This window comes from Pagrus pagrus (genome assembly GCF_965226575.1).
Source record: "Pagrus pagrus genome assembly, chromosome: 17".
In the NCBI taxonomy this organism is placed as follows: Eukaryota; Metazoa; Chordata; class Actinopteri; order Spariformes; family Sparidae; genus Pagrus; species Pagrus pagrus.
The window spans coordinates 23,679,406-23,823,584 of record NC_140201.1 but is presented as its reverse complement, the minus strand read 5'-3'; the positions used below and the strand labels follow the sequence as shown (position 1 = coordinate 23,823,584).

At 41.3% G+C, this 144,179-nt stretch overlaps 5 protein-coding genes across 10 annotated transcripts; 3 read left to right on the top strand and 2 right to left on the bottom strand.

Moving 5' to 3' along the window:
- Window positions 1-1,503: 1,503 nt before the first annotated feature.
- On the bottom strand, window positions 1,504-4,950 carry LOC311272822 (stathmin-like). Of its 2 annotated transcripts, none has more exons than XM_084379514.1 (5): window positions 4,885-4,950; window positions 3,026-3,069; window positions 2,754-2,926; window positions 2,412-2,603; window positions 1,504-2,319 (listed from the first exon to the last, which is right to left on the bottom strand). In XM_084379514.1, exons 2-5 carry the CDS (start codon window positions 3,039-3,041, stop codon window positions 2,257-2,259), a joined length of 444 nt encoding a protein of 147 aa, XP_084235640.1. In that variant the 5' UTR covers window positions 3,042-3,069; window positions 4,885-4,950; the 3' UTR covers window positions 1,504-2,256. The 2 variants fall into 2 exon arrangements, with proteins under 2 accessions (XP_084235640.1, XP_084235641.1); XM_084379515.1 differs by lacking the exon at window positions 4,885-4,950 and adding an exon at window positions 4,818-4,878.
- A 23,718-nt stretch (window positions 4,951-28,668) lies between these two features.
- Window positions 28,669-54,792, bottom strand: pkib (protein kinase (cAMP-dependent, catalytic) inhibitor beta). The gene is made up of 3 exons (XM_084378663.1): window positions 54,333-54,792; window positions 31,683-31,836; window positions 28,669-30,579 (listed from the first exon to the last, which is right to left on the bottom strand). The coding sequence occupies exons 2-3, from the start codon at window positions 31,822-31,824 to the stop codon at window positions 30,497-30,499; spliced, it is 225 nt and encodes a 74-aa protein (XP_084234789.1). The 5' UTR covers window positions 31,825-31,836; window positions 54,333-54,792; the 3' UTR covers window positions 28,669-30,496.
- Window positions 54,793-57,909: 3,117 nt separating this feature from the next.
- On the top strand, window positions 57,910-65,733 carry serinc2 (serine incorporator 2). Of its 2 annotated transcripts, none has more exons than XM_084379223.1 (10): window positions 57,910-58,050; window positions 60,289-60,450; window positions 60,791-60,978; window positions 61,130-61,209; window positions 61,871-62,008; window positions 62,560-62,729; window positions 63,002-63,092; window positions 63,272-63,431; window positions 64,621-64,836; window positions 64,941-65,733. In XM_084379223.1, exons 1-10 carry the CDS (start codon window positions 58,012-58,014, stop codon window positions 65,077-65,079), a joined length of 1,383 nt encoding a protein of 460 aa, XP_084235349.1. In that variant the 5' UTR covers window positions 57,910-58,011; the 3' UTR covers window positions 65,080-65,733. The 2 variants fall into 2 exon arrangements, with proteins under 2 accessions (XP_084235349.1, XP_084235350.1); XM_084379224.1 differs by lacking the exon at window positions 57,910-58,050 and adding an exon at window positions 59,899-60,001.
- A 5,778-nt stretch (window positions 65,734-71,511) lies between these two features.
- hivep3a (HIVEP zinc finger 3a) lies at window positions 71,512-117,249 on the top strand. Of its 4 annotated transcripts, XM_084378597.1 has the most exons (8): window positions 72,091-72,108; window positions 95,534-95,570; window positions 100,590-104,837; window positions 106,123-106,301; window positions 108,656-108,825; window positions 108,930-109,004; window positions 110,735-111,336; window positions 115,910-117,249. In XM_084378597.1, exons 3-8 carry the CDS (start codon window positions 100,977-100,979, stop codon window positions 116,450-116,452), a joined length of 5,430 nt encoding a protein of 1,809 aa, XP_084234723.1. In that variant the 5' UTR covers window positions 72,091-72,108; window positions 95,534-95,570; window positions 100,590-100,976; the 3' UTR covers window positions 116,453-117,249. The 4 variants fall into 4 exon arrangements, with proteins under 4 accessions (XP_084234724.1, XP_084234722.1, XP_084234723.1 ...); XM_084378598.1 differs by lacking the exons at window positions 72,091-72,108; window positions 95,534-95,570 and adding an exon at window positions 71,512-71,597; XM_084378596.1 differs by lacking the exon at window positions 95,534-95,570 and having other exon boundaries at window positions 72,009-72,108.
- A 9,991-nt stretch (window positions 117,250-127,240) lies between these two features.
- Window positions 127,241-131,044, top strand: edn2 (endothelin 2). Its single transcript, XM_084379292.1, has 5 exons — window positions 127,241-127,393; window positions 128,460-128,613; window positions 128,769-128,882; window positions 129,516-129,599; window positions 129,715-131,044. The coding sequence occupies exons 1-5, from the start codon at window positions 127,327-127,329 to the stop codon at window positions 129,812-129,814; spliced, it is 519 nt and encodes a 172-aa protein (XP_084235418.1). The 5' UTR covers window positions 127,241-127,326; the 3' UTR covers window positions 129,815-131,044.
- Window positions 131,045-144,179: the final 13,135 nt, after the last annotated feature.

Below are 144,179 nucleotides of genomic sequence, written 5' to 3'. Positions count from 1 at the left end.
AACTGGAGTCAGAGCCTGGCGTGCTGATATAATGGTTTTCACAGAGAACAAAAGCTTGTTTTGTATTCATGTATTCCACTCTGTGCTGGTTATTATAAGGGGTGCGTATATATTAAGTTTTTTTTCTGACATTAACTTACTTAAACAGGCTATATTAGGCCATAGGGCTCTCTCTTCTATTTTGTGCAATGTTCATTGTGTGTCCTTAAAGGAATTCAGAAAAAAAATCCCAGTTGTACTTTTTTATTTTTTAAATTGTACTTGGTGTGTATTGTGAGAAAGATAAGAAAACTCTTTCTGAATAAACTCAGTCCGCTGCATAAAATTCTAAGGTGTATTTCCTCATTACTTTAATACACGGTTATAAGAAGACAGGTATACTAGCAGGAAAGGAAAGATATCTGCATAAAACTGTCAGGGATTTAGCAATAGAACCGAAATGCAGGACTCAAGGCAGACAGAAGGGAAAAAAGCTAGTTTTAGAAAAATAGAGCAGAATCTTAATAAAACTGGTAGGTGAGAAAAACTGAGAAAACAGCAGAAGAAACAGAAAAAATTTGAAAAATAAAATAATAACCAAACCGATCAAATGCAGGGAACACTGCCAGGAACACAGAGGTATCATAAACGCAGATGCGAATTGAGGAACTGACAACTGAAAGAGGAAAATACAGGGACTGATGGTCAGGGACAGGTTAATAAATCAGGGTAATTTAAAAGTTAAAGAGACAAAGACAGGAAACAAAGCACTTGAGGGTGAAAACTACAAAATAAAACAGGAAATGGTCCAACTGAAAACCCCAAAACCCTGACAAAAACAGAACTGCAGGTCCAAGTCCATTTAAAGACAATTTGATTAAAAAAGAAATCTAGTCATATCACTGGAATTGGACTTGTTTCTGTTATCTTGGGTCTGATTGGCTGTTGATGAAGGTTGAAGGTTTCTTGAAGACGGTTCACCTCTCATCCAAGAGTCTTCTTCAGTGCTAATTATCTGGAGCAACTTGCCTTGCTTCAGCTTTTTAAGACGTCTATTTGATACCTGGGACTTTGATCAACCCACCAGCAGAGGGAGACAAAGACTGCAGTTTATAGCAAGCTGATCGACAGAATGGACTCGTTGAGATCATGTGTAGTGATGTCACCGATAGACATTTCTATTATATGACCAGAAACATGAAAAGGGTCTTTAAAATGTTGGGCTTCTTAGTCCTCAAAATGGATTCTTCAAGTATTAACTCACTGGATCTGTGATGATGATCCACTCTGTACATGCAATAAATACTTTGAGTACTTGGCAGTCCCCCTGGTTCAGTTGTCACGTTATTGAAGCCCATTAAAGATACAGTGCAAGTGTACTCACATTGACCAAAATCCTCAACATTAGGCTTAACCTTAAACTGGATTTGGTCAGTGACTGTTACATATTTGTTCAACCTGCCACCTTCCAAAGCATAACTATCAAGCAGAGAGTATATAATAACAACCAGCAAAACAGTCGTTGTGTTTCCAGTTTTTTTATTTGTTTTAGTACAACAGTTCAAGTCAACTAGCCACTGTATCTATTGAGATGCCAAAGTGTATTGCTCAGTTGCATTCCATGTGTTGGCCCCCGTTTAGTGACCTTCAAGATGGCACCCATTTACATGTCTGGCATGTTAATTCACAGCTATACAGCAAGATTTTATGATTTTATGTGCTTTGAGACTACTCCATATTTTTACAAAAGCGAAGAAATCAGCAATGGCACAAAACATGACCTGCAGGAGCAAACAAGCAGTTTCTGGGTAGCAAAGCTGCACTAAACACCCGCATGTATAACAGCCGACGCCTTGATCAAACCTTGTGCTACTTTTTTTTATTTTTTTAATATACAGTAAGTGCCGAGAACAGGTGTGGTTCACAGGAACATTTTCAAAAGCCACTATGAAATAGGCAGGGATAAAAGACCTATGCATAGAAACATGCTTCCTCAAAAAGGATAAGAACACACTGCTAATTCTCAAAAAGGGCAGAAGCTGCACTGACAAGCTACATATCAAATGGATTAGACTCAACAAGGGGGGGGGACTGATCCACATGTAAAACCAGCGCAAGTACACTTATAGCAGGAAAATTGAAAAAGTCACAAAGTGGAACTTGGATTTCTTATTTCAAAAAGGTGGGTAGTGAACACAACAAAAATACTGGCCGAACAAAAAATAAATCAATCTTTGGATACGTAAAAAACCCTATACAATCCCCCAGTTGCAACTTTCAGTCTTCCGAAGTTCCCTCTTTGGTTTCCTTGTTCTTTCGGACCTCTTCCAGCTTCTTGTCCTGTTAAAAGACCAGGAAAAATAAAGGGTTAAGTTACAGCCTCCAGGTGGAAAAACAATGCAAGTACATTTAACATCAACTGAAGCACTGACCTTCTCCTTGAATTTCTCATTCATCGCTGCCATGAGTGCTGTGCGGTTCTCTTTGTTGGCCTCCATTTTCTGATTGAGCTTCTCCTCAGCCATCTTGCTGAAGTTGTTGTTCTCCTCCATAGCTTTCTGCAGCACTTCCTTTTCATGCTCGCGCTTCTCAGCTAAGTGCTTCAGAACCTCAGCTTCATGGTTCTGAAAAGGGACGCGAAAAAAACGAAAAACGTTAGTGTCCAGTCCATCACATTTTCATACTGATGAGCTCAGTGTGTAAGATTAACTAAAAAAATATTTTTTTAAAAATTAAATGTATGTTTAGGTTTAATGCACTGAATACATTTGTACCTTGCGTCTCTCCTCTGCAGCGTCCAGCTTCTTCTGAATTTCCTCCAGTGAGACGTCAGTCTTCTTGGGAGGAGACAGGGGGAAGTTGCCCTTGGCATCTGGGGCTGGAGTGGCCAGGATGACCTCAAAGGCCTGGCCTGAGGCCCTTTTGTCGAGCTCCTTGACCTGGATATCTGAACACACAAAAGAGTACACAATGCATTAAGACACAAGAAACCATGATGCAGCAATAATTTACACTAAATTTTAAATAAAAAATGGGCATAATTCACCTTCAGCGGATGCCATCTTGAGAGTGCACTGCAGGTCAATTCACCTGAAAGGAAAAAAAAGGTCAGATTGTTGTGTTTTACAGTCTCTTATGAATTCATATCAGCAGATGGCTCGAAAATTAGTGACCTCTAGTGGATGTTTAACACCATTTTTCAATGCAACGTCCTCCATCCAAATAAGCCAAGCTAAAAACAAAGATACAGTGGGAACACCCTGTGGTTGTCTCCAGCACTGCAAGCAACCACCGCCCATCAATCCACACAAAACGGCACTGCATGTCTCACACACACACACCATTGTTTCTTTTAACTTCTTGCTGCTATTACATTCAGATCCGTGTGTGAGCATTTGGACCGCCTCACCAGACGAAAAAAAAAAAAAAAAAAAAAAAGAGGGTAGGACTTCTCAAAAGCCTCCCCACCTACCACTGCGTTAATTGTGAATGAAGGACACAAGGCACATTTTGTGGAAACAAAAGGCTGTGATCAGGGTGGGTACAGGCAGGCAGTGCCAGGTGCAGGCGGGCCTGGACACGGCCTGCCACACAGCCAATATGCACCATCTCAAATGGGATTAGTGAGCGATGAGCATATCCGGGGAAAAATGATCATCAGGGAGCACCTGTTCCTTGCACCATGTGTCTGAGCCGCAGGAGGGGAGGGGTGAGGGACACAAGTGTACCACAACAGCAGACTAAACACGCAAGGCGAGCTCGAATGGGTGGATCATTATGATCACATGTAATGCCAGTAATATCATATAAAAAATAAAAATAAAAACCTAATATCGACTTACATGTGAGAAATAGTTGGAGCAACAACATCTGTCATGTCATTTGGTCAAGTGGTTAACGGGAGTCAGAAACGATCGGGTTATTGAGAGAAAAGACCCCTCCCCAAATATTTCGATAAAGCTCCTAGTCAAACTAGTCAAATATGGCATATGTAGGCTGAGGTTTGCTCTCTATTGTTTTACAATGGCCAGACTACAGACATCTGGATTTGACTTAATAACAGTGGGGTTTGGTGAATGCCCACACCTTGCCACACCACATCTAACGTTACACCCACGGGTGTTCACATTTAGTGAACTGCTGCCTGACTTCGCCTTAACAATGTCCCCGCTCACAATGACAGCATGGCTGCTCCATTAACATTCAGTTTTCGGATCTTTGAGTCATTAGCTCAGGCGTAACGAGCGGCATCTAAACAAAGGCGTCTTTTGACGGCGAGGCGACGAGCAGCTGCGGACAAAGACTGCAGGTTGTTTTCAAAAAATGTCGAATAATAACAGCTTTGCCGCGCCGCTGAGGGCTGAACAAGAACTTATTGACAAAATGTCACCGACACGAAAGAAGTCCCCCATGTCTACCCCTCGTCTGTCTGTCTGTCTGTGTCTGTGTCTGAGCCTGTCTGTCTCTCTGTCTGTCGGTGCCAACTGTGCCAGTGTCTACCACTATACAATAGGCTAACAGCCCGCCAAGCTGCCGCCACAAAGAGCAGAACCAACAACCGTCTCCGTCTCAAGTTTTTTCGGTGAAATGATCCCCGACGATGGAAAAAACCGTCTCAACAGGTAAAAACATTTCCAACAAGTCGTCAGTCATAATGTGTGTGAGCTCACGTGTCTACGCTAACAGAAGCCATTCACAACAAAAAAAAAAAAAAACACCCTAAAAAGGAACATTTAACAAGCTGCACCCCCCAAAAAATACCGATTCCGTTAAAATATCAAACCTGCCTCGTCTTCATCTCGTTAAAACGTCAGTTATTCAGCATTACTCGTACTTACAGACGGTTAAAAAGAAATAATTCCTGCGGACTTGTTCTGTTGTAAAGATGCTGTCTGTCACACCCACCTTCACAAAGCTGCGGATGCTGCTCCTCGCTCACAGAAATCAGCCTCTGCGCGAGCGTACCAAGCGCGAACATAAATGGACCAACGCGAGTGCCGTCACGCCGATCGCCGCCGATAATTGGTCGGCTCTTCACTTCGAGGTACTCCTGGAAATTGTAGTTTTTTGTGCCTTTACTTTAAGACAATGAGCTTCTGCTATTCCACAAGTCAAAACTCATAATTAATGTTTCTTATTACACGGAGAGCAAACTGAGCGAGGCAGCGATACATATTAATACATTAGGAAGCAGTTAATGGGGGGGGGGGGGGGGGGACAGAATGGCAATTTTAGGCTCATTGTTCCCTCTTACTGTGATTGTAGCCACTGCTCCACCCAGTGCCAAATGTGATGGGTTTGGGGAGTTTCACTGTCACAGATGTTTGAGACACCTCAAAAATCTGACAAGAGAAAAAATCTGGAGGCCAGTAGTGGTTCACAAGCATTTCAAATACATGGAAATATCATTTTATGTGACTGAGGAGACGTCTTTTGAAAAAAGATATTTGCATAATCATTGATTGTGGATTTCTTTTCATCCTAAAAGAAAGTACATTTTATTTTAAGATTTGTTTAACTTAGTAATTTATCTTTTTTGTGTCAAAATCTTGTCAAACAAATCCTTTTTCGATGTTGTTTTTTTCAATATAGCCTTTATATATATCTCAAAACATGCATAGAGGAGACATGTAACATGGCAAAAAGTCAAACTTAAGGTATAAGCATTTCAGGGCAGCAGGAGTAGACATACCTATAGACAGGGTGTGGAATATAGAATACATAAATAAGGTGACGGGAAAAGGAAAAATGAGGGATAAATATTCAAAAGGAAATAAAATCAAAAGAAAAAAAAATCCCATACACAGGAGCTTCTTAGCCGTGAATTAAATCTAAACATGCATGAATTTGGATATAAAAGTAAGTCCCCTATAGAGTTCCCAACTTACAAACTCTAGCTTGTAAGTAGAACTTTTCTTGTCCCTACCATTGCATTGACTACTTTATGTCGTTTAAATCTAGTGCTTTACCTGTTGTCCAGCTCCTCAGAATATTTATGGGAACTAATTATACCCACCATCACTGAAAATACATATTTTGATATACAGTGTTTGGTATTTGAGTATTCCCACTAGTAAATAATCCAGTCGTTTTAGATTTAGGGGATTAGAAATTGGAGCGATCAGTTAAAAGGTTCAAACCTCGAGGAGACCACTCCTAAGACAGCCCATGCAGGTGCAAACAATCACCATGGTAACAACATGTCATCCCTATCAGCTTCGACCGTGACCTCTGACCTTTCTGACAGGAGGAGGAAGAGAAGAAGGTAGGGAGTCAACAGGGAAAATAGAGTAAGATAAATGTCGTCTTACACTGAACTGTATGCAATTCTTGCATGTTAATTGTGACACAATTATAAGTGCCAAATTCAACACTGTAAAATATTAAGATTTTGAAGGAAATGATGACATCACTGTCTTAGCCTCCACTCCTGGCACATTGAGACACATGCAGACAGCAGAAGGCCTGAAAGCAAACTGTCGTATAGGAATCTATTGGGAGCAGTCTGCTGCAGCCCTCTGCTCACAGCACACGCAGCCCTTACTGTGTAAGTTGTACTTACAAAGCTGAATTAGCAATAACTACTGGTGCATGATTTGGGCTGTATGGCCACATTTGGAGGAACAAAATAGTAGTGTTAGAAGTAGAGAAGTTGTTCAGCCCAGTCTGTCACAACCAATTTATCTCCACTGTTTAAAGGCGAGAAGCTCACGTGGATGTCAGGGAGTTTAAGAGACCACATGACCCAAGAAACAGACCCATTGTGATTTTCTAGGGAGTCGACAGCTGCACTTTATACAACTGGCAGGACGTGAGAGCAAAAATTTTAAAATTTAAAACAAACTCACCTGAGACTCCCTGCCTTTCAACCTAAAGATCTACACATTAGAAATACAAAACGACAGGTCGGGGAACAGCTGCTTCAGAAAAGGAATCCAACTGACCAATCGAAAGTCTCACCCCTCTTAATTGCTGTTGATAGGTCGGACAATCATGACAATATGAAACATGGCAGGCTGCCACAGTGTTGATTAGTTTCTGGGAGTCAGGCGATATTCATTTAAGAAGCCAAATGCAAGGACTACAGTACGCAATGGAAGGATATATATTCTCAGTGTTTAGTTTAATGACTTAACATTCGTCTCAACTAAAACAACAGTATAGCCTTGATTTTCCTTGCTAATAATAATTCAAGTCATCTTAAAAATACATCAGCAACCAACCTATCAGTCCTGTTTCAAATCTTTTTAACGTTACCTCAGAAACAAGGAGGAAGCAAACCGGGCTGATGTTGGTGTTCCAACCCAATGGCCAGAATAAATGTTAGGTTAGTAGGCTACGTTTCTGGAAAACAACAGATATGTTAAAACTGTAGCTTTCTTTATGTTGCAACTTTAGCCTACATTTCTTTGGGTTCAATTTTCTAGTTCTATCTTGTCACAACGCTGTTCTTACGCTCTGCTGAGGTTTAGGCACAATTCACTTGGTTAAGGTTAGGAAAACCCTATGGTTTGGCTTAAAATACCTGTTTTGGACGCCATGATCACAGATGAAGATGGTCCGACTTCCCGTGAAAAATAGCCAGTTTTGATGCCACAGCGACTGCTGTTAGTGTTCGTAACGCTCCTTAAAAAAACACCTGCTTTTGACATGACAGAAACGGCTGGAAATGTCCCCAGGTGTCCTTAAAAATATCCAGTGGTGTGACTTGAACTGCAGCCGGCAGTTTGGCACCCATGTCGGTTGTACCAGCACCATCTTCGTCCCCTCCACCTCGTGATGTGAATGTCATCTGATAAGCATTTAATGTGAATGTGACATGCCAGGCCTTGTCAACTAGATGAACACAGCACATATCACACATAAGTTTAACAGGAAATGGGAAAGTTGAGCGAGGTTCATCGAGGTACCAGGCTTGCTCAGCTGTTATTGGAGCACAGAGTAAAAGTGGATGGGAATTAAAGAGGGTTAATTGTGGTCTCATCCCGCTGTCATCCCTTTCCTTATTTGTCTATTTTCTGGCAAAGAAGTGGTCATAAACTGGATTCAGCTGTGTGTTGCTGTCCTGATCTTGGTCCCTCTTTGATAAAACTGCTCTGTCCCCTTTAATCTGATTAATTATCAAAGCTGTTGCTCCTTTTTGTCTCCAGGAAGTTAAAGTACCTCGTGCTGCTGCTGCTGCCTTCTTAATTTATTTATGTGCAAATCCAATTTAGCCTTAAACTGCAGGTTTTAAGTGATATCTCAGAATCTTTGCAGCTCCTGCGCTGCCATCTCATACTGCTCTCCAATAAAGCTGCCTGGGCGTTATGTAAATGCCAAAGCTTGGACTGTTTTCAGCTTCAATCGACCCAACTCAGACTATTTGATTCATGACTATTTTTAGTCTTAACTTCATTCTGATGGCAGTAGGAGCAGATCAGCGTTTGTTCAGTCACATTGATGCTGTGCTGAAAATATTTGTAGCCAGGGCCTAACAGTTAGATCTATTTTTACTGTTGCCATGTGGATGTCATTTCATCTTGTGATTTAGGCCACTGATTTGTATTCTTGTTGAAGGCGCTCACAGTGGGATGTTGGAGCTCAGAGAGAGGGAGGAACGGGTCCATGCTGCACAGTGGAGGCATGCACGACATCCTCTCCTCCATCAGGTCACAGAGTGAAGCTCTGGCCTGACTGATCAGATGGTTACAGACAGCCTGACTGGGTCTCACACTTTAAAGTAGCAGAGTCACCAACAGGGCTGCATGGTTTCACACTCTGAGGGGGAAACATAATTGCTCACATCAGCACCCAGACATGATTCTTCATTCTCCAAAGGTCACTGGTACAAGTCCCCTGGGTCTGTGTGGGAAAAACTGAGAGAGCAACACACCCACAGAGATAAGGGGCAAGGTGCCTTTGAGCGCATACACCACTGTTAATGCAGATGTTTACTGCAGGACCTGCACAGTGGGAGAGGGGAGTTGTTTACTGGACAGATCCTGGTGTGAAATTGTGAAGTGAATGCGTGTAATGCACATTTAAAAAATGGTCCAAATGATCTATTCACCTACTGATTCCACTAACTGATCAGTTAAGACTAAAGCTCAGAGGGGTTTTGTATCCCAAAGTCTTCATCAGCAAAGCAAGTCATTCCTTATGTTTAGGAAATGGTAACCAGCGATAAGTTGGTGACAGCTTATTAAATGATGAAATATATATCAAAATTAAAGTTTGTACACTAAAAGAACCCCAGATAGAAGATATTGATTGTGAGAAAATAAATAGCATTCAACTGGACAAAATTGGAATTTGTCATTACTAAAACTTACTTAATGATAAACTCAAAAACCATTGAATATTTTAATGAGACATTGGGACATTCTTCAGTCGGGTTAGTGGCAACAAACTGGATTCTTTTAATGAGACTTTGAGAAACTTTTCGTTCATGTTTGTGGCAACACAACTCAAGTAAGCCAAAACATGACATTTTCCTTATCCTCACCAAGTGGTGTTTGTGCTTAGACCTAACCGGACCATAAGCGTAGCATTATCACAACATTAAAATTGAAAATTGAACCTAAAGAAATGTAAATTTGCAACATAAAGAAATGTTCAACATATCCATGGTTTGAAGAACCCTAGATTTACAACACAATTGGGTTGGCAGCCAACATTACTCGCAGTCTGACCACATTCAGTGGTTATAACTGTTTAGTAGTGATTAGTGTTGTTAGCTTAGCATTAAACGCAATATGTTATTTCTGATGCCTGGAGTCTCTTAATCAAAATGTTCTCGCTCTGGTGGAGAGACTGTGATGCCGAGCCAGCGCTTCTGGAGGAATAAACACCCAGAGTCACATCAGATTCTGCTCTGACCCGGAGCCGTTTACAGATGAAAGGAGAGCTCAGAGATGACTTTTTAACTTTTGGGATTTATAAGTGAGATTTAATAAAATAAGATTTAGAAGATTTATCTTCACTCCTGTTTATCAGCCCGACTCCATGGAGGTGACCTTCATTGTTAGCTTGAGAGGAAATCTACTTAACTTTCGTGGGCGTATCCTCACTGTCCCAGAAGTTATAGTGACAGGCAACCAAATGTCATGATCATGGCCTCAAGGAGTCCAACTAGTGGTGGACTTCTTTATGTTGGAAGCATTTGGGATAATATAAGTTCACAACTCAACACAATATATTACAAAGGTCTAGTTGTTTTCAGATATTTTAATGCAAAAAGCTGATATATTATATATTTAAGTCTGGAGGCAGGGTGAGGGAGAAGGAGACACTCTTGTTACCTTTGGACAGAGCCAGACCAGCTGTTTCCCCCTGTTTTGAATCTGTATGCCAAGCTAAGCTAACAGTGTCATGGCTGTAGCTTCACATTTACTGTACAGATATGAGATTCCTCGACAAAAATTGGCAAACTATTACTTTAATCGGCAATGATTCATTTATAGATAGACCATTTTTACGTTACAGTTCATCACATGACCCAGCTGTTTCCGCAAATGCTGTTATGCAGAATTATTCAAATTAGCACACTGGGTGTCACATAGTCTCTCTATAGTATTTTCACCTATCTATAGCAGCCTGTAGCGTCCTGTGTTCAGTCCCAGTCAGTTTAGTGTGGCCGAGCTGCTCTGTCTTATTGAAGAGGAGCAGATGGTGTTCACGGCCTGCCAGCATCAGTCTCCCCCACTAACTGAATCTGGTGCTTCACGGGACAAAGACGGGCAAATGAATGTGAGGCAGAGAAAGAGAGATGGGGAGGGCAGGGGGGAGGCACAAGAGGGCTGTCTGTCAGCTCAGACCAGTGGCAGCACCACCGGCCAAAATTTGCAGATGTGTGCGTGTGTGGAAGAGGATTTGGGTCTTGGTAAAGTAACGGCGTCTGGTGTCGGTGGACGGAGGTTTTAGACTTTGTGTGTGTGTGTGTTTGCGTTGCTGATTATCTTTTCATACTATTCAGCCTTGTGGCTAAGACTTAAAAAAGGCAGTTCTGGTATTCAGGTCATTGCTTTGAATTGGGATATTTGTGTACTCATTTGCATTTTTCGGTAACTTCTCAACAACTAGTGCCTCAATTTTCCAAAAACAGCCTGGCAGATATGATTCCCGGTCCAATTTGATCGTCGGGAGATACAATCTGCTTGCTCAGAGATTTCTTTTTCTAATAACAGGTCGAGTTTATGTGTTTACAAGAAGTTCAGCGTTGAATTATTCATGCCGTCTCCTCAGATATCAGTCGCCTGCATTGTGAAAGTGTTGGAAAACATTTTCATGCCGGAGACGGATGCTGTCCAACGAAACGGTGCACGGGGTTAACTGCATGGAGATTTCAAAGCTTTGTGATAAAAGAGAGGACAAGTGGTTGCATGATGGGAAACACGGGGGGTTATTATTAATCTATGCATCTCCTACTGGGCTGCCACTGTGTCACACACACACATCAGCAGCTGATCCACAGGAAGCATTCCTCCTAAGATGGCAGAGGAGTGGGACCCTCCTTTCAGAAGCACTCAGCCATGCTGGTGTGTGTGTGCTGTGGCTGGAGCTGGAAGCCTGACCCATTTTTAGTCCACACAAACACGAAGCGGGCCACCCCCTCCTTCCCCCATCCACAGAGGCGGTGGGATCCAATAGTGTTCAGATCAGGGGAATGGGGGTGCTGGGAGTCGTCCATGTTTCCAGGCTGCTCCTCTATCTGTTTGTGCTGTAATTGTCCAGATAGGAAGCCTGGCAGCTTAATGTTTGCCTCTGGGGCATGCAGAGAGGAGGCTGTTACGTGTGCAGGTAGCCAGAACACGGCAATAACACATGTCCCATTGAGGTTTAAGTGTTGGGAACATGGAAGAAAAACAGTGACATGTGCTGCTTGTGATGATCGCTGATAAGGCACAGCTGAGAAGTCAACCCTCTGAGTAATCGAACGCTGGTTCACGGAGAACACCAAAGCCCCTTTCTGTAAATATTGCACGCAAGACGATACAGTATGTCCCCTGTCCCCACGATGCTAAATCTATGGGCCAGTCATCTTTAAGAGTAGCGCTAATTTTTATGTAACTGATAGTTACATAATCACCAACTCAGCTGCTCTCCTCTCCGGGAGGCTGCAGGCTGTCTAGAAGTGGTTTCAGCATCCCTGCCCCCACCCCCCATTTGCTCTGCATGTGTGCACTTTGTGTGTGTGCAGAAGTGTGTGTGTGTGTGTATGCATATGCACAATGTGCTATAGAAATATGTTGTATTGTTGACTCACAACAATGGGGCTAATGCAAGCTTTGTCCGACAGTATAAAGCAGAAATCATTGAAAATATGAAATATCGGGCAACATTTGTGGTACAACTGATAATTCTTAATCTTGATCTTGTTGTTTTTCTTCGATATATCACAACAAGTACAAAAAGATTGTGTGATGAATAATAACGTAAAAACAGCACACTCAACACAATATCAGACAGGTCTACAGGAAGCCTATGGAACTGTGTTCCCTCTGGAGTATTGTTCTCTCTGCTAAACATGACATTTCCAATAAAAACAGAAGTACTGTATACTGTAAATGTGTCATTGTGCCTTTATATGGCCCTGTATGCTTATTATTTAAAAAGTGTCATCAGATGGAGCATTTGGCCAAAGACACGATCACAAGTGATGGTCAAAGAGTGAAATTGAACGTACTTCTCCACCAGTGAGCAGTATGATGGTCATAGATACTGTACCATATGGTCAGCTCAGTCTGACTATACCTTTGAAGCTGAGGAACCAGATGAGTCTGTGAGCTCATGTTTCATTTGCTCTGGCAGATGACTTGGGCGCCGTTTATGGGCGGATATGACATACTGGCTCGATATACAGTCTGTGGTTTGAGACAGCGTTCTGTAAGCCAATGGGGTTTGAGCATCTTGTACGAAGTCAGCTCGCGATAACTAAACGTTCAAACTAAACTAAACAGTCCACCAACAATCTGTTTCTGAACAAATCTGAGCTGAGCAACCCAGCTACATCTTTACATAAGATCTGCAAGTCTTAATTGAGAAGTTTGTTCCGATTTTCATAGGGCGAGGGCACAAACACAAACACACTGTGCTGCCAGTGTTTTGGTTGAGCTACTATTCGAGCTAGTTAACAGATGCAACTGAATTTGCTAACATATAGTGCGGTCAAGGTGAATTTAAAACAACACAGGCCCAGACTCTAAGGATGTGCATAAAGCCACATCCCTTGGACTGTCACGTTGTGCAGTAGCGTGGAATCATGGGAGTTGTTGTCTTCATTGCTAAAAAAAAAAACACCACTGACAAAAAATTAATAGTTGTGCTCAATCGAGAGTGAGCAGCACAAACAATTGCAAGCAATAGAGCAGCTAGCTGGTTGGCCACCACCTTCCTTACTCTCACATATTATACAGAGTTTCCCATGTTTACCTGGAAGTTATAGCCATTGTAGAGGGGTAAAGATGATATGACACCATGACAATAAAAGTACAAAACTCAACAACATAGTGCTAGTCATCTTTGGACATTTTAATTTAGAAATGTTCCATAATATGCATTTAAATGATATTTACATACAATATACATTTTCATACTGACTCAGATGATGACGATGATTAAAGAGGACTGACTCAGTGCTGCTTTGATTGGCTCGTTTTGAACCCTGCCTGTTGGAAGGTAGAGGTGGAAGATTTAACACAAGTTGGCCTGTTGATAAGCAGGTGAGTGTTTATGGCTTCTTACAGATACTTGCACCTGCTGCCTCTCAAGGTCAAAGCTACTGCCCCTGTCAAGACTCAGACCCGCAACCTCAGCCAGCACCTCTCCTTCAGTGGCTTGCATTAAGCTGTCCCATTAGCTAATCCTGCTGCCTCACTGTGTCATTACTCCTCCGGCATTACCCCTTCAGCACCACCCACCCCTCCACGTTGCCATCGACCTCCCGCTGTCCTGTCGCCTCAGTATGCACATAATAGTCCTGTTTTGGGTTTTCTCCTTAATGAGGCCCAACAGATGGGGCTCACACCTGCTGAAGGAGAAGGCAGGGACAGAGCCCAGAGTGATAAACCTTTTTGTTCCACCGTCCCACAGAGAACAACAGTGCAGCACGTCACTGTACAGCAGTTTGTAAGTTTGTACAGCCATCACAAGAGAGAGACAGTCAGCCAGGAACAAAACAACAGGCAGTGGTTGATATAAGCTTTAAATCATGGAATTAATAATGCATGTTGCAGCATGGAGAGTAATGGCACGGTGTTGACTTGGCCTCATCAGCGATTTCTGAAAGCAGACGTCTCAGTTTAACAACTTGGCCTTCAGACATGTATTGATCCTATGTGAATTAAATGCAAACTAACTTTAAAGTGGATGTTCAAATGTAAGCTTTGTTTCTAGTGACACACCTAGCTAAAAAAAATATACAGCAGCACAATACATCTTTTCAAAGGTTATATTGTTCAGTATTCTTTATTTCTCTGTGTAAGAGAGGTCAACTTCAGGAGGCTGCAGTCTATGTTGTTGTTGGACTATACTGCGTTTAACTGGCAGTTTCTAATATTTAGTCGATGCTGATTGACAAAACCCACCTCAAGTAACAAATGACTGTATATCAAGGCAGCACAACAACAAATATATCAAATATAGTGTAAACATTGTGAGCCAAGTCCTTATTTTTTGTTGGGCTGGAAGGCAATTAGCCTAGCTTAGCACACAGGCTGGAATCGGAGGAAACAGCTAGCCTGATGCCTGTGTAATTTCCTTCAGAACGTTGTATCTTGGTTGTTTGACATGTACACAAACAGAGAGGTAAATTACATGATTTGAGGAGAAGATATGTGGTAGATAGTTCTCAACAACACCTAATACATGCACCCAGCATTTGTTGTGAAGCATATCTGGCTACAGTGTTGCCAGTTGCCGAGCGCAGGTTTCAGTATCAACTCCACAGTCTATGGTCTCGGTACGGACACAATGACTCCACACTTGGCAACCTCACCGTGATGACAGTACTCCAGGAAGTCTCTGTTTGCCTCTGGACAAATAACAAACTGTTGTTTTTATGGAGCTAGTTGTTTTCTTCTACTTAAGCCGATGCCATATGGTGGCTACATGCACAGGCTCCAAGACTGACACTGGAGGCGGATGTGTGCTTCCTGTATCTACAATATCAAAGGGTGAAATCCCGTCCTCGACTAGAAATCAAATACCGACGACTATCTACAACGTGACTCTTGATAACAGTTATCATGGTGTCCTCACATCCCCCCTATTGATCCTCACATCAACCCTGAATCCAGCTTTAAATTAGGCTAATCAGCTCCGGGCTCAGGCTTCAAATGGCATGAGGAGGGAGCAAACAAAGCATTTCCCATAATGTTAAATTATCTGTTTAAATATTTGTAAATTAAATGAAGTAGTTCAATTAGGAATTTAAAGAAATAAGACAAGAGAATACAGCAGTCCTGTCTATGCTTTATACTATTAATCTCTTTACTCATGCATGTAAGTTATTATAATTGTTCTATAATTATGTAAATTGTACATGAATGAATGAATGAATGAATGCAAATTTATTTTGGACATGGAGATTATAAAGATTACTTTAAAATGCTTTAATGTTTATTTTCACCTTCATTTAAGATATTGTAAATATTTTCTCCCCCCCAATTAAGTCACAATTCATTACCACAATATTTTTATACAATTAAATATTCCTAAAGTCTCTTAAGAATGCATTAATGAGGCGGTGCTGCAGGCCTGTAGATGATAATCATTTACAGCTTCACTTTAAGTGTTGCTCAGACTTTTCTTTATCTTTATTTTCTGCATCACACCACATTAAATGACTTTTCACGTTGGCACACTGGGTCCCTCCCTGGCCAGTGAGCGGAATCCTTCCATTCTGAAGGTGCTTTAAAGCAGCGTTTTTAAAAATTCAACTCAAGCGCTCAGAGCCTCTTAACTTCCAGTTTCACTCTCTGGTTGACATTTCTTGAGAGCCAAATGCTCTGACTAGAAAATGGGAAGCAATCTTATCTGAAATGAAGGTGAAATGTAGAAGGTAATACTCTGATGTCCTCCTTCATATTCATGCTTTGGATAAATATTTCATTTTGGTGTTGCCCTGATGTTTCTCAGTAATGTACTGGAGCTGTCCCGGGCACAGCCTATGGTGAAAGAAGAGCCCAGCCCACTTGGGAGAGCTTGTTTTCAGCACAGCCTGAGCCCTGGAGCCTGCTTAAGGTGGGGGTGGGGTTATTTTGGGGAGGGGTGGCATGATGTAGGGAGGAGGATAAAAGAGGAGGAGAGGGATGCAATAAAGATACGGAGCAACCGCTGACAGAAAAGTGATGCGGGGGCGGGGGCATGGATGGGACTGCTTGGTGCTGAATCAGGGCTTGTTACCATCACAGGGCTCCTCTGGGACCGTGATGTCAGCCCCGGGACAGGGAGAGGAGGAGAGGCAAACAAAGGGAGGAGAAGGAGGAGAGAGGGAGGTGAGGGTGGAGAGGGGAAACCACAGAGGGATTAACAAAGAAGACCTGCAGAGATGATCCACAGATGGCTGCTGAAAGCTGCAGGCTGGATGTCAATGGAGACGTATTAGAGAGCTGCAAATCAGATCTCTGCCCCACATGATGAAATTAGTTTGTGACTACGTGTTATTGATTTCTTCTGCATGACACTGATTGGCTCAATGAGGTGATGCTCAAACATTTATTTACATGTTGCTGATTGGCCCAAACTCCTCAGTCTTTGAAACTGTTTAGATTAGTCCTGAGGTACGGAGGGAACTCTGTTTGTGCGCTAGCGAGTGATAATCATAAACCCAATCTGGGCGATTAGTGTTATCCTGATATCATCGTACCAACATCCAAACATGCAAGCCAGATGTCTGCATGCAAGGCTCAGCGCAGTTCATTTCGGAGCATTATCCCCAACTGTCCGAGCGCTTTAGCCGCCGTCAGTGCTCGGTGCTCAGCTCTCGGACATGATGCTGATCTTTACAGCCATGTTGTGAGATGACAAGCGTCCCATACAGCTGTCTTTAATTGACGGAAATAAAGATGCGGAAGGAGGAACCAGTGTGGCCTTCATTATCTTAATTTCAACAGATAACCTTGACTGCTGCTTGTGTGAGCGTTTTTCACTGTAATTTATGTTCCTACAAGTCTCTGTGACACGCTGCAGATTAGATCTTAGATTAGGAGTTTTAATTTGGATAATCAGACAGCGTAAGATCCAAAAGTCTAAAATCATTAGTCAAGATATATCTATGATGGTTTGGTTTGGTTTTAAATGTAATACTATTTTTTTTTACATTACAGATGTTAACTTCTAACTAACTTCTAATCTTTAAAAAATGTCCATGAATTTCAGAATATTTCATTATTTGGTGTGTCCCCTTCGTATGCCCTGATGACAGCATGCACTCTAGCTGGCATGGACTCCTCAAGTTTTTGTTAAAAAAACCTGCTGACTCATGCTATCTCAGCATGATTTGGCTAAACTCCTAAGAGCTTCTCATGATGTCACAGACTGCTTGGCTGTCTCAGCCCTCGAGTGCCCCCATAAATGTTAAATGGGGCTGAGGTCAGGTGACTGTAGAGGAAAGTCCATGACAGCCAGGAATCCAAGGTCTTTGGTCTTTGCCCACTTCAAACGTTTGGCCTTGTTTTCCCTTCTGACAAGAGGTTCAGACTGAGCCGCTTCACTGTCAGACAGACTTCTTTTGATTGCTTTTTGATTCTTTTGATTTGATTAGCAAATTCTATATCCCTGACTAAGTCTATCTCCCAGGGAACACTACATCTTATCCAGTTTCTGCAAATCCAGTGTTGTTCAGTGAGTTCAGTGCACTGGTCCCTTAGAAACCTTTAGTCTTGACATATCTTGTCACTGAGAAAGATCCTGCTTGCTTAGAAAAACAATTTGACTTCTGATACTTTCACTCACTTTCTCATTTTTCTGATTATTTGCAGGTTACAGGACAATATTTAAGATTTTTAATGTGATCTCAGACATTTGGACCCCACTGTAGATTTGCAATGAGGCATGGCAGGTGAAAATGGCAATAGTGGATTCATTAGTACATTATTGTTCAAAAAGTCTAAACCCCTAGCCCTAACCCTGTGGAACTGATGTTTTTCTTCTGTCCTTCAATAATGGATATTTAAACAGAGATAAAAATAAATAAATAAATAAACGTATGATTCCAACACTAAATGTATTATTTACATTTGAAATAGTTTTGACCCAAAAAACATTTAGTTGACGTCCCCACAGTGCTGCATGACATTTTTCTTTAGGCCCTCTGTGGTTAGATTGAATAGGTTTGAACTGTGTTTTGAAGGTCCACACTTTGGACCTATTAAAGTCTTAAGAATAGCTTTGTTAAAGCAACATGCCTTTTAATTCCAGCTTTCACACTGAAACAAAACCTGTTCCTGTTAAAATCCGAACAGATTTTGATGCTAATCCTCCAATTTCTCTTACCAGTGACTGTTGATTTCTTACATTCTTATTTACCTGTTGCTCAGCGGTGTCTGAGAGGTGTCTTGAACAGCATTTTGTCTGCAAAATATCTGATATCTTATCTTTGACAAACCCTTTATACACAATATCATCTATCTGAAGAGAGGACATTCTGCAACCTAAAAGCAGGACAGACCATTCAAAATTAAAGACTAATCCTCTCAGCCATCTGACTGAACCAAATCAAGCTTTTGTGGCAGACGTTAAACTGAAATGTACCATCTACCAAAACCACCAGTAAATCAGGATATCAAACACATTATATTCCACCAGCTGCATACTGAGTACAAAGAAGCAATATAACTGCCATTTTCTGGAGGAAAACATTTCCATTCATCACTTAATGCTAATCAGATGTATATTGTTGTATATTCTCAGTCACAGCTGTGCAGCTGTAGGGATAGTAATGCTGGCCGGTCCAGGCTGAAAAAGCTCAGCAACTATTTTTGTGGATTATCATGGAAGTACCAAAAAATTTGAAAAACCAAACAGCAAGAAGTCCTGACCCGGTAAATCAAGATAACCCACAAACCATGTTGTGAACAGTTTGTTGTAGGAACTATTTTCTTTCTGTATCACTGAGCAGAAGGAAGTTTGCATCTACTAATGGAGAAGAGGCTAGCTAATGTCGCTAACGAAGCTAGTTACAGCATATCTGAGGAGGACGCCATTAATATTCACATCCAGTCCACGATCCTCTCCATGAGTGCATGCACGTTTCCTTTTGCATGGTTATACAGCTGGTGGGTGAAGCTCTGTACAAAGAAAATAGTTCCTGCATGAATCTGCTCACAACAAGATTTGTGGATTATCTTCAGTGACCAGGTCATGATTTCTGGAAAGAGACATTGCTGTTAAGTTTTCAAAATGTTCTTCTTCTTGTTTTTTGTTGAGCACCACAAGCTGAGAGCCATCTAGTCCCATTACGTTGTAGAGACGGCAGACATCTCTCCAGCTGACATCTCCAAACCAGCTGTAGAGATGTCTCCAAAACAATTTAGATGGATAAATAGCACTACAGGCAAGAGAGGAAATACGATTTTTTGTTTTTGGGGGTGAACTGTCCCTGGCTACAGACTGGGCATTGAAAAGCATTATGGGAAATGTAGACAATTGTTAACCAAAGCAGATGTAGGCCTGTCAAGTTAAGAGACAATTAAATTCTGGCACTTCATCCAGAAATAACTCCTGGAGAGCGTCAGACATGGCAGACTTTTGATGTCCTGCAGGAAGTGTTTGGTGTCTCTTTGAGAGAGCACTTCAGCCAGGTTTCTCACAGTTAGAAGACATGAAATACAAAGAATAAGAGTGGTTCAATGTGCTCTGCCAGCGAAAAGTCTATAAAAGGCGGTCTGCAGAGTATAGCCAACAGTGAATCCGCTGACCTATTACTGTGCACAGAGAATATTGATGAGATGGAACAGGGACAGGGGCAGTCCTCCCTCCGAGTTGAAGATAACCAATTAAGACCAGGCTTCAGCTGAAACACGGGGAGATCTAAGGGTTGGATAAAGTCTGTCTCTTTCATCCGAGTATCTTATTTATGAAGAATATGCTGGAGAACAGGAGGGAGGTGGGATAGTAGAGAGGGCAGACATGCCAGACCACAGTGATTGCACCACATACTGTCTGTGCAAAGTGACTTGGTCTGTGTGAGAACGGGGTCAGGCTAAAGCTCGTTTCATCTTATTGGGCGAGAGTGATGCCAAGCTGAGCTGTCTGACAGAGAGCTTATGGAGGGAGAGGAGTTGTGCTATCCTGCTGTGTTTGTGTGTGTGATGCCAGGCTTACGCTGCCAGTCTCCGCCCCGTCACTGCTTGGATGATGTCATATGTCTGCTTGTGTGTGTGCTTGTGTGTGCTTGTGTGTGTGTGTGTGTTCACAGCCTTGTGATCAATCACTGGACAAAGAATGAAGCCACTGCCAAGCTTGGATACAGCGGCGACAAAAGGAAGAAAGGAGGCGAATTTAGAAAAATCTGATGGGGAAATGAACAAAGTAACCTATTTTTTAGCCCATTAGGTTTCAGTTTCAACCCCCCTCATTTGTTGACAGTCTTGGTATCTTCCATATGTCGAGGACAGATTAAAATGATGTTTTGGTTGCACTTACTTAACTCGATTGATGTCTGGCCACTGCTCAACAGCCTGTTCATAGATTACACAGTGAGAAAAGTCTAATCACTGGCTGTCAGTCTGCTTCATTGTCAAGAACCACATGCTCTCAGTTAATTGTTTCCCAGCTTACAGTTCGTGTTCTTGAAAGAATGCCGTAATTTTACCTTTGCCTTATTGTTAGGAAATCTGTTGGAAAGACAAAAACGACGACATGTTAGTCTATCTCTCGATACGGTCCTTCTGAAGACTTAAGTCTTTAAAAACCTGTTCACAAACATACAGTTTCGTTTTTACAAAAAAGGCTCAGTATTCCCCCAAAACAGCCGGGAACTGTAGATTATAACAAGTGCTATTCAAACAGGAGGAAACTGCATTTGTTAAGAACTATTTTCAACTGCGGATCAATACACATTTGGTGATATAGTGAGTATTGGGGTCAGCAAGATGGAGTGTGGGGGATTGAGTCAACATAAACTACAATCTGTGTAATCTGTGTAATTGGAGTTTAATTTCGTGACTTTGTGACATCACACTATGTCACCATGTCACAAATCAGCAGAATTTATTTATGCCTGGCGGCTAGTTGGCCACATAAGAATTGATTTAGCACAGCTGCTGTCATCGTTAGCGTTGCTGGGTAAGGCATGTGTCAGCTGACTAATCAGAGCAGACTGGTTATTCCGGAGGAGGGGCCTTAAAGAGACAGGACCTAAAACAGAGCGTTTCAGACAGAGGAGGGGAGCACAGGGCTGCTGCACTGCACAGAATGAGAAAACTGAGGTCTTTTCTGAGCACTAAAGCATGTTAACCTATTCTAGTGTTAACCCAAAAATAAAATGATGAACCTGAAAATAAGCAGCATATGTCTCCTTTAAAGGTAAATGTAGAGTATGGCCAGCTATGGAGTTGGTGTCCTCATTGATATGCCTGGTGTTTAGCAGGTAGAGCAGTTGTCCACCAATCGATAGGTTGTTAGTTCGATCCCTGGCCCCTGCAGTCTACGTCGAAGTGTTTAAGTGCAACATACTGAACCCAATTTGCTCCCAGTGTGTGAGTGTGTAAATGGCTATTACTTCTGAAGAGCATGTGGCGCCTGCATGGTCGCCCCTGCCACCAGTGATGATGGGTGAATGCTGACTCTCGTTGGTCAGACTGGTAAAGTGCCGTATACTGTAAATGCAGTCTATTTTTAAGAACCAGCATTGCTGATGAGAATCTTTCTGACGTGACTCAGGCAAAAAATGTTCACAGATGAGTAATGTTTTAAAGTTTTATGATGCATTTAGTCACGCTCGCCAACTCACTGCCTGATCATCCAGCGTTCATCCAGGAGTTTTAGTGACAGGTGGCGAAACACTGGGGATAATGTAAGTACACAACTCAACAAAATACAAAACAAAGGTCTAGTTGTTTTTGGACATTTTTTAATGCAGAAATGTTATATACTATGTCTTCAAGTCCTTAATCTCTGAGCTATTCTGTGTGACATGAACAGAAACAGACATCACGTGATTTTTATCCACAGGAATCCATTTGTTTTAAATCACTTTATCTATATTTGTCTCTTGTTTCCTACTGCACCATTTGTGGCAGGAGGATGCTTCATCAGAACTGCATGTCAGGTTGTGGAAAAGCTTCAGCGACACCCTGACCCGACATCTTACCCAGAATTGACCTGGGTGGGAACTGTCTGAAAGTGTGTTGCGTTATTATTAAAAAAACATCATCAATAAGTACATAGTGTCTTTATTAAGACAATATGTGGGCATAAGGCCCACACTCAATGACGAGTTGCTCTTACTAACACAGGACTAATACTGTTGTGAAGATACACATAATACTTCCTCAGACGGAGACAGAAAGGAGTGTTTATCGGTAATTTTAGGTCGCGGAGGCTCACAGAGAAGCTGACACGCACACTTTTGTGTTGCAGGCATGCGTTAAACAAGCTAATTGATTGAATTGGTTCAACCCTTGTGAGGAGGCGGGATCAAAACAGAGACTAAAGGTTTTATGTTCAAGTATAAAAGAAACAGCTATGTGAACATCTCTGATTAACCTCAGCGCATGTTGCCAACCTACAGCACAGAGAGTGAGACAAGTGTCTGTGCCGTCAAAGCTGGATATACAGCTTATTCTTCTGTGCCACTGTTGTCCAGATTCCATAGAAAACACATAAATGAGCCATTATGAACATGGACACTATATCTGTATCGAGCCAGTCCTGCATACAGCCACCTGCTGCCAGAAATACTCACTAGAGCTCCAAATGTGTATTTATCTGCAGCTGAAAACAGTCCCCAACACTATTCCCTCCTGTTTCACTAACGTTTGCTAAACACTACAGTGCCCGGCTGTTTCGGGAAAATACTGAGCCTCTTTAAAAATTGAAACTATATGTTTGTGAGCTGCTATTAAAGATTCAGGAGACGTGGGATTTGTTAACAATAAGAAAACTATAGAAAAATGCCAGCAGCAAATCCTGCGACTCTGCCGTGGCTGAGGAGTTTTGTTGGATTGATGCTCGAGCAGCTCCTGCACCTTGTGTTCCTCTCCTCTCTGTCACCCGCTCTCTCTCATGTCTTACATCTCTTCTTCTCCTCTCCATCTTTTTCCTCCCGAGGCTCCTGTGTCGGAAATGGCACGTTGGGTTCCACGTGAAGGCTTTTCTATTCGCTGGGCTGCCTGCCTGCCTGCCTGCCTGCCTGCCTGCCTTCCTGCCTGGCATCCTCTCTGTGACCCACGTCTGCATGGTCTCACAGGCAGTCTTCTTATCCCGCCTTCCCTCTCTGTCTCTCTCTGTATACATCTCGCTAACACTCCCTGTCTCCCCCATGGCAGCTGGATCGATCACTCGCCGGCCTGGTCGGAGGGGGCGAGAGACAAAGAGCGATACAGATTGAAGAGGAGAGAGTGGTGGGCTCCTTAAAGTCCGTTGCTGCTGATCATTCAGTTAGCTTCGATTGATAACGGAGCATTTGGCTCTAACCTGGCTGTAAGAGGAACCACTGTGCATTTGTGTGAGGCAATTACACAACAATTTCCTTGAGGAAAGCCAATCGCTAACCGCTTATACCATGCTACTCAATTATGTAAGCTAACAGAGAGCTTTTCCTCTCTGCTGCTCTTCTGCTCTGTGCAATTAGAAGCAGGCTGGCTTGTTATTTTAGATTTGTAAAAAGTGTGAGTTGTCAGATTCACCGTGGAGGAGATAAATGTTAGAATTTAGGGCCGGCGAGCTATTTTTGGATATTGCTTCTACACAGACTTCTTGACCCTTTTTAAAAATCTGTCTTTAATATAATAATGAAACACTACAAGGTCAAATGTGCTCACCCACTTGAGGCTAACAGGGTCTCACACCTCGCCATATCCACTTTCCATCGTGCATATGCCTCCTGTCCTCATTGCAGGCAAAGCCCTCCAATCAATCCCTGACCTGCTCTCGCTCTCTAATAAAGCACGGGTGCACACAAAGCACTAAGGCCCAAGCTTCTGCCCAGGCTAGGTTACCCTAGCAACAAGTTACGTAGCAGCAGTCTGGGCAAAGGAGCCACCTCAGAGGAGAGGAGGATGCCTGGGAGTGGAGGTGGAGACTAAGAGGGATGTTTGAGCAAAAACAAGAAGTCTCGAATGGATTACACTTTTCTGTTCTGCTTCAATAAATGATGACTGCTCAGACATAAATGTGCCTTACACAGTAGTAGAGCCATAGCTAAGTATTCAATAAATAATGCTTTTTTTGTTACATAATCGACCGGCCACAGAATCAGCTAGCAAACATAATGTATTACACCCGAGTGCTTTGCTGTGGTTGTGTCTGCAGAGAGACAAAGAGCCCTTGGGTGTATGGGATGGTCTCATCTCCTGTCAGCAGGGATGCTGGGAAGCTGCCAGACTACCAGCCTGCTCGATCACAAAGGTTCAACTCATGGCTTACAAACACACTCTGTGCAACAACCTCCCCCTTTCATTGTTAACCTCCACCTCCACAGGTTATGGGCAGCATTCGCGACGATTCTGACAAAAAACTGATTCAAAAAGTGTCTAATTTCGTCGAATCACTCCCTGCTGCCGAACGAGCAGCTAGACAACGCAGGGTGTGTCCAAGTCAAAGTCCCCACTGGGTTTGAAATTGAATACGGTGTGCAGGAATGTGAACCCTGAACCTACACATCATGATTTTTGTCACAATAGTTGTGTAATTTAAAGGTATTCGTGTAAACATCGTTGTAAAAACGGTGTTTTAGCCATTTTCTTTGTATCAGACATAACAAAGAAATTCACCCGTCGCTATAGAAGCATGATGTGGGGTGAATGATAATTTAGTGAATGTCTCCATCTGCTGCACACCCGCAGGAACTGCTGCATTATGTAACAGGAGCATACATACATGGCTTTTCTGGAAAGAGCAGGAGGAGTGCATGTCTTGCCTTGTGCTCCCTTCAAGTGCTCTCAAACGCTCTTACTTTACACTTGAGAAGATGTAAAAAATGATTGGTCTCCGTTTCAAGCGCCTGTCGTCAGAGGTGGTGTCTGTAATCAGATGGAACAGAGCTATGTAGTGCTATGCAGAAAATGTAGTGTGTGTGTGTGTGTGTGTGTGTGTGTGTGTGTGTGTGTGTGTGTTTAGTTTGTCATTCAATCTGCCAAGAGCTTAAAACACGACATCCAGCCACCAAACAACCAGCACCACTGTTATACCTACATATTCCATCATAAAAACATCTGGTGTCTCTCTTGTATTTACTGACCATTCTTGTGTGGTCAACCCGTAACTATCTATAACATCTGGAATCTGGTGTGTCTGATCAGCTAATCCAGGCAAATTGAGGGCGCATTATGTAAGAATTTAAGTTTAAAACATTCAATAATTTACTAAAATGAATGACAGTGTTACGTATACGTATTGGTTACATGTCACCATTCCGACATACCGCTATTCCGACATGCAAACGTCCCGCCATTCCGACAAAGTTTCGTCACGGCATTCCGACAAGACTAATCCTAACCCTTACCCTTACCCTTACCCTAACCTTAACCCTTTTAAAAGATGTGTCGGAATGGCAACACGTTTAAAAAACAAAAAAATACCGCCATTTCGACCTTAGGAGGAAAAATTTGTTGGAATGGTGGGACGTTTAATTAAAGGTTTAAGTGTTGCCATTCCGACAATTAGGGCCTCATGTCGGAATGGCGACATGTCGGAATGGCGGTTGCCCCCCATACGTATTATGTTGCAAAGATATCTTCAGAAGTTAGCATGCTAACTAGCTAGCCCCCTGGACACTTTCTTCTGATTGTTTACAACACCAGAACTCCCCCAGTGCTCTAAGCTCCCAGTCTGGTCATAGTAAGCTAAAAGGAGTGCTAGCTGCATGGCTAATTGAGCTAACTAGCTTTCAGCAGCCACAGTTAGCAGTTACTCCGGTGATGTGATGCCCCCTTTTTGTTTGAGGTATGAATTCAACAGGTGGCCTTAAAGTTATTATTGAATAGCCAGTCAAAGTTAACAACGACAAATAAAAACAAAGAAACATTCTTTGGCTAGCACTCACCTGATGCTAAAATGACACCCAATATGAAACTGCATTGGAATATGAATGTGAAAGCTAAAGAGCTAACAAAATCAAAATGGTTCATCCTCTGAGAGCATGAATATGAAACCTTTAGTGAGATATGACAAAGTTTTGGTCTGAGGCTCACACTACAGGCAGCCCTGTCTTCTAGAAATTATGTTTATATACAAATGAATTGAAACAAACAGCAGCAAAAAGATTTGAGGGAAAACTAATAGCAACCATATTGCATCTTATATTAACATAATGAGGAAATGTTGTCAATGAACTTGGCAAGTCGCAAAAATGTTGGTGATGAGCGTATCAGTGAAAAGTTTTTCACCAAAATTTGATCCAGAGAACATCAGCAGTGACTTGAGAAGTAAGACACTTTATGAACATGTGACCAAAATTATGATCTTTCACTAACCTTAACTTAGCCCCCTGAGAGCATTAACTGCAGAGTGGTCTGGATGTGAACACTGGACTCTGGTATGACAGTCCTACACTCTGCATGCACACCGTCCAGCCCAGCCACCTCCTTGTGACTCCAGCGCTGTACACTTTATTCAAAGAAATGTTGTCTCTGGAGGGCAGAATGGAAAGGATTGGTCCTCTGGGGAGCACAGAGTCTTTTAAAGATATTTGTCAACTACATTTTTACAACATCAGTGACGTTACAAAGCTCTTGCTCCTTATTAAGTCTTATAGACACATTCATCAGATCATAATCTGACTGTGAAAGAATAAGAACAATGTGTTGGTTATGATTTCTTTAAATTTACCTGATGATCATGGATTCATTCATTTTATCTGATGAACACTGACAGTGTGCAAGATTTCTTATTCTCTTCTGTGAAACATTGTGAAACATCTGGCCTGATGGCGGTGCTCTGACCTGACCTGGTTGCATTACAGGAAAGGTTACGTCTTTCTTGAGGGCAGGTTTTGGACTTCACACAGCTCCCTCTGGAGACACAAAAAGCTTTAGACAACTTTTTTCCTGTCGTCAGTTTCAGTAGTACTCCTCGAGACCTGTAAATACACTGTGATTTGCATAATCAGCAAAATCCCCTTTAAGTTTGCCTTGAGCTGACATGTCTGTCTGCTCCTCCTGGCATGAAGCATCTTCTTAGCGTGCAGATGTCAACAAAATGAGTTCACAATGTTGTCAGCTGTTATTATGTATTTGGGGATTCATCAGCTATAGTCCATGTTTAGTAGAGAAAGCATGTCAACAACCATGCAAGCAACTCTGGAACATATGTCAATATGTTAACATGCACACAATGACCATGCTTAGATGCTGGTATTTAGCTGGTACTGTTACCATGGTTATCTTAGCTTTGCATGTTGCTAATATTTGCTAATCAGCTCTAAACATTACTACTGCTGGTATTAAGTAAATCAAAGTATCGGATAAAATTTAAGCTAGCTGTCAGCTTACATGAAAAGCCGGCCAATCAGCACTGTCTGTGGGCTTCATCCTCTGGGGAACATTCATTAATGTCTGTACTCGTTTCCATGGCCATCCATTCAATAGTTATTGAGCTACTTTAGTCTCGACCACAGTAATGTACTGACCTTGCCCTCCACAGAGCCAGTGTGGCACTTACACTAAATTATATCAAAATCATTTAACGCTCCACTGTGTAGCATTTAGGGGAATTCAGGGAGATTCATTTGCAGAGATGTAATATATTCCTAATTATGTTTTTTTGTGAGTGTGAAAACCCCTGACATGAAGAATTGTGTTTTTGCGACCTTATAATGAGCCTTTTATATCTTCAGAGGGAGCAGGTTCCCTTCACAAGTGCATCCGGCTGCATCTGCAGCAAGAACATGAAGGAAGCTGAACTTCCAGATACGGTTTGTGCAGAGTTTGTGGGCTGGTTGGGTCACAGAAAAGACCAAAAACTACATTTTGATGTTCATGAATAATGTAGCCGAGGGCTTTATGTTATGCAAAACTTATAATAGAAGATAATAAAGTAATATCACGACGCTCCATAGTCTGACACAAGACGGGAATTCTGCTCACGTCATCTGCAGTGCATCTGTTTTTGTACCTTTCACAATAAAAGCCCTAGACATTATGGTAAACTGCTTATCTGGGAGGGAATTTAAATTAAAAAACATTCTACTAACATGCAACTCGATAAAATAGCTGACAATATTATCAGTAGTATATCATAATGTCCACCATGATGTGCCACCATGTTTCCACAGTAGCCCAGAATGGACAAACCAAACACTGGCTCTAGAGAAGGCCCTTCACATTTTTAGCAGCCACCCTAGGGGAAGGTGAGGTGAGGGGTGTTCAGTTGGTTGCAATCTGCAAACTCAGCTCTAGATGCCACTAGATCTACCTCCACACTTGTCCTTAAATTATTATCCTTATTTCAAACATGTCTTATGAATGTCAAAATGTAAAGTTCAAGCTCTAGGACTGGTGGCTTTGCATAGAAATGACACACTTGAACACACAGGTGTTTATGTAAAGCTTGTGGGTTTAATGGCAATTTTCACCACCAGATAGAATCAACACACGGGATTCAATCCAGCTAAGTAAAATATATGCACCACTTAAGAGATCAGGACACTACAAAATACACCTCTGATCATCAAGCCCCCCAAAAAAGTGTTGATCATTTAGCTTCAGATAGACCGTGAACACTTCTCATCAGCATTAGTAGTAGAACAGCATCAAAAACAGAGGCTGGGCAGCAGCACATCAGGCTTTCCTGTTGCATTTGTGAAACACATCCACATAAAGACACAGCCACCGGCAACACATCTTCAAATAGAGACAATTACAGAACATCATTTCTCTGTGGGTACAATGATAATCATACAAGCAGCATGTATGACACACAGGGGTTATATACTACAATACAGTATATACAGTAGCAGTGAGTGGATAGCTGACGAACATGGACTCTCGCTGTGCTTCTCTCGCTCCATCTTGCATCCTATTCACAGCTCTGCTTATGTGTTGATGAGTGTGAACAGACTTTTCTCCGCGCTGCCATGTTCGGAGCTCGAAACACATTGTGGCGGCGGTGTCGCTTGCTGCTCGCTCCCGCGGCCAGTCCGCGGGCATATGCTGCCGTCGCTGGAAGGAGCACGTGCGAGGAGCCTCGCTGCAGAAAAAAAGCCCTGCTGAAGTCGACGCAACACTGACCGCCTTTCCTGACAGAGTGCAGGGTCTGCAGACGCATTCCTGCAGAATGTTACAAAAGTGTTTGTTTTTTTCTTTTCATTTACAGTTCAAGCAGTAAAGAGGTGTCATGATACCTCCTATTAAAACTGAGGAAATATCAGTAGCCCAAAATAGTCAATAACAGTACTTCACAGAGAAAGAACACAACACAGATTTTGGGTTGTGAACTGCCACTAGGCACATTTTCAGAGGTTTGGAAAATTACTTTTAAAAGCAGCCTTGAGCGAAAAACAACAAAAAAGGAAATCTCTGACTTTTCTCAGTGTTATAATGAAGCAGTGTGTACACCGCTGGCAGTGGGACACTATTCTCTAAAGGAATGTCTCCGAAAGATACAGACAGCTCTTCCACTTATCACCTCGCACCATATGGACGCCTAAAAAAAATGGATCAAATCCCTGGTTGTTGTTGTTGCTAAGATCAAAACAGTCTGGTGGTGTGGGGTAAAAACTGTACATTTACAATGTAGATACACTGTACAACAGCCTCAGGTTTGAAAACATACAGCAGATCGTACACGTTTAGTGTGAAAGCAGAAGTGAGCGAGACGACACAAAGACTTCCCATTGTTTCTTAAATCTACTGTTTTCTTATGTCACATGAGCTATTTTGCATCCCGTTGGGTTAAAAAGCTTCAAGCCACTAAATGCTGCTACCAAACACCCTCCTACTATTGTCAGTTTAAATAACACACACCACTATCATACAAAAATCAGCAGGAAATGCAAGGTAATGGTACAGTCTGACTTTGACTTCCTGTTTTTCTTTAGTCTTAAATAAATCATAAAAAAATAGTGTACAGTATACAATCTGTCATGGTCCCTTTGATTCTCAGTGTAGTGTCTGAAGTGAGTGTATAACACGCACACACACTCATTGGTTCATAACTAAGTGACGTCTGAGTGCCAAACAGTCCTGAGCTCCTGGCTCCAGTCCTGTGGGAGTCGGTCCGTCACTGTCCCTCCGTGGCTCAGCTGCTTCGCAAACAGACTGACTCTCCACAGATAATCACTCCTTCTCCCACAGGTCGTCCTCTATCTCGTTCCTCATCCCGTCTCTCAGGTTATCTTCGCAGGTCTCCGGGGAGGTAAATAAACAAGTCCCTACGATCCCTCTTTCCCCTCCGAGCTCTCCGGCAGCGCTGGAGGCTCCTCCGCCGTGGGTGACTGGGCCCCTCCCGGACCATCTGCGCACAAACCCAAAGAGGCACCATAAGAAATATGTTGCAGTCACTTTCAAGGTCAAAAATGAAGATAAAAAGGAAGAATGAGGCTGTCCAAAGCTATTCTTGATCGATACCAATGACTTCAATGAAATGACACTGCATGCTGAGATCTTTGAGTCATTTTATGGCTCCTGCAAAAAACTGCTGCAAAGCCAGATTCTAAGCCACTACGAACAGGGCCGACTGCTTTAGAAATCAAGTGTGTTTCTAAGTTGGGGCTATTTTGGGGGGAAATGCATGCTGTCCAGAACTCTAGGATCAGGGGGAAACTAGTGGTAATAACAATATTGAGTGTGAATGTATCAGAAGTGGACAGTTTGCCAGGATAGGATAGTCTGCAACATGTGGTGCACAGAGATGTCAGGACAGAACAAGAGTGAGCAAAGCTAGTATTGTACTTGTACGTGTATTTTTGAAGCATTCAAGACACACTGCGTCATTATATTGGATTTAACAGCATGCTTATTTGTTTTGTACCCATGCTGCCAAAAATACTCAACTGCCCAACAGTGGTCTAAATGTGGCGCGCCTGGCAGGCACACTGTTGCCAGAGTCGTGATAAATGACTTGGGAAGATTCTGGAAGGGGATCAGCAAGTTAAACCCAATTCCCAAGTGTTAATCCTCGCCCAAATCTGGCCCAAATGTGTATAACGGGAGCTCCTTCTCAACCGTAAGTCTTAAGTCCCAAATCGTTGCTGTATATGGACCCGAGCTGGGCCAAGAGGACTACATACCAAACACTGCCAACTGTGCTCTGCTACCTGGCTCAGCCAGCAGTGTCCAGCCTGGAGTTTGAATTATAAGTGACACCACAAGATCATTTCCAAGTGTGCCCCATCATGTTTTCTTTGTCTAAAAGACTTTTGAAATATATACAGCATGTCCCATAAAAAAGATATGGTATGTAAAAGTTAGACCAAAGTTCATTATGGGCAACCTCTCATGCAGTAAAGCACTCAGAGTCTATCAAGACTGAACTGCGCATGATGTCAGAAATCACACAACAAATTTGCCTTGTGCTCAGTATTGTAATAATGAAAAAGAAAACATGGGGCGCTTCACCTTTGAGGGACAGCTCAGCCAGCTTTAGAGGCAGGTCACCAGGGTTCACACCCGCCGGAGAGCCCAGGATGTCGGGCAGGGCATTTCTTCTCCCCGAGCGCCCCGAGGAGGCAAAGTCCAACACTGGCTCTACTTCCGTCATCTCAGAACGCCCCTACAATAAAAAAAAAAAAAAAAAAAGGGGTATGGGTTCAGTTCAAGCTGCAATTCTCAATCACTCAAACTCAACAAACCAACCCCTTGTTTTTTACAATATGAACATTTGTAAGTGTTTTATGAATAACATGTATTCCACAATAAATTCCATAAAAAAAATCTTTCAGTGTTGATAGGCTAAATGATACTGGTGATATATATATGTATATACAGTATATATGTGATAATGTGGAATATGACGTGTATTTGAAATATCACACGTTTAAACAAATGACATCATGTTCCTGAGTAACTCACAGTTCAGCACCTTCTTTTTGCTTCTGTCCTGTTTGCATGCATGTAAACCCATGAGTAGTTCAGTCACCAACATGCAAAGTTATTCAAAGTTATTTATGATATTAGCTGAATTGATTTAGCTTACTACATTACGGAGCTGTCAGGTTGGTTTGTCCAAAAAGCTAATTACTCTTGGCTAGCTAGGGGCTAGAATTCTAGCTAACTAAGCTAGCTCACAAAAGAAGCAGAATTGCTATAATGTTGAATAACTAAAGTGCATTTTATACTGATTTATAACATACTGACATAAATTACAAGGGGTTCAGAGTTTTGTTTTTATTGCCATCAAATTAGTCTGCATGCTTTTGTCTCGTTAGCACGTAGCCTATGGGGGAAAACCTGCAGGTCTACAGCACCCAAGTAAGCCTACATTTAAAATGATCTAGTAAGTCTACTATTTTTCCCTCGATTACTTTTCAAGTGACTGACATGATTGATGTGGTTTTGAGTAATACAAAGCGCAGCAGTGGCCATTTATCTGGACACATCTCAAACAAAATGTACCTAATCTGTTTAGTGATTTGAGCGTCAAGAGAAAAGATTTATCATTGAAGCGGAGGATGTGTCTGTCTGGTCTCATGGCAACCAGCAGCTGGGGAGCCAGCTCTAGGCTACACTGGTGACAGGCAGAATTACATCCCTTGTCACACACACACACACAGAAGCACAGCACACACACAAATACAGCGAGCCGCTGTTGCCATGGCGACAACACAGAAAAAGCACCACTGGCAGGTAAACATATGACTCAAACCCATTCTCTCACTATCTCACTTTCTCCCCCCAGCCTCCCTCTTTTGTTGCGTTGCCTCCCTTTAAATAACCACACCATTCTGTGGAGAAGAAACCCATTTCCCATCGCTCTCCCTCAACAAAGGAATGACATGTGAGGTAATGCGTACTTGCAGCCATACACTCACACACTCGTGCGAGCTTGTGCACACACTTGCAATCTAGCTCTCAAAGAAAAGGGGCCACAGGTTGGCCATCTGTTAGCCTCGAGCGCTACTGTAGCTGAGCCGTTAAGCTCATACGAGACACTGTAGTGAATTGTGGCCTATTTTTTCTTTTTTAAATAGTTCCATGAACATAAACATGTTTCCTGCAACACTTTCACATAATCACATGTTGCTAACTAATACCATGACTCTGCACATGAAACTGTAGATTTTGTGTGGCAGAAATAATGTCAGTGTTTTGAAATGTATGACATCACCCAGAGAGCTCATGTCCACCCTCCTCTCCCCTGCAGCATCCTTGGCTTTACTATACAGGACAAACTCCACTAATTGATGCAGTGATGATTTATAGATGTCATATTGTATATTTAATGTTGTGCCCTGATGTCCAGTCTGGGCCGTAGCAAAGCTTTAAATACAGAGGTCAAGAGTCCTCGCAGCGCAACCCCCACCACTGTCAGCATCTCCTCAAACCAAAAGTTTGATAAATACAATCATAATTAATTGGATTTTTTCAAACTTTATTTTTTTCGGTTAATTGTTCAATTTTCCTTTCATTATAAGGTTTAGGTGCAGCTCCTGAGCAGTTCTGGGCACAGCTAATGCAAAAAAAAGTAAAAAGTAACTGAATGACAGATCTAATAGTTGTAGTTGGTCCCCAGTGGACGTCTTTAGCCAGCTATTTGTTTGTTGATTATTTATCATCTGCTCTCATTTTTCCAACTTTTTGCACACAGATATGGTGAAAATAACACCGGATATATTTAGCTTTTATATTTCCAGACATAAAGGTCGAAATGGTGTTTCACAGACTCCTCTACACTGCCAAAATAACATTCTGGGTGAGAAATGCTTCAGCCTTTATTGAATCATTTACTGATTCATTTATTTTGCATCAAATGCTTCCAAACATCGCTGGCTTTTGCTCGTTGACTCCATTTTTTGTTAGCAACATTAGCAGCAGCAGGTCTATTAGTGTCATTCCATTCACCTGTTTTATGCACTATTTCAATTTGAACACGCACAAAAAAACCTGAATGGAAAAATAGATAAAATGTCACAAAAATGTTTTTACACTTGGCTCACATGGACAGTTGTTGTATCAATAAAAGCAAAGTGTGACAAAGTGTAACAGAAATAGACAAGGTTCGCCTGGAGCCTGTTTAATTCAATCATGAGCTATAACCTGCAGGATTTATAGACAATTGTTAAGTTAATTTATACCTTTTTGGGTTTTCAGCACAACTATCTTTTGTGCCTGCGCCAGGTATCTTTGACTGATGAACCACTACATGAACCTTGTTGCATCTTAGGGAAATACTGACAAAATTCGAGGACACACATTTCTGTTTTAAACTCGTGCTGTGTGTCACGAAAAGGGGTGGACAACTTGTACCCATGTATATGCATTCTGTTGATGACTGCTGTAACACTGGGATGACCACAAACTGTTTATCTCAATGTGCTAACTCCTATTTTTCACAGAACAGTTGTTGGAAGTCACAAGTCCGATAGATAATGTAATTTGGGAACCCCCACCTGTTGGAGTACAAAGCATGACTCATATTGTGAATTCAAACAGATTATTATGGATATTTTTTTCTATTTTTAAGTACAGATATAGTCCTAATCCACCATGATTATGTTTTCAGTTGTAGACGGTGAACTGCCTCCATGTTGCTAAACACCCGGAGTTCACATGAAACACAAAGGACGCGGCCTCACTGGCCTCTACAACCGCTCCAATTTCAGGTCTTTGAATTGAATTGCTCTCTGGTGAACTATTATAGCTACAGTACTAAACTTGGCCTTTCAGTTGGACCCAGTGTAGGCGTCCCGGGCAGCCTTCTCTGCCCTGCATGACAAAGCTGCTCTTTGTCCCGGATCAATGGCAACGGTTCAACTGAAAGTCCAACAATAGGAGTCTAATCAGGGCTAAGCAGCAGGAATAACATCACACAGCACATCTCTCCTTCCTGCTCCAGTCTATCTGACAGCATTATCAAGCTGAGCAACTGATTATCAATGAATAGCGAGGATTTGTCCGTTAATCTGGATAATTAAAACTACTGCGGACGTTGGCTGAAATAATGACTTCAGGTCTATATTGACATTCTGTTTAGTACCTGAGACTAGCAGTCGGGCCGTCCGCTGCAGATGTGACAGCTCCAGTGGGATGTGGGAGGATTTTCTTCTGCAGCTTTAGAGGTTTTAGTCTGTCAAACTGGAGTGGAAGATGCTGCTTCCCCAGATAAAAAAATATTAGTTGACTTATCATCCAAATGTTGCTTACAGGTTTTTCTGCTTTGTATTTTTTTGGGTAAATATGAAGTTTGATAGGTGATGCTGTGCCAGAAACTAGGGATGGACTGATTATTGACCCTGTACGATTATCGGGCCAGTGGTCAAAAAGCCATATCGGTCGACCTCTACCAGAAACCCCTACCCTGCTTCCACAGTGCACTTACTGTACATGGGAAATGTAGGCGCACCAGTGCATCAGTGTGAAAAGTATAACATTTCATTTTAACAGTAGCTTAAACTTTGAACTCAAATAATAATTTATACAATACCCCCATAATATTTTAGGCTGATTTATGTATTTGACTTTGTCGAGAACTTAAACATCAACACTTTGTCACTTCACTTTAAACAATTAAGGTTATAGCAATTTCTTGTTGCCTATGGTGTTATTTAAATTCAATACAAAAATGTATCTGCACTTTTATTTCTATCTACAATCATTTACATGATACATTACCTTGAATAACATGAGTATTTCTGCGTTTGAACGTTGCTGGAAACAGTTGTGAGAATGTAAGTACACATCTCATTAAAATAGATCAATGCCATTTAAAGACATGTAAATGAGGGAATGCCACATATAACATATTTAAATAGCTTTAATCCAAAACTATCAGTGTCACTAATAGCCTCCGCTGTCAGTCTGGCCCTAATGAGAACATCTGCTCGGTAACTTTCATTAAGCGATCGGATTAAACATTTAACAGACAGTGACCCATCATCTGAACAGGTTTATTTTAGCTGATAATCCAACAACAGTTTACATGGGATTATCTTGTCAAGGAAATTGACCTAGATACTGCAAAGCCTGCGCGGCTCACTCAGACGCAGGAACAAGCTGCAGGTGCGTTACGCAACGAGGTGGAGTTATAAAAGCCTTTTGATTGAGGAGCCGTCGCAGGTCAAGGGTTGTTTACAGAGATGGTGCAAAGATGCCGAGCAAGAAATAAGAGGACAGAAAGGCTTTCTGCCCTCTTTTCTTTAACACTGCAAGCATGTGACAGCTCTGCAATTTAGAAGAAGCTAATTAATGGTGCAAATTGCTACCTGGGCTATTTCTAAACACAGTGACGTCTGATAATGTAGCAACAAATTATACAGGATACACTTGAAACATGCTTTGTCGTGCAGGGCTGCTGTGTAAACGATCACACTGCTGAAATGATCCTCTCATGTCTTGTCGGTGATATCCAAATGAAAAAAAAGCTGCATTCAGCCTCGTCTTCAGCAGGTCTGTTGTATCTCTGAACCTAACAGCCCCGAGTATTGTCTCTGAACAAACCTAACAGTGCTCTCAATGCCGGTGAAAGCAGCTCTATTCAGAAGAAGCCTTCCTGGCCTTTTTATGAGAGTGCCTGTTTTTTCTAAATGGAAATACTTGTCTCAGCAGTGAATGGAGGCTTTCAGCACCACGGACAGAGCAAGGGAAAGGGAGCAGGAGCGACAAGCAGGAGACGATGCTGAGAGCTCGATAACATGGACTCTGTGCAACCTTGGAACCAACACAGACATATTGCACCTTCTGTTGTGTGTGGAACATGTCATCAGCAAACTCTATTCAAGAACCTGGCAAGTAAATAGTCCTTTGTTGCCAACAAATAAAAACACATCGTGTTGAACTTGACTGGAGACCTTTCAGAAACAGTCTGGATCCAGTTCCTCAATTCAGTCCAACTAATACCCCGAGAAGCTCTTACATCACTCAAGTTTCAATTTTTAGAAGTGGTTAGGTAATCATTCAACAAACATCTGCCACCGAGACTCTGAGTAGAGCTGCAGCCATGAGCTTCAACTCACCAGCAGCTCTCCATCATTTTCTTACACACTAAAATGAGTGAAATTTGTACCATTTGGTAGAATATTTCATAATTTGGCCAAAGTATTGTTTCAAATTGTAAATACTGACACATATACAACTGTTAGCAGCTACAGTACTGTACACCACAGTGACATGTTCTCCAGTACATCACATTGAACCAAACACATCTGTTTTCTCTCTCTTTGTTATTGTTGTCTAAACACAAGAGTCCATACAGTAACTTTGCCTGAATACAGACTATATTTGGTAAAATAATAAACTAAATCAGAGTTTTTTCTGAGTAAGCTAGAACAATACAAATCTGAACAACCATTGCCAGCTTTTGATACTTGGCAGAAATATTTTGGTCCGTACCAAAAACAGTATTGAGGTTCAACTCCTAGCCCTCATAACAATTATACAGGAAGTGCTATATGATATGATATTATATCATTATATTGGCCTTAAAATCTTGATTTATTGTGAATCAGTTGTTGGTGCACTGTGTTAAACCTGCATTAATTGATTTTTTGGCCACTTTAGCATTTATTTGGAGTAGGAGTTTATGTCCACCTGAATGTAAGTTCAATATTCTCCCTCCTTGTATCTCTGTTTTGGTCTCCACCAACTGTCTCTTCAACTGTTAGTTGCACTATTATGTTCACCAGCTACTTGTTAATGTTGTCTGTCTGTTGTTTGGTGCTTAGCACATAGTAACACTTTATCAGAACAGTACAGTCGTTTTTGACATTATACCAAAACAACGAGCTGAAAGACACTAAAACGTGCTGAAAACCTGAGAGAAACTGCAATCAGGTCTTTTTTTTTTCACTTTTGTGTCATCAATGAGCGATACCTTTCACAATACTCATAGTTATTTGATTTATATTAGGGAACACATATTAACCATGCACTAGTTTCTTATTAGCATGCATATTAGTAGCATATTGGCTGTTTTTAAGCCATTATAAATCACTTACTAATGCCTTATTCTGCATGATCGTATTCTGCAACTACTGAGCATTAACTACTGTGAGAGTTTGCCCTCAATAACTTCCTAATCACTGCTTATTGATAGTGAGTTAGGGAGTTGTTGTAAACCACTTAATAAGAATAAGCTAATAAGACACTAGTCCATGCTTAATATGTGTTCCCTAATCTAAAGTGTTACCATTTGATCTATCATAAACACAAAAGCAATGTTTTTTTCCAAAAAATAAAGCTGATTTGAACATAATAGATATAAAACAGTTTTGAACATAAAAGGTAAGATTACTTGTTTCAGGCTTAAATAAAAATGAACAATCAGGTACAATATCAAAAGTAAATTCAACGTGGAGCATTTCTGCTGTTTACAGTTGCACAAATTAAGCTTTTAAGAATCCACCTGTTGCAATAAAAAAAAAACACAAAGTGTGTGAAAGAAGATGTTTGTAAATGTCACGTCCATTACAGTCGGTGGGTATGTCAGAATTAATGTGACAAGTTTTCTGCATTCCCTTCTCCCCGAGCCATTGCAGACACTTGGAAACATTGCATTGTGTTTAGTAATGAACCAGGACACAGTGCTGAGAAAACCACTCTCTAAGTGGGTCAGGAAAACACCTATGTCTCACTCACAAGCCTCAACATTACATTTTTTAAGATGCCGAATAATGGAAGTGAATTGCACAATCTCAGGCACTCTCTATTTTGCTGGAGTGAAAATGTATTATGGTGAGACCATCTCACACTGGTAGCCCACTGTTTGCACACAGATTTTGTGTTTTGTGTTACATGAAAACTACATGAACTACATGAAAACAGTCTGAGAAAGGCTGTGAAAACAAATGACATCACTTTACTGTAATGCAGCCTTGAAAACCAGGAGAAAACAACACTTATGTCATATCAGGATATAACATAAGATGTCCACAATCTAAGACCATCTTATATCATGATAACAATATATTGCCCCAGCTCTAGCCCAACGGACACTGAACTTCTCAGGCTGATACAGATATTGATCTAAAATATTCTGAAAATGAGAGAAGGGCCGATCATCACCGACATAAGGTACCCTTATGGTCCGTTCAGACCAAAAGCGACTCGCCTTGTGTTTGGTTAGATTGTCTACTTAGTGACATAGATACAGAGTGAGCAGGACATTTTACAGTGGAGAAAGAAACTGCAATATCATGAGATTTTAGGGGTGGCTACTCAAATGAAACAGTACTTTTATGAATTCATTTTAGCCATTAAAAAGTCCAAACATATAGAATACTACTACCATGGTCTTTAAGAAGCCATATCCGTCTGAGATTTCTTTTCTCCAAACAAGAGACAATGAACGATATCAGTTCAGCGAGCCAAGCAGCCTGGCCCTGCCTGCTGCCTGAGGCTGACCTCTATTCTGCTCGTCATCAGCCTAACACTCACAGTGTGACAGACACAGAGGAGCAGCCACAGTCGCTGCACACGTACAGCTTCACTACAGCCTACACACTATAAATCAACACATACAATAAATCAACTGGCAGTGATTCAGTTAAACATCAGCACGTTTTTCTGGCCGTGCACGGCATCATTTATAGAGATGTTTAATTACAAATAGACTAGTTGTCGCTGAATGTTTCTCAGTGATGAAGCAATAGCTCTGTGCTCAGCTCACTCTCTACTATGCACTCTTGTTCTTTACTCTCATGCATTCATGTGAAAATAGCAACAGTACGAGATCGCTTGCAGTAATCCAGAGCTAGCTTCTCTCACCAGACAGTCTCACCACATCAAATCCAACCTCTGTACGTCCGTCTGCGGTGCATTGTCTTTGTGTTACAACTGCATCCAACCCTCTCCTACAGTCATAGTATTAGTCAGTCAGTAAGACTGTGGGGGCTTAGGTCGACGAGGAACTGCAGAAGAAATGATGTTTACACAGCCGGCGCAGACACGAGAAGTTTTAGATGAATAAATAATGCCTGGGATTAAGTCCCTCGCTATTTTTAGTCCCTCATACCCTGTGATTATTCCCTGTCCTTCTCCCCACTTTTTTCACTGTTATCCTAAAGCTTAACATGCTCTAGCTGCCATGGAAACTGCACCATTGTTATAAAAGTCAGCTATATAGTGGAGGAGGGGAGCCAGGAAGAAGCAGACTATCTTTATACTGCATTGGCTTTGTTGTTTTCTGCTCGTGGAGATGTCCTTTGTTATGATGATGTCAGATGTGATGTTAATATACATGTTTTGGGGGGGAAACTGGGATTGTTGCTGCAGGTAGAAGCATGAAAATGACACAGTAATATAATAAAAACTAGGAATATGTGATCAGAAGAATTAAATAGAAAAATATTGCAGCATGTGATGTGAAAATATAATGTTACATGCAAGTATAGCCACTGAGAAAAAAGGTCGCGGACGGGAAACAGGCTTCCCTCGTCACGTTCGCATTAACAGGTGCACAGGAGGTCATACATATGCACAAAAGCTGGGAGGCGAGGCGCGACTCTGATATCAGCAGTTGATTTTGCAAAAAAGCTGTGGTTTTTTTTGTTTTTTTTCCTGAGCAGCAGTAGCAGCAGAGAGAGACAGAGAGGCAGAGCGAGTGGAGACTGATCTAATGAGACAGCGTGATCACAGCCTCCCTTCAGATCTCGCAAACATCCCGGGCACGTCTTCCCGTCTTTTCTGCTGATCCGCGCAGCCCTTTTTCTCGCTATGGCTGCCTGCTTTCATGTTTCAGAAGCCAGGGACTCGCAGACAAAAAATGTATCAGCAGAGGCTTTTACTTTGTAGATAATTTGCTCTGGGGGGAGGGGAGGGATCTTTTGAGAGAGCAATCGTCAAGGTCTTGTGCTACAGGTCTGTGCATGTACTGTATAACCAGGATTATTCCCTTGGTGGGCGAATTATCTCCACATGAGAGATTTCCCCAGGTCGTCTATTAGAAATCAACCAGTCAGTGTTGCCTGTTTCTCAAATCATCTGATGGATTCATATTTTCTTGTCATTATTACGATAAATATTATTACTTTTAATGCTCTGTGGTTGTATGAATGTCTCAGAGGCCTTTCCATCTGAATATGGATCAAATTCTGAAGGAATCACTCATCTGGCTGTTTGCTTAACACCTTCCCCCATCAGCACCAGTCCAAACCTAGCTTAGCAACCATAAACTGGCTATGACAGGTCTTTAAAGCTTTTGATTGTTCCACATGCAGAAAGACAGAGTTTGTAGGGGGGTGTTTCTATTCTTTCCAAAAACAAAAACACAAGATAAAGTTGTCTAGAAAGCGCTTGGTCTCAGGCAAGGTTCAAATGTTAGCATCCTACTAACTTCAGGCTACTGGAGGAGGCTAGTAAGCATGCATTACCAAGGCAAAGGAGCATATCATTTGCTAACTAGGTTCATTGTGTGGGGTTTGTTATGGCTATGTGAGTAAAGCTCAGTTCAGAGCTGTAACCTCCACCTCGTGAGAGCTAATGCTGCCACGTCAGAGTTTAAGCTAACGTTAGCAGCTTTGTCCCGCTCTTTATTTATTTGGACAAAGTTTACACTCCAGCAGCTCCAGTCACACTTCTTACCTGGGCTAGCATTAAGTCTGACAAACTTATCGATTACTGCTCATTTTTAAAATCCTTTTCTCTTGTAAGTGTTTGAAAATACAAACGTTACGTTTTGCGTAGAGTAATACCTTACTTATTACGCTAATTTTTAGTTACTTTTTATAAAAAAGCCCAAATAAACTCTATAGAACAATTAAATAGCTGAGATGTTTTTAAACAAAGGAACGTCCTTGGACACAGGGATGAGCAGGCAGACAGAGGATCACATTGTGAGATAGGAATAAATATTTTTAATCGTAGGCTCAGTCATATGAAACACAATAGACCTATACCTTCTATAAGGTAGCCTATAATGACAAAAGTCTCTTCTTCTATGCCTTTTTATTTTAGTCCACAGAACAAGGAATGCGTGTGATTCAAGAATGTAAATTAAAGTGCACGTACGTGACATAACTGTAGTAATATATTACTGAAATATCATTAGTAACTCGTTATATTACTCTGTTACCGCTTAAAGTAATATATTACTAACCCTTGTAACCTGTTACCCCCAACACTGCTAATAAATTAATCCTGTTTGAAAATACCAACAATAAAGCAATGATATATGGTAAATTTATATTGAAGATCCAGCTCTCCAATGTTAGCCAATGCATGTAGCCTCAATCAGCTAGCTAGCTAAAGCTGCTACACTCTGCCAGCACTTGTCATTTCAGTCGACAAAACCAATGGTCAAAAGCTAGAAACTAGAAGCCTGCTTTTTTAAACTCCTGCATCACACTGAAGACCTAATTATTTAAAAAATGACCACAAATGTAAAGTGGTACATCAGCCACAGTGACAGTGCTGTGCTAGATTGGAAAGTCTGACACATGTAGCAGGCTTAGCTAAAGGTCAGCTGTCTTTCATTTTTTATCAGTATCACAATGACCTGCTCTCAATCTGCTCAGTACTGGTATTGTTACAGAACTTCAAAGCCATACTTTCAGAAACTACCCACAACACTAGAGGGAAGTCACCAGAACTCACTGATGTCATTGAGCTTAATAGTTTACCAGCACACAGGTCCAAAGAGCACCTTTACAGCCATTCAAACAGCACCCACGTAAAAGCAAACCACCCTCTCTGTAATTAACTGTGTTTAATGTGCAATAATAACAACAAGCCATTAAACGAAATGAGGCCAACCAAGTGTCCTCCACATTGTCAAATATGAGACAGACTGAGCCGCTTTTCATCAGGGTCAATCACAACAATGGAGCACCCAGCTATTTACAGCAATTAGCACACTCGACAGAGAGCAGTAAAGAATGGCTGGCAGAAGGCCCCAGGAACGATCTGAAGAACAGAACATGTCGAGCAAGAAGTCTGTTTTGGGGGACGTACGACTTTTACACTCACAATGTTCTGGTTCAACTCTGATTAAACTAATCATACAGGAATCTGCTCCGCTAGAAAGGTCGTATGAGAAACACCACGCTGTCCTAACTATACAGAATGTCCTATTTTTGCACACGTGACACCAGTACTGACATTGATGTAGCTCTGCTAATTAGACTGAGTGAAAGCGAGAGTACATCGGCGGCCTCTGACTCCAGTCTTTACCTGTTTTGTTCAATCGCAGTACTTACCAGGTAATTCTAAGTGCTGTATCGTAGGCAACTGGACTTGTTTCAGTCTCACCTCTCATCCGAGAGGCTTCTTCAGAACTGAAGAACATTTACATATCAAAGTCGGCTGTGGAGTGCCGCTGTGAAACAGTTGTATTATGTCTTCTGGAGCTTTGTTAAGGCATCAAAAAACAAAGTCATCAGGGTTATTTCACTCTTGCCACCACAGTTTGGGATTTGAAAAGCATGGCCGTGTACCAGACAGGGAGGGTCTACACTCAGTGACACTGTTGAGATGCATTATGGGAGGTGTAGGATGTAACTTTATTGCAGCTTGACCCACACCAGGAAATAAAAGTCACCATATCTCTGCCTCTGCTGCCTCCATTTTTGGCTGTTCTTTTTTCATCTGCCTCTTGCGAGTTCTCCAAGTGCAACACTCAATCACTGCAGCACTCTTACATACAAGAGTGATTCAAACTATCAATCATTTAAACTGCAACTTTAACTTTGCAACAGAAGATGAAGTAGTGACGTGAGACACAGCTAGAAAACTACAACTATGAGCACAAGTATTAGACATATGGGTGTCACAGTTCTCCATTTCCTCCATTTGATTTGAATTTCGACTTTAAGGTCACTAACCCGTACGACTCCAGCACAGCACAGGTTTTATAGGATGTCTTTTACAATAACAGCTTGTCCTGTTGGCTTTGTGCAGGTTAGGGTTGGACAAGTTCAACAAATATTCCCCAAAAAATGAAGATTCCAGAGTTCAACAAACAATATCGCCCTTCAGGGATTTAACAATAAATGACAGAAAGTCAGATTGATACAAACTTTGGTTTCTCAGATCTGTCCCGAGTGAACCCTCTTCCCAGACGAATCAAAAAAAGGATCTCTGAAGAGAAAAATAAAGCCAACATCTCCGACAACGTCAGAGTTACCCCTGGAACCAGTCAGGTGATTGTCTTCATGGATAAGCGTTTGAAAGTGCAGCTGCAGGCTGCTGTTAAGGTAACTGTGTCGTCTCTGAAGTGGATTTTTTTAATGTTTTTTTTCTTTGGATGCACACAAGTAGGCAGGGACGAGGTGGATCCTGCTTTTGATTTTGATAATCAAAACTGAAAGCTCATCTTAATTGATTTACACTCCTATTATACAGTATGTTATGTATAGACGCACATTATTGATTCTAACTGCACTCTCACACATGCACGGAGAGCCTGTAATATTAATAGTTATTATTCGATTTAGGAGTCGTAGCAAGACGAAAATGACTTTACTGGAAAAACGCTCAATACTTGTTTTGATTGTATAATAAAAAAAATAATGAAAATATTGCAATCTTGAAAATATCAAAGAGCTGCGAGCAAAAGTTTCAATGTAGGGCAGAAAGCGTGGGCGGCTGTTTAAAAGTTTGTGATGATGGTGCCGAGATGATAACCAACTTTACAATACTTAAAAAAAAAAAATTTCTACAAAAGCTTCTTTCATTTAAGAAAAGAAGCCAGAGTTTTCAGATGTCGAATGTCAAAACGCCAGCAGCCAAATGAGAACTTTGCCGAAAAAACATTCTTATTTATTAAATCCAGGAACAATCTGACCAGACATTCCAAGTATTGAGGTTCGATAATGTCCCTCAGATTGGAAATGACAGCTATTCCGTCTGACTATTAATCCCTTCATCAAAAAATTTCAAAAATAGTGAATAATGGCCATCAATACTTCCCAGAGCCCGAGGTGACATCTTTAAAGAGCTAACATTGTCCGACCAACAGTCCAAAACATAAAGATATTGAATTTACCACCATATAAAGCAGAAATATTGACATTAGAGTAGCTGCAAGCAAAATGTTTGGCCATCGTTTTTATCAGAATGGTGACAAATCATTTCCTGTCTTATTCAGCACGTAGTCCATCTCAGACGAGCAGTATCGTCTTACAGAACCCATAGATCAGCCGCACCCTTGTATCAGCAGCAAGGCCAAGAGAATAAATCTACTGTATGTGTCACACATGTCCGATACATGTGTGACACCGGGAGGACAGCGTGGGCTGCCGTCACATCAATATTTCAGCACGAAGCTTGTTGTTTGAAAGAGTGTAACCGAGGCCGTCCTCCACCCGGGGCTCTCTCAGAACCAGACCATCGTGTTAACAGCGATGCCGCCTGGGTGGCTGCGGTTGCACGTGCTGCTCCTGCACGCTGGCTACCACCCATGGGCCTCTGGCACTCTCCGACAACAACCCTGGCAAATGGGGCATCAGTTGAGACACACACACACAAATAAAACTGCTATACACACACTGCCACCCTGCATCAGCACAAGTGTCAAGCTGTTGTGTTTGTGTTTGTGATTAAGGCTGCACTCAGCAATGGGGATAAAAGAGGAGCAGCAGCAGATGAGGATTTCATCTCCACCCGTAGAACATCCACTCTTGCTCCATCTATTCATCCTGCCGTTTTCCCACATTTATACAACATTAACAGAGGACTCACATTCACATCCAAAACATTTCTTTCAGCTCCTCCTGGAAAATCTCAAGGTTTTTCCAGACCAGACAGGACGTGCTGTCCTAAATGTCTGTTCTGGGACTGAACTCCACAACATCAGATCTCCCGACTCAGATGTGAATCCTACTGCAACTAACAACTACGTTCACTGTAGATTAATCTGGCATTTCTTTTTATTTATCTACCGAGGAATTACATTTTTGGGTTGAAACATAATAAAAAGATGAAGATGATGACATCAGATTGCTTGTTGTGTCTGACCAACAGACCTTAAGACACAACAATATCAAGTTAATCATCACATTATGACAATGCAATGTAGGAGAGCCTCAAAATTGCTGGGAACCAGAGACTATCTGCCATATTTGTGTAAAAAAATGACCCACAAATTAGGTTTTTCTATTTTTCTGTCCATCAACTCACCAATTATTATTATTTGTTTCAGCTGTTAACATGTAACTGTCGTGCAGAGTTGCCTTGTTCTGCACCTTTAGCTGCATTAATTGATTTTGAAGGCAGAGGAACAAACTCAAAAACAAGTTTGCAAAAAGGTTTCTAGTTACATCTAGCACACGTGGAGCACTGGGAGTCCTGTTTCTGTCAACCGGACAAATATATGTATGCTGGCTTCATCAGAACTTTCTTTGTCTGCTTTCGGTGAAGAAAGCAAAGTTCTGTACCAGAAAACCAAAACAAAGAGCTAAACAAGACTGAAAATCTTCCTAGAGCAAAGAGAAACTCCAACTGGTTGATAATTCTGTTTGTTTGTCATCACGAGGCACACCATTAACATTGCACATAGTCATTTGAACCACTGTCGATGATATTTGATGATATATTGTTGAAATATATTGATTAGTGCAACTTTAATGTCTGCCACAGCATATTAGTGCCAGTGTTAATAAAACCATCATCCTCTACTCCTTCCAGACTGGACTAGGAATGGGATGTGGAGGATTTTATCATGAACTGCAAAAAAAGTTACATTTGGAGAATTTCCTTTAACACGATAATTGTGTATTGTGTATCCAGATAATCATGTGCCATGTCGTCATCAGAAAAACAACAATGAGAGCAGCTTATGACAACCCATATTTACGTTTCGTGTTAGATGGAGACTTCTAGTGGCTGTAGTAATTATTACAGCTGCAAAGGAGGAAGTCAGGAGAAGAAGTATAAAGAGGACTCAGGCACAGGACTGTCATTCAGAAGACCACTGTTTGTGTCCGGCTTGAAACCAGACCAGTCCAAAGTTAAGGACAACAGGGAGATGAGCCACCATTAATCCATCCTCTATTTATGAACCTTATTTAAGATTTTTCACTAAAAAAGATGCCTTCTATCTGTGATGCAATAAAAAAATGGAAATGATACCAGTCTGTTTTAGTTCCACTTTCAGAGTTTGAAGCATATTTTCATGATTGCTGGAATAATATCAAGAAGCTCAAATATTTTGTCCAAGATAATCGTGACCTTTTATTCCCATGTCTAGTCTGGATACAACTACAGTGAATCTGACTTGAATGAAGATTATTTTGATTTCTAACTGGTGATACTAAAACATTTCCAAACAATTCCCTCCTGCTGTCACTGAAAGATGCAAATGTGCAAAGCTGCCAGGTGCAGCTAAAGAGAGGCATCCTGAGTGAAAAGCATGTTTGATGTTCGCATTGAAATGCAATTCAAACAGCGATGGCACCTTTCACCCTCTCTCAGCCTCTCCACTTACCAGTCAACAGCGTGAGCTCTTCAGATGGTTGATGTCTGACAGACCGTTCTGAGATGCCGTGCCTGTTTCTAGGGCAGACGGGATTCCACGCGGTAATTACAGGGGAAAGCAGAGCAGCTGATTCTATTGTGTGGTCTGATACACTGAAAAGGTCACTGATCTGTAGATTGAATGGATGCCTTGCGAATTACAATACACCCTTTGTCTCCACCGAGGAACCAGCCCGTCTCACCTACTGTTCCTTTCCCATCTAATCAGTATGGAGAGGCTGGCAGCAGGAGACATGACATTGACGAACCACAGTCCTTTCCCATAGAGCCGGGCAGAGGCATGCTGGGGGAAGTCTATTGAGTTATGTTGCCAGCCCCCTGCCTCTCGTCAGGCTGCGCTGCTGGGAAATTGGGCACGGAGAGGTTGAGGTCAGAACAGTCTAACACAGCTTCTTAGGAAACAGGTCCCCTCTGTTCCCATTATCATCCTCCGTCCTCTACATCTCCGCAGAACGTGTCTTATGAGTCCTCCAGACTCAGGTGGGGAAAGAACTGAGTGACACGTTTTAATGGCAGAAAGATAAAAGTAGCGGTGGCCAAATGGCAGACAGCCATAGGTCACAGTAAAGGGCAATGGGCTTTATAGATGCACCAGCTCCAACTAAACTCTTATAGGTCACTGGTCAATACAGAGGAATAATGAATGACTAGAATTTATCCCGGGAAATTACTGTTTCCATCTTCAAAGTGGCCAGGCCCGCAATCAATGGGAATTGGATTTGGTGTCGGGTGGTAAAATTGTAAGTGACAGGCGGCACTCTGCTGTCGTTCATCTCGCCGCAAAGAGACAGATTTCACAAGTGAAGGACGCTTTTCTTCCCTTCAATAGCATTTTTATGTCGGGCATAAAAAAAACAGATATAAAAACAGCTAAAACGTTTCCTCAGCAAGTCTGTAGCAGGGACGTGCAGGGCTGGGTAGCACCTGACATGTTTTGGCCCGACGTAACAGATGACTTAGTGGTCTGGTATCAAAATGCCGTGATATGATATTTGTTAATGTTTTTTGTTTTTTTTAACTGGACAAAGGAAGCCAAACTGTTGTCTGAACAGAAGCTGCTGCACAACAACTTCAATTAAAAATAAAATATAAAAGTAGCAAAATTATGGTCTGATAATCCAACTAAATCGTCATTTTTTGTCAGCCGTTTTTTGTTTTGTTGCTGATTGGTTTGCCCTAACCAATCAGCTGTGATTGGATGAGTATCTCCAATCGCCTTGTCATTTTTTTCACTTGACAGAGAAGGAGCAGCAGCAGTTGCTAAGAGCAGCTGGTGAAACTTTGATTGAAGGAATGTGCCTATTTCTGTGGAGTCGACTAATTCATCCAGTCAATTCAACATTCTCATGGCTTTTTCTCTGTGCAAAGATGACATCATTTATTACTCTTGTTCTATCTGGGGTGGTTGAAAATTGACAATTATTGATACAGAAACATTTAACTGTTAAATCTACTGGAAGCTATCAATACAGTGTACAGTGTCTGACTTTTTCTTTTCATTTTGGCTTTTGATTCAGCACCTGTAAGCATTTTTGGGATCTCTGCGCACTTCACAAGACAACTCCAGACCTGTACAGCTGAACAAATCATCATCGAATTATCATCAATCATCATAATCAGAAGTCTGGGACCAGGCTAGTGAAATTATGACTTAGATCAGGAACCATCACATTCACTTTAGACACTTTGCACCATGGACACATTTCAGCCAGTACCAAACTACTACTGAAACTAAATAACAAGGTGTTAATGCTTATATTTTATAAATTTCAGTCCATAAAATGTCAGAGAAGAGAGGAAAATGTCAATCACAATTACCCAACACTTACGGTGACGTCTCTACATTGCTCATGTGTCTATGTGTGTGAAGCGTGAGCGGCGCAAACGAGGCAAAGATCTGTCTGTTAGAGACGCACCAGTCTTACCTGGCAGTGTCTGACGATCACGTAAACAGCACATGCAAACTTCACACACACACAGTTGGTGTTAATGTTGCTAGCAAGCTAAAGCTAGCCTCTGTATAATCTGTAAACTGGCTATTTGTGGTGAATAAACATGGATTGCACCAACAGTCCTGCAAACAAATTAATGCTAATCATGCACAGTTTTGTTTGTGAACACACCTGTTCAGTCCAGGACACTGATATTCAAGTTTGAGGATGAAAAGAAGCATTTCCTCCTATTTGAGAAGCTAGACCGGTAAATGTTTTTGTTTGATAAATGACTTGCATGATTAATCAGAGATCAGAATTGTTGTTGATTATTTTTCAATGATCAATTAGATGTCACCGCAGTAGTATGTTAGCACCAAAGTTGTCATTTTTGGGGCTTTTTGAAATGCAAATGGATGTTGGATGTTGTCTCTGACCGCTTCAGCCCAAAAACAAATGTATCAAACAAACATGGAAACTGGTTAAACTCTACTTGAATACACAGCTCATGTGTATGTGTTTACATGTTGACCCTCCAATGAAGGAAAGTGTTCTACAGCAATGAAGATAAGCTGCTCAGCAGCGTTGATGCCTCCGGAGATTAAACAGATTTTTATAGGTAAAGCAGTTACCTGTTTACTGATTACAGTGTTGGCCTTTGTTCCGTATAAAAGATAAGGATAAGGCTGTTCAGGAGGTTACTGATAAAGGATTGAGCAGCCAGTCACGTCTGGCACCTTCGGGACTCCACAATCAGAATAGGTGGGTTGGGGCACGCGGTGTGATGTCATCATCTGTCTTGCAATCATGGCATAACTCGCTGTGACATGAAGCCTGATTTCCAAGAAAGAGCAGGATGCGGAAAGAGAACAGATGATAGGAAGTCAGATGAATCAGCCAGGGGTGACTGAACAGAGCATGCTGTCTGCGCCGACAGTGTGAGCGAGGAGCCTTCACTTCCCATAACAAAGTATTAACTAAGGATGTTTAAATATTATTAGAAATGACTGTGTCCCATAACTACAACACTGCTGCTTCCCCAGTACCATCAAAACAATAACACAGGCACATTTGAATCTATATGTGTCACTGTTGATCTAAAATTCTTCTAAAATAAACATACATTATAGGTCAACTTAAAGCTGCACCGCTCATTATTTTTTGGTTAACAATCGATCAAGCTGTTATGTGCAAGTTGGAAGGTGATGCTCATAGAGACAAATCAACTAAAAATGATTGCCCAACTCTACAGTTCTCTTCAGCTAGGCTATATGGAGCCTTAAGCTTCTTTTAGCTTTTGTTTTGATTTGCCACAAATGTGCTGTTTTGGTTTAGTCAGGCTGCTCATTAACCTCATTTCCAGCTGTCCACCCACTGTATGCTGTATTAACTAGCACCAAACAGACAACAGAGATAGCATTTAGCTATTATTTAGCATTTTGACTATAAATAGGCATAACTATACACTGTATAGTATGTCAATGTTGTGTTTACAGCTTGTTCTGCTGCCCCCAAGTAACCAAAAAATAACTTCAAACTACTACAAGGAACTTTTAATTGGTCTCGATTTAACATCAATGCCTTTCTATGACCCACATAAGCCGACAATTTCTCTATATGATTACTGTAGTTATTCTTAATGCCAGGTTTGGATAAGTCTTGAGCTGAAACTACTTTGATTGGTGGGAGTGCTGATGATGAACTGAGGAGTCTCACAGCCTGCAGTAAGAAGCTGCTCTGTAGTCTGGTGGTACGGCACTAACACAAAGTTTACATTTTTTCACCATCATCATATTACGATTATAAATCTTACATAGCTACAAACAGATACATCAGCTCATCACCATGCATCCTGCAAACAGCTGTGTTTAAAAAAACAACAGTTTTTTAAATAAGTTACGTCTTTTTATTTTTTTTTTCCTCGCTTCCAGAACAAATGCACACAGCAGTAGATCAAGATACCACAGGAGGCAGAGGTGCTCATACCGTTTCTGTCCACAGGGGCCGCCAGAGTCAACAAAAAGGAAGGTTCCTTGTAGCTGCTTTAATGCAGCTTTAAAGTAATACATGAGCCATTGTTATTACATTAAATGTTTGCACTTGATAACACTTGGTGTAAAACACATTGTGATTGAACCTACAGCCCTATACCTTTCTGACAATATTTCTAGTTGGAATTTTAGAGGAAAAAGTGCTGTTTTTGCTCATGTTGATATGTTTGTCGATCATGTTTTTGCTGTTGATATGTTTGTTTTCTAAAAGAACTCGGAAGTTAGCATTAGCATGGAGAGGCAGCATGGTACAACAGAAGCGCCACCAAACCAAGATACACAGTTCAACACAGAAGCACAGAAAAAATCTAAGGCAGGATCAGTCCTAGTATTGGCCACACTGTTTGATTGACAAGTGATCACTGCATCACACAGCAGCCTGCCACTGAACCAAGACCAAGTAATGAGACTGAAATCCCCAAACTGACCTCCTGGATATGTAATTAACATAGGGTGAAATCACAGAATTAAAGCAAGTGCCTCGGAGCTAAAACGAAAATTAAAAACAGGGAGGAGCTGCTGCTACCCCAGCAGACCCAGGCTTCATTTTCCTTACTTGACAATGCGTATCCACTGAAGAGCACATTCGAGACTTTGAACAACTAACTACACAAAGACAGAAGCCCTAACAGGGGTTTCAATTCTGTGCTTGTTCGGAAACATTTCCTGCTCCACATTCAGCAAAGCATAAAGACTGAGGCTTGTACAAGGCCTCTGCACACACGTGGAGCTGGCACTCGTCTGAAAGGAGATGGATGCTCTCCGAAGGATAAGGACATGAAGGGCTAAAACACACACACACTGTAGTTCACCATATACAGCTTGATATTTTCAAAACGCCTCATAAGCACTTCATAAATGCTAGGACTGGGATACAAAAATCAAATATCATGATATTTTTGACCAAATACCTCGATATCTATATTGTGACAATATTTTAGTGATCACTATTGGTACTTTGACAAAATATTAGTGCAGTGCCTGTTCAAGACATGCTGTTCGGCACAGTTAATCTGGTTACGTGAGAGTTTTATAGGTCCAGTCTTAAACCTCCTGTACTGCTCACAGACAGGGGCGGCATGATAATATCAAAAATATTTGATATTTTTTATTTAAAATCTGTATGATTACAACGGCACTTTCTGTTTATTCAAGATTTATTCATATTAATTATATCAATAATACACCAAATTCGACGCTGCACTTCCTTGGGTCATCAGTAACAAACCTGCCAAGTGTGAAGTAGATCGAATGAACGGTTCTGGAGATATGTGAGTAACATACAGACACATAGTTAAAGGGTCTCTACGTAACAATTTGGAGCAATTCACATGTTTTAATCTCTACTGTTTTGGCCAAATGTGAGCGGATTGTGACGTGCTATGAAAAATGAGACCTTCCCCAGCCTGTGGACGATTTGTTTAAGTTGTTTTGAAGTTTTTTGTGAAGGACTCAGGGTTGGATTTTCCCGGACAGTTCCAAAAGATGTGACGTTGTGCATGTTCTCCAGTGCCTCTCTCTGTGCCGCCAACAGAGAGCAACACTTGCTAACTTTAGTTTAGAAATGGATTCTGCTAACATAAAGTAACAACTGGCTTCCACCACAACACAGAAGATCCACAGAGCTCCTTTAACACAATGAGATTTTTTTATATATAATCATCTGTATATAATATTATCTATGGATATAATGAAATATAATGTAAAAGCAAGTATTAGAACGGTCTGGTAAGTTCAGAAAATGACATCACTTTACCGTAATGCAACACTTATCATATTATTTCATATCACGGTATAATAATATCCAAAATCTAAGACGATGCATAGTTTCATAATGATAACGATATAATATGGATACACTGCCAAGCCCTAATTTTTAGAAAATATTTAATAATTTCACATTTAAAACACTGAATACTGGCAGAAAACACCTTCCATGGACTGTTAGATTTGATACTGACTTGACCAGCTAAACCACTTTTTAACTGCAGGTTTATTGTGTATATGTCATATTAATCTGTTGGAGTGAAATAATAACCAAAAATATGCTTTCCACACCTCATCACTGATTTTTACCTGCAAGTTTAACATTTTAACTGTTAAATATTCGCTTCTGACTGAATGATTTGTGAGCATGTTCACCATATCATGCCCTCATCTGAAGGTCACGGTTCACGCACCTTTCAGCAAAGCGGAGCAGATAATCCAGCTGCCATAGAGCTCTCTGTTGGGAGCCGGTGGCATTTTGATTTGAACAGCTGACACACACAATGCTGTGAGTCCACATGGAGGTGACAGGTAGACTGCTGGAGCTGACTGCAGCAGCCTACTGTCGGCCTGGTTCTAACATAACTCTAGGGCAGTGCAGCTGCAGCTGATGCCTGATATAACTGGTGCTGTCAGGTAAGTTGGTCACATGGTGACTTGTTGTTTCAGCGCCTGTTGTTTTTATTTTTCTTTTGTTAAATGCAGATAATGGCTCCAGCACGCCTCATTGATTCCTCCCTGTCTATCTACTGCTTCTTCTCCAGCAGTCTTTCCTCTGGCTGTTTGAGTCTACGTGCAGCAGCAGCAGCAGCAGCAGCAGCAGCAGCAGCCGGCCTGGTGTCCTACCTGTGGAGCAGAACAGGTGACAGTGGATGTGCGCAACGACGGACACTCACCAACTGATTTCAGTGCGCTTCGCCGAGGAATTAAACAAAAAAACAAAAAAAAAACCCAAGGAGTCCGAAGTTGGAACTAGCCGCCAGCCACCATCTTCCGCAGGGACGAAGAGGAGAAAGTGCGAGGTGTCAGGGGGTCCGTCCGGTGCGACACGTTACACTGCTTCATTACAGCTGACACCGCCGGACCCGAGGCATACTGGACCACTCACCGCCGACAGCACACGGACAGCCGAGCGCTTCACTGTGCGCTCATACCCAGCAGCAACAGGGAGGAGCGTCAGGCGGCACGCACGCAGCCCGGAGCACACAGGAAACGACGGGATTTGGCCTTCAAAGTAAAAGCAGAATGGGTGTCGAGAGAAAAAGCCCATGAGGAAAAGTGGAACATCAGAAAAATGCTATCAAGATATGCACAGAGTGCAACATGAGCAACACATAAATGATATCACAAACAAATAATCAGTGGTTGATAGTGATGAAGTGATGAATACTTTCCCCAGACCTACAGACACAGGCTATACAGAGCATACTGATCTCAACATACATTTTGCTGGCTAACATTATTGAAGGCTTCATCCTGTAGGACAAAGAGCTGGATTATTTCATTATGGCTTCTCTTTCTGACCTGAGGCTGTTATTGTGTTGTCTTAAAACAATACTATCACAGCTAAACAGCTAAAAAAAATATAAATAAATAAAATCAAATAAAAATACCACCATAATATGATGTAATAGCCTACTTCAAGACCATTGTGCCTGTGTTTCAGTTTCATAAATTCAGAAACCTAAAAGATGATATTACATGGTACAGTTATTATTAGTATACCATTATTATTATTATTATTGTTACTATTATTATTATTATTATAATTGAAATGATTTGTTTTGTCTTATTGTGAAGTCACAGTGCTACAGCTTCCTGTGTAATTCTCGCGAACTCTCGCTGTTTGGTCTCGCCGCGGCTGCTCAGAGGTTTGTACCAATGTCTCTTTAGTACGGGGTGCACTGTTCCTACACATTCAGATATGTAAATGGAATCGCCCATCTCACCTGTCATTTGATAGAATCCCATCCCTCAGTCATTTCTTCTCGATTTTAAAATATATGAATTTATTTTATCTCCGTATGTAATTCTTATTACAAGGATAGTATAACGAAGGCACGTGTAGGCCTATTGTAGACACAACCACCTTAAAATAGACAAAGAAATACAGTGATCCACTAATAACAAAGTCAAAACGGGTTTTCATTCTCAACATTTAGTTTTGTGTGTATCATTTACTGTTAGAAAATCATGAACACTACTACAGTGTGCCATTCAACCACTGATAAACCTGTCAATGCATCACAGTGAACTCACTGCCACCAGCAGGCTTCAGAGCCACAGAGAACATGTTGCACGGGTAACTCTATTGATTATTAGCCTCTTAAGCAGACACATAAAGTCCTGGGATTATTATGAATCTATCATTTTTACCAGTCCCTCGAGGAATGTTGGTATAACTCAAAGCAGAATGGTTCACTGAGAAGAGGAATGAATTTGATGTCATTCCTCTTCTCAGTGAACCATTCTGCTTTGAGGATGCTATGAGCCTGCTGTTGTTTGGACTGGTGGAAACTGAAGGTGTGCAGAAGTAGCAGTTTTATCTTTACACAGATGATTCACGGGTGAACACCTTCACTGTATTTGTGAAGGTCAGACACAAACAGATGGTGGTTCTCCCCCCCTGTTGCTTTAAACTCAGTGTCTGACCTTCCTTGTCACACCTGTTTACTCCCTCTGCTACCTCTGGTGAAACTAAATCATTATTATTCCCGTTTGCTCCTGTATGGACATATAATTACACTAAACAGTGAATTTGCAATGACCTCATTGTGTATGTGAGCTATGAGTGCTTTATTTAGCTTAGATAGAAAATGATTAATATGTTCTGTTGCTTCATACATATTACTTAAGGGTCTTATTGTTTAGCTGTGGTATCTGCACACTGTTCCTCTAGATGTAGAGGGCTTAAAGGATAAGTTCCCCCAAAAAATGAAAATTCAGTCATTATCTACTCACCCCCATGCTGATGGGAAGTCAGATGAAGTTTTGTAGTACACACAGGATTATTTTTTACATTTTAAAACAAGTCCCCTTCTACTTAAGTTATTTAGGAGAATGCTACAACACTGTTTTTCTGTGAAGCTCCAGAAATGTTTTGTGGACTATGAAACTTCACCTGAGGGTGAGTAGTAGAAGACTAAATCTTTTGTTTTTTGGGTGAATTTATCCTCTAATAGAGAAACCCATACTGTCTTACTCAAGACTAAGATATTTTATCATAATAGTGTATGCAATCATATAATTATAGAAATGAAATAAAGTGGAAATTCATCTTTACAGAAATAATTATCTAGCTGACTTCTGATTATGTCAATCTCATTGTGTCGTTTGGTTTCACATTTTTCCCTCTATTCTTTGTTACTCAATATCAGTGATGTAAAAAGTACCCAAAAGCCATAGTAAAGACATAATCACCCATACAGTGCTTGAGTAAAAGTTTTAAAGTATATGATATTAAATGTACCTAAAGAACAAGAGTTACAAGAAAAAGTAAATCATGCATATATTTACATGCATGTATATATCGTATAATATGGGTCATAGTTGATTGTTGGATCCAATGTCGAGCATTTTTGTGATTATTGAAATTTGTGCTTTTTAAAAATCCAATTGCCAACAAAATGTATTTATTTAAAAATACACTACTTTGGCTCTGATGCAATATGCAATATACAAAGTACATAGTAATTAAAGTTATTAAAAATGGAGTGAAGTTAAAAGTACAATAATTGCCTCTAAAATGTAGTGGGGTGGAAGTATATAAGGAGATGTAAATATTCAGAAGAGCAACATAGTTACATTCCATCACTGCTCAGTAGTTATTGGAGATATGACAACAAAACTGAGTTGTTTTTGTAAACCATAATTTAAAATAAACCCTTTTGATGAGAAAAAAACAAAACCTTCTCCCCTGGAACACACAGCGAGTTCAGTAATGATGTCGTTTTAAAATTATATATAACAAAGAAACTTAGCCTTGGATATTCTGAATCTACCTGAGTAACATAAAACGCATTTGACGTTGAAGTATGGAGTATTTTCGTGGTAAATGATGGGACTGTAATACGGGGAGGGTTTCTTTTTATTCGCACTAACATACAAGTGGTCAAACTTTTGGACTGACGACTCACTGAGCCAATCACGTTTCAGGTGTCAGGTGACAACAGAAACTACCCCGCCCTGTGTAGAGTAAACAGACAGACGTGTTTTACACAATTTACCTAAACAATGTCGGAAGTAGGGTGAAGTTGCCATTCAAATAAAACCAATAACGTCAACCTTAACAGTGTGTACAGCAGCAGCACCTCAAGTTAGAACATAATAACACCGTTGTACTCCATATGGATATTTGTTTAAATGAATTAATTTCAACAATCTCATAATAACCCTTTATTGTGCATGCTATATAATTATGTACGTGTATGCATGACACGAGACTTTTATTTTGGAGGAACTAGACGGATTTCCGTCAGTTACTTGCAGGTATCCTGACGTCGCCATTTTGACTCAGTTTCTTCCTCAACTTTTTCAGTTTTAACGACTTTCTTCGGAATACTGAATTAAACCAACATGGGGGCTTGTTTAGCAGTGGGTTCCCTTGCCAGCTGTGTAAGTAAACATTCACCGGTTTTAATGTTGCTACATGATACGTTAAATGAGTATTTCATGACTAATTTAGCTAGCTTTAGGTTCAACTTAAGTTTCGTTGTTTAGCTAGTCAAGACATCCTTAAGATGTCGGCATGTGAAACTAACGCTAATACAGTATGCCACTTCTTCCCATATTACATTACGTTTCATATTTATTTTGAATAGCTGAAGTCTGTCTAGTGAGATTAGGCCCACGCCCTGTAAAACAGGTTAAGTTAAAGTACGACATTAATGTTAGCGACATTCATTTGGTCTGACGTTTCTCATTATTATCCGTCCTTCCTTGGTGGAAAGACGTGACAATAAGCGACCAAAACATTTAACTAAAGTTCATAAACTTGTACTGCGTTGTTAGGTTTAACGTTATACCCAAGTTAACCAAACTATTAGACCGACTTGTAAATGTTTTAGCATAGAGACGAATTATGAGGCGACAAAATGTACCCACTCATAAGCGAGGTGGAACTGAATTGCCAGATTTCTGAATAGTTTGGTGGGAGAGCAGGCTTTTCTTTATGCTGTCCTTGAAGTTATTTACAGTTCTGATAGGTTAATTTCTTTGTTAATGTTTTGGAATTATGAACAAAATGCAGCGCTTCGCCTGTTATATCTGTAAGGTGTTTTCTAAAAAGGCGCAGTTTCCGGGTTGTACTCTACTTGTGCTGTTCCGCCAACCCTCGTGACGCTGTTTGTTGTTGTTGTTGTTGTTGTTGTTGTGTTGTACTTGATGTGCCCATCATAATCATCCTTGCCCTGATTTATGATCGATCCTATTGTCGTGTATTTCCCCCCACTGTATTTTCATAAAGCTTTTGACGTTTTATTTATTTTAGTTTTTACAACACAGAATCACAATAAATATACTTGAGATTTTTAACACTGATGAAAGACTGAAAACGGACTGATTTAAAAGGTAGATGTGAATTAATTAAATTCTAGATTCAGTAGAGTAAAACACTAAAGTTTAAAAAAAGAAAGAAAGAAAGAAATATGACTCACCTAAATCATCAACTCATACAAAGTAAGGTAATCATTTGAATGGAGATGATCTGTGACAAATGTTTTCAGGTAGTGAAATGTTTGAAGATAAAGAAACAATCCAAACAAGCAATAAAACACTGAATACTCTTCAATACAGAAAGGTAATTAATAAAAGAAAGTGTTGCATAGCTGCTAATCTGTCTCAACCAGGTGGATCTAATTTAGATTGATTTGACATTTTCTGTTTATTTAAATCCACTCCAAGTGTTGATACAATAGCTTAGTTTAAGCGCTAAATCCAAGGCAATGTAGTTTTTGATGCTTTACTTTGAGGTCTATAACCATTTTTCCTAAGAAACACAGTTTTTTCATTGAACAAAAGAAGCTAAGCCTCTCAAATGTTAAATGGTGTCTAAACACAAAGGTTCAAAGGTTCATTTAATAGTCTCTTTACGACACCACAATTGTAGAATGAAATGTAAGGTGTAGTCCGTTTATGCTGCATAAGTAAAATAACTGTTTTTATGGTGGAGTAGTGAGGGTGAGTTCAGGAGTTAGGAGTTGGACAAAAGCTCATTAAAACCAAACAGAATACAAGCTGCAGTATCCTTATGCAAACCATTTTTCATGGTGGAGTGTTAAAGATGCATTCAGGAGTCACAAGATGATTTGAGTTATTTGTACTAGTTATTTGTTGCTAAGGCAGTATGGCATAGACCAGTGGGAACCGTGGAAACTGGATTCTTCTCGTCACAGCAGCAGTGTTTACACCCAAGGCTTGTGTACTCTGGTGCATCCTCATATTTAGTGAAGGATGGCTGATCTCAGCTACAGTCTCCGCCTCAGTGCTCCACACACCTCTCAGCAGTCTGCATCTGATTCATGCAGGAATCCTCTGTGATCCCGTTCACAGCGCTGGATAACAAACAGTGAGAGAGGGAGATTTGTTTTGATGGCAGCTCTGATCACAGGCCTGATTACTGCCACTGTAAATCATTTGTCTCTACTTCTCTGGAAGCGTTCAGAAGAAGGAGAAAGATGGTTGCCCTGACAGCAGACACAGTGCTGTTTGTTATGTTTTTTCTGCCAACCACAGTGGTTGTGAGCGTGCATGCATTACCCTGATTATCCAGCACCCAGAGCCCTGTTCCTGAGGTTTATAATATATGAATGTGTATGAAGGCCTTGCTAATTCTCTGCCTCGTCTCTACTCCAGGCGTCCTGTTTGTGCGGCTCGGCCTCCTGCCTCCTGTCATCATGCTGCCCGTCATCGTACAACTCCACCGTGAGCCGGCTGGCCTTCTCCTTCCTGCTGCTGCTCGGGACTCTGGTGTCTGTCATTATGATCCTCCCAGGCATGGAGGAACATCTTAAAAAGGTACATTAGATGAGACTCGATTAGATCAAATGTAATGGTCCACACAGGAGTGTTGCATCAGGCCCTTCTAATCGTTTCGTAAGCCAAAGTATCATTACATTTTCTGGACCCACATGTCATTTCAGATTCAAGAAAAAAATGAACTCAAATTGGTTTCATAAGGCTGTAACCCAGCAACGGAAAGTGGCTGGACAGTATGCTTGGATTATGAGTTTGTTATTTTTCAACCAGTAATCTCAGAAAAACTGATCTTTTTTTTAAAAGATATTTCAGCATCAAAAAGCGATTTGGCTGACCCTCCTTAACCCATTACTTCCTTTATGTGCTCTCTCACTGTCAGATTCCAGGCTTCTGTGTTGATGGTGCACATATACCTGGCGTAGAGGGCAAGGTCAACTGTGATGTCATTGTGGGCTACAAGTCGGTGTACCGCATGTGCTTCGCCATGGCCTGCTTCTTCTTCCTCTTCTCCATCATCATGATCCGAGTGCGCAGCAGCAAGGACCCCCGAGCCGCCATCCAAAATGGGTTCGTACTGTGAACAGCAGCTTCAGTAGCACGGTCCTGTGTGATGACATTATGCTGCACTCTGGTGGCCAAACATGTGGACTTCACCTTCAGGATTGTACAAAAACATACTTGTTCTGTACATAATTAACTTTCTTTCTGTTCCTCTCAGTTTCTGGTTCTTCAAGTTCCTGGTGCTGGTTGGCATTACTGTGGGAGCTTTCTTCATTCCAGATGGCACCTTTACCACAGGTATTCAGCAACTGAAATCTAACTAAGAAAGCTTGTCAGAAAGCTTTCTTTTTTCCCTTTTTTTTAAAAGGGTATTGTTTGATCAGAGGGTCTGTGTTTTAAATAGTTACTTTCAAATTTAGATTCCTTTATTCAGGCAACATTATACGACTGCTTATGTTTAGATAGAGAAGACTTACATTTTGAGAACTGGCCTTATCTTTTTTTTAAGAAAAAGTGGGGGTTGTAGAGAGAAAAAATGCTAGTATACCTCAATGTGCTGGAGTAATAGTATCTAAAAATGTCATTTGACCCCCAGGCTTCGTCACATTAAGAGTTCAAGCTGTTTTTGAGGCTTATGCTGAATTTGTAAAGGCAATTGGAAGAGGCGATGAACATTTTTTTCTTGTTTCCTCCTGTCCAGAAAAGCCTTATTGTCAGTTTGTTTTTTCAGTTCATAATAAAAAAATTCAGTTGTTAATTCTGACATTGTGTTGATATGATCATAAATAAACTGAACAGTATATATTAACGACCACAACTGATCATTGTTGACCTACAATGGCACACACTGTACTGTCTCCTGCTTTATATTTGAGTATTGTAAACAAATGCCTCTGTCATTGCACAGCCTGGTAACCCTCTAAACAAATGTCCTGAATCCTTTTCTGTCTGCTCTCAGTGTGGTATTACTTTGGCGTCGTGGGCTCTTTCATCTTCATCATCATCCAGCTCATCCTGCTGGTGGACTTCGCCCATTCCTGGAACCAGTCCTGGCTGGAGAGAGCAGAGGAAGGAAATCGAAAGTGCTGGTTTGCAGGTAAAGGAATTTTTATTTATTTTTATTTTTTTTGAGTATTTAGGCTGCCAGTACCTTTCTTTCTGCCATTTTTTATTTCCAAAAATAACATTTCCACAAAATGTCACACTGCAGTTTAAAAAAGTAATTGGACAGTAGATCACTCAAAATGCAAGCTGTAGACTCCTTATGTTACACTCAAACAAAAAAAAACATTATTAATGGTGAAGTGTGGAGGGTGAGTTTATGTGTAGTTTAGTCTGGTGGTACAGCAATGATACATCTGTATCTTTTGCCAGGTGGCAGCAGGGTGAACAGACTGTGGCTGGGTTGGGTGTTGTCTTTTATTATCCTTTGGGCTCTGTGCAGATATCTCACTGACACTCTGTAGACGGGTATCAATGCTGTTGTGGGTGATTTTCTGTCACCTGCTGTAGAGCCTTCCTGTCCTGGGTTGTGCACAAACCTTGCCAGTCTATAATATTTACAGTCAGGATGCTAAAATCTTCATTTGAATCAGGTATCATGTGATTGTGCAATGACTCTATTCTTTGCTCATGTTTTCCTCACAGCTCTGCTGTCCGTCACCATCATAAACTTTGCCTTGGCTTTCACTGCTATTGTACTCTTCTACGTGTTTTACACCCGACCTGACGACTGCACAGCGCACAAGGTCTTCATCAGCCTCAACTTCATATTCTGCATCTTTGTGTCCATTGTGTCCATCGTGCCCAAAGTTCAGGTAATGTAGACATTGTAGAAGCTATGTGGTATATAAATGTTGGTATTTTGTGCCCTCATCCATCATGTTTAATAAACATAATACAAAATACGTGTGTATATTGGCAAGAGATTGGCAAGATACCAGCCATTTGAAGCTCATTGTAAAAGACATTTGTCCTAGCTGTGATCTTTTGTTATTTCTGTGAGTACAAAATTACTTGAGCAATTCAAGAGAGTTTTACTAGCACAATGATTTATTTATCTGACTAATCCCATGTCATGTCTTCACAGGAGGCTCAGCCCAGCTCAGGCCTGCTCCAGGCCTCCCTCATCTCCCTCTACACCATGTACGTCACCTGGTCAGCCATGTCTAACAACCCCAGTAAGTCCAAAGAGTCAGAACACAACTGCATTTTTTTCAGACTTTGAACCAGGATAACCGACTGCGAGAAATGCATGTCACCCTATCCCACCACCCAACCCCCAGCCCCTGTAGCTGTAACATTAACTAGTTGCCACATTGTCAGCAGTTTACAATGTTTTCTGTGTTTCTGATCTCAGACCGGCAGTGTAACCCAAGCCTGTTGAGTCTGGTCCAGCCTGCTAGCACTACTCCAGCACCAGGATTTGCTCCCACCCCACCCCCAGCAAACGTCCAGTGGTGGGACGCACAGGGCATCGTGGGATTGCTCATTTTCTTGTTCTGTACCCTTTACGCCAGGTATTTCATGGTTTACCTTTACAAGAAGATTGTAAACATTTTTAGAAATAACTTTAGTAACAGTTTAAATTTGATGAAACCCAAATTGCATAACTTATTAGTGATAATATTGTTTAAGCAGGTGGGATACAACAGCAACCAATTTAGTTACATCTAAGAGAAGAACCACAATGAGCCAAGGATCAACCAATATGGTTTCTTTTTAGGGCAATGCTGATTATCGGTAATCAAGGAGACCGAGACTGATATTTGTAGTTGATATACATTTGGGCTAAAAAATTCTTTGCGTCAAATTTTTGAGTGACCAGTGTTTAGATTTAACTGAGTAGAATTTAATGTACATAAGTACAATTTTTAGGTACTTTACTTGAGTGTTTCAATTTTTTGCTACTTCCATCATTCAACTTTAATTTGATAACTTTATTTAATAATTACTTTGCAGACTGAGATTATTCAGTGTTGATACTTAAAGCGTGACATGTAACCAATCAGATAGCGTTGTAAGTGAGACATTGAGTGAGACGACAGAGTTGTGACTACAGACAGAGAGTATTGCATTTTTAAATAAATTACTTTTATTTGGCAACAAAACACAAAAACACTGATTCCAATGATCCGAAAAATGTTGAATATGGACCCAGATATTTGGCCAGGCTGATAATCTGTTCATCCCTTAAATGAACATACTGTCAGTTTTATTGTTTAATGTCCAGTACATTCGACAGCAGCCAAACTGCCTCCAGGACCATTGAAATCACTGACTCATAGAAAGAACAGCAATCACTGCCTAGAGTTAAAGGCAGATGCTTGGTTTCACATTATGCTCATATTGTCGGACCATGATTCATGTCATAACTGGCTAAAATGTATATCAGTTTTTGTTTTGTTTTTTATCTAGGATTCATTTGTATCTGTAGATAAGGTTGCTGTTGATAGCATAAGAATACAAGTTTACATATAAACGCACAAAAAGATGCATTCAGTCTCCAGCCAACCAACCCTCCATTAGTAGACATAAAAAGGCAGTAAATCTTGTCTTTCTTACTCTGCATGCTGATTTCATTTCTTCTCAATAATTTACTGTCATCCAAATGTCTGACAGATATTTCAGATGTTGTCACTTCCTGTCATTTGTTACTGTGCGTGAAGATGACTTCCTTTGTTCTTGTATCTGTTCTTGTATTCACAGTATCCGCTCCTCCAACAACGCCCAGGTGAACAGGCTGATGCGGACAGAGGAGGGCCAGGGTCTGACCATCGCTGCTGAGGACGCGACAGGGGAGGACGGAGTGAGACGGGCCGTGGACAACGAGGAGGAGGCTGTCACCTACAGCTACTCTTTCTTCCACTTCAGCCTCTTCCTGGCCTCTCTCTACATCATGATGACCCTCACCAACTGGTACAAGTAAGTATCTCTTATCTCTTCTCGTCTTTCATGGCTGACTTCTTCATACAGGCAGACTTTGTTGCAACACTGACTTCTCTCTGACTTTGTTCTTGGCTCATCAGGCCCAACTCCGACTACGAGTCCATGCAGACCTCCATGCCGGCCGTGTGGGTGAAGATCTGCTCCAGCTGGCTCGGCCTGGCCATCTATCTCTGGACCCTGGTGGCCCCGCTGGTGCTCCCGGACAGAGACTTCAGCTAAAAAGGATCTGTCACATGTGGCCTCTTGCTCTTTATATGGAAAAGAGATATAGCTTTAGCTTACAACTGATCTGCTTGTTTTTGCTATCAACTCCACATTTTAAACAGGAGAATGAAAAGGTAATCTGCTTTGTTTCCGATCTGAAGCCACTGCACATGTTACCTAAATGTAAACCATACAGTTGTATGCGTTGAGCTTTAATCACATGCTCACTTTTTCCACCTCAGGTTATTTTGTCTATTTTTTCCTCCACTGTTAAAGATTGTAACTGAGAGCACTACTTACCTTTTTATAGGATAAGACCAAATGAAACCTAGATGATCGTTGGTGGGAATGAGTATTTAGTTTCACCACATTTATGTTAAATGTTTGTACTTTTTATCATTCCCTGTCTTATTTGATCCATTGGAAAGGTGTTGTCCACATTTTTGAGATCTGCTTTCCTTGTTTTGCATTTTATTGCACAGCTTTGTTCTTGTGACCAGTTTTATAACAAAAGTGCCTTCTTATATTTTGCACACAAGTTATTCAGAGGGACCATTTTTTATACCTTTCAAAGTTTTTATGCTATTCAGATTTCTGTAAAGTTGCTTTCTGAAAGTGCTGTATGTTCACTTTTCATTACAATCAATAAAAACATTCTGTAATCTTTAATCAGCGTGTCAATGACATTTCTGTCCTGTAGGTGGGGCTGTTGCCCAAAGAATTAGAATAGAATTATTGTTTGTAGGAGATGCACTAAATTTCATTATGCATTATGGATTTGATGATATGCAGTGTAAGATTTCCTGTATTAGCCGTTCTTTTTATACTCGCTACTTTGGGAATTGGCCGCTGTTTTCTTCAGAAACAGCAAACACAATGTCATCAAGTCAGGCCAGCAGGGATTTCCAAATGCTTCACTGCCCTCCCTCCATTAATCACATGATCCTGCTAAAATGTGATTTATTGTGCTCCTTCGATGCAGGATTCCCCAGTGCAAGACACACACACACACAAACCCGCACAAACCCACACACACACACACACACACACACACACACACTTGGCAAGTAATGTAGAGGGAATGTGTTGTTCCCTTATCACAAGATCAGCATGAGCAGCGGGGCTGAACACAACACTTCATTATACTTTACAATATTCATTCAAGGCTTGTGCTGGGGCAGAATGACCGGTCAAGTTGTGCTTGGACATCTGGTGGCAAATCTCAAGACACTTTACCTGCAACATTACTGTGTGCATTTCTGCCCACACAGTCATTATATAATATTCTCTTAAACCCTCTGTGACCTCCCCTGCTTGTTATTTATTCTCTCAGTTGTTCCTTTTCTGATTACAAATGCAGCCAGTTTTATTTGCGTTATGAACCAATACAGTACAAGTAGATTGTACTGAAGCATAAATAAACTTTATATGTGTTAGACATGTTTTTCAGGAAGAACGACCATTCATGTCATGGCTGATGAATGAAATGCATCATTGAACTTCTAATGCACCACATAAACCATATTGATGGATTAGAGTACATGTACACGTCATAACAACCGAAAGATAAGAGAAATTTGAATAGGGCACACTCCAAAAACACTTGATACTACATTTCCCATAATGCAACCAATAGTACCTTTTCATCGCACACTCATTGTCTGTTAAATGCAATTGTCTTTCAAACTCCACATATCTACTTTATAACACAGCCTTTCAGATTTGGCCTGATAATCAGCCTTAGCTATTTTAAATTCCCTTCATTATTCAGTGTGTCATCTTGTTGAGTTAGCCTGATCTGTTTGGGATGGATTGTTTTTAAAGGTGCAGTAAGCGATTGTGGAGAAAGATAGATGGTTGATTGTTGATTCTCATTCCCAGGTCGTCAGGTCGCCTTGTTTTTTGACGACGTGGGAGTGAGACTCAGCAGTCAACTGTCTTTCTCAAGAATCGCTCACATGCACTAACATGCTCTCACATTGCCGACTTGCTTTCAAAACAAAGAACAGAATGGCTTGGATTAGCACACTCAGAGGGAGTGTGACCAGGGTTGACACAAGCCGACACCGGCTTTTTGCCGGTATCAAGTGTAGGTGTCTGCCAGATTAAGATATTAACAGCCAGAATGTCTGGTGGGAAATATGCCAAATATATTCATGAACAGAATATTGCCAAATATATGTGACATGTCAGATGTTGCCAAGAAAAATTAAAGCTGCTTTAAGTGATGTTGTCGTTTTGGCTAACTTCCTGTTCGTTTTGCAGTTAGCAGTCCCCTCCCACCTCTCTACGTCACCACATGAACATGTAGCAGGGTAATCACCAGATAGCAGCAAACAGGAGGACATGTTCACGAGCAGACAGGACCGCCTCTTTATGGAGTTCTCTGTCCTGATTGGATAATGTGGGCAGGGATGTCAGAAAATGAGCGAGGGAAGATGAGACATGGTTACTGACCAAACTCTCTGTAACAGCGATCACTTCCAGCAGCTTTAAATATAAACTGATAGAGTGGTGGAGTAATGAGTCCTAAAACCAGGAAATCGGTTAGCATTTTTGCACATCCAGTTTTTTTAATGGGTTTTTGGTTCAATGCCTGAAAGAAGGTCTGTGGTTACCACAGGCTGAAGATACTTACACGTTTGTTCTTTGACACAAAATGCATCATTAAATGTCCCACAATTTAATTATATGTGGCTCGGCAGCAGTGAATGTGAGTCTGAAATGTTGAAGGAAAAGCAGACATCCCTGAGCCAGTTTGAGTTAACAAAAAGAAAAAGTACTGCGGCCAAGGCCAGCAAGACCACAAAAAAAAGCACGAAGCTCATTCATCAAGAAATGTGAGATTCGAAAAATTCTCTCCTTTTCAGTGCAGTCACATCGCTTGTCAATGGGCCAGGCACAGGCCCACCACACAGACCATTCAGACATGAAAAAGTGGACGGGATGGACTAAATGTTCCGTTCCGTTTGTGAGAGGGTAGGTATGACAAATCATAGCAGATCATAGCACACTGGCTGTCAAATATCAAGTCCAGTGTTAACTCTGAGTCAGACATGATTCTTTGCTCAGGACACCATTGCTCCACAGTATCTTTACATAGCAAATAGTTGTTTGCTGCTTATTTTTTGTCCAGAATCTCACATATTTTATAGTTTGTTTGTTTGTTTGGTCGGTTTATGTGCAACAACCTGTACAGCTGCAATGATTTCACCCTGCAGAGCACCCTCTGTGTGGCCATTTTTCTGGCTCTGGCACGAGCACAGAAAGACGACATCCCACTTCTTACTCAACTGATTCAAGATTCCAGGGTGTTATGCTAGTAGTGGCTAATATAGCCTCAGGCCTCTACACCTGTAGTCTTCAGACCCAACTGACACTGACTCACTGACATCACTTACAAGGTACGAGGTAATTTATTCATCATTATTCAACACAGGATTGCATCATGACATTAAGGTTTGTTAACTCCTTCATGCTACACAAATGACAGAACATATGTACAGTTTTTTATACACAAATACACATAAATACGTAGTGCATCTTTTCAAACTGTGTCAGGGTGAATGTAAGCAGCAGCGATATGATGGTGATGATAATATGGTCAGAATCTTCATATTAAAAGTTCAACATCTGGACAACACTGTCCATCAGCTTTGACTGTGTGTGAGCACCAAGCATCGATCGAGTTCCTCTCCTCGTCACGCTGTGGTCCTGCACACTGTCGGCTCAGAACACGGTCCATCCGTCAAGTGGAACAACCTGATCTGAGATGTCGTGGTAGAGACAGCTCTCTGTGGGCACAACAGTCTCTGAATTCAACCTTGTTCTGCCAGCCTGACTCCCATTTTGTCCATTTCCTTGTCCTGCGACCAGACATTAGCCAGGGGCAGCCTGAAATCAAGCTGGATTAGCACGGCTCTCTTCCTCCCTGGGGCGGTCCACCTGGTGAGGTTGGGTGGTTGAAAGACGCTACGGGCCATGATGGTCTCAAAGTCTGCTGCTCTTGCTCCAAAACACCTGCTTTCTTCAATGCTGATGACAGTATTTCTACCACTGGCAGTACGTGTTTCAGTAAGAAAGCCGAAAAAATGACTGTTATAAAAACAAATGCATCTTAATGCACCGCTGTTGAGGACATTTATCTTATTTTGCCCAGCTCCCTCTTGAACCCCAAAAGGCTTCAAACAACACTTGTATGCCTTCATGCTGGCGACAACCGTGGCTGGAGGCATTGTGTCAGGTTGTCCATCTGTCTGTCCCAGTTTTGTGAACACAGTATCTGAAGAGAGAATTTCTTCAAACTTCACACAGAACATGCAGTTGGACACAGGGATGTAACGACTAGCTTTTGGTGGTCAAAGGTCACCGTAACTTCACAAAACATGTTTTTGGCCATAACCAAAACTACCATAATTAGTACACTTATTTTTGACACAAACATCTGATAGGATAAAATGACAAAGTAACAACATTTTATATCCAAAAGGTCAAAGGTCAACTTCACAGTGACATCCTATTGTTCTGCAAAATCACCTCTCTGTCCATTATTCAGCGCCTTAACTGAGGAAAAGAAGAGTGTTACCATATTTCACATTTGGTCGGATACTGAATTGGCGGCACTGATCTTGGGTGTCCACCTTTAAAGAGATCGTCTGTGCTGCTGGGTTGAAGATCAGTCAACTCAACTGGCCAAACATGTGAACACATACAAGGACTCTGACTGTTCAAGAGACTGTTGTCTCAATGAGCTTACACACTGACAGACACACAGCAGTATCAGTAGTGATATTGAGCTCCAGGTGTTTGTCGTTGCACCATGTGATGAAGCTCTCTATTGGTCCTCTGTACTCCTCTGTAAAAATAGTCTCTAAGCGAAAACAGCATGTTTCTCACTGGGAATTATTAACTTGAATCATACGTGTCAATGTAGCGATAACTTCCAGTTTACCAAAAAAATACACCATACCTTTTATTAAACATCATATATTGTGAGTCTGCATTGACATGGATGTAAGATGCGACTCGACTTGTTGGCAGACTTTTCTCAAAACAAAGAGTAAAGCCGAATCACAAAGATGGAGGCATGAGTCAGAGCCAGTGTTTCCTCTAAGCCGATAGGTTTGTTGACATAAACAACGTGAAGCGGGCTAATTTAGCACAGTGACCGGTTATGTCAGTAATCTGTGGTCGGTCCAATTTCTCTCCGGAAATCCAGCCTGCTCATGCATGTTGCACTTGACATTTGGTGGCTAATGCCATCAGATGCAGGGAAGTTGAAACCCCTGCCGCACCTTGGCACTCTCCTCACACACTCAGACCCTCTATGAACAGTAGCTGCGTGCCTAAAGTTGTTATTTGACCCACATTGTTATGGACGACAGCGACAGTGGTAGTCCCCGGCCCAGCTGTGAGCAGCGGGCTCATCTAATGCTGTTACATAATGCTGAATGAGGCTCTGATCAGTTGCATAAGCCAGTTATAGGATCATGCTCTCATTGGGGGCTCACCACGCTCCTCCGCCTGCTGTGGTTTGGTAATCTGGGTCCTGCCCAGGGGGGACCTTCACCGCCATCATCATCACTGCCATCAACATCACTGCCATCAACAGCAGTCCCAACCCTCGTCCTCGGAGGGCTTCGAAGCGCCTGGCAACCACGAAGAACAACAAGCTAAATGGAGCCCTGAAGGTTTCTGATTGAGGAGGCCCCGGTAGTCTTCATTAGACAGCTCGTTATTACAGGCTGGACAGTGTGAGGACAAATGATGTCAGGATACTTAACACATTCCCGGGATATGATGTAGGTGTGATAAGATATTAGAGGGGAATATTTCATGTCTTGAAATGTAATTTTCAGATCAATAAATGAATTATAGACTCAAATATTTGTTGAATAATTGATGAGTGCGACTCTTAAGAATGAGATCATGTTCAGCTGAAAAAATATACTGATGTTTTTTAATTTATTTTTTTGTTCCTGATTACTTCTGCTACATATTTAGCATATTGTTTGTCTTTCATTGGACTGTACAGGAGTACATTTAAAATATCTAAATAGTCAAACTGTTTTTTTGTTTTGTTTTTTTACTAAAATTTTCAATGTAAGTCAGATGTGATTTCAAGTCAAGCTAGGCGACTTTACCATCAGAATAATTGCGAAAGAATGTGTCAATGGGTCACTTTTTTATTAACATACCTGCTTCATCCATTCCTATATTATTCATGACCTATATAACACATACACCGTGGGTAATTGATGACTTTGGTAGCTTTTTTTTGTCATGTACCACCCCCATTGTACTATTGTATTTAATTTAAAGTACAGGAGCTGTTTTTTACTGACTCCCTTTAAGCCCAGTAGCTTCGTTCATCTTGGCACAAAGTTGTGCCCGGAAACGCAACGCTTTCTGCCCGCCGCACACTGACAGCGGTGATGCTAGCGTGGTGGCGGATTGCAGCAGCAACTTCCAGGAGGATTCGGTCCGTCCCGCTATGACCGGAGCATCTGTGGACCGCTACACGCTATGAGCCGGTAACAAACTTCCCTTCTGTCTGACAGGAAGCAGAAAGATAAAGCGACAGGCCTGCGTTGACATGTTATCGAGCGAGATATCAGCAGCTGGAGGTGTTATCATAAATTAGCATAATTACTGTTTTTCCTGAGGTGCCGTGTGAGGTGTTGCTGAAGATGCCCGTATCAAACTAGCTGAAATTAAATAGGGCGTTTCCGGTCTGAAATGTAATCCTCGGCTATCAAAACACCACGCACTGAATGGAGCTCTGACCTGACACAGTTGGATGTGTGGTGTTTACAACAGAAGTTGAATATACATATACGTTCACAAGCGGAGTCACAGGCGGGACGAGCTTATGTCGCTTGCAGTTGTTTGTCAACGCCCAACGTTTGTGTTTTCGTCGCTTTTATTTTGAACGCCATGTCTGTGCATTTCCTGCCTCGTCTCGACGCACCTCGGCTGACTTGACGCATGTGGAAGAAGCCGTGGCCGCACCGCAGAGAAGTGAAGTTGAGCATCCTGCAGCAGGTAATGTAAGCTCACACAGTCAGTGACGTGTTGTCGGGAATAATACCGTGTATGTGTAGCTCTGTTTTATTATAATATTCCACATCATGCTGTGGCAGGACGGGTACAATTATTCAGCATGTTTTTCTTGTCGCTATTTGTTCGGCATGGCAAGGCAGCTAACGTTAATATGGACAGCGTAAGCGGAGCTGAGAGGGGGTGTTGTCCGGTTTCCGGAGAGCTTTTGGCTAACATGTTAGAGGGGTGTTCAGCTACCTGAACCGGTCCTGGGCTAGCCCCGTTCCCCAAACTGGCTTCATTCATTGTCTGCGAGAGGGAGGAGGAGGTGGCGAGCTGCGGCAAGTCAGCCAGAATCGGACATAACGAGACAGGAAGTTTGGTGAGTTCACGTTCAAAATAGACGCCGTGAATTTGTCTCGTTTAGCAAGAACAGGTACAGTACGCAGTTGGCCGTGTGTAACAGCTGAGGTGGTGTTAAGCTAGGCGTGTTAAGATAAAGAGCGGGCGTATAGATGAAACAATGGTACGGGTGGAATCGCTTGTTTTTTTGTGATGCGGTTTTATTTTGAAAAGACTCCATTTGGAGGCTGTGGTGTTCCTGTGAGCTTGACGCTGATTGTAGTAGCGGAGCTGCATGGTTCGGTCTGTGGTACTACGTAGGAGAACTGGAGTAGTCTGCCCAAGTGTTTTGTTAATCGATATCGCCCAGTATTGCGCCTGCTGTTGCTTTAAAACCCAGAGGTGCAGTGTCTCACATAACAGCAGCTACTGCCTGTTTCCCCAGTTTAAAATTTTTAAATTTAAAATCCCCCCAAATAAGACTGTAGTACACAGGTGTGTATCTTTTTGTCATGGCTCTTGGTTATTGGTCATTTCACTCGGCAGCGCGTTATGTTGCACTGGGCGACATCACCGCTATGCGCCCCGTTTATTACCAGCCTCCATTCAAAAAATCTTCAATATATTTTATTAATTCGTCCACAGGCGCGCATGCCCGTTCAGAACATGGCGTTTTATAATTTGTTGGTATTTTTGGCAGATATGACATCCACCAACTCGCACTTCTTCTTTCCCATTTTTAATTTTTTTTTTTTTTATTATTCAGTCCAGCCCACACTGTCCACTTCTATTCTGGTGGAAGATCATTGTGAGAACACGTATTAAAGGTCTACATTTACTGCATTTATGAACGCCGAATGTACAAATAGACCTCCAGTATGTATCAAATACTACTCCCTGTGTTCTTTAATGCAGTTATGTTGATGAGAAGTACATTTAGGCTAAAATATGTGATTCGTTGAACGGAATTTGGCGTTGCCTTCTCCCACACGCAACAGAAAACGAAACCGATGGGCTCCAGCGCTGCCTGCGTGGTGCCTTCCTGCTGCTCGGACATTTCTGCAGAACCTGCTTGCAAGGAATTCAACATGACATCATGCGTGAGAAACAGCAGCGTTCGGGGCGGGTTTTTTTTCTTTTTTCTTTTTTTTTGTGGCCTCGGGATCAAATCGCCAATAATATTACATAATCACAACTGCGCTTAAATTGGTGGGTTGATTTGGATGTCAGTGTTGTGGCCAAGTGGATAAGCTTTAACGTCCCATGTCACAGTGGATTTCGGCAACCCCTGTGGTCATACTATTCCCATCCCCGTTGTAATAAAAAAACAAATATACACGAGTATGTGTATACAGAGAGCTTGAGAATGACCCACTGTACGGATCAACTGTGCAGCATCAAAACACTCCTCATTGCAATGATGCCTGCTGGATTAGAGGGCATCTGAGGACAGCAGTAGCTTGCAACATTGCTCTGCTGCAAGAACACTTGATACAACAGAGCCCTTTTTCATCTCCTCCATGTGAATGTGATGGGTTTATCATAAGATTGAGAATAAGCTAATTCTCCAAAAAGCTCCCAGCATTTCTGTTGGTTTCAGTCGATCCGGTATTAAATCATTCTGATTTAACACCGGATCCTACCAGCTATGGAAGGAGAGCGTATCGGTTCTGTATTTAGAATTTTTCTGCTTTCCTTTGTCATTTATGCCAGTAAATGAAGAGTGTTTGAGTTTTGGACTGTTGGTTGGACAAAGGAAGCAATTTGAAGATGTCACTTTGGGCTCTATGAAACTGTGATGAGCATTTCTCACAATTGTATATGCTAAAGGATTGATGCAGATTAATCAATTATGAAATATATAATTAGTTGTGTAAGTGTAACATGTTTTGCTGCTAACATGACAAAAACGTTCCTTTTTATAATGAGAAATATTGCTGGGCAATATATCGATATTAGATTGCTATGAGACTATACTATATATTATTTCAGATTTTTTATATCGTTATATTGTGACATGTCTTTTCCTGGTTTTAAAGGCTACATTACAGTACAGTGATGTACTTTTCTGAAGTTACCAGACTGTTCTTCTTGTGCCAGCTTTAACCCACTTAGACATTATATCCACATTACTGATGATTATCTATCAAAATCTCATTGTGCACCAAGTACCACAAGTCATCCCTAAGATATTGTCGCAATAGCAATATTGATAATTTGTCATAAACATTGTGATATTTGACGTTGTTGCCCAGTCCTAACATTTTATCAATATATATTTCCTGTATGGCTGAAACATATCACCACATTATTAAGGCCATATCACCCAGCCTGAATGAGAAACCTGTGTTGTTTTTACAAGATACTTTTCATGGTTTAACAAGATATTTTTGTGTCTTGTTTTTACTAGATACCAAACTAATGTGTTATTACTATAAGCATATCATGTTATAACAACATGCCAACTTAATATTTTATACTGAGAAGTTTGTTTTAAGGAGATAGGTTGATTCCATAAGATGAGGAGAATGTTTTGTGATATATCAAGATGAAGTGATGTGTTGTTATTACATTAATTCACTTACAATAAGTGCATATTTCTTTTTTCAAGAAATGTTTCTTGTAAAAACACAATAACCTACCTAAAAATGACAAGAAACTATATGACATAATATCATGGAAAATAGATTTTTGGGGAATTTGAAAAGTATCTTTTGTTATAACAAGAAACTTTCTTGATATAACAAAAAACTGTACAAATACTTTTCATCATGGTGGAAGCAATACTCTGCTGTACATCATCGACTCCTCATTGTTCAACCAAAAGTCCAAAAAAGTTGTGACCCTGTGTGAAACAGAAATTAAACAGAATAGGATAACTTGCTTATCCTTTTTGACATATAGTCAATTGAAAACTGTACAAAGACAATATACTATATATTATATATGCTATAATTATTATATAAGCTTTACCTCATCGGCTTCATTGATTTCTGAATTTGATATGTATGAATGGGGCATCTTTGAAAGGCTTAGTCATTCACAAGCAAGAATGGGGCGAGGTTCAACACTGTGTGAAACACACGATTGTATACAGAATACTACTACATGGACTCAGTAGTGTTGTCAGTAAACACAGTTTATTTTTGTTTACGTTTTATATGGCGTTCCAACTTTTTAGAATCCTGACTGTATATTTACAATGACGTCTTTGCAGTGCGTGTGGCACTCTCACCCTTTAACTAGGACCTGAGGTTGCCTGTCAGTGTGTCATGTTGTCCTGCCGTCTCTCTCTGTAGTGATGGGGTCAGATTTTGCATGCTATTGTCAGACTGCGTCCTCGACAGGGAATATCTTTCCTCAAAGGCTCCATGGACAAGGCAGTGGCTGTGACTCTGGTTGTTTGTTATCATTTTTCTTCTCTCGGAGTTGTCCTTCACCTCAGGAAGGATGCACCGGGGACATAAGAATGCTCTACAGTATCTCCCAGCAGTCAGCTTTGATGCTGTGTAGCTGCATCAATCACTCACCCACATGATGAACAGGAGGCAGCCGCTGTCGTTAGTTGTGGTAGGACGGCTGGACAGGGAAACTTTGAAGCACAACACAACAATTCTGAAACAGAATAAACATAAATCTGTCTGTTGTACCATCAGTATGCACATATTTAAAGGAGCACTGCACTGATTTTACAATGTAAAATCTGTTTATCTGCCATGAGGAGCACTACTCAGCCTGAGAGGATAGTCTGAAAAAGTAACCCTGATGATGTCATCAGGGGTTATTTATTTATCTCAGCTTGGGCTTGGATAGTGCATTTTTTAATGACAAGCTTGTGTTACAAACTGGGAGCAGGAGTTTGAAAGGTGAGGGCATTTACCAGTCAGGGATGATCTGACAAATGACGCTATCAAGTTGCATTATGGGAATTGTAGAATCCAATGTTTTTGAGCTTGACTCACACTGGGGACTAGAGGTCAGGGTATCTGGACCTCTGCTGTATTGATTTTAACCTCTCTTTCTTTCCAACTCTTTGGAGTCCCTCAACATTATGGAAACTGGAGAAGTCCTTTGTTATTAGTTGCTCATTAGTTAGTGTATATACCAAAGATAGCCTGCTGTGTTTCCCACAGGATGAGACGGGTGTGGATGGACCTCAGACCCTCTGGGGGGTGGGGTCCGGGGCCATGACAGACTGGGAAAGAAAGATTCAACGGCACGAAACGTTACAGATCTTTCTTGCTATTTTGAGAGGATAAAATATTTTCAGTTCATTATGAAATTACAGCGTGATAAATTAGACTGTGGCAAACCACTACAGTCGATGTACTTAATGGGAAACACTGGCCCATAGCGTTTTCTTCCCTTGATGTCATGTGGATAAAGTGTCTGTTGATGGTGCTTATTTTGTGTGTGTACAGCCATGGTGAGTATCGCTGCTCACATGAAATACCCATTTTTTCTTCCATTTGTTGCACTTAGAGACTATAAAATAAATGCATAATTTCCTAGACGCTAGGCAAAACATAAAATGGCTATTAGAAAATCTCAAGAACTGAATGGATATAAGTTGAGTCCTTCCTGTTTTGTATCAATGAGCGAGTAAACGACGGCTGCTGTAATGTATTTCACCGGCACTTTTATCCAGAAGAACTTACAAAGCTCTTGATGCATCTTCTAGTGTATCGTGCATAAACAGAACCATCATCATGACCATTATCGACTCTGTAGTTCCTGTTAGTTTGTTATGGATCCCTGCAGGTTAGAGTTGCCTCTATCAAAAGGGATGTTTCATGGGTGCTAAAGTGGGAGCATAATAGCCTCACTGTGGCACTGATAGGCCCGAGGCCCAATGACTTTCACTGCGTTTGCCACTGGAGCCAGACCCGGTACGTGTGGTTTCTTGACACAGGACATGAGCAGCGCGGTTCAAAAGGAAACCAGTCTGTGAGTTAACCCTGCCCGGCCCATAACACGTACAGTGGTGGTATGGTAAACATTTATGCGGCTCGCAGAGTCTCAGAATGTGTCCTGAAGTCCCACGGCGTGCTGGTGCATTATGAAATGGCATACACTCTTGGTTTTTGCTACGGCCCTGTCAAAGGTCCCTCTGTTTAGCCAAGGGCAGCAGAGTCGGAGAGGACAACATTGATATTCATGCAGCTCGTTCTTATGGAGTCACCAGTGGGCGCCTCATCCCTCAAATGTCAGTCATTACAGTGTCCTTGGTAGCAGGTGAAATGTGAGGGCACTTGTATCTCTAGAGCTTCACTGCACTGCACTGATGTTGTCCATATAACTCTTCAAGGCACTTAGTGAAGGGAGAAAATGCCAAGCAGACATACAGTCTGAACCTTATTGAGACATAAAGCAAACAGTCTTCCAGGTGAGGGAGTGGAAATGTATTTACACAAGAGAATATGTGGGGTAGTCCTTCATAACTGTGCCAGTCTGAACCCTATGAGGACAAAGTGGAATGTATGGATGACTTGAGATGCATGGGTTTCACTTTACTTCAATGCTAACCGTGTGAATGTTCCAAGTTGGTTAGTTACTTCCGAGGTTTATGATACTTGCACCAATATATTACTTGAATTTCCATATGATACCAAAAATTAGAATTTTTGCAAAGGGTCAGTATGCTTCAGTTGAAGTGCTTAACATGTGGTCTACATGGAAAGATATTGTGTACTGCTATCTCCATATTTAAAAAATGATCATATCTCGCTCTCTCTATTAAGCCAGGTTTAGCAGCCCCCCTCAGGTGCGACCACTCAGAACACTTGTTTTTCCTTTCAGAAGTTGTCAGTCAACATGCAAGACCTAGTTCATTTTAACCATACTATGGCCTTTATTTTTAAGTTTTTCTTTCATTCAACAAAAGAAGGCAAAGTTCTTCAATGTCAAAAGTTGGTCTTAACATTAGCAGCAGTTAGCACTGGGCAATCTGTCCAAAAAATAATATCTGGTCTATGAAATTGAAATCACGATCCTTGATTAGGGCTGGGCGATTAAACAATCTCGAACCGACCTTGTGATCAAATTTATTTCAATATTGATGATAAGCCTCGTACATTTTTACTCGATATGGATAGCTCTAACGGCAAAAATAAATGCGACTTTCGTGAATTTATTATGCAATTGTACAGAATAGATTTGAGAGCAAAACTTTCCACACTGCAATCAAAAAATAGATTTAAGAGCAAAGCTATCGACACGTCTCTATTGGTCAGTGTTGATCGGAGTGACAGCTTGGCAGTACCCACTTTTGAAGTCCATGGAGAAGACAGCGGGAGCGGAGCATGGATGTATAGACGCATAATCAATGCCCAGGTATGTTATGTTACACATAACTTCCGTCTTATAGCAAGAATGTTATGTTTGAACTGGTGCATGTAGATTGCTTTTGTTTAACGATCAATGATATTGGAATGGGTAAAAAAAAAACAAACACATTATTTTGTCAGCCAGTAGGTGCTAGGTTAACATTAGCTCAATTAGCTAGTCACTCGCTCCTCATAGGTACGTTAACGTTATGTGCCCAGGCTGCCTATTAGCCTGCATGTGCATGTAATGTTAGCCACTGCACTAGTTTACAGGACTTGTGTTCAGTGGTCTAACATTAGTTGCTGTTCCTTATCTTATCTTATAAAGCTGCGATTAGAACAGCACTAAATAAGAGGGAGCAACAAGATGACGTAATTGAGTGGGCACCAATCAAACCTAAAATGGTGAAAAACAATGTGTTAATCTTCTGCCAATAGAGACATGTCTTACATCTTTCAGTGTAGGTCCCGCCCACAAGATGCAGCTCAACTGCGAGCAAAACTTGGATTTGCATTAATACATTTTTAATCACAAATTTATTTTATATGCAATAATAAATTTTTTAATTGCATTGTCAATAGTTTTGCTCTCAAATCTATATATTATATGCAATATCAACTCGATAGCCCTGTATCACTCCAAATTTTAAACCACCAATGACGGTTTAACCATAATTTAAGATCACCAGATCAAAGACCTGCATCAAATTGTACTCATTCATAGATACCACGATCCATGCATTATTCCCAGAGAAATAAATGATGATGTGGAACAATGCCTCTCACAATGTTAAAGAAAGTTAGAAAAAAGTTCCTATATCCATCAACTTTATCTGGATCTGTACCAAAAGATAATGGGATCTGTTCTGGGCCCAGACCCATCCTCCACTACTGAATGGAAATCCATTGTGTATACCTGTTGACAAACCAACCAACCACCAAATAAACAGTGAATATCACCTCCTTGGCTGAGGTAATTAATTTAAATTTAAGTTAACAAGAATAGGAATCTGATCTCTTTGCTTAGTAAAACCTGAGTTTGGTCTTTATAAACATACCATATTTGTTGATTAATCTGCTGGTTAATTTCTCAGTTACTTGATTAAAGATAATTTATGTAATATCTCAGAAAGTAGTGGAAATGGGCCATTAGAATTTCCTCCAAATTAACATATCAAACATTATATTTTTGTCCAACCAGCAGCCCGGTTTCTGGTAATTTGGCTCAGTGAAATGTTTAATCAGTCATCAGATTTGTTCCAAATTAATTCAATTTAATAAGGATGAATCCATTTCAGCTCTTCTCTGTGGATACATATGGTTGGTTGGCACCACATTAAGGTTCAACAAACAGATACTGCAGTTTACATACAGCCTCTGTAGTGTTCTAATGTGTCCAAGCAGCCTCTGTCTAAGAAGCAGTTCAGGACATCACAACATGAATTCATAACATCCACAACATTTTAAAGAGAAACTAGGAAATTACCACTTACCGTTCCCTACAGTGTTACTGCACATAATGCTGAACTTGCATTACTTTTATTGGAACAAATCTCTTCCCAATGCAATATATCATCAAACTCCATGTTCTTGTCTTCCAACCTGGAAAATACAATTTTTTTACTCTAAGCGACTACAGCAGTAATAAATCAAAGATTCCTCGTGCAAAACCTTGTGCTTATGATTTAAGATGTGTCATGAAACCGGCACTCACATGTAAGTTAGGATGTGTATAGCACACACACATGCAGATATTGGGGACAACATTCCAGCTAGTCATGCGGCAGGGGACCCTAGGGCGGCCCCGGTCATCAATCTTTAGGACTTCCCCCAGCCGCAGAGACACAAGCCTAAATGTCAAAACTGCCGTAAGCGAACAGATTTCCTCTCCACCGGCAACTGGCCTAAAACGACGGGAGCGGAAATTGACTCTCCTCCTTGTTAATGAAAGGATACACCCGCTTGTGTGTGTTTTTGTGTGTGTTTACATCCTTGCATTCGCTTGTGCACAGGAAGACGTGTTGGCACAAAAGCCTGCACGTGTGCTTTGGGAACACCGTATGCTCGGGTGTTAAGTGTCGTGTTTACATGCAGTGTGTGTGTGTGTGTGTGTGTGTGTGTGTGTGTGTAGAGGTGCATGGGAATCAGAGCATGTGTGCGCACGCTGTGAATTGTTAGGCCCTTGGCTGAGTTGCCGCCCTTTGCTGGAAGGGGTTGGATGCCGTCAGTGACCCTGGAGGCGAGCGTATGGGCCCAGCTTGGGCTGCTCTGCGAGGTGGAAGGACCTCTGGTTTCTGTGACCCCCGTCGAGAGAGCAGCCTGTCGGGCAGAAGGCCTGTCAGCTGCACTTCTCATTCACAAATAGTGGACGCACACACACACACAAACACACAAGCCACAAAATGCGCCCACATTCATGTTCAACGCGGCCTCTGCTCTCCTGAAACATGTAATTCACATAATCTTAACATTGTGTTCGATTGTAATTGTTATGTAATAGGGCTGCACATGTAATCAAAATGTTATCGCATCCGCACTATGGCCAAATGCCATATCCCAATAGCAGCGACAATTTCTTCAAGTAGTACCCCCGACAAATCATGTTCTCTAGATGTACAAAAACATGTTTGACCCCAACAAATGTCACATCATCTTCATTTTGATTGTTTTTCAGTGAAAGTGAGAATTTGCTGCGACACTGTACATACCCACTAATAACCATTCATATCACAATGTTAATATCTGTCAAAATAATCACAATATGATCTTTTTTCATATCATGCAACCCTTGTTATGTAATTATTGTGCCATTTTTACACAGCCACCATGTTGGCGTGTTGTCAGATTGAACCCACATATGCTTGAGTATTTTATTGTTTATTCTACATATTCTTCTTATTGTTTGTAATGTCATAGGTTTAATTGAGAAGAAGAGTATTCAACAGCTCTTTTTCTACCAGCAGTTATTCTGACATTTTATTTCAGGAAACACACAGTTGTAACTAATAACATGAATAATGACTGCAGTCCATACAGCTGCACTGGTTCCAGGGACCTGGTATTGTTAATGAAACTGAAACCTGATTTCTTATTATATTTTCATGAAGTTGGATGTTGCCCCAAAGGATTGTATGAAATGTTTATATATTTCAGAATTCAACTACCTTTCAAAATATATCAAATAAACAACAGTCAATCTCATGAAAGCTTAGGTGAAAAAGTTGGAATACTGACTCGATATACTTCTAAGGGGAAAAGGTGCTCAATGGTATCTGATGTCACAGTCTTATAGAAGTGTAACTTTGACTCACACTGGAAGGTTTCATTCATAACTCTATGTTAAAGCATCATTTATTTATTTTGTGGCCAGCTGGTTGAGCGCAACAAGCCGAAGCTCAAACACTGTCATTTTTTCACTGTCAACTAATAGGTATGTCAGTGCTGGTAAATATTTGCCAAAATCAAACAGACGGAGCAACATTAATATTCATTTGGAGACAGATTGTTTTCACATGATGAATGCAAATCCAATATTCACCTTCTAGGTTTGTTTCTGTCCTCTCTCCCCTGGTGAAAGAGATCTGACTCCTTCGATACTTCACTATGTTCACTAGCTAGTCTGTAGCTCATAGTTATCAGAGCTTTTTCAAGTAGAACCCCCACTGATCCTGGATTGTTGGGTGCAATGCCAATACCGATATTAAGAAGTGAAAAATTCTGATATCGATATATACACATTTTTTGCCATGATCCTTCAAATATGGTTATCAAAAGATTTGTAATGGAGGCAGGATATTTTACATTTTAATGAAAACTTCATTTTGTCTTTTATTGCATTATTATCTCTAAAAAAAGTTTTCATATCAGTGCATTGGACAAGAAATGGTTGTCAGGCTCTTACTGCAAGATCTAACAAAGAGGTGAAAGATGCAGCAGCAGAGCCAGACCATTGTCATAGTGGTGTCAGGGTGACATTTTGGCAACACAATAATTTAAAGGCGTTCAAAGTGCAGTCATGAAACTTCACAGGTGTGTAGTTCACAGGATCACAATGAAGGCTGAGTTTGAAGATGGGTGTGGTCCGAGCAAGGGCACTGGAAGTAGAGGTGTAGGAAGCAGGAAAGTGGCCACTGGCCCCCCTCATTACGCTTTTGCCCACATTTGTTTCAAGACACAGATGATGGTGTCCCAGTGTGGATCATTTCCGCCTGCTTTGAGACATTAGGCAAAACTAGAGACCATCTTGCGATGGGATTACACCAGCTGAGATGCCAAATCAGTGTTTATGGTCTAAAGGAACACATGATATGAGAGTAGTGAGTTTGGCAAAATTACTATTTATTATTAACAGCTTCTCAGGACTTTGTAGTACAGAGCAGTTAATGTTTTTCAATTAAGCGTCTTCCTGGGAAAAAATGACAAGGGCCATGGCTACTGCAGACTGGGGGTTCATCATTAAGAGTGACATTACACTGTCATTTAATCTGTTGTTTATATAAAACATTGATTATATTTGCAGCACTGCATATAGTGAACTCTGTGAGGAGAAAGTGTTTTAGAGTGTAAGGACGCAGGCTGGAGTGCATCACACTGACGTCCACACCACGCTGTGTGTCCTCTGCTCACTCCTGTTGACATTGTCATCGTCGATCAAGGTCGTGTTTCCTCTGAGCCGAAAGGACTATATGGTAGTAGACCGCAGGCTTTTGTGTTATGTAACAGCAGTTGTGTCTATTTTTCTGGATTTGTCTCACAGTAGGTCTTTTGTCCGTGATCCTCCTGTGATAGAGGCTGCAGCACTGGTAGATAGGCTGGCTTCACGTGGAGCTACTGCTGACTCAGCTGGCACCTACAGGTAGACCTCAGTATCATTGGCAGCCACGTCCCAATCAATGCTTTGCATCGTGAGTGTAAAATGTCAAAATATTACAGCAGCCTACAGTAACACTATATCTTCTCCCTGTCTCTCTGTGTGGACAATATAGATTCTTGGACAGGCCTGCTCTTTGGCAGGCTGCCTCATCCCTGTCTGTTGATCCTCTGTTGGTGAAATAAGAGAACATATGGCTGCTCTCTCCCCGCATTACATCACCTTGAGATCCAAGCAGATTGGTTTGCATTCACAGCCCAGCTAAAAAAAAATAAAAGCCCATTGTAGTTGGATGGTTTTATCCAAGCTGTGTTTTCCACAAAAATTGGCATGCTGGCCTCTGAAATGAACTGTGTCTTAATAAGGTAGATGCACAAAAGGTCAGCAACTTTTTTTTTGTGCTTGAAATGAAAGCAGGTTGGGGTGTACGGTTGTGCACTCTGTATGCTGTTAACCCAGCGCACAGCCCAGCCAGATGCATCAGGCTCAACAGTGTTAGTATTGATCCATCTGAGTTATATCACATCATGCAGAGTTACTGCCTGCTGCCTGCGTTCAGGCTCCTGTGAAGACTTTGCATGTGGTTGTTATCAGCTATTCGCTGGTTTCCATTAGCTTCCTGATTTGGCTTTTCTCCCTGGCTCCTCACTTGCACTGAGACACTGTGCACTCTCACAGCTCTGATACTGGTAGTGATTTAGTTTGATACATCTTTATGGCGTCTCAGCCTCAGCTGCTGTGTCTTCTTACAAAGGCTGAACCACTGTTATTATAGCTTTAATTCGAGTGTAGAACTGAAGTATAACTAGGTCAGGGTATAGAAGCTCAATACTTCTTTTGGTACAGAACAAAACTATCTTTAATAAGTTAGTTCCTCATTTGAATCAGACATTTTTGCCAAAGTTCTTGTGTTTAGCAATTAATCTTCATTTGTGACATTGTAGTTTAACAAAACCAACCCAAAGTCCAGCTTCTTCTGGAGCTTTCAACGGTATGACACAGATTTCAGCAGATGGAGTTTGCTCAGCTGTAGTGAAGTGGATCTGTTGACATGCAAACTGGACATCTTTCTCGTCCATGTTTGCTAAAAAGTCATTCTTGACATTGAAAAATACAGTTGGTCCACTTACTAGCCTTTTCAGCTACTAGGACGTTTAAATTTAAATTTGAACTTACGCCCCAAACGTGGGACAAAATAAAATATTTGAACGGTAATGACCTGTTTGAATTCAAAATGTATCGTTTGAACTGGTTAGCCTTGTGGTCCACTAGAGGGTGTTCTTAAAATTCACTATCAGATATTGCATGCCCTACAGAGTGCCACAGGAATGAGTCCTAAACCCAGAAATAAGTCAGCATTTTTGCACTTCCAGTTCCCTTGTTTCAAAGTCAAAGGGTTTTCGGTTTAATGCCTGAAATACAGTCTGTGAATACGGTATGTCATCTGTAAATATCCCAATTTTTTGCAGCATTTATGTATTTTAAAGAATAGGGTTGCTAACAAGTGGCTAAATGAGGCTACAGAGGTTTTCAGGGACGTCAAATGTTATCATGCCGAACACGGAGACTCACCTACTCACCAGTCCGTCTTTTCAATGCAGGCTCTAGTTGCAAGCTGTTCTTACACTAACTTTACACTTTATACAGTGATGAACTTATATTAAAATGTGTATAGTGTTGTGTAGAAAGACTTTTAGTGGTGGTGACGTTGAAGTCATGTGACTGCAGTGAAGTTTGACGCGTGTGAGTTGAAATTCACTTCAAGCTTGACTTTCTGAAACACTGACAGCTGCTGAGTCAAAAGATCCGTCTCTGTGACTCCTAATCAAACCCCATCTCACTGATGAAGACCATGTGGTGCAGCTGAAAGCTCAAGAAAAAAGCTGATAAGTCGACCTTGAGTTTGGAGTTTGTAAAACAACATTTTAGCTGGTCGGTTAACAAAATATTTTTAGATATATTTAATAGTACTAATTGAAACATTGGAATGGTATCACATCATTCACAGTGTCCAGTATCCCTTGGGAAATGAAAAATGCCAGTTATAATTTCTTAGAGCCGACAGAGATGTATCTAGTTTTATTTGACCAACATTACACAACACAAATATGCTCAGTTTACTACCATATATGACAAAGTAAAGCAGCAGACCTTCACAATACATCACTTCATATGTTGGGCATTTTTGCTTAAAAAATGACTAAAGTGATTATATAACAGTTGCAGATGAATTTTATACTGATTGACTCATCGTCGCAGCTCTGTCATTGTAATGAGGAATTTGTTGTCTCTGTATAATGGTGTATTATTATTATTATAATCATACGTTTGATTTGTTAGTATATGACAGAACCAGAAACTACAGAAAGCAAAACTGCTCTGACTTTGTCATTGGTATAAAGTCTGGAGTGTAAAGGACGCTTCTTGTTTGAGAGAAAGAGCATTCTGCTACAAAACTGATGTCATTGCTTTTGAATGAATCACATGTAGGAGTGAAAAACCTCCAACACGAACGCTTTCAGTTGAGAAAATGTGTGTAAGTGGGTGAAAGACACCAGGCAGTATGAATCTTACTTGTTAGTGTTCTGTGTCCAAGAATTACTCGTTCAGGCCGAGAAATATTGATTGACACAGTGTTAAGGAGATGTTGGGTATTCATTTGGCTGCAGGTGGAGCCTTTGTCATCACAATGGCGATGAGTGTATTCAAACAGCATCACAGTTTCAGTCAGCGGCCTTACCGAAAGCCACACTCACACCCTGAAACCAAAAAACACTCGCCGGAACAACCTAACTTAGATGTGGGGACAAATATAGCAAGTCAATTTTCCTATATTTAGCAATTCCTCTATTTCCAACTTGTTTTCTCTTTGCTTGCACAAAGACTCCCATTCTATGGCTCTTTGTGCCTCTTTCCTTGTTCCTGATTTGGTTTGCTGCTGCTCTAAATATGTGCTTTCCCCACTTTTCTCTAAACAAACCTGTTGTCAGTAAGCCTCTGTCTATAAATATCAGTACAACACTATGATATATATATACATATACATATATATATATATATATATAGCCCTATACTCTGGCTTTAATGGCAAATACAATGATCACAATGATTATTGTAAACTGTGTTACTATTTGCAAACTACAGTATGTGGCTAGTTATTCGAATCCTTTTTTTATCATTTAAGGCCATGAAGTATTGACTTTTATCAGCCTGCGTTGCTGACCAAGAAACAGCAGAAACATCAGCCAGTGTCTGGCACAGCTTCCAGTGGCCTGTAAGCAGGGTTTTTCCTGGCTCAAAATAGGGCTTTGGTGGTGGACCACCCGTGCAGATCAGTATGTGGAGCATGATTGAGACTGTTAAGGGATTGGTTAACACTTTGGTGGTCCACGCTGCACATCTGTCAATGCACATCAGCTTCCTGTAAAGAATAATGCAAAGTGTTCATCAGTATTTATTTCTGATACCAAGCCACGTGGTCGAAAATATTATAAATTATAAATCATATTTATGTGCTTGAAAGCATGAGTTAAAAGAAAATGTGCAACATATTATTGACAGGACTCTGAGACGTGTCAGACAGCTGGTCACAGTTTCACTGACAGACGGTTGGTTATCAGATCTCAGATGTCGCTTTGTCTAGAAACTATGAAATGGGAGTACTGCTCATATGTGTCACCAACACTCAGATCATTTGATAAAAGATTATGAATAACTGTCAGATACACTAAAACAACACATTAAGAATTCATAATTAGTCATTCTTTCATGTTTATTCTTTTGACGACGCAGTCAGAAAATGAAAACAAAAATGGTGGTGTTTGTTAAGCGAGACGTTTGCATCGGAATATACAGCATGAGCTACATCATCTCAGCTGATCATGTTGACAGCTCTCAGTGTCCGCTGTGGCTGTTAAAGTTTCACAGACTGACAGGACAAGCTGCTGCTCAGACCTGAAAGAAAACCTCCATTAAGGTGATTAAGACTTTGAAAGTCTGAACTGATGGATTTGGACTACTGTTTACAAGCTAGTGTGTGCTCTTATTTGGTATCTCTATTGGTGTTTATTTAACAGCAAGAAGAACAAAACAACATGGTTTACAACTTCAATACCACTTTTATATCTTTTCCTTCAATATCAAGGTGGAGCAGGACACTTAGCTTGGCTTCAGACTGCAAAAAGGTGGCAGCTACCGCTAGCCACAACAGCTAGCCTGGATAGAGCATGGAAGTGGGGTGGGAGACAGAGTCTGAGAGAGTAGTAACCGAGCCTGACTCAAACTCAACAGGCGTTCTGTTTTTTATGTCCGATCCCAACTCCAGTCTGACCCAGTTAATGTAGCCTTAGCTGAAGTGCTTTGTTTGTTTGTGAGTTTGTGTTTTCATGCCACTGGTACCCAGATTACAGAGGTGTACAGTATGTATGATTGTGAAAAGGTACTGTTCTACGCACAAATTACATACAGTTATTTTACATCAATGATTACACACATACTGGAAAGTAACTAGCCTCTTTGTTGTGTTCAAAGTGTTATGTAAATAACAACCAAAAATTATTAATAAGACACAGACAGTAGACCCATCACTTAATAGCCTATCATCACTTAATATCACTTAGTTTTACACTAAAATTATTTATTTTTAAACTATATTTTCACTCGAAGAACTCGAAAGCTCCACCTCAATTGACGTGTCCGAAACCTGGACCCGGACATCATTTCTACATTTTTGTCCTGTCCCAGCCTGGCAGGGTATCTGTGCTCTGATTAACGTACTCTGGCTCAAACTGCTCTGTGAGCAGTTAACTGACAAATAAAAGCATGAAATCTAACAAAATAGGTATCACAATGCAAAGTACTTTGACATAATAAAGTAGTATAATATTATAATAATACTAATAATAGCAATAGTACATACAAAATGTATTATGAAGCATGGTATAATGCACTGGGGGTGTCTTGAAAAAGGCAGTGGGCTGGTATATGTAGATGTAACATGGTCACAGTGCTGCACAGTAAAAATCAAAATTATTGCACCTTAAGTACACACGGAGGCCTCTTTACTCCATAAAGGTACATTTGTACATACATGGAATTAGTATGTTATTGGAACATTTGGTAGCAGGGTTTGAACCAGCCCCACCCACCACAGCTGAGCTCTGCACAACATCTGTCAACATGGTCTACTGTTGGGAAGTCAGGTCGTCTTTTTTTTATTTTTAATTTCAGAAATTTCTTAGAGCTCAGATGGCTATTTCTCTCTGTGGACTATAAATTGCAGCAGCGTAGCCTACCATGTGTTGGTCACACTGCTGTTTTCTGTGGCCATCAGGGCACGATGAGGTTGAGAGGGGCATCTGTTCCGTTCTGGTTGTTGGTGGTATGGTGGAGGGGGGGTTTCTGGTCTGTCTGTGGCTGGGCGTCTGGAGGGAGGCAAGGGGACCTGTGGTTATGGTTATATGTTGGGATTTATTGGCTGGGTTTACACATATATGCTCAAACATACTCATGCAAGAAAGGTACACATCAGCCTTCTAGATCCAGACACACTGTTTTATTTTTATAGCCAGGTAGACACACTTTAAACACTTCTATACTCTGAACCTACAGTCCCACATTTTCAGACAGTGATAATGCATTTTATAAGATTACTCGGTAAAGACCACCCTGTACCGTAGGAGGCAGCGGCAGTGGCACATTCTGCTGTCTTGGTAGTGTTTTAGGACCATATGTGAAGTCCTGGACCGCTGGGATTCTGAGGAGGACACTGTCTGTGTTTTCTCCCCTCTGACAGGTGGCACAATGCCCAGAAACTCCCTCTGTGGCACTGCAGGATGGAGTCAGTGCTGTCCTAAGCTTGGATGCTGCTGCTGACACTCCACCGCAAACCAACCATGGTTGGAACAATATATGCGTTTGCCAATACTGGCCTTTTAAATCAGATATTGACCAGTCACTGTTGTCCTCCTACAATGTGATGAAGGTTTGTCTGTGACTACAGCAAGTCAGTCAAACATCTAAGCAGAGAAATGATTTCATTGTGGTGTTGTGCGGTTTACTCAACTCCATCCAGATGTTCCAGAAACAACAGGAAGTTAGTTGTTGTAGTTTGGCTCAGTGATTTGGCATGTTACAGCAGGAGCAGTAGCAATTAAGGTACTGAAAGTCTGAAAACACAGACATGATGATGTGTGTAAAGTGTGTCTTATACATTCCAAGAATACTTCATGTCTGATGTCCATCCCGCATAAACATCAAAAAATGTGCTCAGAAATCACAGGAAAAGAAAGACTCATTTTAAAACACACCTCGTGTTCAGGATTTCTTCACCTGTGATTCCGTTGTCAGCAGCTGGACCGCGTGTGGGGGAAGCTTGTTAATTATGTAGCCAATCAAAACCAATGTGCACCGAATGACATCGCAACAATGTACAAAACAACGGCATAAATAGGCCAACATTAAATAGGAGAGGCCGCATCACAGTCGGTGCATTTGCAGGAGGAATGTTATACCAGAGAGCATCTTTAGCTTTAGCTGATTACATGTGTGATTGACAGTAGACGGGAGAGGAAGAGCGAGGGCAGGTTGTCCACTAGTCCACTAGGCAGCTGGATTGATCTAAATGTACTATAACCGTTCAATGGATTGGTGAGATGGCATGGTGAAATCTATGCTGGCCAGGAGCAGTATGTGGATGCTAGTACAGCTAGCACAGATAGCACAGTTTAGGCATAACTCAGTGAGGTCTAAGGTAATCCCACATCTAACGACTTACAACAGTGTTGGGAATGATAACTTTTATGACACGACAAATACATCAGAGCTGAGGTGCTTTTTTAAATAATATTTTTTCTTATTTCTCCCCCTACCTGAGTGAGCCACCTGGGCTAGCAGTGTGAGACAGACTTACATTTACATTCATAATGTCAAAATTGTTCACACACCAGGTCTTTTCATTGTCAGTCTTTTGTGAAAGTATACACACAATGACGAGTTATTCTGACTTGATACTCTTGCTGTCCATTTTTTCCCCATGCTATAAAATAACAAAAATATTTGGGATCACCTGGTCTTTTATGTATATCAGATATAGAAAAAAAACAAAACAGGGAATCCCATGTATTGCCACTAAAACTGGCTTAATTTCAAATGGAAAATGAATGACCGCATAAAACAAATGTCAAGAACTGAATCAGATTGCATCATATCACATCAAATTGCACTGTCCCTGAATCATAGCTAAGGCCATGTACGTATCTAGATGCATACAGAGATAGAAACTCTTACTGAGACATTTTTAAGTTTTCTTTAGAATTAAAGTAATACAGTGATAGTTGCCCGTATCTTGCCAACAGGAACTGGTTTGATTTGGTGCTGAGCCCACCCCTGCTTTAGATCATCCCTTTCTGTTATATATGTGTCTTCTCTAAGCTGAGATACCATGGTGATGTCACCCCGAGGGATTTTCTCAGACACACAAACCAGGGACAGCCACATTAAAAGTGCAAACCTACCAAGTGACAACCCTTCTTGAACATACAACAGTTATGTATGAGTAGAACAAGTGGTACACTAGCATGTATTTAGTGGTTCTACATCCAGCCAGAGGCATTAACAGCCCCCAGGGTTTTACTAGAATCCTGCGCTCTGTTAGGCTGAAGGTTATCTGTCCCGGCCTTTTCCTGCTAAAGACTCTCCTAGTGTAGATCACTGTTAGAGATTACCCAAATGATGAGATGGACGTTACAAAATGAAAACACAAGGCTTTACTGTAAAGCAGTGTTGCAAAAGGTGAAGTCCTTGACCTGTTTTGTGGCCATCCATAAATGGTGATTTTGCGACGACATATGCTTTTGTGTTGTTGCAATTTTACAGTAGTTCACACAATAGATGGCTCAAATAGGCTCCCCTGTAGTATACAGTTAGTTCAGAAATACAATACAGATAAAACTCTTTCATTTCCAGACGAGCATTACTGTTCTCTTTTCCTTGAAAGAAGCTTTCTCCTGCGCCACAGGTTTATGTCAGCTGTAGAAGAGGAATAAATGCTCCTCTGCAAATAAAATGGTGGCTAAACTGAAATTAGGCAGAATTACCCTCTACATCTGCATCTTTAAAAATAGCCCGTCATTTCTATTCAGCCACCGCTAAATGTTAATGTATTGTGTAGCTGGAGGTACAAAATGAATTCACAGCGTTGGGTTTAGCGAAAAGAGGACAGTGTTGTGAGACCCTTATCTTTTTTGTTTGCATCTCTTCCTCGCCCTACATTCCTAACAAAAAGAAATATTCCTGTTGAGGAAATGTGTTTGGTAGCATGACGTTCACACTGTGACAAGGCCATCCAGACAAGCCCCAGCTGCACAGAGGCAAAGCTCCCTTGTGAAAGAGCTCAACACTGGCAGCTCTGTCACCTCCAGAAAGGCTGACAAGTGGAGTAAGACCGATTTACTGAGCCAATATTAGTCATGTTGTACTTAAATAATATGGCAACAAACCCAAATATGTTGAAAGCAAAAACCACCTTTATTTTCAGCCGATTTAGGCCTCCATAAACAGCAATTCGTCGTAAATGGCGAGGAGTTCAGGATGTGTAAAAACTTCACATAACGTGTTGCCACGCCAGCATTATTTTATTGCAGTGATTATATTTATATGCATAATTTATGTCTATTGCAAAATGTTTGCTCCAGACCAATTCTTTCAATATTGCTAAGACTGAACATGTGTGTTGATGTGTATTACTGATGATGTACACAAACAGAAGTGCAGTTATTCCAAAATTCAATACTGAACAGTGATTGTCAGGATTCAGTAAGTGGGATAAGAAAAGGTTTCTTAGCAATAGAAGCGGTTCAAATTCAGAACCAGTTCTCTATCCCCGATCCCACCTCTGATATGATGGGTGTTTCTAGTCACAGCTATCAACCATGTTTATTTTTGTCCTTGGATCAAATGTTAGACAGTCAAATCCAGTGTGGGAGGATTTTACCACCCAAGGTAGGAAGCAGAGATTTGCCAAAAAACAAATAATTCTACAATCTAGAATTAGCATATTTTTGGACGAGCTATTGTACACTAATCCAGACTTTGGCCACCCAGAACTGAGTTTGCAGTGTATATAAATTTGTGCTGCAGAACTGTGCTGTGCTCAGTTCGCCAAGTTAACTCAATGAGCTCTTACTACGGGCCAGCACTTGTTATGCAGTCTATATGAAAAGCAACAGTAACAAAATAAAATTGAACAAGTCTGTCTTGGTCAGTCGTTCAGCTGTGCCAACGATCACTAACTCTGGCTTCAGTGAGTTAGTTAGATGTTAGTAAAATATTCTCTACATGCTGTTTTCCCTTGCTGTCGCTCTCTGTCGCTGGCCTTTTTGTGCTACCGGGTTAGCGTTCTTCACGATAATCCGTCACTGAGATGTGACTCTCACTATTCTTCAGAGGTGGACCGTTAGATCAGAAAAATAAAATGACAAAAATTGGCCATAAAAATGCTATCACTGATAGCATATATATATATATATATATATATATATATATTTATTTACAAATATATTTATTTACAAATATAGTTTGTACGGTTAATGAATTGAGACAAATATTGGATTGGGTTGTTTATGGCAGATCCATGGTAAGTTTTCCATAATGTATAGTTGACATTGAAGGAAAGATAAATTGGTCTGGTTTGAAGTCAGAACCATATCATTCTACCATATGAAAAAAAATCTGCCTATGACGTCAAAATGATTGTACATTTTGAGGTTTTTCGGTTATTAAAACATAATAATTTATTTAGGAGCTCATTGGTTTGGGGACTACTGTTGAAGCATTGGACATTGAATTTGACAAAATGCCAGTCAGCATCTTTGTTTTTTGGAGCTAGAGGTGACCATATTTATGTGAGAGTTGTGAAAGATAAGCATTTCTACGCCTCTATCCCGGCTGGATCTGACTGAGAACCCAAAGTCATGCCATGGCAGCGTCAATGACAAGGTAGCAACGCCCTAAAGCATACCCTGACTTATCATCTATTTTACTCTAAATGAGACCATAATTTACAAAATGAATATCTTTGTATAGAAGAAGACTTGAAACTAGTGATTGAGACCATAAACTCATTAGGAAGCAGTTTAATGAGGTTATAAATCAAGTAAGCTTTCATACAATCGGATTTCTTTTTGAAACCAGTGGAGTCACCCCCTGCTGCCATTAGAAAGAATGCAGGTTTGAGACACTTCTGCATTGGCTTCACTTATCAAACCTGGAAACTTTGTCCAGGTATTATAACCTCCTGTGGATATTTCCTACAGATGTGCCAACACGTAACAAAACTGTGCCGCCCTGTGCATTCTTTCCACTCATTAAAACTTGTATGAATACAGCATCATTTCAAGGAGGTTTCCATACAAATTAAAATTCCCAAAAATCTGCAAAAGAAATGCTAATGAATGCAGGTTTCCATACTACTGTAATGTGGGTATTGGTTGTTGGATGTTGGTGCTAATTCTCCAGCTGGGTGCCATTACAAACTGGAGAAGAACAGAACACAATGAGATGACGTGATTAAAATAGTTAAAGTCAAACCTCATACGAAAGAAAAGGATGTGGAAAACATGATTAAAATATGGCATTTTTGTTTGTTTAACGTTGTAATTATTCATTTCTTCAGAGCAGAGTCACATGCTTCATACAGTATATGTCATAATATATGTTATGTTTCCATTGCTCTTCGTTGCGTTTTCTTTTCACCTTAGCTGAGCAAAAAAAAGAAAAAGTCACATTAAAATCAGATGGAAAGGCATGTAGTATGGGGTATGTTAAAAAAAAAAGATGCAGGTAATATTTTTGTTGACTGATGATTGCAAAGAGCCTCTTAAAGTCGTGGCTTAAGAGGTGACTTTTAGGGTCAGGTAATTTTACTAAATGCTGTTTTGCCAAGGAATTGTCTATCAGCTGCGCTAATCCAGAAATGTCAGTGTCAGAGCTGGCCTTCATATACCATTTTCACATTTGAAGCTCCAGTCACAAAGACTCTCTGTTGCCTGGTGCAGGATGGACACCCTGGGCTCTCTTCCATTCCCCTCTCAGCTTCCCCTTTTCACGCCCCGCCAGATGAGCGGCTGACCGCCTGCCTTCATCCCACCGGCTGGTATTCCCTCAATGCTCCACATGTCTGCGAGCTTTCAGGCTGCTGAAAAAAAAACTCAGTTGGCGGACGGGGGGAAAAACCCATGGCATACAAGAGCAGAGAGTGATGTCAGAGCTGCCTGGACTCGTTTCAGCCGGACCCGGTGTGTGGACATTCTCCAGAGCAGCTCTTAAAAACTGGATCCCTGCGCCCTTTTTTTTTTTTTTCCATGAGGGCCCTTATATGTTTTCAAATTTTCCAGGGTTTTTCTCAGAATGCAGTGGCAATAGCTCTCCACCTATGCTGGAAAATGAGACCTGAATGGGGAAACTGTGTTTTAAAAATATGAAGTAACCCCCTCCACCCCCTCTCCCAGTCAAATTAAAACACCGACCACTCACCCTGCCCCTCTACCTCTCACCGCTTAGCCAGCTGTGCAGCCCGTGACCGCTGCCAAAAGAAACACTAGCTTACGTCAACTTCCAAATAAGGAGCTGCTACTTCACTTTGACCTGAAGGAGAGACACCGACGGGGGGGGTGTATGAAAGAGGTGGAGATAGACAGGGAGAGCGTGTCCCCTCCTCCTCATTCATACGCATAATATACTCAGCTACCTGTTTGTCAGCCCAGTGCACGTAGAGCGGAGACTCGATTACCCCTCTCCCTTCACCGTCACTCTCATTCATCCTTTCTCTCTCCCTCTCTCTCTCTCTCTCTCTCGCCTTCCCTTCACCTCTCTCTGCTCTCCCTGTCTACAGTCATTCACAATCGGAGGACAGCACCACCTGCTACCAGGTAAAAAAAAAAAGGAAAAAAAAAGAAAAGCCATTGATATTCTTTTTGTCATCTGCAGTGATTTTGATGTGTGTGAGGTGATGCGAGTGACGTGATGCGAGGACTGGGGGATTTTCTCCATTCAGGTCTTTGTTATTGCAAAAGGCTGCTACATGAATGAGCCAGTGAGAGGTGGAAAAAAACAAGAATCATTTGTGGAAGCGTACTCTGAGCAAACAGAGGCATTTGTAATGAGCTGGATATTTTCGCTGTTTTTAAACAAATGCAGACAGTGCAGCTTCTGCAGTGAGGGTGTTTGCTTGTGTGTGTGTGTCTGTGTGTGAATGAAGGAGAGGGAGAGTGCATATAGTGAGTGGTCCGTGGGCTGTGTATGTATTAAAGCTCACAGCTCAGACTGAGAGTGAATGAGCTCCCTGTGCTGTGCATCCAACCTCCTATGCTTGGCATGTCCTCCTGTGGACTGGGGAGCACTCCCGAGGTGCGCGCACACACACACACACACACACACACACACACACACACACATAGAGGAATGGCTATGTATGCACTGACTCCCAGAGGGCTCTCCTCTGTCCCTGGAGAGCGCCACTCTCAGGCTGCTGATGAAGCTGCGCTTTCTGACTTGACAGCATTGCTAATGCTCAGCTGACATTGTGGTGGAAAGACAACAACAGATGAGGGCATTTGTTGCTTTGTTCGGATGAGTCTGCAAGATGATGATGACTTAGGATGATGGTGAATTAAGTCCAGAGTAGCATGCTGTTCGCGTTGTTTTATCAGAGAATTAAACTGCTTCTTTTTGCCCGAAGCATTTTATGTCATTGTTTGAGTTGGAACCTAATTTGGGGAATCACTTATTTAGTAGTTTGTATTCAAACCAATGCACATATTTCTTTATTACACATAAATCTTTTTGGAATACTGCACCTCGTTCACTTGAAATGTTGTCCTTTTAAGTCAAGCTTAGAGGGAAAAAAGAAAGGATTTAAAATAGTCTCTGTGGTCGAATTTGTCAGATAATGTATCTCAGTTTCTTCGTGGAGACTGGTCGAGTTTTCTTTGTCATCCCCACGTACAGTACAGTAGGCATTTTCCTTTCTGCTTCCTCCTGAAAGAATGGAGGAGTATCAGTGTAGTACGAATTCAAGACTCCCAAAGTATTGATTTTCTTCTGAGATGTGTACCGTTCTCTCCTCAAAAAGCCGTAGCTTCTAGGAGGGAGGCACCTTTGCCTGCCTCGCTCTCTCCCTCTCTCTGTAGTCGGTGAGGATGCTGGAAGATAAATTTAGCCCTCCAGCTCTCCTTCCATCTGCTACCACATGGTTTAGGGCCGTTACCATAGGAACCACCGCTGGGTGCCCATTAGTGTGAGAAGAGGAAATTGACAAGATTTTTAAAAAGCCATTTATACAATATCTCTTTCTGTGCAGTGTGTATGGACGCAGCATTTCACAAATTTATATAAAAGAGGGTTTTTTTGGTTACTTGAGGAGATGTGTTTCAGTACCTGCAGATTTAGAGCACACCCTGCGCATAGTGACTGTAAGTGTGTATGCCCACACTGCACTAAATGTAGTATATTTTGATATTGTACACATTGCTCATATTTTTGCCTAATGCCTCATTATAGGCTCCATTGACAGGCTAAAGGGCTATTAGCAGGTGTGATTTCTAACATCAATGGTATGAGTTATTGGAACATAGCCATGAATTGTATAAGAATTGTCAAAATGTCTGTTGAGAAGAAGGCCTGTTGTTTTTGTTTTTTTAAAGCATGGCCAACAGTGGTTAAAGGTCCAGTATTGTGGTCATTATCAGGTTCACACTTTTAGTTTAGGTATTGACTTGCTTTTAGGGATGTTAATGATTAATCACTGATTGATTAATCAGCCTTAAAAATTTAACTGATTAAAAATGTACTAACATACCATCAAAGATGGGCATAAATACATCAAAAAGTGTCTTGTTACAAATTACAAATACCTGCTTCTAGAATATGTCAAAATGAAATACAAAATACTGGCATGAGAAAATGTATTTTGTGAAAATACAAGTATTTGGAGACTTTATATACAAACTGATTTTAGCCATTTAGTAGCCTCAATATGGGTTGGATTTTTTTGGGCGTGTTGTTGAATAGTGACAGATGGGGAGCTCTGCAGTTAAAATGAAGTCATTATTTTGTGTTATTTAGGTTATACTTCAAGTAATTTGGTGCTTACTTTATCTGCTCTTTCAACTCCTAATGCAGACTCGAATTAGGCATCGAACATTACATCAAGTCAGTGGTTAAAACTGTTTTCTATTGGAGAAACTTAAAATTAGCATCCCTACTTGCTTTAATGTTAAAAAAAGATATTTTTCTTAGACTTTCCATTTTTGCAGCATCTCCATTCACCCTCTGTCTAAGCGCTCCATTTTAGTGCATGTCTCTTTAAGGCCCTCCTCCTGAAAGCCAAGTCTGCTGTGATTGGTCAGCTCTAAGGCCTGAACAGGACTGAGGGTGGTGACTGTATAGTTGTGACATCACAACATTAAGGAAGTCTTGACAGCTCATTTGAAGGCTCCGTGGATTGAGTGTTTTTATACTTTATCAATATTTATATAGTTCCTAGACCGGTATAAATATAAAATTTAAAAAAAAACATGGAAATCTCACTTTCTACAATAGGGGACCTTTAAAAGAGCTTCCCACACAGTTAGTATTGCACTCTCACATTGTCCGACAATGGACAGTTTGAAAAAAGGATCAAAACTGAAGCATCAGAACCAGAGATATCATCTTTTATATTTCATGCATCCTTCTATCATACCAAAACCTGGCCTCCAGTACCCACACTTCAACTTTACTGGTGACAGTTTGTTTAGAGTTTCTGTGTCAGGCTTTGTCATACCTGTAGCGGCTAATGTAGCCTCGAGCTTCTAGTCTCAAGCTGAAATCTTGAGTAGCTACAGAGGTCTGGTGAGCTCACTTCTTTCTCACTCCACTCCCCCAGATTTTTTTTTTTTTCATTTTCAAACATGTAGTCTTCACACACTGATTCAAGTGAGTCAAGTGACCACTTGAGGCAATTTTTCAGATTTTGCGCAGCTCCTTCTTCAGACACAAAAGGCTTCTACAACTTTTTTTTAACAAAGCAGTAGTACCCCGCAAAATCTGTAAAATGACTTTTTCCCATTTTCCCAAGAGTTTCCCATTAAGAAATCTATAGAAAGATGTTGATATGTGGATCCTACTAAATCTGTATTAAATTTGTCCTACCAAACAGCTGTCTTGATTGCTGAATGTAACACTGAGAACGTCACATCTAGACATGTGTTTTCTGGCAGAGTCTTGCCATGGTTCACCTAGAGAGAATCACAGAGGCTGTGAGCCAAGGACGAGGGGTAAACAGGATCGTGTGGAGAGAAGGGTTGAAGAAAAAAAACTGCTAGATTCATTTGCACCATGAGAGGTGCAAATGAACAGTCTTATGTTAACGCTGGAGCGTGTGTGACACATACAAGTGTTAATGAGCAGATGCGCTGCATGATTTTAAAAAATCACGTGGTTTTAGGTGCCAGTTCTGAGCAGCAAGTGCATCATCGAAATCTTTTTATTTCATTCCAGTTATTAGTCTATGAGACAATTAGTTAATAGTCACCCTCATGCATAGTATGAGTGGTCTCACAGTCAGAGCTCGGAGGTGTTATTTTCAGTGAGGCTACTGAGTGTCGTACTCTCCTCCAAAAGTCCAGTTATACTACCTGTCTGACCTACATTTACCACTTACTAGTCTCACTGCAGGAGATTTAGGCCTATGACGTCTGAATGGTCTTTTGCAAAGTACAGATGTAATATACCGACTGTATAAAGTATGCCTGTTTTTTGTTACAAAGAAAAGTGATGTTGGTTCAGTGTTCTTCCAATCCTGGCATGTATATTCTTCCCACAAGTTAAACCAAAGATTATTATCAACCTGTCATCAGTAATTTGGATAGGATCCAGCAGCTTAGCCGTCTTCCACCAGAACGTGGGTGTAGAAACCAGCTGGTCAGTGCGTGGGATGCCTTGTTTACTGTTTCAGTATGCTGGCACAAAAAAACAGGAGTTTTCTTCAGTATCTGCACTGATTCACCTTGTGTATGCACTCAGCTTATAGCCATCCTATGCCTTCATTCGGCTTGCTACATTTCAGTATCTAAATCACAGTTAATCAGATAAAATGATCCCCGCACTATATAGAAATTAAGCAGGTAGAGCCACTTGCATGTGCTTTAATGCAGCTTGATTGTATCAGCACAGTCTAGTAATCGTGATTTTGAAGAAAGGGTGGTCTGATACTGGACGACACAAGTTAAACATGCAGCATCATTTAGAGCAAATTTAGACCCGATGCCAGGTTCACATGCCACAGTCCCTAAGTTAATCCCACTGCATTTAATTATACAAAGAAAACTTACCTTTATTAAGACCAAATAAGAAAATGGTGCTTGTATAACAACTAATTCTGATATGAGTAACTCCCTCCTTAATCCTGAGGATCTTGTGAAAATGACAAACTCTTCATTGGGTATAATTTCTTTTTCTCTGTCTTGCAGCAGGAAAATCTGACTAATTTTATGGGAGTGGGTGGGCTATGTAATGCTGTCTGCTGTTCATTTTGAAATAAGTAGTCCATGGTTGATAAGAAATCAGTGAAGACCGTGACAAATTCAAATTACACAGTTATTCATATGTTCCTGTGAAAGTCTTTGGACATATTGCCTCTTTCTGGGAATGTTAGCAGAATCATCATTTTTACCCACTGCATGCTGATATATTTTTACACTGCAACATTACATAAACTATTCTAATTTAAAAGTATTCAGCAGCCAGGGGAAAGTGAGAGCTGAGTGTTATGACACATACTGTATGTGCTTATGTAACACATGAAACATAAATATCCATATTTGTCAAGCGGAGGGTCAGAGGGTTATCTGTATCTCGATGTTGAATTGTAAGCACTATTCTATATAATGAGTTGTTTGTCTTTACAGATCTTAATGTTGAGAAGACAGAAGAATTACATATCCAGCTGAGTCAACTGAGCATCAGAGTGTGTGGCGGCAAGGCTGGCTGAGTGCTTCATGATGGGATACTTTAGGTCAGCATGGCAGAGGACTTCCTCCACAGCACATGACATATCACAGCTTCATTCTTTGATGCCACCATTTTCCATCTGATGGCATCATTCTGCTGTCAGGCAATAAAGTTTAAGCAAACAAGTGAAAATTATGATGCCAGACAGTCAACTAAAGTGGATATAATTTGATAGAATTCACTCCCATTTAACCTATTATCCAGTTAATGGTTTGGCTTGAACTCTGTAGCCTGGCACAGGCAGACTCATCACACTCGTCTACCTGAGGCTGTCCTTTCATTTTATGGAGGCCTTGCATAGTTGCTTGACGACTGGGGAGCAGTCCGGAGGTCAAGAGCATTGTCAACCAGAGTCTCATCGCAGAGGCACGCGGCCCAAGTCTCCCTCCCAGCCCCGTCAGCAACAGCAAACTGGCTCCCCGAAGTCCAATGACACTCAACAGCAACCCAAACAGTCCAAAAGACAATACCCCGAACGTAAACGTCTCAGGCACCAGCGGCAGAGCATTGACTCAGATACTGTGCTGGAACCTAAACATGAGGTAACAAAAGCAACCACAGTGTCTAGTTTGTCACCAGGTGCCCCACCTTCTTCAGAGGATGGCCCCACCCAGTCTAAATCAGAAACCCAGGAGGGAACCCCGAAACAGAAACGTGAGCGTAAGCCTCAGAGACCAGGCAAGTATGTCTGCACTTACTGTGGCCGTGCATGTGCAAAGCCAAGTGTCCTACAGAAACATATTCGCTCGCACACAGGTGAAAGACCCTATCCCTGTGCCCCATGTGGCTTCTCTTTTAAGACCAAGAGTAACCTATACAAACACCGCAAATCGCACACACACAAGGTGAAGGCAGGTCTGGCACTTGGGGAGCCGAGATCTTTGGAGGAGCAAGTCACTGAGTCAGAAGATGAAACCAGACAGTTATCATCTGCATCTTCCCATACAGAAAAGCAAAACAGTGCAGCCTCAATCAAGAGTCACGAAACTGACAGGACCAAAGAGTGCACTGGAGGAAACGATGACTCCTACGCAGTGAAAAAGAGACTGGCCCTGCGTCTAAGTAGAGGAAAACATGGTCCTCGAGATTCAACTGACGACAAGACTTCATCTCTAATTTTAGGGAGTAAAGGCAGCACAGAATCTGGCTATTTCTCTCGCTCTGAAAGTACTGAGCAGTCACAGGACAGCCCCCCCAACACAAGTGCCAAAAGCTATGCAGAGATCATCCTCGGCAAGTATGGACGTCTTGGACACCTACAGAGGATGCCTCGGCACCATAACCAGCAGCCCTCTGGTCAAGAGGATAAAACCATCCCATTCACAGTCCCCAAGAAGCAGGTCATCGACCATATCACCAAACTAATCACTATCAACGAAGCAGTGGTTGACACCAGTAAAATTGACAGTGTCAAACCAAGAAGATTCTCACTCTCCAGAAAGAATAGTTCAGAGTCTCAAAAGAGTACATCCATGAAGGAACCGCTTATTCATAGCCCTAAAGCTGGAGATCTGGGCTATAAAAACAGTGGCTCCATCACCATGGGAGTTCCATGTGAAAAATTTCATCATCCATCTCTAAATGTGGAGCAGCCAGCTGGCCAAACATCAGCCCCTCTGGTGAGAAGTCATTCAATGCCATCTGCAGCTAGTTCATTTGACGCCTCCAGTGGTGGCCCCAGCAAATTCCGCCCAAGTCAGTCCTTTGATGAACGACAGCCTTCTGAAAGGCAGGCATCCCGTCGTTATGGGATGCTAAGACGGCAGCCAGCTATTGAGATCCCACTTGGGGCCGAACTTACAAAAGAGGAACATGAGGGTTCTCATTCGTTTTACCCTGACAGCATAACCACTGTGCCTGACCACAAGCAAAGTCAACCGCAGCCATATGAGTGTGAGGCCTGTGGCACTGGATGCAAAGATTGGGAAGGTTATAAGAAACACAAGCAAAGCCTGTGCTTAGCACATCATCCCAGAAATGAGGTGGTAATTAGCCAAATGGAGTGCTCACAGTTAATTAACCATGCAGTCAGAGCAGGAGCTTCAGCAATGCGCAAGAGAAGGAAAGAGGAGAGTTTTGAATTTGATGACCCCTCTTCACCTTCATTACCCTCTCCTGCCCTCTTTTCAGGACAGATGAAAGATGAAAGCAATGTCGTTTATGAAAAACCCAGGAGGCCTACACTGCAAACCTGTTCAGTGATTCAACATACTAGTTCATTTGAAAAACAAGAATCTTTATGCAATGAGAATCAAGGCACTGAGGCAACAAAAAACTCTCCTCCTCATGAAGATTATCAACTGGTACCTCAGAAACAACCCCAAGAGTTGACAAAACTAACAAACCGGAAGCTTGTCCGCCAACACAGTGTGCAGGTCCCAGAAATACTGGTCACAGAGGACTCCAACATGAGTACAAGGACCTCAATAGAGCCGACATCCACAGCAAAACATTCAGAGAAACCTGATGAATTCCAGTGGCCACAGAGAAGCCCCTCTCTGGCACAACTTCCTATTGAAAAGCTTCCTCCAAAGAAGAAGCGCTTACGTCTAGCAGAGACGGCCCAGTCCTCTGGAGAATCTAGTTTTGACTCTCTATCCCTGCCCCGCAGCCCTAGTCAGGATAGTAGTGCATCTTATGCATCCAGTCGTTCCACATCCTTTGAAGAGTCAAATAGACCAGACATGGATATAGCAACATCAACACCGCTGAGAAAATCAAGAGCTCTTCACATGTTGACAGTGCCTGGGGTGCATCAGCATAGAGAGATGAGGCGCTCAGCATCTGAGCAGGCACCTCATGATCCACAACCAAATGTCCTAATGGCTGAGACCCGCAGTAAGTCTTTTGACTACAGTTGTCTGTCCCCTGAGCGCTCTGCAATTGGCTGGAGGGAAAGAAGAAAATGTCTCCTTATGAGACACACTGCTGTCAGGGATCCAGATGAGGAGGAGGAAGAGCAGTGTACCGTACCACGCCATAGTCCTGAACATGTCAGCCTGAGCACATCTTCTCAAGCAAGCCCAACTTCCGTGTACAGCAGTAGGTCTCCTACTTCTCCTTTATCTGGTGAGACAGCCTTGCACAATCCTGTAAGATCACAATGCAAAGAGATATTCTCTCAATGGAAACTCAGTCAGAATATTCAGTTGACAGGCAGCACAGAACTCCCCCTTACTCACTGCCCATCTGTAGATCCTGTAAAAGAAGAGGCCTCACACATCCATACAGGGCAGCCCCCTCCTCAAGCACCACAGTCCTATTCTACACATGGACCATCAGGGGCAGCCAGAGCTCGATACCTCCCCATGTCTACCGGGCTAAAGCTAGAGATTCCATTACTACATGACGATCGTTCAGAGATTCGAGTAAGTCACTCCCACATCCAGCCCTCAGCCCCTCACATCACTTCCAGTCTGGAATTACTGAGGCCAGTCACATCTCCAGCAGTGGCAGTGCGTCTCCAAACAGACACCCTAACCCTAGCATGTGCTATATACACCACATTGTCTCAGTCCACCTCCCCCAGACCCCAGGAGAAAGTTGATGCTGTTTCACACAACATAGGTATCCCAACAGCTGAATACAGAGACCATAGGAACATGAGTCCAGACCTTCACTTGTGGTCTGACGATGGCCTCAGGATATCAGGTTCGGGAGGCAACAAGCGCATGCTTTCCCCTTCAAACAGTATAGAGATTCTCACTGAGTCACAGCAGCAGCAAAAACGAGTAAAAGAAGAAGAGGAGAGGGAGATGGGGTGTGTTGACAAGGTATCAGTGGACACATGCAAGCAGGAACTCAAAGGGGAGAATCAGTCATGTCTACCCAGTGTTTGTTCTCCCAACACAACCGTTGGACCATCATTCCCCAGTCTGCTGTCCAGCACCTGTAATAGCTGGTGCTATTTGAACTACATTAAACCAAACCCTTCCACTCTGGATGAACAGAAGCCCTCAGTGTATTCATCGTGGTCCACTAGCGGCTATGACCCCAACCCACCTGGCCTCTCCAGCAAGACAGCTCTGTCTCTGCTGCACTGTAAGCAGAGGCTCAGTCCCTCCATCTACACTGTATCCCCGATGTCACTCAGGACCACAGAGACAATGGAGCAAGAGGACAACAAAAGGCCATGCTCCACTGAGGTAATTACACCACTAACCACTGATTAAAATCGTCTGTTAATCTATAAAATTGCACTGTATGTAAATTGATCACCACAGGACAATCTCTGTGTGTAGAAGTGTGAGAGAAGGTAACAAAGGTTATTAAAGCTATGGGTTGCATTTGAAACCAAGATACCACATTTAGATGAGTAGTTGGAAGTTAAATCAACAAGTCACCCAAATATGAAAATTCAGTCATTATCTGCTCACCCCTGATGCTGTGGAACATCAGGTGAGGTTTTCGACTCGGTCCAAAAAGGCAAGGCAAGTTTTGATTATATAGCGCTATTCATACACAAAGCAGTGCTTTATTGGGGCACAGAAATGCATTAAAAATAAGACGTTAACATTAACAATTCTGGAGCCTCACAGCAAAACACTGTTTTAGTATTCCTGTCAGCAACTGAAGTAGATGGGGACCACAAGAAAACATAAAATGGCTCTGTCTGGTGTACTCCAATTCTCTGGAAGCCCCGAGATCCCAAATTGATTTGAAAAGACCTGTGGTCAAGCTGTGGTCGAGCTTGTGCACCCACTTCAGAACTGTTGTGTGCTCATGCTTTTAGCTAAGCGGCTACAGTGGAGATTTCAGTTTTAAACATGTAAATAATGTTGTTTCAAATCAATTTGGGATCTTGGGGCTTTCTGAGACAGACAAGCTGCATGGAAACATTTTATTCTTTTTTTTCCCGGTTGTTTTTTTTTAACGTTTTAAAATAAGTCCCCATCTACTTCAGTTGTTTAGAAGAATGCTGCAACGCTGTTTTGCTGTGACAGTCCAGAAATGTTTTGGGGACAACAAAAAAAATCACCCGACTTTCCATCTGCTTGCAGCTGAGTAGATATTGACATTTTTTTTTGTTATTTTTTTGTTTATTTCTTTAAGGAACCTGTACACCCACAATTTAGCTTAAATTGATTCAGGGCAAAGTTAACATTGTTAGCATAGAAAGTATGTTTGCTTTTTCCTCTGGTGTAATATGTACAGAAAGTGCAGCAAAGGGTAGGTTAGCATTGCAAAATTATATTTGTAATTGTTATGGTAATCTCAATCTCCAAGAACACAGTAATGGTACTTTGCTTGCACTGAGCTTACGTTGATGACCTCAGTATAAAATCTTGAACAATGACACCGAAAGGAAAAAACATATGTGCTTTCACAACCGCTATTCAACACAACGTTCAATGAGAATTTCCAATTTCTGTCTCCCTGGGCATGCTGGAGCAGAGTTGGTGAATTTGCCCATGTCTCTTTCGAGTGTAGGTTGACAACAGCCAGTCGTACGGCAGAGACCATGAGGTAACAAGGGAGGGACAGCAGTCTGTGGATGACAACAGGTCAAACAGAAAAGACGAGAGGGAGGAAGAGAAGAAGAAAGAGGAGGAAGTACAGTCGTGCTACAGAAATAAACAACCTCCTGAAGCTTGGACCTCTGAGAGAGGGTGAGTGTGATCTCATGACTGCTCAGCATAAGAAGATTTATTGGTGACGTTTTGTCTATATTTACAAACATGATGTACCCCATTACTTACAGTGTTATGGGCTTGCGTCACATATTGTGTTGTGGAAACTGTTGTCTGTCCACCATGTTGGAGAGGCCAAGGGTTGGCCGTCTGCACCAACAGAGCCCGTCTGTTGTGGGGTTGAAGCCAGGAAACTACCTAGCTTCCGCTGCGCCTGCAGAGATTCATTTACACCAACCATCAGAGCCATTCACATGGAGCGGCAGCACGTTTCACTCTCTGACACTGACACCACTGGAATGAGTAGCAAATGTACAGTACATAATTGTACATACATAGTGTTAGTCATTCAAGAGAGTCTGCCAGAGTGAATGAAAAAAACAGACTATAAAAAGAAAAGTGCCCAGCACTTTTCTTTTTATAGTCTACTGATAAGCTGAGAAAACATATATAAAGGATTTTAAATGCTTTGCAGATTTATTATGAACTGAGTACTTTCCAGAAAGTTAAAGGGTAATTTCACAATTTTTCAAGTCTATCTTAAAACAACAACTAGGTACTCATATAAACATTAAAACAACCCTTGTCTGCAAATCAATCCTCCGGTTCATACTGGCCATTAAAAAATTCTTCCCTGATTCTACAACAGTAATATTGTAGTACACAATACCATTTCTTTAAATAAATAATTAAAGGCTAAATGGGCTAGAAGCATTGCAGAACAAGGTTTTATGTGAGGATTTTATGTTTGTTAGGCAACAGAGGTTTATTATGCTCCTGTATGTTTTCACCCATGACCCTTGTATGAAACTCCTGTATGGAGGATGGGTCTCAGCCCAGAAAAAAGACATTAACTTTTGGTGCTGATTCGGAGAAAGGGAAGGTTTCAGGAATTTTTCTCGCTTCATCTAAGGGTGTTTTTTGACACTTTCTCAGGAATAATGCATGGATCTTGAAGAAAGAAGTCAGGCATATTGTCTATTTAAACTGTTTATCATGACACCTCCCAACAAACTTCAAACCTTAATAACAACTGCTCTAAATCTGTTAGTAATACACTATATTAAATGGTATTTCAGAATTCTAAATGATAAAACAATAGTTAGACATCAGAAATGAGTCATTTAATCCATGTTGAAATAATAACAAGAACAGCAATGGCTGTCTCTCACTTTTTACTGAAATTTAGTACTGCAAACATGTAAGGTGGGACACAGTTCTGTTATTTATTTGTCTTAATTGAAGAGCACACACGAGCCAGACACGCTCAGTACTTCTGATACCCATCAGAAATAAACACCGCTGCGATGCGATGCAGGAGAGTGCAGAGAGGTACCATCTGTGTGTCTCTTTTTGGTTTGGGAGAGTGTCTGTGAACAAATCCCTGTTGTGACTCATGTTGACGCTCATCACAGCCTTCCTAAAAGAGTGAGTCATCCTCACGCCTGCTCGCTTCTCTGTCTGTTCAGTCTGTCTGAGGGACAAAAAGACAAAACGGAGGCAGCAGCGTAGTCGAACGCTAAACATTTTTTTTTGCTTGCATGAAGGAAGGCAAGGGCACCTAGACTCAAATCTTTGGTGTGAATATGTGCTGCACGAAAGGCCTGAATGCTGTATAGTGTAGAGGTATAATGTCCCGGCAAAGTGTTCTGCTTTCATTAACTTGAGCGTTTTTCAGGACTGTAAAAGCCACCATTTATGATACCTGCCGAGTTTATCCAGCCGTGAAGCCTGTAGTGAAAATAGAAGAAAAAACAGCCGATTATAATCAGAAGGATTGTTTGTCGTAGGAATGTGTTTTGATTTTCTCTGTTTTTTCATGCTTATTTGGAGCAGCAGCTGGTCTGGGCGCAGGGTTTCCCTCCCTCTCCGGCCTGTTTTTATTGGCCGGCTGAAGCAAACCCCGGACCTTGGGCCACATCGTAGGCTCCCCCTTGTTTGTACTCGGTGGTGGTGTGAGCTGTGATGGGGTTATAAGGCAGTGGGAGGGTGGGGGTCTGGTTTTGGCTTATGAAAGCGTCTCTGTTGAAGCTGAAGTGGGTGCCTCGCTGAGGGACCCTCAGTGTACATGGAGGGGTGTACCCCGGGCCCAGCTGCCACAGCGTGAGCTCACTGTGTAGTAGAGGCCAAACAGATAGCGTACTTACACTGGATAAATACAGGCACTAAAAAGGCGCTTACAGGTGCTAAAGGGCCCGCAGCCTGTCTGTCAGCTCCAGTTACTCTCATATTGATTGTGACCATCATCCCGAGAGGAGCAGCATCAATAGACAACTGACAGGGAAGCGCTCTGTGGATGAAACTGAAACCTCTTGCTCTCTTCACACCCACAGATCAAATGAGAAGGATACTATCATGCATGGTGGAGGTGGAGGGAAGTGCCAATGTGAGGATTGTGGATTCCACCTTAAGAATTCCAGTGTGCAGCAGAAGTGCACCCATCACATCACAGAATCACCACCATATAGCTGCACACACTGTAATGTTTCGGTTCAAGCCAAAGGTAAGGATAGACAGTTATGATGAAAAATATGTATATATTTTTTAGAAAAGCTTTGGATGTCAGTGCATACAGTAAGAGCTCAAACTGTCTTTTATATTTTACAGGAAGCCTCACTGAGCATCTGGGATCTAAGGCACATGGAAAAGAAACCTGTTGTTACCCAGATGGCACAGACAAAGGTGCGCTATGTTGTTCATTTTTACTGTATGAGTGTGCTTCATATACTATTAAGAAAGTGCCAGTGACGATATTTTTGATAACATTACATGTCTTGTGCCGATTATGCCACATTAGCTTACTATTAGCAATCAAATTAGCTTCAGTGTAATTTTGGTCAAAATTGAGATATGACTTAAATTTAACCTGTGAATGTCTCTTTTACCTTGTGACAGATTATTCAATCTTGCTCTATCTTAGAGAAAAAACTATTTGAAAATTGCAATAACCTCAGCTGCAGCTCCTGTGGTCTGTAACAGCGTCTGTACATCCCATATTCTAGCTAGGACATTTTAACAAATTGTTATCATTTATTTCAGCAACTGAAAAGTATACAGTGAAAATCTGGAGGGACATCAGGCCATATCTCAAGGCAACATATCTCATTAGCTAACATTAGCATTCAACCACTTCCTAGTTAACATTGCTGTTTGAATACATTCAGTGAGTTTCACTTCCAGGCTTAAGATGTGTGTTGATATTTTGAAATTAACTTGTGCCTTTCCTAACGTATTGTGCAACATGTGTCAAACAGTAATATTAGACTTTGTTTATCACACGTTACATTACATTACATTATTGTTAAATATGTTGTTTTACCTTGAAATATGACGCAATTTCCCTCTGGATTATACTTGAACAAACAAGAAGCGGTTAAATGATAACAATTTGTCAGATGTTTAGTGTCTGTGAGCATGGACTCATCTTGTGTTGCACCTTGAGCAACCAATACCCACCGTGGGAAAATGTTTGCAGCCTACATAGCTAACTAGCTGTACATAGCCACCATTCAACTGGAGAATGTTGAACATTTTAACAATTTGATTCTTCATCCAAAACACAGCGAGCAGTGGACACTCATTTGGTTAGCTAGACTGTTAAACATTCCAGTTATCTTAAGTTGTGTAGAAAAAAAGAAGCTGAATATTCTAAATTGTGTTATCGATAACATATATACAACATAATTGACTGAAAAGTTGTATTAACTAATTAACTGGTGCAACATACAGGATGCAAGTTGCAAGATAAATAGAGCACATCAAGTTATTGGCTCCATCTAATTAATTGATAACAAGATCACAAAAGATCCTTTTGATGACAGTTATATAACAATATAACCGGAGCCACATATATTTTCTTCCTCCAAGACTTAGAATTGATTATTGGCCCCACAGTGAACTAATTCTGTCGTCTTATATAATTTGTCATTTTGATTGAGCTTCAACATTTCACATTTGTTTGAAGAGAAATGTAAACACTGGTTAACAGCGTATCAAGATCTTGGGCGTACAAAATGGAAGATATGTGAGGGAAGGTTTGCCACGAGAAACAAGGGAGAGGCTCAAACACGTTACACCCAGGGAGTGTGTACTCAGCTGGTACCAACTGGCCACAACACAGCATATTCACACCTATAAACTCTGTACACATTAGTGCAGTTAAGAAGGTTATGATTAAAATAACACAATTTTTAATTCCATTGAGAAACAAATACTTTAACATAGTGTTTCTACCTGAATGTTATGCTTCACAGGTTAGAAAAAACAGTTCCAACCAGGAAGAAATCTCTTTGTATGCACAGGCGATGACTGGCCAATAACAGCCTTGTACAACTCATACTGAATTGTTCACACTAAACAATGGAGTTTGTTGATAGTGTGAGAAAAATGGATGTGTTTTTTACCCTTCCCAGGAGTCCGTGAAGAACCTTCAACTAACCCAGATAGACAAAAAGATCATGGCTACTCTGATCAGAGGAGAAGTGGACCCGATGAGGATGACAACGCAGAGGACAAAGATGGCAGATGTGCTAAAGACAGGTCCAAGGCGGCTGAAAGCTCTCACACTGCCTCCTCTGATAGTGAGAAGTCGATGGAGCCCGAACCCAGCCGGTCTGCCCCGGTTCCCCCCAAGGATTCTACTCTGAAGAGCTCTGCCAGTGCCAGGAGGGCTCTGTTCGCCCGCAGACGCCTTGACGCTTCAGCATCGGCGTCCTCAGAAGGCTCCCACTCGCCAACCGCTCCGTCCCTGATCCCGCAGCGGGAGCCGTCTCCACCTCGAAACCCGTCACCCAGGCCTCGCCAGCCCCCTGCTCCCCCTTCCTCCCTCTCCCCATCCAGTTGTCATGTCTCCACCTCTGCTCTGAGACCGACGTCCCCTGTCAGAGGTCTTTCTCCTATAATAGTCCAGTCCCATGGATCTGAGTCCTCTGGGCCTCCAGGTTCCCTGGCAGACACCTCTGCTCAGTGTCACGCCTGTCTTTACCCAAGAGAGCGACCGTGTACAGCACGACTGGTGAGTCACTTCAAAAAAAACATGGTGACATAACATCTTCTGCAACATTTGCATGAGTTTTCTACATCTCACCTCACGCAGCCTTTGTTTTTATCTCAGTCTCAATCTGTCACGATGCCGTGTTTTTGTCCTGTGTATAATTAACGCTGGTCACATCGTGGCTTTTGCTCAAACCGCCGTCTTCACTCACCTGTGACTTGATCCATCTCTGTTAGTTTAGCCTACAGTTTTAAATAAATCAGCTTTTGGCTCACAAAGCTAATCTTGTGTGGCTCAGTTAAATCCCAGTAAGTCAACATCTAGAACAAATATAGATAGGCTGGTACATATGAGGTTATTTTAAAGTCGCACATTTATTGGAAAAGGAAGGAAAGGCAACTCTCTTGTTTTATATCAGTCAGACCGTGGCTGCAGCGCTGAGCCTTAAAATAATGCAGGAGAGCTCCCAAATAGACACAACATGTTTTCCCTGGGCAGCCGCTGATAAAACGAGAAGCAGGCCGATCGTTAAATACCGAAGATTGGAACCACATGTCGACGACGTAAACAACGTGGGTGAATATCTCAGTTCACCCTAATAAAATAAGAAAAAAAACATGTCTAGTCCAAACTTGTGGTTATGTTATGGTCTAACCTCACCACTTCCTTCTCACACTAATATAGGTCTCAGAGGAGTAGTTACTAATTCACATTCTCCACAGGGCTGTTTTTCACATCCGTGCTCATTTCTGTTCATGTTAGCCACATCTGTATCTCTGTTTGGTAAGGGAGGACATTTTTTATACGCCTAAATATTTGATTTGTACATATATGAGCTCCTGAAGATATATTTAAAGGAGGGCCACAGTTGACTTGATCTATATTTTTTCTTGTACAGATTTCCTCACCACACATAATTTTACAAATTTTATTGTTTCAATATTAGTTACGAGCTATTGCAGTACATAAAAATGCCAAGGATATGTTTAAGGTAACATAGAAACAGTGATGATGTTCGCACTGACAGGTTGATTTCAGCTGTGAAATAAATAATACGTAGCTCTGCACATTCCCTTAATAACCAAATGTAAGGGATTTTTTATCAAAAATGTTTGCTCATGTCCTGCAGATAATACCAGTTTAGCATTATCAGTTTTACATCAGTATCGGCTTCACAAATCCAGAATCGGGGCTCTAATTTATACATCACTGCTGTAAGATATTAAAGTCAAGTTTTTGAATTGCCGCTTGTTGTCTTTAAAGTAAGAATATGTACCTTTTGAACTGAGGGAATATCACAATTTTCAAAGTTCAATTCATAAGCAATAAAATGCACCATTAATCAATGCAACAGTGGTTTTACTACTGTAGTCTTACTTGGTCTGGTACGACTAGTCGCTTATGGTGGCTAATCAAAACGCTTAGACAATGGAAAACTAAACCGTGTGCTTGCAGCGGAGTGGGTCTTCTGTTACCATAGTTACTTTTGCTAGCTGTCAACTCAGCATGAGACCTGTGAAAATTATAAATGATCGGAAAAGACGCAGTAAATTCACTATCACCGGGGGACGTAGACCTTTTTTTCCCCCGATAACACTACATGAAATGTACACAAATGTGTTGAAGTCGTCAGGAGGGGAGCTAGTTAGTTGTTAGCCACCGGTAGGCCTGTGGTGTTTTTGGCTAAGGGAGCTAACAGCTACAGAGCTAATAGAGCTAACAGCTAAATAAACAGCAGGACTTGGAGTTTCTCTTCAAATGAACATGTAGGTTTAAACAGTGAACTGCTGTTTAATGTGACAACCAACAAGTGTACAGTAAATAAATGTACTAAAGTACCTCTTAGGTAACAACTATAGATGAGATAGATAGATATTTTAAAGTAGAGAAACTACATTCTGATTTTGGGTGGGGGCTAACCCCAGCCCCTCACTTCGAGACGGTTAAAATTATTTTTCAGGGTGGTTCAGGGACGGTGGTGAAAAAAGTTATTTTGGAGCCCTGTAGCAAACTGTCTTGTTCCTCATCATGACAAGTCTGCAATTCAAGGCTGCAAGTGGGTTAAAATGAATTATAAAAATACTAAAATACTTCCTCAACTGTTTCCATGGATATGAATTCTAGCAAGATAAATCTATTTATACACTCCAACATCCAACGAGGATCCAACATCTGAGGTGCATCCCCCTGTTTTTAAATTAAACTTTTCCTGGCTGATTATAATAAGCAAATTCATTAAAATGTTACACATGGTACATTTGGACCACAGCCTATAAACTGTACGTACATTGTTTAACTTACATGGGTAATCTGATTTTCCTGCTTTAATTGTTTTCCTTTACTTTTACATCGTCACCTCTATATTACCGTGAAGTATGATTAATCTTCGGAGCAAAGTCTGATAAAGCTTGCATAAAATGGACTTCTGGATTTGAGCAGCCCTCGGCACCTCCCAGGAAGGAGCTTGTTAATTCAGTGAGTCTGCAAATGTGGGGAAGTCCAGACATTTGGATTCAACCTGAGTACCTCCACAGGAGAGCTGTTTGTTGTTTCCTGCCTGCGGTCTCATTCCCCTCACTCTGAGTCAGGTTGCCTAACAATGATGTCTTTAAAGAGGAATTCAACAGCAGCCTAAAACAACAGTGTCCTACTTACCTGTGTTTATTTCACCATTGAAACCACCATTGTCAAAAGTTGAACTGGTAACCACAACCAGCAGTGATGTCATGGGGTTTACCAAGTGCTGGTGAATATGATATTTGCAACACTCTTTGATCTCACCACCGCACCAGTCACATGGTTCATGTAGCTCTCCATAGTTCCAGACAGCGCTGTTGACTGAAAACATGGGGACAGATTTGATGTTTTTAGCATAACACGACTATGAAAGATGGAGCTGTAGTTTAGCTGAGGACTGGCCCTTTTTGTAGGATTGGTGTTTTTAATAAAGGAAAAAACTTCTGAGAACTTAATAAACGACTTATTCCTTTATAGAACTCACAGAAAAGAGTCGTGTAGTCAGTGTTTGTGTCAAAAACGTACATTTTGTCCTGAAGTTTGTACAGTGAATAAATCTTGTATAATCCCTCTGATATCTGTTCTGTTTAATTTTGGATGGAAGTACTGTACCTCAATTTTGAGGTACTTTTCCATTATCTGCTCCCTTCCACTCCAGTACATTTCAGAGCCATGCAGGCTATTGTACTTTTATCACACTGCTACATTTTTGATGACTTACTCGGCGCAGTCAGATTAAAATATAATCAAATGTATTTTTAATATTATGGATAAAATGATCACAGTGACAGATGATTCACAACACAGCCAGCAGTATGTGTAGTGAATCGCTCCACCTTTGCCAGCTGCTCCATTAATGTACATATTAAAACATCAGTGCTTGTAATTCAAGGAAAAACACAGATCTGGGGTCTGTTTGATAAACTCTGAGCTTAAATCTAATAACAGAAGATAAACTCTGCATGCCAACCATACGCCAGTAACTGCAATTAATTTAACGTTAATGTAGTCCAGCTAACATCTGATTACAGTGAAGTTAGTTAATGAAATGTTGACGTTAACTCACTAGCTAATTGTAATTATTATCTAATTAGCTATTATCTTACAACAAGCCTTCATTAGAACTGGCCGTGACATGCGTCCATGGTACTGTTGCAACACTCATATTCAATGGCACTGGGCTTACCACCACAGCAGTGTGAGGTTAAAGGGACAGTTCACCCCAAAATCAAAAATACATATTTTCTTACCTGTGGTGCTACTTATCCATCTTTTGTTTTGAAGTTTTGGAGATATCAGTCATAGAGCTGTCCGACTTCTCTTATAATAATATAAGCTATAATGGAACGAGATGGCGCTCGGCTTGTGGTGCTCAAAGCAGCAAAAAAAGATATGTTTAAAAAACTCAACAGCAGTGTCTCCCTCCAGAAATCATCTCAACCCGCATCTTCGCACGGAAGAGAGGCTCGTTAGCTAAGTTCGCTAACGTCACAACTGAGGAGGACATCATTAATGTTAACATCCTGCCCCATCATGAGCACGAGCCTCTTGGCCATGAGTAGACACATGCTTTGTTCTGCTCAGTGATACAGTTGGCAGGTGTAGTTTGGTAGAAGGAAAATAGTTCCTACATGAAACTGCTTGCAACAACAAGGTAATCATCTGGAGTGCTATCTTGTTCTGTTATATTCAAGAGAAGGTTGATATCTCCAAAACCTGGCAACTTACACCAAAACAGTATAGATGGTAAGATAATACTACAGGTAAGAGGAACAATATGTGTTTTTATTTGGGTGAACCTCCAGAGGTAAGTCTCTTTTTGCTGGTCACCACCTCGCAGCACCTCACCTTCCCTAGCGCTTTTAAAAGTTATTTCAGCACCAAGGCCAAGCAATCGGTGAGTCATTGCTCCTGATTGACACCATCAATAGTTACGGTTATGGCCGCAGCAGCACTGCTCATTTAAATCTGCCTCATTGGCATTCTGTCTTTACTGTATTCTGTTCATTTTAGCGGTGTAGTGACCTAGTTTCCCTGCAGAGCCATTCAAGTTTCATTTCTTCTCGTTTTGTTCCAGTCTGTGGACGAGGTTGGTCTGACCCACATCACCCCACATCCCACACGGCCCCGGGGAGCCCACAACCTCCTGAGTCACCTTCCTCTGCACTCCCAGCAGCCGAACAGGGCCCCGAGCCCCCTGATTCCCATCGGGGGGATTCACATGATTCAGCCCAGGTCCTTCCTCCCACTGTACAGCCTGGTGAGCAGCCCCACAGCAGCCACGGCTAACCCCGCAGGGACATCCTGGAGACTAAGTGACGCTCCAAAGGCGAGGGCTTCTCTGCTGCAGCGCCAGGATACTCTCAAAGAGACGTCGCCCAGCAGCCCAGCCAGCCCGCCGCACCCCGGGGCGTTAGGGGGAATGTCCGGGAGCAGCCGATCAGACGCTCTATTACACAGAAAGAACCGAGGATGCTTCGGCGTCCAACAGCCGTCGAGTCCCAGGACGGAGACGAGGCGTCCGGAGGTAAACACAGACGCACATGTCACAGAGAGGTGTGTTTGCCCCGAGACCACCCAAGGCCAAAAAAAGGCTCCTTCCTCCCAGACACAGCTCTGATTGGAGGGAGAGTCTGATGGGACAGTGCAAGAGACTGAAAGTCTAAAGACCAGAGGCTGCTGTAAAAACACAGCCCTGGTTTGGAGTTTTAAAGGCAAGAGCACTTCAGCACCGCTTCTGAATGACGCTATTATGTAATTATATGAATAATATATATAGACACTATGTTAGATATGCAGTATGTTTTGTAAATCTTTTTTTACCCTCTTGTTTGATGTCATCGGTGTTAATTTATTTATGTGCTATTATGCAAATTCTGTACTATATGCAAAAGCAGCTGGAATGAAAATAGACAAAGTTTTAATCAGTTCCCCTATTAACCCCTTTGACAGCTCTAATATAATATTGCTGTGTTAATGTACTGTATTACCAAAATGGATATAGAAAGGTACTACAAATATTTATTCACCCCGACCAGTATTTTGAAGTGCAATTTTATGTCAAGATTGTGGTTTGAAATGTCATTCTTAAGAGGCTGTGATTATTATGATTTGTCAGTTTTTGTTGTTGTTCTTGTTGTTGTCTTTTGTTTGTGTTCAAAGAAGCAGGGTTACGATCACCTCCTTTTCTAATGTCTTCAGGAGGAGAAGTTTCAGACGAAGACATTCGGAGTGCACTGACTAATAATTTGATATCCAGAGGAAACCTGTTTTCACGTACATGGTAGCTACGGTACCGTTTTTTTCATAAACAGATTACATGTATTTTTGTGTTGTTGCTTTTATAAATGATACAATCACTCTGTCATTTTTCATGTTTACCATTAAACTTCTCATTTTTACAGATTTATATTAAAACTGCGTTACGCGTGTGGTTTTTGAGTCAGACATTGGTCTTCTTTTACAGGACAATATGAGGTGTTTCCCAAATGCAAACTGGTGTGAAGCTCTACTGCATGCTAAAGAAAACAATCAGGAATGTACAGTTTGCGCTTTGCAGTCACTGAATTACAATTTCTTTCACTCACTCAACCATAGTCATAGGCGGCAGGTGAGGCTGAGGATAGGGAAGGCTAATATTCGACCAGCGATCTTGTTTTAATGACCACGGAGGACAATCTTACCGTCATCACAAACAATATTTATTTACGTTTGTTACCCAATAACCAGTGTCCCCTCACTTTTCTATCACTTCCGTTCTGTCTGTGGATTTCTACCATACCCACAGGTCTATTTACAACCACTAAAAAGCAAGCAGGCTAAAAGAAGCCAGAGTGATGTCTGTTGGTCTGTCTGTATGGACGGAGCTCCTCCGCTTTGTTTCAGTACTTTGGACAGCACTGCACCTACACATACTCAGTTCACCATTTCACAGCACAAACACCCACCGTCTTAGCTGTGGGGCTTACAGTAATCATATGGCAAAAATATCACAGCACCAGAATACATCAAGCCTCAGGGCATAATCTAAAAGGAAGTTACTCAAAAATGATAGTTATAATTAAATAACCTGACTGGGTTCATACAGTTTGATACATCAGAGTTGTTTAATTGTAGGTTCTGTTCCTTCTTTTACATCTACATCTATACATATATGTTCTTCAGCACTAATTATAGTATGTTCTCGTCCAGTCTGGACATTGTACTGTATTCACGTTGAAGTGACGAGAACAGAAGCGCTTCGGGGCACATCCTTACATAACACTGGAGCGTTTATGCTGCATGGAAATCTGTTTAATTGGAGACACGGTCAGTGTTTACTGTCCACACAGTGCGCCTGTATAAGTCATAAAATACTCACACACTGCTTTAGTATTCAGTTACTGTATCATGTTAAGTTATTTTTATTACTTTCCTTTATATTTTAGTGTCCCAGTCATGCCATAAATGAATTTCCAAACAGAAATCAACCATCTCATGTGCATCTGAAGAAAGACACCGTTCAGGCTGTTTATGGTGAATATGACTGGATGTTTCTCGGCAGCCCAGCACAAGCTCATAGAGGAACAAATAAACCAGAGTCAACAGAGTCAGTTGGCTACTGTATGTAAAGGGGACAGAGGAGTTATCTTCTATCTGTGTCCAGTGTTTCAGTGCTGTGAGTTACAACCAAAACTGCAGCATGTTTGATACTATCATGTTCAAAATGTGGTTGATCTAACTCAGAAATGCACCTGTGTGGTGTTTTGGTGTTTGATAGCAAATAATATCAGCTCTGCTCTGACAACAGTGTTGAAAGTATTACCTCTTTGTCTGTTTTTTCTTACTGTGCAGTGTTTTCTTTCACTCTGTTTTTATATTCTTCATAATTCAACTGATTATGCTGATGACTGTGGCACCACCCTGTGGTTACGGTAAGATTGTGCTTGATGTTGAAATTTCATCCCTCTCAATGGAAAAACTCCTCTTCCCGAAAATCCGCTTTGGTTTAGTTTATTTGATTGATTTAGTTTATTTCATTTGCCCTTTGTATCACAGTGGGTTTCCTCTTCTCGGTGGTGCTGACGTGCTCACGGAGGCAGCTCGTCTTTGTTTCCCAGACCTGCAGGCGTCACATGTTTCCACTGGGTGGCAGGAGAAAGCCGCTTTAAACCCATCTGGGCTCATGCTGCCTGTGTGCTGAAAGAGATGACATCACACTCTGAAGGTACTGGCCCATTTACTGAAACCCTCAGCTGTAATAAATCATCCAGCAGATGACACACACACACACACAGCAGGGATTATAATGCAGAAAGGAGGAAGAAGGAGGGATTTTTATTGTGTATTTTTGTAGCTTTATTTTCAAATTCCACAGTGGTAGAAACCAAGGTCAACAGAGGTGTGGAGAAAGAAATGTGTTTGTGATTCATTTCAATAATCACTCTTCCTTTGAGGGAGGTGGTGGAAGTGACCAAATGTGATGAAAGGCTCCACAGCAACAGAAATAACAAGAGCCAGAGATCCCCTTTGAAATTGTGCGTTATCAACACCATGATAGTGTGATTACAGATAATTATTAACTGAATGGCATGACCTATTTCCAAAAGAGGAGTGATCTGATAAGGTTCACTGGAAGATGGGATCCAGAGAATATGACAGTTGTCAATGGAGAAAAATGTCAGGGGGATTTCATCCTCCGTGTGCAGAGTGAGGCAGTGAGTGGGGGGATTTCTGTAGAAAGTGACTGGATCAGCAGATTCATCCGGCAGTCTAATGTTAACACAACAAACATCCTTGACTTCCATGTCAGGGACTTTTTGACTGGGGTAGCCCAAGTGGGGTTCTTACTTATTCAGACACACACACACACACACACACACACACACACACACACACACACACACACACACACACATCGGAATAGTATCCAAGTATTAAAGGCTTTTTCATTACAATACATTCATTTAGCTGACCCCTCTATCTAAAGCAGGGGTCTCAAACTGCTAATATATAATCCAGCTAAATAATTTTTATATTTAATAATTTCCACACAGGTTTTAAACTACACATTCAAACACCGTGGAAATGAAACACAATTCTATTGTACAAAAACGCAATTTGACTTTTATTTTGAAGTAGACTATTCACAGGAAATGCAATGTGTTCAGTTAGCACCACTGTCATTCATCAAAAATGCGTCTACAGAGCAAAACAGCGGCCATTTTTGGCATTTGTAGGCAATTGGATGAATTTAAAATTAGTCAGAGGGAGTAATGAACAAGAAGGAGCAGTTAGGTGAAGAGCTGCAGGCGACAGGCTGCACAACTCCAACCTCTCAACTCCTTTTCCTTCATTAACATTATCAGGTCATGACTGAGTTTAAATCCAACATGTTGCCAAACAGACGCTCTTGCTTCTCATTTTCTTTAATGAATCCTTCGCCCTGGTCTTGTCAGTCAGTCAGCTCCCTCCAGCTCCAGCTCTCTGCTGCTGGCCCCTGCTGTTGTCGGACTATTGATTTTTTAAAAGACAAAATGATGGGTGGTGGGCAAATAATGTAATCGGTGTAAGCCCGACCACCATGTAACACCGGGAGCACAGACTACAGCGACCAGCTGAGTTCAAGTCAATTATTTATAAGGAAAAAGATTTGCAGATGTATTCTGTTTACAAGTTTGTTATTTGTTAAGAAAATACGAGCAGGAGTGCTGCCTGGTGTCTGGCAAGAAATTAAGTACAAATGTAATTCATTTGTTAGTTTGGTGCAAAGTTTCAAAAAGTTATTTAAGAGAAGGAAAAAGAGATTTACACTAACTGTTTAAACTAATCATATAAAGATATATACAAACTGCTGTTTGTATTTTTGTATTATTATGTTAATAAAGGAAATAAAAACTCCATTTTCAAAAATAATGTGCTTTCTTGTAGCACTTCAACAACTGCAGGCCCTCCTACAAGATGACAAAACCAGGAGGGGCCACAATAAATTCTGAGTTTGAGACCCCTGATGTAAAGCGATTTACAATAGCATTTAAAATTGAAGTAGTCCTATTAGACTAATATATATGTAATATAAACTAAAAGTATAATGCATCCATACTTTATCCTCTATGCCCTCAAAAATACATTTAAAATCTCCAGAAGAAGGCTCATTAAAAAATATATATGTACGTATATTCAAAAATACTCGTCAGTTGGTGCCAGAGCCACCACACCTCCCCCTACTGGACACACCCCTGTTCCATATGACAGCAAAACCTGGGCAGTTTAGGCTATCAAGACCCGGCTCCTGCCTAAATGAATGGGTCGAGAGCCAGAACTTCACTTTGAGTGGTCACCTGGACATAAACACTGCAGAATCACAGGTCTAATCTGATGCTGCTTTAAAGTTTGTTGACGTTGCCCCAAAGTAAGACTTAAATGCTTTTCCCACAGGTTGTACTTCTACTGCGCCTGCCTGTGGGTTAGCAACACCAAATCCAAGCTCACAAAATGGGGTTTAATGGTAATCCTGTGTATCAGCGTGATATCCTCCTCTTCTGTTGACAGTCTGTCTACAGCTGCAACAAATCACTTGACACTGTTGTGAATCTCGCTTGCATCGGTGCGACATTGCGACTGGCTGATATCTTTCCCGGTTCAGCTGCTGTAAAGCACATGGTTGGCTTTTGGGAGGAAAAGGGCGAGATATGAATCACACATCTGCCACCTCTGGCGTTACGGACTTTTCTCTATTCAAAATGCCTCAAGTGGTCTGTCTCTTACTATAATGTCTGATGACGTTGGTATTATCAACTTGATAGTGAAATATTTAGTTAAGTGATATGCTCGAAAGATGACAAAAGAGCACAGGAAAGAGGATAAACGCAACAGAACTGCTTTGGATTGTCCTACACTTCCTCTCCGGTCTTGAGACAGCGTTTCTGTGAAACTAAGGTCTTCAAGTTTCTACTTTGATCACAAATGAGTCATTTTCTATTGCTCTCCCTTTTTCTCCTGAAATGTTTTCGATTCCAGTTTAGTTGCTATGATAATATTTAGTCCCCAGTTGCCATTTGAACATGATGTGAGTCCGCCAGTCTTGCGAGGCCATGCCTACTTCCACAGCGTGACTCAGCTAAAGTTCATGGGAATATCACAGTTCTTACTGTTGGGCTAAATACAGATGGATGTCTCCCTCTGAGAGAGCTTTGTCCTGTTTCATTTAAATAGTATAATGTATAATTATAATGTTTTGTTTTTCTGCAATCTCTTCAGTTTGAAACAGTTTAACGCTGTTTTGGATCACACATGTATCCTTTATTATGATGAATATACGTTACTACTGGCTGTAGTAAACCAATGAAACATCAGGGAAATATATGAAATATGAAAATACCTGGAGAGACTAGATATATGACATTTTAAGGCTTTTTTTCCTCAGACGTTTCCTCTTGTAAGTGCACAAAAACACAGGACTACCGACTCAAAATGTCCTGCTGATAAAAACAAATAATGACATTTCTAGAAAGCCACTTTTAATTTTCAACGACTTTAAACATTCCTGAGCATACAGATAAGTTTGTTGTGGGTGATGACCTCACTGTTAAGCTTTTCTCTTAATGTCTTCTTTTTGACACCCAGTTTAAGGCTGTGTGGAGCCACACTGAACACTTCGAGTTCAAACACGTCCAACATCAGGGGGTCAAAATCTTGCGTTTAAATGACATTTTTATCTTTTAAATGACACATCAGTCACCTCATAATGTGTTTTGCTAAGTATATGACACTTTAGACACAGTAGATTGTTGTTATCTGAGCAATGTGAGGAAAATAAGACATAAGTAACATGCGGCACATTATGTGTAATAAAATATTCTAAACTCCAGGTTTACTTTTTTCCTGAGCTTTTGACCGTATGTCTTCAATCAGTGAATGGCACTTGCTCAGCTGTCATCACAAGGCTGAATAATATGGCATATATATGAAGATCACAGGGTCATATATGGAGCATCATAACCCGTTTGCTGTGAGGGACATGGGACACAACTGACTCCTGAGGACAAAAGATGACCTCGGCTGCCTCATGCTGTAATTTCAGCTAATTTTATTTTTAGTGTTAGATTCACATGAAAAATGACCATTAACATTACATATTACTTAGTCATCATACTGATGAATAGATATGACTCATGACTCAGAGCTTCCAGCAGCGATGTTCTTGTTTCCACTGGGTTAACTGGTTTGCATCAGAAGCTGACTGGTCACTGCAGACAGAGGTGGCAGATGCCCTCCTCACTAATGTCAGTCAACCCTTCACTGTAGTTTCAGTTTGTGTAAGTGACATGCTGGCAGTGATGCTGCTATCAAAGCCTCTATCCGCTTCCTCTATCTACTCATATCAGGGGAGTGTCTGTGTGTGTGTGAGTCACTCTCCATGCTGCTCCCTTACCTTAAACTCCATCAGCTGTTCCCAGGTTTTGCTTCCTGTTTTCTACACATTTTTTCTCCTCATAAGGATGAAGGATGACGTGTCGGCTTCGCTCTCTGATGTGCAGTCACATTCCTGACGGTGGTAATGATTAGACAGAGCCCAGATGAGCGGGAGAGTCCTGCTGATGTCATGTAGAAAGTGTTGAAGTTTAATCGACCGTTTGCTAAACGCTACCCTCCTTACGCTGCAGTCACACCTGCTGGGAGAATGGAAAATAAATAGGAAAACCTGGCTAGCAGGCGGCCGACCTGTCCTATAATCCCAAGGCGTCAGCTATGATGAGTTGGGAGTCAGACTCAAAAATCATCTTTTCTTACATAAAGGACCTTTAATGTCCCTGAAAACCTCTGTAGTCTGATTTAGCCACCTTTTTTGAGACACGTAGAGGCTGTGTAATTCAAACGTGGGGTATTTACTGACATGTTGTATGTCATAAAACAAAACGTGAAAGTATCTTAAAGCTAGGGAACTCAATTCTGGAGAAAGACAGTTGGTTGTTAAGTCTCATTCCCAGCTTTGGGTTAGAGTTTTAGGCTGAATATCGACCCAGAGCGTGAGTATTTGACGACCTTGGAAAGAGACTCAACAATCAACTATCTTTCTCCAGAATAGCCTCCCACACACACACCTCCATTAAGGCATATAACCAAAAACCTATTCAAACAACACATGGAACTGGAATCGTGTTGTGACGTCTGAATTTTCCATTGCATAATGTCCTCAGAACACACCTTTATAACTTTTTTCATTAAATGCTTGTACCCGTTTGTGTGTTATTGTGTCACAGCCCGTACGTTGAACCTCATCCTAGAGGAATTTCAAAGGACGGGTTAGGTATTTTGCGATCATGGCTCCGCTATTTGTTTGTCATCGTGCCGCTTCACATTCCTCCGTCGCCCTCAGCAGCAGCAGCCGGAAGTGGGAAATAGATAAGGGCGCATTTTTTTCACTGCGGCTGCACAGTCACTGTGTTCCTGTGCTGCCTTGTCTGGAGAGAGCAGCAGTGGAAAGGGACGAGGGGAAGGGGAAATGAAGGGGAGGGGGCTCTGTCAGATTGAGCCCATTCCTCCAGTCTGCACCGCTGCACAAATATTTGCTCTAGATGAGCTTCACTGTAATAAATAGTTGGTCAAATGCCAGTCTCTCTTCAGTGTGACATCCTTTGGGCCTTTCCCCCCCACCCATTAACCCCTGCAAACTATGACCACACACACACACACATTCACAGATATGCAGTGTTTTTTCCGGTTTCTGTAGGTGTCTCTGTGCGTCTGCTGGGTTTCCACACTCAAAGCTCTTCAATGACCTAAACAATGGTACTCCTTCCTGTTTTTTGTTTTTTGTTCTGGCTGCCACTTTGATTGGATTACAACCATTTATGGTCGTGGAGCGCGTTGAACGCATTCATTCATTCGTTATAGTTGTGTAACTGAGCAGCCATATATAATAACCAGAAACTCCTTTTCTCACAAAGAGAATATCTTAATGAACTGATGTTTTATGTATGTAACGTACACACACACACAGCCTAGAGAATACCACCGTGTGTTTGCATGACACACTAACTGTTTAGACTGTGAGGGGGCAGCCAGGCTGTGGTCAAACCATGATGTCTGTTGTTGTCACTGGAAAGAGATAGGCAGTGTAAACTCACAGCCAGTGTGTCTGTGTGTGTTTCCATATACATGCATGATGGCATGTGTGGGGCTCGCAGAAAGCTGATGTGGCAGTCGGCTGCGTATCTCTTTACAAAGGTCAAAGCATGTTCAAAATCTGGGATGTCGTTTGGCGGCGTGTGGGACGATCGTGCCATGACCTCACTTTCCTGCGGGGGGTGCTGACAGCTCTCCTTGACTTCATCATCATCATATCAGCCTGTGTGGCACACGCACACCCTCTGTCTGATTTTACTGCCGCTGCTCATCTCTTCGACGTGCCGCCTCCGGCCTCATCCTGCATGCCAGACGCGCCTGGAAAAAAAAAAAGAAAGAAAGAAAGAAAGGAAAACACAAGGCTCGTCACGGCCTCACATGACCTCCAGGCTCAGTGACAATCATCTGCTGCCACTCCATTCTCACTGCTTAATTAAAGTGTTCTTATTAATCTTCTTGACTGCAGCGTGCTGTTTTAACAAGTCATTTTATGAACCAAGAGAGCCAGCTCTGTGATTTCACATTTACAATTCATGAGCTGAATAAACAAAGAAGAAATGAATGAATTATTGATGATATAATATAATACTGTTGTAACTATAAAAAACATCTTCTTCTTCTTCATATTTGTATCAACATACTGTATGTTATCATACAGTATGTATTAATGGACAACTGGGAAAACACCAATGGCTGATGAAGGCCATGAGACGCAGCCGAGAGCACAAGATGAACTCAAGAAACAAGCAGTTAAGTTCAACATGTCTTCATTTATAAACAGTTTTCATCTGCCTATGAATGATTTAACATAGAAATAGTTTATTGTATTTCTTTACACACATTTGTTTGTGTGTTTGTTCATATTTAAAATGAGGAGGAGACGTTGAATTATTTATCCAGTGTTTATACTGATATCTCTGACATGTTGTTTCAGCTTGCACCTAATGCATATCTATAAGCACTTTTGAAATGTTACTCATCCGTGTTAAAGCTTGAATGGTCTTGAAACTAATTTCATTTAAAGATTAACGTGCCTGGATGGTAAGATCGGTTGCTGCAGCTCTGCTGGTTGTTCCAAAATCCAGGCAGGTATCTAAAGGTGACCGGGCCTGTCGGGACCTGTTGAAACCAGACACGCTACATCATTAACATCTTTTAAATATTCTCTAAATTTCATCAGGCATTTATGATTTTTTTTAATAAGTTCTGGCACTGGCTTCATTTGTGTTGTTTTCATCTGCTGCTGTTATTATCATTATTGTTATTATTATAAATATTCAAAGTCCAGATGATCAGACTTTGGCACGTAATAATTAGCTGTTACAGCAAAACATCACTTTCCATTAAACGCCCACTTCCAGACAGGCTGTACTTTGACAGCGAAAATGTAAATTCAAACTATTTTTAGATCAGATTCAAGAGAGAGAAGTCATTGTGGTTGGATTTTACTCAACAGTCTCAGCCTTGACTTAAGGTCCAGCCACACTGGAGAGTGGCACAGAGACGTGATGGGCTATATGTGGTTATAGCAGCTTGGTGATGTAGTGAGGTTTCACACTGCTAAATGTTTAAACTGCAGTAGCTGGAGAGCTTTCCGCTCACACATCTTTCTATTTCATGTGAAACATCCTGCAAAATGCTGCTTATTGAAATGCAGGTCAGCTCCTGTTCTCCTCTCTGCCTCACTTGTTCACAGTTTGTCTCAGGTAGTCTTTCTCTCACATATCCACACATCGCCAGGTTGAAACACAAACTCATACACCCACCTGATTAAAGCAGTTTAAATCATCTCTTTTTCTTTTCATTTTCACATAACCACGGCTGTTAGTGCACTCAGATTTCACTGTAAACTGTCTGGGAGTTTTGTTTTGGTTTGTTCATCTGATCTGCCTAAATTGCAACCTTCAGGAAAATGACACGCCACAAACTATTTCCAGTTGGGTGTCGGACTCAGTCAGTCAGTCATTCTTAGTTGAGGATGTTATGTCCAGTGATGATCTATCTGTTTTTAAGCCAAGTTTGCACTCCAGGGAGAAAAACTCCCTGCGTCAAGCGATCCATTACATTGTTCTCTCTTCCCGTCTTGGCCTGCTGAGGGCGCTCACAGTGCTGCATGCTTAGGTCACTGCTGGAATGCGAGGAGGGCAGGTGGAGTATGTGTGTGTTGTGTAACAACACTGTTCTGCATAGACAGGCGAGTACACAGAGGTGGGAGGGGCCATCATGTTATCACCCACGCGCTGGGTATAAGTAGACGTCCAGGCAGAGACTTGAACCCAAAGCACCTGTTGCTGCTCTCCAGCCTCAAGTGGGAAAGACTCATCTGTACCTCTTGGAGTGTGTACACTGACTGCTGCTGCTCCTACACATCAGAACATCAGAAACGACATGATCATGGCTTCTTTTATGTGCAAGACACTGACTTTGTTCATCATCTGCATGGCTCTGCAGGAGGGTGAGTAACTTTTATCTGGTTTCTTGGGATTTTAGGGTTTTATTGAAATAGCTGGAAAAGATTTTGTACAAGTTTGTGAGTGAAATCCAGTTTAAAAAAAAATTTAATTATAAAATTGCCTTCATAATATAATGCTTTTTGCTGCAATGAACTGTCAGTGCATTTAAGCATTTAAAAAATGTAAGCAGAGTTGCCCAAATTTTGATGCAAAATGGTCATATATGGAAGCCCAGAGAGGCACAAGAGAAAATAAATATGGTGAATTATCTGAATTTTTATCTCTCCTGTGTTTAAAACATACAGAATAATTTAATAAAAGGTGAAAAAAAGTTTTTATTTTTTCCTCTTGCGTCTCCAGGTTTCCATAGAACTAGGATTCCAGGTTCTTGCACAAAGTGTCATTCACTTTATTATGCAAAAAAACTAACAATTAGGGACCCTACATATTTAAAGAGCATTTTACCTTGCAAAAAAATATGATTTATGGCAGCATAAATAGTGATTCATATTATATATATTATATATATTCTTAATTTTTTTGTAATAACTCTGATCTGGCGGTCCAAACCAAACCTTATGGTGTGCCTACTTTGGTGAAAGGATGAGCACCTGTGGGATGGATGGCTGTTTGGGTTTGAGGGTTACCAAAATTAGCAATTTTACAAAATAGCAAAAAACACACAAATTAGCACATGTCAGCTGCTCAACTAATTTGTGGGTATGATTCACACTCAACAATGTAATGCTTCTGACCTACTGCCATTCACAAATCAGAAAGCACAATACAAGAGCTGGGTTCGGTCTTCTAGAGAATATTTTCCCCTGATAAGTAAACACTTCTTCGACAGCTCGCAGGATTGTTTGACTCAGATTAACTACCTTGACTAATAATATAATAAATATGTTCCTCCATTCAATCACAATCACTAATATTTAACCACAGCAGTGGGTGTTAGCCCTCCAAGAGTTTTCTTTATATTTACATGTGATAATCACTGACTGCACAGTCATGCTGCAAAGGCTTAGTCTGCGTTTTTTAATCTCGGCATCCTTTGTGTTATTCTAGGTTGTGGACTCCCCTTATCAGAGCAGGCAGAGCTGCCAGCTCAGGCTCCACATCCTCACCGCGTCAGGACCAAACGCTGCTCCTGTAACAGCTGGGATGATAAAGAATGCATCTACTTCTGCCACCTGGATATTATCTGGGTCAACACTCCAAGGTGAGGCTGCAGAGTAACTCAGACATACAATCAGAAAGTCTGGAAGATTGTGTAAAAACCCCCTCTAACCCTAGCCGGCACTCAGGGGCGACCTCTAAGCAGATCCCAGTTTCCCACATGCTTTCACCAACACAAGTTTTGCTTTTCCTTTCCAGTAAACTCCTTCCTTACGGGCTGGGAAGTCCCCTGTCTCGCCGTCGTCGTTCAGCTGACCGCTGCGAGTGCCACAACCCAGCCGATAAAACCTGCTCCGGCTTCTGCCATAAAAGGTGAGCGCCGTCCTTCCTTCTTCCATCCACCCACCTCAAAACAAGACCTTCCCATCACGTAGCCCTGTAGACTCTAGATAGCATCAAAGTAGATTCTGTGTCTCCTTCCAGTGTCAGTCATGTACGACAAGCCTGAACAGTATGTTGATGCAGAGGACGAGTCAGAGAGTCTGAAGTGATTCAGTCTGTGATAATGAAACTGCAGTATAGGGGAAGTCGTCATCGTGCAGAGGATGGCCCGCATGTCCTCGGTGGCCTTAAAAGAAATCGCTAAGGTTTATTAGCAGTGATGCTATTTTTGGAAAGATTTCTGGAATCGCAGATTTCTTCTGCTCAAAGGAATGTTTGTTGCGTCTTCGGGTTATTGCGGTCAGGAAACTACCAGTATGAATTAATCTCTATCTCTAGATGTTATCCGAGGTGGTGTTCTGTGAGGCGTGCCCTTGCATTCTTGCCCATAAGGCATCTAAAAATATATTAGTTTGGAATTCCAAGGAAATGACTTAGTCGTCCCTGAACTTTTGCTTCAAGCAGCTTAATAATACAAGGTGAAAGTCTCAGTTTGTGCAGGTCTGATTGCCTCAGCCAGGGTTATGTGCTTGTTTTAATGCTGTTTTCTTTATCTGTCCACAGCTCAAAGAGTCCAAAGACTAATGTTGCGGGCCCATTGGTAGAATCTGCAAACACAAACAGCAACAAACTGCTGGCATCTTTCAGGTAAATGATGAGGACTTTAACGGTTGACCTATAAATCTACATTGTGCTGTGTTTGATGCTAATTTCTTAGACGTATGAAGCATGTCTCACCTGTTTCCTTATGCTTCTCCTGCAGATCTGTGGTTGAGTCCAACGTGGCGATCGCAAAAAAGATTCTGTCAACAAACAAGAACCCGGGTGGAGTCAACAGGTTCAGGAGCAGAACGAGGAGGTAGAGGACTGAGCGAAGGCCAGAAGTGGTTCAACTTCCATGGGCCTCCACCAGCTGCCTTTAATGCCAGCACCAGGGTTTTGAAATGTAAAGTCTGACCAACTCTGGGGATGTGAAGGTGGAAAGATTCAAGACACAAGAGGCAGTGGATCAAGCAATTTGATCAACAAAGCAGAGCTTTGGAAGACTGGCAGCTCACCAAGACAGAAGCCCTGTGCAAGAGCAATGTTGGGTGGAGATGTTTGAAGAGGGTTAGGGTTAACCCTCTCTGAACGTTTATGAACTTAACAACAGTCTACACATGTCAAGGAAGGATTAATTAAAGCTAAGGACGCGGAAACTGATGTCCATCCGTCCGTCATTCTTTGGTTTCTATGGACACTGCACTCCTGTGACTCGTCTGAGTGGACGGTTATGAATCCAAAACCCTATGACAAGATCTTAGGGATCATTACATATTGCAGAGTCACATGCGCTCTGTGTTTAGTGAGGAACTATTTGTCAATGTTTACTCAAATGTCCTTGAAACTCTTCTGTAATTTCTGACCTTTGGTGTGGTTGAATTTCCTCTGTATCAGAGCTGGAATCCGCTGTCCTGCCTAATGTTTAGGGCGAATTAGCAATTAGCGTTTTCATTATCAGGCAGTACTTGAACATGGCAGCTCGTTCACTCTTGGCACTCACTGCCTCATTGAGAAATGAAGGTCGTCGCTTTGGGATTTATCTAACAAACAATCAGCTTTACACAAGATCCATTGTCAGCTCCCCTATGCACACATATACAGTAGACTTTCTGCTAGCATAACAACTACAGTGGGTCTATTGTGTTGGCTCCACTGTTTATTGCATAGCTCCTGTTTAATGTTTTGATTGAAGATAAGCCAGAAGGTTTCAATGGCGTGCAGCTTGCCAGAAAAATGCAACTATTGTTTTTGTCCCCTGACAAATGTTCACTTAATTCCTCTGTTATTAGCCGCTGGGAAATCATGACTCTCTACTTGTGTTATGCACTTCAGAAACTATTCATCATCAGCGGCCTGCACTCGGACACATGGAAACATAAACCTTCACTGTAACTCAGATATCTCAATGCTGTATATGATGGGTAGTTTCCCAGCTTAGTTTACTGTCCAATGCTGAATGAGAGCAATTATTGTAAAAAAGACCAATTTATTTATTCTCTAACTTATTCAGATTTGTATTTATATTTGTTTTTACACTGAACTGTGTATGAGAAAATAAAAATGTAAGAAAATATTCTGTATGGTGATTTCATTATTTGACCTACAGTATTGCATACGGTTGCTGTGTCATTCACTGGATCCTTGCACAGTCCAGCAAACACTTCCAATTATCTGAACTACTGATAGGACAGTTTACACTAACAATAAAAAAAGCATTTTTTGATAAAAATGTTACTTTTCTTTTCAAGAACTACTGTTGGAATTAAGGACGTAGATACTGACACACAACACGCTAACAATTTAGTCACTTATGGAATAAGTACATATAGCTGTCAAGTGAGACATCGATTGTCTTTAGATGACTGGATTTTAAAAAAAGACCCAATAGTGACTTGACCCACAGCAACAGGTTTTTAGTGTGTAAATGATATCAAACCTTTTCCTGTTCTTTAATCTTATAAGACATTAAAAATGAGGGAAATTGAGTTTTCAAAGAGTCGATTGCAAGTCCTATTGCTCATTTATACTTGCTGTCTATATTTATTTAATGTTGGTCAAGGTTTCATGTGAAGGCTAATTAAATGTATTCATATGTTACTGTGGCAATAATCATGAATATCAGATGACAACCACAAAGCCTCACACTATTCTGGATTCACACCTATACTGTTTGGTTCAGTTAAAACAACCACACCCTGACCACATGAAAGGTTGGGTCTCCTCCACCTCACCCCTAGTGCAGCTTATTTGTGGTTTGAAGGCACTACAACTACACCAACCGCAGGATTTTGTGACAGTGACATGTAATTTGGGCATTATTCAAAAGCTAAATTGTTATTAATTAATCTGCTGATTGACCAAAAGGTGTTCCATATCCAAAAGTTTCTGGGGGAGGTCATTGGGGAAGTTTGTAAGAACTAGCGCAAGTATTATAATAACTGATGCACTGGCGGCACTTTCAGGGCTTTAGAAGCGTTACCTAAGTGGGCTAATAACCTAAATCTTCATGAATGAATAAGCTTTACCATTTGCACTAACAGCGAGAGGTCTGGCATTCTGTCACCACGGCAAACACCTGTTCCGGTTCAGAGGCAGGACGTGCCGGAAGTCACGCCCATAATTTGCAAAAGGTGTCATGGGGGCTAGGGATGAGGTGGATAGGTAACGTGCATTATTTACAACATGGCGTCAAATTTCTACGTGAGCTTCTTGTGAAAGAACTGGAGCCCCTGGTGAGTTCTGAGTTTAGTCAGAGGCTGCAGCTGAACACACAGACACATCCGTTGCTAGCTATCTTACAGCTAATGTACAGTTGGTACCTTTAACACCTGCACGATTGTGTGTTTGTCACCGGAACTTGACAGACATTTGACAGAGGCAAAAACTGTCCAAACAATGAGTTACATGATTTATGACCTACGGGGCATGATTCATCTGTATGACTTTATGTTTACGTCTTATGATTCTTTGTAAGAAGTCAGTGTGAACAGGAACTGATCCAAATAAACCAAACAAAGCACTCTGCAACAATTTATCCGTGTGTCAACAAGACCTGAGGGTGCAGTCTTGTTTTTCTCTTCCTCCTCACGCTGCAAGCTGGTGCAAAGCTTCTGTGGACAGTTTTATAATGGATTTTACAAATTATTTATTAAGTGACAAGTAACTCATGTTTTGGCTCATCCCTCCACTTTCTTAGTCACTTAAAGTTTATGATATCACAACTGCTGAAAAATATTGATTTTAATGTATTATTGGTCATTAGTCATTATCACTGGGCAGCTAGCTGCAGCTACAGCAGGTCATCCACTAACTGGAAGGTCAGTGGTTCGAACCCAGGATCCACTGGCTGCATGTGTAAGTATCCTCGGGCAAGATACTGAATACCAAATCCCTCCTGATGAGCAGGTCAGCACCTTGCACGTCAGCCTCCGCCATCAGTGTATGAATGTGGGTGTGAATGGGTGAATGTGACAAGTGTTGTGATTGGCCGAGAGCGGTCAGTGGACTGCAAAAGCGCATATAAATGCGCATATAAAAGTCCACCCATTTACAATCACTGAATGCATGTTGCTGCTGAAACACAAAACACTATACAATATAAAATGGGCTGATAGTGGTGATGTAGATGTATGTAGTTGAAGCATCTTGCTGAAACTTCTGTAAATGTGTAACTTCAAATGTGTTGTAACAGTACGCAAAAGTCATACTAGAGTAAAAATATTCTGATAGTTTTTTTTTCCTTCTGACAATAAATATACTTAAGTATCACGAGTAGAAGTAAAAGGGTCAACCAGTTATCTGCTTGGCTGATTATATAATCCAATATTCATCCTTTTTCTGCTCATCTAAATCAGTGTTTGTTTGTTTTTAGCAAATTTCTGATAAAATAAATGAATTTAAAAATATGCAGCACACATTCTGCAAAGCAACTCAAAGCTTACATTATCAAATAAATGCAGTGGAGTAAAAGTACAATATTTGTCTCTAAAATGTAGAGGAGTGGAAGCATATACAAGCTTTAGTACTTTAGTAAAGTACCTTAATATTGTAATTACGTAAGGTCCTTGCAATGTAGTTACACTCTATTACTGAACTTCTGCATGAAGTGAATCTATGCAGAACCATACGTCCAGCGTCGTCTATAGGTATAACCCTGTATGTATAAAGAGGTTGGGGTAATATAAGACCACGGCTGCCTCCTGTATGTTGCTGTCAATCAAACACTTGAACCATCTTTAGCCTTCACTTCTGGGTGACTGTGCAGGAAAAATAAGGCAGGTTGGAGCTGAAGTTTAACGTTTAACTACAGCAGAGGTACACAGTGAACCTGCTGCAGGGCAGAGACAGAAAAAAATTGAGTATGACTGCTGCTCATAATGAAACGTGCTGTGGTTATCTCCTCCTGGGGACACTGTCTACTTGTTGCTCCACACGCTGATATTTTCTTTAGATAGGCTGGCCTGCGAGAGGGATGTGAGCTCAGAAAGTGTTTATTGGAGAGGATGTTGGGGACTTTTGGCTTCCAATTATCTACAGGACGTCCGAGGTCACAGGTCGAGTGTTTAAGGAATGACAGATAATGACAATAAGTCAGGCTTTAGCAGCACTCAAAGTCAATCACAGGTTAATGTGGTGTTTTCAGTTTGTTCTGATGAGCAGTGGTATTGGTTTGTGTCGGAGTGGGTTTGCATGTATTGCAAACTTCTAAACAAACCAGCCCATGCAGTGATAGCACACACCTGTGCCTCCATTAGTTCGTAGTAACTTCCTAGTTATTTACCCTGACGTCAGTGCGAACTCACAGACCCCCCAGCGTGGACTACAGAGCGTGAATAGCTGACTAAGTGTGTGGAATGAAAACAGGATGCTTTCTCTGCATTCCTCCTGAATTCCTTCAGTGCAGGAGAGAACCGGAGGAGGAAAAGAAACAAAGGAAAAACAGGAGCGCGTCTGCTGTTTGCGCAGGGAACTGATACGGGCTGGATGGGGGCTTAGATTGCAACCTTAATCACTCTGTTGTCATAACAAGAGCTGCGCCGTTGTGCTTTAGTCCTTATTTGACGTTGTTATTCTGATTTATGTTCTCCCTGACATGCTGGTTGATGGTAAATCATGACTGTGGGATTATAATTGTTTGTGAATGTCTCCCTGAGCTTGTTGTGTTTGCTTACACACTTTTAGGGTCAGCACATTGTAAACCTATGTTTCATTGCTTACTGTGCAATGTCAGTACTTCACTTGGGACTGTATGGAAATTACAAGGTAGAGATCACTTTTAGAGAGACGCCAGGGGAAAAGAAATATTCATAATCAGACAACCACACAGTCAGCATACAAAAGTAACATTTCATAATAACCATCATTAATGAATGGTAAATGTATAGGGAATAAAACTTTATTTGACAGTTTTGTTAGCGAACAATGAAATGCTTTATAAACCACTATAAATAATCTATAAATAAACTATTCGGATGACTGTTATAAAGTGGCAGGTGATGTTAATAAACCAGATGCTTAATAAGTGCTTTATAAATCATGTCATTGTTCATTAACCGTGAAGGACAGACCAACACAATCGACAAATAACTAATAAAAACAATCACTATTGAGAGTCATTAAAAGCATCATGAAGCCTGCAATTTTGAAATTGCAAGATCTTCCCCAGCATAATTGATATTTTGTTCGGACCCTACCCTTGACTTAAAAACTGCAAATTCCTCCCTCCCATATCTGATTGCACAAGTCATTGTGCCATCAATAACTAACCAGGACCAAAAGTCTACAGTCAAGCTAGTGGCTCTGTGAGGCTGTAGGCACAATGATGCTCTTAGCATAATGCTAACGTCATCTTGCTCATAAAGGCGCTGCGAACACGCCGATCATCAAAAGGTGTATTGTTGACCACCATCTATGGTGCATTTGTGTTAACATGTTCACATTTGCGAAATTAGCACTAAAGACAAAGTACAGCTGAGGCTGATGGGAATGCCAGTGGTCTCTTTTTGAGAACAAAAAAAGGCAGACCCTCTCCTTGCCTACTAGTGATTTGTGCTCAGTCCCTTAGTGGAGTCACTTGGAGGTTTTAGAACTTGCATTCCTGCAAATAATACAAAAAACATATTATGATGAGTGTTCTGATATTATTTGTACACTATGAAACTGTGTCACACAGCAACTGTTTTTGTGTTTTCGCTCGCTGTTGTACAGTTCCAGTCCAAACTGGCTGCAATTACAGTAAAAGCCGGCGTTGGTACATTCCTCCTCTTCCTGGTTTTGTTTGCTGGGACCAGAGCGGCTCGGGTACAGACTGGGGACAGACTGGCCTATCAGCACCGCCGGCCCAAACTTGCCTGCTGATACCAAAACACGAAGTCTAGCCATAGCCAAACATCCAGGAGCAGGAGGAAGGAAGCAGGCTCGGCCAGGGGAGAGCAGGAGACGTTGTTGCTGCTGCATAAATGGATAACTTTTTCAGAGCATGTGTCATGACTTCACAGAAATAATTCACAGCCCAGAGGATAAACAGTCACAGAGCTGTTTTGAATAGCAGGCATTCCTGGATGCTTCCTCACTGAGTTCAGAGGTGAGCCTCATTAAGGAGCAGCAGTCTAATCAGTCAAAGACAAAGTGTTTAACACTGTGTATATTTAACACTATGTGGTCGATGTTTCCACTGGGAAATGACCCGTGTATCATTTCTCTTGCATAAATGGCCCCAGACGACCAGACATTCCTTCTCCTGCTTTAAACAGACATCTTTATTCTTTAATGCAACCTGCTGGCATGCCTGTACTGGATGGCATTCTTCACATTATGGTCCAGATTGTCATCATGTCTTCCTCTGTGTCTGGGCACACGTACACCAGATATAGTGATAGCTGCTGCCGCACATCGCGACAGAATAAACAATGTGTGCATTTCTGTAAACAGCCACTGTCCTCTGTGTGACACCGCAGATCCAAATCTTAATTTGCCATTCAGACAACTGACGATGTCCATCTGCAATCAGGCAGGTACACATGTAGCAGGTGTATACGTGATGGATTGCGGCAGAGCGGGGACAAAGGGACAGTCTTAATAAGCATGTCCACTAGGACCAGATGGACAGATACTGTCTGGAAGACTGTTTGCATGAAGTTATCATGATTGCAGCATGTATAGATGATATCTGCAATCAAAGCTGCATCCCTGCTATAGACTGTGTGCATTAAAGGCACCCTCAGGAGTTGTTTTGTGCTCTGGAGCAATGTTTCACTGAGAGGCTTCCTGTTTTGTCTGTATCTCATGTTTAACCAGCACACAGGGGAGCAGGTGAGGAGGGACAGTCAACACTCAGAGCACTGAAGTGCAAATATGTACAGTATGCAAATATTAAAACACAAACAGCACAACAGAAAACCACAGACAACACATCTAAACTAGTGCTATGTGGGTCAAAAGTTAGCTGACTTTTTTCTTTCACAAGCTTTATTTAACAAATGTAATAATGGTCGAGGTAAATGTATGAAATGAAAGAAAAACACTAAACATAATAAAATATAATTGCATAAAATTTAAATAAATAAAAATGTCCTCCATAAGAAAAAGTTTGTTCTCTATAATCCTCTAACAATCTATCTTATTGTTTGTAAGACCGAACATTTTCAGGACATCATGAGCTGATTGGAAACATCATTAGCTGCTAGATGTCAAAGATTGTCTGTGTCCACATGAAAACAGATTTATACAGCCTTGTTTCAACACGTGTTGGCTTGTCTTGCTTTGACTCAGCCTATCAGTCCAGCACAGCACAGCGGGGATTTGCATCTCCTTTACACCAGGGCTACCTGCTTGAAGGTGTGTGTTTAGCTGATGACTTGAGTTGATAACTTTTTAAAAGCAGCAGGTTGTTCTGGGCTGTGACTAATAGTCAAAGGCGTGGCTGTAAACGGTGGATAAACACATTTTATTTCCTTAAAAAAGTCCCCCCTTTCATCCGGCTGTGAGGGGTTTTCCATCACACAGCACAGCAGGAACAGGAAGCTGAGTACCTGGTGGAGGTGAGCTGTTTGCAGAGCGGCATCAGGAGCTTCTCGACCGCAGCTCCTCATCCGACATCACTGTGACTGTCTCTTTGTCAGTGAGACGAGGCTCCGCTACTTCAGTGATCTGGTGCAGCTGAAAGTGACCACGATGACACCACAGCTGCCCCGAGGAACAGAACACAACATTTTAGGAAAACACAACAAAATTTCAGTAAACACAACATACGTTTTAGACACCCCTAAAAAGAATAAACTTACCATTGCACTAGCAAAATATCAGAAGAAGACTGTTGGGTAGCATTGATTGTGAACAATGGAGGTTTTAAAATATTTTTAGAAAAAACATTTCTGAGGAAGGAAAAGACATTTGTTGATTTGTTAGACCATCAAAAACATTGTTTTAGTTCTTCTTCATTGCTGATGGGCACTGTCCTACATTGCAATACACCCAGGATGGAGGCAAAGCAGAGACAGAGCTGGACAAAAAGTAAAACTTTTATTGTTCTTTCCTTTAACACTTGACTGTAGAAGGTGACAGAAAGCAATATTGAAAAGAAACAGAAATATCAGTCATGGTGAAATAAAGCGACTGGGTGTAATACTATCCATGGCCTCAGATGAACACCCATTATGTGCATGACTGGATGTCTGTGAGTTTTGGAAAGCTGAGACAGCTCACACTGATTGGTGGCTCCCTCAGGATTTATTATAAAGTCAGCCAGGAGAAACTGTGACAGCTTTTGCTTTCCTTGGATAAAGTCAGAGAACACTTTAAATTCACGAATAACCCTCGTTGCCACGACATCTGGTTACTAAAGTTGTTTTACACAACTTGTCTTACACGTGCACAATTTTAGACGGAGCAAAGGTGAGTTGAGTTTCACATTATCCACTGTGTGAGTTTTTAATAGGGAACAAACTGCAAGAAGTGGATTAATGTTTAATGCGCTGCACCGGTGACATCACGCAGTTGTGTTTGGTATTCAAAACAAAAGGACATCACCTGATCATGTATCAGTCATGCCATCTTTCATGTCATCTACACAGTCTCCAAAAAGGGACATAGCTGTTTTGCATTTCAGCTCTGCACATGCAAGTCATGCGATAAGAATGTCTCGGGCCATTCCTCTCCACACGGGGTGTCCACTCCTGTTTATCAAGTGCTTCCTCACCTATTAGGCGTGCCATGAATCTTGTGCACCCTCCCGCCACCTCCGGCTAGAAAAAGAGAGATTGGATCAATGTAATGCAGTGTATCCGTCCATTAATCATCCTGAAAACGGGCAACAGGCCGTCAGAGCTTGTTTGATTTTCTGGACAACCGCAGCAACCACCGATCTTACCTCACACCTCATCTGACAAAAGCAGTGTTTGTTTGCGCAGGAGAAGAGATTAACCTTCTTACCATATCGCAGAAAATATGCGGTTTGTCATCTGATACTAAAGTACAGAGCGTCACTTTCTCAGAAATAGAAATGACAGTCAAAAATAGACGTAACCTTCAGAGATGGTTTCACATCATGCAAGAAGCATATGTGAAGGTGTAACCAAGTACGGCTGGGATTTTCCACGTTTGTTATACCTGCTTTCAACCCAGTTATCTCCACTGTCTGTGAGGAATGTGGTTTAAAAGGTGATGAAGCTGGAGGTCAGGCTTGAAACTGCTGTGAACAGTGACTTTACACTTTTTAACTACATGTAAAAGTGTCATATTTCATGCGTTTTTCCAATTATGTTGAGACCCAGTGAATAAATTAAATAATTTAGATTAAATTAATGCAGACTGATATGTGTTTATTTGATTATTACACATAAAGTCAAACGTACAGTATGTAGCTTCTGCTGCTTGTGGGCTCTCTAGTCACAAAGGATTCTGTTCTGAGTTGTTAACCAGCATGAGGAGAGCTGATAGATCACATTTTAACTTTTGGGATTAAAAAGTGGATTTATTTTAACTCCCGTTTATCAACCTGACCGTGCAGGTGACCTCCATTGTGGGGTCTTGGTACTGTAATGTTCACTGCTCACTGAAAATGGAGGGGAAATATCATGCACTTTATGACAAAATTACAGAGAGGAGAGGGCAAAAAGAAGAGAGAGAACCAGAGTCTATGGTGAGTGCTGAATTCACTGAGAGTTGACCTGAACTGAAACACACAGACACACACATCCTTGGTGTTTGGGTGGATAACCACGAATGATCCTGCAGTGAGACTCACCTCACCGGTGGTGAAACCCCATAAATGACCACCCCTGCTGATGAACATTGAGCTGAGTCTTGGAAGAGTTTAAAGTTTCATCAGTGTTCAGTTTAGTGTCTTTTGCCAACTCCCAAATTCTCCTGGAAGTAACGACGGACAACCAAATGAAACGTACTGTTACTTTGACTAAACTTGTGGATTTCTGCAGGTTTCAACATTGTTTTGGGATAATGTAACCACACAACACAACAAAACATGTAACTAGTCATATTATGACATTTCAATGCAGAATTCCTACATATTATGTCTTTAAGGGGAACTTCTACATAAGCACGTTATTTTAAATTATCATTCAAGTATTCTACATAAAAGTAATACATCTGCAATGGGTTTTTCGCACACCTAGTTATTTCATTTATAGGAATTGATTCAATATAATACAAAATAACTTTACATTAAATGTGACACTTTACATGGATCAAACTAGAAGTTTTGCTGTTTACCTACTAGCTGAGTCATTGTAGGCAGTAAGCCAATACAAGTTCTGTGGAGTGTTTCATTTGATTTCACCAATTTCAGCGCGAATGTTAAAGACCACTGTTTCCCAAAAGCATGTTACTATATTTTTCCTATTATCAAAAACGAAAACGAACAATGCATTAGTCTGTCACTTAATACTTTCAAACTTCTCTTCTGTGTCTGTTGCAGTCAGCCCTAAACCCCCTGGTCTCTGCTGGGTCTGCACAATTAATTGAAAAATAATCAAAATCACAATATGGCCAAGTTTAATATCCAAATTAAGTCAGGGATGTTCTGGCCTACAATCTTGATCCCCAGATGTCAGGAAACATGTTTGTTTGGTACAGACCACAACAAATGTCACATCATCATGACTTTAACTGTTCTCTTGATTGGGAATGAAACACTGTGGAGCAAAAATGCTCATTCCCACTAATCTTGAATCATATCAATCATGTCTTAACATCGTCACAATTGCAAGATGACTTTTTTTATCATATCGTACAGCCCTAGTTTCTACTGATGGTATAACAGCTGGCCATTGTAGTAACAAACATTAACTCAAACAAGAGGAAACTCAAACTCAAACTATTTTCAGCAGGGGATCAATACACAGTTGGTGCTTTAGAGAGTATTTCCAGCAGCAGGAGTGTATGTGGGTATGTAGATAAACTACAGCGTGTGTGTCCATGGTAGTGACGGAGCATGTCACTCAGTCCGACAGTGTAGCTTAGTGCTGGCACAACCAACAATGGCACAGAGGAACAAGATCAGAGCGTTCTGTTGAAGCTAGAGTGGGACTTGATGTATGGAGATTTAGAAAGTCGTGCATTTGTGCATTTTCATGAATTTTAATTATGCCTCTAATGACAATAAAAGATATATTTAAATTTGAATGAGGATTAATATTATAGACCCTTTATGATGGCTCTGTTTCAGCAGGTCTTCCAGTCAACCATTACAATGAGCCAGCATAGCAGCTCTCTGGAACAGGCTCACCTGAATGGAATGCAGCCACCGTTAGTGTTATTAGCTACACCTATGCTTCCCCTGCTATGACATGTCAAACTGTCCGCAGTGAGAAAGCTCTCACAGGCACCAAAAACACATTCCAGGACCCAACTTCATCTTCTGAAAGAATTTAAACAGCCCATGAGCGCCAACTTTTGTTTTAATTCTTTATCACTGCTGACTAAGGAGGAAAATTATGTAAAACCGCACCAGGACATTATCATCACTATCAGACAAACTGGCATTCCTTTACAACTTTCCAACGAACTTCTGGTCACAGACAATTACATTTGCATGAACATATCTGGGAAGGAGACGAGAGCCGAGACAAAACATGAGGGCATGACATCATTTGTTACTTACAGTAAGTCTTCAGTTTTACTTTCAAATGCAACCTGCTCAGGGCAACTGTCAAACTAAAACGAATTGCTGTACTGTAACTGCTTTTTGTGGCTGTTTCTTAAACCTAAAAAAAATAATAGAAGTTCAACATTTTTTAAATATACTTGGACTCAATCCCATTTCCAATTTTTTGCCCCTACCCCTAGTTTTCAGGTGCCTCCTTGCCCCTCAGAACAGAGTCATACAGGCTAAGTTAACGGGTAATGCTTGAAATCTCCCCCTTGAAATTGGACAACCCTTCAAGACCCTCATACATAATCAGTGGTCGTCAATGGCGTTTATGTAAGCAGATGCCACTGGACATTTCCAAAATGCCTTCTTCAGCTGTGATGTGTTCTCTTGTGTTATTGTGGTAATGTATCATAACAATGCCGTTTGGCATCTACCTGATGGAGATGGAAAAGCGTGGACGCTCGCAATTCCTTCACGACATTACGCTTTCAATCAAGTCATCAAATAAAAAAGAACACTGCTTCATTACCTGACCACTGGCAGTGCTTTAGAGGCTAACATTAGCAACCTGTGCTCCTACCCTGCCAGTCTGCATTGATATTAAAGGGTGCAGCAACTTTATTGCTGGACATTAGTTCAATTTTCGGGGCTTCATATACCATCAAAGGAGGTTAATGCAACATTAAAATACATCAAAATGAGGGTAATAACAATGTAACACTAGCTAGCTTGCAAGACATCAGCAAACTAGTAGCAATTGTTCTATGGTCGTTATAAAGAAAAGGAACATAATACAGTGAAACGAAAAGCAAATAAGCACATTAAACAAAATACTAAAATATTTCTTTAATACTTCTTGGCTACTTCAGAGGTGCCTACGGGCTGAGCAATAACCACCAGGCATAGAGGTACTGCATTAACATGAAGCAGGGTAGTCATTTTTTTGTATCAATAAAGGCTAAAACATCCTCCTCTGACCAAAATCTTGGTCTTGCCCATTTCTCCTTAAGCCAGTGGTCACAGTGGTTTTTGTTGCAGAACATAAATCACCCTCGCCCATATCCCAACTCATTGAACCAAAACTAATACCTCAGCCTCAGGCCCTCTGCTCGTCTTGAAGCTAACATGCTGCGGCCCATTGAAGATCAAAGGACGGGACTGATTTGCATGGCAATGACACCCTTCATTTGTGCCGGCTAGTCAAAGCGTAGTAAACACAATTAAGCAGCTTATCTTCAAACACTAAAACTGCCTTCAGGTTGTATATGACCCTCAGCACGAGCGCGGCAAATGTCTCACACATTACTATCTAATCTTGTTTTAATGCGACCAGGATCCTTTCTTTTTTCCCTCAGCTTCCCCCCTGGATGGATTTTCCCCGCTTCAACATGTTGTTGATCTGAAAATGTGGGAGGTAAAACCATTACAATGACCTTGTTCACAAAGGAATGTAAATTCCGATGGGTAAATTCCATCTCAGTCCGAGACACTAACATGCCATCATTGTACATATGGGGGAAAATTGATCTAATGCCTTCTGAGAATGTTTATCCTTTTATAAACATTACAGACACTGGCTCGAACCGCGATCTTATCAATCTACGTGCTCACAAATTCCATAACTTCAGGCACCTTAGTTTTATTTTCTAGCCTAAATATATCTGACACTCTGCGGATCTTTGGCTAACTAATTATAGTCTCAGGAATCTCCCATCAAAACAAAGACCCATGCCTCGAACAACCTTCTTATCAAGTTTCCATGATGCCCCAGCTCCCCTGGGTGTGATCCCATCCTTAGCTTTATCAGGCAGGGACGCCCAGGATGATGGCCTTTATTCATGATGACAGGACAGGAAAGTGGGTGGAGGTAAGACGGGTGGATCAAGCTGTGGATGACCGTCACTGTTCCACACAAAATGTTGCATTGTTAAGGCCCGGTCATAACAAAAGGCAGTACGGCAAGATGAAACTACACGTCTTTGTGAAATATTTGGGTCATGATTCTACCGAAACAGAGATACAATAAGGGATGATACAAACCACAAACGCATTTCAAAGGAAATAGTCTGTCACATCACAGATGACGGTCGTATGACACATATCCCATCACTTCCCGCAAAAAGTCACTTTTGTGCTTTATCAAAGCCGAACCAGGAAACATATCAGCCAATCGTGTAACTGATGCTACAACAGTTGAAACATTAGACATTGAAATTGCAGTTGATCAAGTGCTCTGGTGGGATGAGCTGAGGACTTCATGTCACAGCAATCACAGCTGTAAAAAAGTTGGTGTTGTGAAAATGTGCAGTAGAAGTAGAACCTGTCAGAACAGTTTATGTCCCTTTTAAAGTGAAGTTCTGACTCTCTCCTCATTCATTTAGATAGGGGCCTGGTCGTGTTCGTCTGTAATAACTGCATGGGGCGTTGCCAAAGATGGCTGCCGAGTGGCAAGACTTGCCTAAAAAGACTTTGACTGAACTGCTGTAGCTGGTAAGCTAACAGCTAACTTGCTAGCTGGCTAGGCTAGTACTAGTCAATCACAATAGCTCCTGGTGATTGTCTATATTTTTTCCTCT

Bases quoted from the DNA above. Each gene is read 5' to 3' on its own strand.
- serinc2 (XM_084379223.1), top strand. From the start codon at position 58,012: ATGGGGGCTTGTTTAGCAGTGGGTTCCCTTGCCAGCTGT. The intron at 60,451-60,790 runs GTACATTAGATG...TCTCACTGTCAG, and splicing joins TGGAGGAACATCTTAAAAAG to ATTCCAGGCTTCTGTGTTGA. The intron at 61,210-61,870 runs GTATTCAGCAAC...GTCTGCTCTCAG, and splicing joins AGATGGCACCTTTACCACAG to TGTGGTATTACTTTGGCGTC.
- LOC311272822 (XM_084379514.1), bottom strand. The intron at 2,604-2,753 runs GTACAAATGTAT...GTCCCTTTTCAG, and splicing joins CTGCAGAGGAGAGACGCAAG to AACCATGAAGCTGAGGTTCT. The intron at 2,320-2,411 runs GTCAGTGCTTCA...GTCTTTTAACAG, and splicing joins ATGAGAAATTCAAGGAGAAG to GACAAGAAGCTGGAAGAGGT.
- pkib (XM_084378663.1), bottom strand. From the start codon at position 31,824: ATGACGGAAGTAGAGCCAGTGTTGGACTTTGCCTCCTCGGGGCGCTCG. The intron at 30,580-31,682 runs GTGAAGCGCCCC...GTTTGTGCGCAG, and splicing joins GGCTGAGCTGTCCCTCAAAG to ATGGTCCGGGAGGGGCCCAG.
- edn2 (XM_084379292.1), top strand. From the start codon at position 127,327: ATGATCATGGCTTCTTTTATGTGCAAGACACTGACTTTGTTCATCATC. The intron at 127,394-128,459 runs GTGAGTAACTTT...GTGTTATTCTAG, and splicing joins CTGCATGGCTCTGCAGGAGG to GTTGTGGACTCCCCTTATCA. The intron at 128,883-129,515 runs GTGAGCGCCGTC...ATCTGTCCACAG, and splicing joins TCCGGCTTCTGCCATAAAAG to CTCAAAGAGTCCAAAGACTA.
- hivep3a (XM_084378598.1), top strand. From the start codon at position 100,977: ATGGAGGCCTTGCATAGTTGCTTGACGACTGGGGAGCAGTCCGGAGGT. The intron at 104,838-106,122 runs GTAATTACACCA...TTTCGAGTGTAG, and splicing joins AAAGGCCATGCTCCACTGAG to GTTGACAACAGCCAGTCGTA. The intron at 106,302-108,655 runs GTGAGTGTGATC...TCACACCCACAG, and splicing joins GCTTGGACCTCTGAGAGAGG to ATCAAATGAGAAGGATACTA.